The sequence below is a fragment of the Taurulus bubalis genome (assembly GCF_910589615.1).
Source record: "Taurulus bubalis genome assembly, chromosome: 4".
Lineage (NCBI taxonomy): Eukaryota > Metazoa > Chordata > Actinopteri > Perciformes > Cottidae > Taurulus > Taurulus bubalis.
In genome coordinates, this window is record NC_136592.1 from 11,229,068 (window position 1) to 11,352,026 (window position 122,959).

Consider the following 122,959-nt stretch of genomic DNA (forward strand, 5'->3'; position numbering starts at 1 on the left):
TGCTTGTCGTTTTGAAGTGGGCGGAGACTTTCCCCTCTTCCCTTTAACCAATAAGCGAAAGTTGTCAGTGGTGGAAAAGCCGGCTGCAGAAGTGCGGAGCGGCCGGTGATCAACTGGGTGTCAATTAGCGCAGATCTTCCACCGGTGAGCAGCTGCACACGGCGCAAGGTGACTTTTTAAATAAAACAATTTGCATGACTGTTCCTCGTGTTTGCTGACATTCATTGGACGTATTGGATGCGCTCCGTTGTGGTTGACGGCGGGGTCGCTCCTTAATTGATGGTTGTTAAACTACGTCTGACCTCTCTTGCCCTTTTCATCAGTTGGGCCGTTTGCTCGTTCACAAGATAAACGATGGAGTGGCGCCAACAGACCAGTGTCAGCTGTGGAGACGCGTTCAACGAGGCTCAACGCTGGATTGAGGTACGACGGTTCACGTTGTCAATGTTTGTATTCTTGTGTTTGCTCCTCTTCGCTTATCAATGAGCACAACTACCATGAAGAGTTGGCCAGTCAGTCACTTACTTAACCTCTCGTGGAGACAGGAAATGGTTTCTGTTCGTCAATGGCACACATTTCAGCCATTAAGAACATATAACTGTCAGTGTCGGTGTGTGTGGACAAACATTCCCACAAAAAACAGCAAATGTGTTTTCCATAAAAAATAAAGGGGAAAAAAAGTAACTTGAATGATTTGTCATGGCAGAAGCACGTCTCCGAAGCAGAACCAATCTAACTTAAATTGCCTAAAACCAGTTGATGCTGATATTTTAAACGTCTCTGGCTCATCACTCACAAACCTACATTTACAGACTTATCTCGAGTTCAAATGCTAAAATATACCTCGATAAGACTCGGGTAAGAGTTTGCCTCCTGACAAAGTGAGCCCTGTGTGAGAATCTTCTGTGGTTGCACAGATAAAAGTGATTTGACTGCACCACTCACAGAGCCTCAGAGGGAAATGCACATTGAATTGAAGGCAGATAATCGGGTGATGTTTAAGAGAAAGGCCTTACTGTGAGGTTTGTTCTTTACGGTCACGGTCTCGTTCTCCTATACTATAGTGTCATAAAAGCTCTTCCAGCGACTGGTGTTGCAAATCAGGATCCACTATAAACACTACGATGCTTTAATCTAAAAGCTGTTTTTGGCTTGTCTATTTAAATGGTATATGACCTGAACAAATAAACCATGAATACAAAAAAAATAGATGGTGTTTGTCAATTGAGTTGTGGTGCAGGCAGGTTACTCCATGCACACATTGTGGAGAATGTGTTTTTTTGTTTTAATAGCAATGCATTTTCTAGGTTGTTACAGGCTGCTGCCAAAACATTGTTGAAGTTGTAATCCTTAAATCATAACGAATGAATACAACTTTTAGCCTGTGGGCACTAAATGTTGACCAACTCTAAATGGGACCATTAATGTCAATTGTGTCTGAGTGGATCATTATGAGAATTCTGTCCAGCGCGCTCTTGGCAGTACGCCCATGCCAATTTTATCCCTATTTCCCTGCACCGACGGATGAAAGGATGGATGAGGTGTGTGTGTGTGTGTGTGTTTGTGTTTGTGAGGGAAGCAAAGCATGCTGCTTTTAAGGAAAGGGTAAATGGTATCATAAATTCTCCCTCATGCCAAACATCAGGAACGTGTTGGCACCAATATTCAGTGTAACAGATTGCAGGATAATAGGCTTCCATGCATTCAAGTGTACAGACATTGTTGCTGTTCATCATTAGCACAGTACCAGCGGCAATTGCACGTAAATGTTTGCTCAATCCCTACTGGACTTGAGAAGAAATAAGAATGGATTGGCCTCTTCTACATTATGTAAACAGTCCATTTTAGTCTCTGCTGACACAGGAGTGACACACGGCCTCCACTACCTAACCAGAGGAATGCATCTCTAACTGTAAATGGAGTGCAATTTCCCCTTTTTTGTATTTACATACAGGACTGCAACTTACTCTTCTTTCCATTATTGATTTTGCTCAATTAATCATTTTGTCTATAATATCACAAAATGGGGGAAAATGCAGATAGTTTTTTTTTTTCTTGGAGCCCAAGGGGACATCTTCTCATGTCTTGTATCTGATCTACAGTCTGGAATCCAAAGATATCCCCTTTACTCTTCCGTGTGACGTATCATCACATTTGAGAAGCTGGAACTAACAAATGTTTGTGACATTCAAAAATGATTATTCAGTCGCAGATGTATTGACTGGTCACTCCAAATGTTACATTGATCTATAAGGCCTCATGTCTTGGAAAGCACATGGATTTGGTAATAATGCCTCTATTTTCATCCCAATTGAGATCATTCCCTAGTTTGATCCTTAAACATTTTGGGAAACTCCAATTTAGCAAAATCTTAAGTTTGCAATTCACATGTTTATATGGTTGAAATCCATGAATTACATTCCAATTAAAGTGTTGGTGCCGGTGAACAGACAGCATCTTGACCGAGGGATTGTTTTTAATTGCGTTAACCTGGCACTGCTTTGTTAGTCTGATTCCTCTGAGAAGCCTCCGTGCCCAGTGCCACAGAAAATGAATTGTTATTGTGGATTCCTGGGGGGACTAATTAGTGAGAAGAATAGCCTTTTGAGGCCCTCTCTTAGTTATGGAGCTGAACCTTAATAGCCCCATTTTTATGTCCTCATTACAAAGTCCACTGTGCTTGCTTCTGCCATGTACAATCATTTAGGTTACTTTTTTCCTTTTTGTTTTGATGGAAAACATTATTTTTTTCTTTTTGTGGGAATGTTTGCACATACACACACGTATAGCCCACTGTTTTGCTATGTAGATATTTTGTGACTATGTATAGAGCCTTGCGTTTGCAGTAGTTGGAAGCTTTTTCCGCTGAATCTTAACAGTGTGCAGCTCACTTAATATACTTTATTTTACTGTTGAGAACTACAAAACAGGAGAGTGTCTTCACTGGGCTGAAGAACGACTTTAACTTCAACCAGGACCTTGTTTTCCTAATTTTTGCCATAGTTTTTTTTTCCCCACTAACAGCCACTGAACAGCTTTGTGTATATAATAATTCTTCAACAGTTGCACCAAGAAGTTTAATTAAAATACTTGTGTGTTTTTGAGGATTAGAAAAAAAGTAGATCTTGATCCCAGCATTTTATATTAAGTGGCAAAATGTAAACGCAATGATCAATGGACGAATTCCAATCGTACTGTGTGGGGATTTTTTTTCCTTTTTAGGAAGTGACTAGAAAATCATTTGGCTCCAACGACTTTCGTGCTGCCCTGGAGAATGGAGTCCTGCTTTGCGAGTGAGTAATGATGCACAAACCTTTTTTCACATTTTACTTTCAGTGACGTAGAGTCATGCTACTTGACTGAAGGAACCTCTGGTTAGCGAGCGTAGTTGCACTCTGGTGTGGCCTCAGTGTCTAAACCGGCTTCTAGGTTCAGGTAAACGTAACAAAAATGCATAGCCAAAGAATGAAATGACATGTTATAGAACCCGTCAGATTTTTCTACACCAAATTTATATTTTTGTACCATCTTCTGTGGAGTTTAGGAATTAGTCCTTTTCTTCAGCTTGTAACTGCAAAAGAACACTGAGGCCAACGAATGGACGGAATTGGACCCTGATCATACCCCTAAACATTGTTTTGTTCTGTGTTTTTTAAATACATGTGCAGCATCAAACTGGAATGTTTGAAAACTGTTTGTTGAATAATTTTGTTTATTCTTATAGCTTGATCAACCGGTTGAAACCTGGCATTATTAAGAGAGTAAACAGGCTTTCTACTCCCATTGCTGGCCTGGTGAGTGTTACATTTTGTGTGTGTGTGTGACGGGTAGCTTGGTGGTTTGGCGCAGACTGTCTTGAGTGTAAAGCAAGTAAATAAAAAGACACCTCCTAGCCAGGAAGTTTTGACACATCTTGCGGTTTCCTGTTCAAGGCACTGAGAGACGGTGTTGCCAATGTCTGAATGGTCCTGAAACTGCATTTCAGTGTGACAGCCCAACTGCTGAATATATGATTTATTTAAATGTTTTGGGCATTAATACAGATTTGTATTTGGGCTTCAGGCTGTGTTTTTGATGGCAAGTGTAATTGCCAAAACTGCCCAAAGCAAAGGGAGAAAGGCATGAAAGATGCATTTCAACCTCCCATCAGGGGCCAATAAATAGACAGAGCACAACAGTGCATGCTGGACTGAAGGTGGTGATGGTGGGTGTGAGGCGCCGATGCAGCAGAGAATCTGCAGTTACTTTGACATCCTAAAGCACCACACTGGTGGTGTTGCATGTTTTAACCAGCGACTAGAAAGTAAATGCAGGCCACTCTACTTTACTGCTGACATTACCTGTAACATAGTGTCTATATTAATTTTGTTTCTTTACCCTCAAGAAGCCATTTAAGCATGTACATATTATATTTAGTTTTTAGGATTTTGAACCGCTTAATTGACATTTCTGTAGATGTCATCTATTAAAGATTATTGGAACTAGGATTATATAAAATAGTTACATATTGATTGGTCTATTTGCCACTAGATGCTGCATAAGCTTGATCTAACTAACTCTTAGTGAGAGGGCTTACCAAAAATTACTCTTATCATTTAAAAAAATAAACGTTACTTTCAGATGTGGCTGGAGACTTCACAATAGGGTAGATCATAGTGTAAGTTGTATAGGGAGGTCTTTAAAATACGTAGAAACTGCCATTGTTGAGATAAATCATGCTGTTCTCGGCTCGTTTTTTTATGATTTTAAGTAATTTTATTTGCTTTTGCTAAGATTGTGATTCCTAGTGACGTCATTTGGTATCGATGAAGTGGACAAGAAAGCCGACTTGGCTAGCTTAGCTGCTAACAAAGGTAGCGGTGGAGGCCTATCTTTAATCGGGCATAATGTTACAGGCACCAAGCAGAGCAAATACAATCTGCTTATATTTATCATTTCAGCCCAGGGTCACGACGTAAAAAGATTAGTTCTCCTTAAATGCAGTAAAATCGAAAATCATGTTGCATAGTTAGGTGAATAAATTAAAATGAATGTTCAATGAACATAATAATGAAAGTAAACTTGTAGGTCATTATGACATTCATTGAAAGCTTTAACATTACATTTAAAATCACCTGTGGCTTTGACTTAACCTTTCATTAACCAATGTTGGATTTCCATGTGCAAAAGTATCAAGTAATTTAATTGTTGCAGACTAATTCATAATGAATCAATATTTGATAACAGTGGTCCCAGCCCTAGTGGTAATGCATTTCAGAGCATGCATTTCTGATTCTCTACCCATTTTCTAGCTGCACTCATTTTCCTGTCTCTGTAATTTTATTCTCCAGGATAACGTGACTGTATTCCTGAAAGCCTGTGGGAAAGTGGGACTGAATGTGTCTCAGCTGTTTCATCCAGGAGACCTGCAGGACCTGTCCACTCGTGCAACACTCAGGTGCGGATGTCTCTCAGAAGCAGTGTCCTGTCGGGTTAAGTGAATGTGTACAACTGCCTAAAGCTACAGGAGCGCCTGCCAGCACAGATATGCACACCTTTTACTTCTGAAGGTTAACTCGCTTGTCTAGTATGACTGCTTGATTCAAATGTTTTCTGTATTGGCTGCGTTGAGCACATTTAACACTGAGGTGGTTTTAGCTGCAAAGCCTGAGCAGGAAGAAGTTTATAGTCGGAGTCTCACAGCTGCTTTGCATTTTTCAAAGGTATGAGCTGTGCCTGACAAGCTGCTGCTTTGTATGAGTTGATAGCCTGTCTGCCTCTCTGTACATTCTGATAAGTAGCTTAGTTGCAAATGAAAAGGCTTCAGATGTCACTGTAGATCCTTTTTTTTTTTTTTTTTTTTAAACTGCTCCTCTATCTTGTTAACAGCAGTATGCAGTCATACTTTAAATTGCAGCATTAAGAGTGTCGCTCTTCTGTATAAATACTTGCTTATCTTTCTTTTTTTATTTTAGGAGAGATGAAACCGACAGAAGACTCAAAAATGTAAGAATGACCAGAATGAATGCTCCAATATAACCTGTAAATGTTTTTCTATCATTCATATATTTTCCTGATTCCCTCTCCTGGAATCCCCCAATAATCTGGCATCAAATGTAGTTTTGTTTTATCGCTCTGGCTTAAACTGTATCTGTACACTTGTCTCTCACTGTGTGTGTGGGGGGGGGACATGAGAGTACTGTATGTGTACACGCTTGTGTGCACGGCTGGTATTTTACATGTTTCGAAGTTTATGAGGTTGTTTGGTTATCTGGGAACCCTCATTTGAGTCACACAATAACTGACAACTTGGACACAGTAATGAGGCTGTTTGTCAGAGCACTCTTTCTTTGAAATGGGTTCAGCATTTTTCTTTGAATTAACCAATTAGGGTCAATTTGCATCCATTGAAATCCAACATTTTCTTACAGGTCTCCAACTATATATATATATATATATATATATATATACACACACACACACACACACACACACACACACACACACACACACACACACACACACACACACACACACACACACACACACACAATTGAAGTTGCAATACAGAGTGGAGTGTCACTGTTTTTACATACAGCAGTGATGCAATGTGGATTAATGTTGACGTGTACTATTGCACCCTAAACGTTTAGCTTAAAGGATTGTTTCCTGTCCTTGGAGTTTAAGCCTGTTTATGATTTGAGTTTTCTTCATCCTTACAATTGCGTCATGTTCTAGAGTCTGCTAATGGCAGAACACTGTAAATGAGGGGAAACTAAAAACCTAGTAGATAGCCAGAAGAAATGTGTATTTGTGCTGAAAATCATGAAAGCAACCCTTTTTATGAGGTTGTTTTGCTACACCACTGAGATTGCAAGAACTCTGAGATAATGTCTGTGTTCATGCCTTCAATGAACCAGTAAGGTTGCTTAGTAAAGACGCTAATCAAACATAATAGGGAATCCTTACATGGGTATTTATTATCACTCATAATCCTCATCTTTTTCATCGGCACGCACTGTGCTATAAAACATTTATTCAATGATTTGAATCTCTCAAGGCCCTACAACGTGGATCTTTTCAATCTGCTGACCGCTCTGTGGTGTCTTTGTTAAGACACATAAAGAGAAATTCCGACATGTGAACGATCCCTTTGCAACACAGGCTGCTGTTATGCCCCGTTCGTTAAATAATACCCTTCGCCTCAAGGCAAATGAGAAACAAATCGTGTCCAAAGCGTTTTGCGAGCTCAAATGATAAAACATAAAATGCCAGGAAGAGGTCTAAATTAACAATGTCAGTGTTGTGTCTTAATGACTGTCCACAGCATTCTGCCCTATGGAGTGTTTTGAGCCCTTGTCAAGACCATGTGCCTCGCCAACAATAGCACAACATTTTTGTAGGAAATGTCGATCAGACAGACCACCAGTTTGGTCAAGACTGAAGTGTTATGTGTGTTATTTTTTTATATATATATATATATATATATATATATATATATATATATATGAATGACATGGCCCAGGATTTGGTATCGTCGTTGTAACTTTTTATTGATTTCTCGGGTCGTATCTTTTTACGACAATAGTTTGAATTAATTTTGCCTGTTGGCCTGGATCCTAAACTTCCAAACTGTACATCTACACGTAAGTTATTGAACATCACAAAGGATTCTCTGTGGTTTGTGCTTTTCAGTTGAAGAGGCGTTAGATCAGGGTATTTCATGTTGTGCCCTGGCCACCCATAGATGGGGTTTAATAAGTGAGTTAAATAGACGGGCTGCTTAAATATATTCTATATAATATAACCCCCTACACTTTCCTTTTTGCAGGGAAAGGGAAGGACGGTGTGTGTGTGCGCGTGGTCGGTGATGTTGTGCGTTCATTCTCTCTCAGGTTCTCATCACAATCTACTGGTTGGGTCGCAAGGCTCACCTTGATGCATGCTACAGTGGTCCTCAGCTGAATTTCAAGGCTTTCGAAGGGCTGTTAGGGTTGGCCTTGTCCAAGGTGAACTGCTCTTCTAGGCTATCAACATATTTGTAGTCCTATTTCCTTTCTTTTTTTTACTGACTATAGCTCTTCTCTAAATCCAGGCACTAGATGAGGGCGGCAATGTGTTTGCGAAAGAGTGCTGGTACCCAGAGAGGGAGGAATGTCGCCGCATGAGACCGAGCTACAAGGCCGAGAACTCTGTGGACCACATTGACTCTCTGGATTCCCGAGCCCTCCGCCCAAACAGTGAAGGTATGTTTATCATTGTACTTGATAACTTGCGCACCCCACACCACCTTTAATGAAGTGTGACTCCCTTCGTGTTTGACTGTAAAACAGATGGTAACTGCAACGTTCATCATTTGCTGAAATCACTTTGTAATCAAACAATGTAGCCAATAGTGACACTTTCTTTCCCGTTGGCTTCAAGCTTTATTTTGATGCAGTGACTTTGTTAGAGCTCTTTTTTTCTTTTTTTTTCTTTTTTTTGCAAGCTATCCTCGCTGAACAAACTGCTGATGCAACTTTTGCAAGAGGCGAAGACATCACATCCAATCCACACAAAAAAGAACACGTACCTGCTACTTTCAGTCTGCTATAGAATAAATGCATTTATCTTAACATTAATTACAATAAGTTGATGGTTTCATATGCAACCACGTTATTCGTCTTGATCAACAAAATATGTGTTGGATCAACAACATTCTGATCTTCTTACTCAATGTGTCGTTTGTCTTCTCTCTGCTGTGCTTGGTCTCCATGCACGTCAGTGATGTATTGTGGCAAGTTCCACACTGTGGTGATGAATGTGTGTGTGATGAGAGGGCAAAATACTGAGCTGTGTAAAGACTCAGTCAGCCACTGACGTTCTTCTAAGGGACACACTCGTTCATGCATTCATGGTCTAGTCAGTTTTTCTTTTTAATTGGTTTCAGCTTGTGTTTCCCCTTGTTCTCCAGACTTGTATCCTTTCTGGTTCTCATTTTCCACGCATTTGTGCCGTCTCAAGGTTGTGGAAGTGACGCTGAAGCTGAGCAGGTGTTCAAGATGGAGACGACACAGCCCTCAACCCAGCAAAACAAAGGTTTTCTCCCACCGCTACTCCTACGGAGAACACAAGGACGGGAGGAGATTGGAAGGAGCTGCACTAGTCCACTTGCCAGGTACTGCAAATGCATCGACTAAGAGTTCACCGACCACTAACTTACCACTTTGCCACTAACTTACTTATCCAGAGCTGATTAAGAACACTTAACTACAAATTATTTAGATATTTTTCTTCATCCAATTCCTCAGTGGATTTGAACAATTGTTCTTGATTTGTATTCATGATTGTAAAAGTTGTTTATTTGTAATTGCACATATTTACTTAATGTGAAATTTCAACTTGAACATACCCTCGACGAGATCATTTTATTCCATTCGATAGTCTATTCCAAACATACAGTATTTGGGAAACGGCTGTCATTCTAATATTGTATCCGGCAAAAACATGGTGTGATGAGAACTGGGTTCAATTATATCTATCAATAGTATAATGACATGGCTTGTTATTTGTTGAAACTCATTATGGATCAAATTTAAAGGTTTTCAAATCAATTAAGCACTATTTTTGCTTTTTTATATTAACTTTTTTTCTTCACACAAAGCCCAAATCGGTGATGTGGAGAGACGTGCATTCATGAACAGCTGTCACAAGTATACTTTTTACACAGGTGGTAATTATTTTAATATGGTATTGTATACCCTTTGTATTATTACATCTTTCACGCTACAATTACATCAGAACTAATTTGCTGTCTAGACTGAGTGAGGTCTGTGCTTTTTGTTCTCACCACTTGTTTGCAACAGCCAGTTCTCCTTCTAGTTGTCAATATAAGTACTTTTGGGGGGGGCATAAAATTGCCTCTTTTTTTTATGATGACTCTGGAATATTTTTGAGGTTTTCAGTGTATTTAGTCATCTTTTTTCACACACGTCTCGCTCAACAAACCAAATGTGTTGTCGGTGCTCTGCTTCGCTCTATTTCTCAACCACACTACCTGCCACTCCACTGCTTGGACCCAAACCGTCTCCTCCAAAAAACAGTGAATTTGCCTCCATGCATTAATCATCAGTCACGCTTCTACCTTTTAACATTTTTGAGCAGCTCGGAGATCATTTCTGTGATACTCGGTGTAACTATTTGATCAAAAGTGATGTGTGTGTGATATGACATAGACGTGGTTATACCGCTCTTTGCTGCAGCGTTGAAGATGCCCCTTTCTCCCCTCAACTCCGCCACACTGCAAGTCCTCCCGAATGGGCCATTGATGAGGAGCTTTTCCTAAGAGCGCAGTTTGAGGATGACTCGGATGATGATTATACTGATGCAGACCCTGTCCTAGATGACTTGTATTTCCGGCGAGTACAGCAGACCCTTCATCAGACATCCAACAACCCAAACTACGACCGCTTCTTACCCCGATATTGGACACCTGAAGAGGATACTCGTGTGCGCACCATCTACCTCGGCTCTCAGAGAAGACCCTGGTATCGTAAAATGCAAGGCTTAAGGTCTGTTGGCTGATTTTACTGCTCTATTAAGCAAAGGGTTTACGCTTTAAGATTTTCAAATAATGTATTTACTAATACCAGGCCAAGCTGAAGCCGCAGTTTTGTACTGTTGCTTTTTGCTTTATTTGCAACGCTGCATTGCTTGAGCAAATTTACTTTTAAAGAAGCAGAAAATATTACATGGCGTTGACCGTAACTCGTTCAATCTAACGTGTAACATGTTGTGTATGTGGTGCTAAAATAACGTGCTGTGTGACATGGTTGCATGCGGTCAGATGTCTTCTGTTTTGATATTGGCTATAACATTGGAAAAAGTTACTAAATCTAGCTTAACTGCAGCATCAACCTAAACGTTGACTAGTTTGCTAGACAAATGGCAATAGCTAGCACTACTTTGCAAGAAAGATGTCTCGTTAAAACAGCCAAACACAACATCTTATTCTCTTTAGAATACTTTCTGTTATGTTTCTTTTTAAAGCTGTTAATGATGTTCATACATCTTTTCCTTTTCTCTGACTGTAGCTATAAAGCTTCGGGTTCCTCCGTGGAAGTGTTTGACTTGATTTCCTGGCTTGTGACATCTGCTACTGTGCAACACGTATCTGCTGCATCTGGAGAGCGTCAAACCATCTCTAAGAAGCTTTCTCCCAAGCCTGAACATTCACGCCTGTCCTGAAGATCCACAGCGAATGCAAACCGTACAGAGTGTTGACACAAGCAGTAAAACACTATCCCACTTGTTCTCTTGTCATGTGGGAAAGTGCACCTGTTATTCTTGCATTTGCAAATCACTAATCTATCATCAAACTACTTAAAAAAAAATGCAAATATTGCCCTGTTCATCACATAGATGTGTTATGAAGTTGTCAGGAAAGTTAAACATGCTTTGAATGTGTACAGCTACTGATTGTTTTCCTAGCTACTGCACTGTGTAATAGCTGGCATTTACTCTGGCCCCCCCTTTTTTTTATAGTGCTAATTTTAACAGCATCATGCTGAGTGACTCATTAGTTCATAATGGTTAAACAGATGACTCATGTGCCTTGTCATAATTTGATGGCCATAACAGAATCATGTAATCTATCACACCTTTTTGTGCCAGCGCTAATGTGTTCCAGTTCACTTTCTGTGTGGATGAATTGAGTGGATCAATAAACTAAAATATTGCTCGTCCTTTGCACATTTGTGCTGCCAAGATCTTGTGTTATGTTTTGGATTACAGCCGTGGTACTCGGGTCATATGTGTTGTGTGTCAAACAATGTTGCCTGCTAGTAATCCATGCAATCTCTATATAATGTGTTTTTTAGTTCAGTTTAGCCTCTAGTTGTTCCGGGCCTTCGTGTGTTACAATGAGGTTAGTTATTTTTGTCAAACTGGTGCCTTTTTTATCTTCAGATAATTGCGTTCATCAGTCTGCGTGTCTGTATCTTTTGTTCTGTAGAGCATATCAAGTCCAGGTCAGACCTGAGAGACCGATTCAGGTCAACCCTGGCTGGATTTGGTGAGTCCCAGGGTTTTGAGCAAAGGTGTTTGAGAGAGCTCCGACCATAACCGCTTTGTTGCTGCTTCAGCTGGGTGTGCTTTTGCTTGTATTCAGTTTACCCACCTACCTAAATTATGCTGCAAACATCATTTGCCTTGTCATCAAGATGAAGCACTTGGTATACCTCCCACAATTTTTCTGACTGTAGAATTTATGACAAACTACAGGATTGTTTGTAATCACAGTCTTGGTTCCTCCCATTTAAATCATGTGACGGTTTTAATATACCACCTGCTAAATGCTGCTGTAAGTTATTTGAATGTCATCTGACACCCTCTGTTGCCCACAGCGGTGCTATTACTTGTTACAAGTCATGGCTGTTGTGTTATCTAGACAGCAACATCTGTTGCCATTTATACTGCTGCGTTACTTGACTTGCATGCGACGCTCCTGCTCGCACTTTGCTGAGGATTCTGTTGTTTGGATGCAGAATGTGTCGCGCTGCAGCTGTTAATACTGCTGTGTTCTGGCCTGTGATGTTCGGTGTGTGTGTGTGATTGAGCTGACATGGTGCACGTATAGAAAGTAGTGGTTTGTGTGCCCTGCATTGCAATACTACTATTCATCACATTTGTTCTGCTACATGGTGTCGTTGCAGTGTTTGTTTTGCGCTGTAGATCTGTTATTCATTCCCATGTCCTGCTGCTTTGTCCGTCTGAACCAGGAGCAAATCCCTCAGTGACATCCCGATGGTGTACCCTGTGCGTAAAGTTCCTCATGGGAACACCATCTATGATTTGGACCACGACACGGATATGACAATGGAGTGCAACCAAGAAAACCAACGGAAGTGTAGCGTTGCTCCCAAAGACAGTGAAGCTCAATGGCATGATGTAAGTTGAGAAAAGCCTTGCACCAAAATGTTGACAACATTATCTATTTATACGGTCCATTTAGAAGTGGTTATTGAGATATGCTCAAAAGCTCCCAATGTTCTTCAGCAGATGAAGTTTGCTCCATTGTCATGGAATTATAGATTTAGGAATGTGTTCCATGCTGATTTAAAAACGTAGATTGATAGTTCATTATTTAGCTTTAAATGTTAATGTAGTAACTTAATCGGCTGAGGAAGATGTGTGATAGGAATACATGGAGCGAGAGTCGGCATTACTATATCTGAATGTGATCATGCCTGTAAATAACTTTATATTTGAGATTTAGCAAAGATCAAAAAGGTACTTTCACTCAAATGTTTTCTAAAATGTGATCAGATGGATAAATCAGTTTTGAGTCCTAAGATACATTTTAACATTAAATTGACGTTATATGCACATAAGCAACAGGGTTAACGGGTTGTGTTTTTTGTTTCAGGACTTGACAAAGTGGAAGAATCGTCGCAGGAGTGCCAAGTCTGACCTCCGCAGGAAATCGCAAGACAGAGACCATGTCATTAACCAGATGGTCAATGGGGCCATGATTACATTTGAGAAGAAAGAAGCACAAGGCAGACTGCTAAGGTACGCTCCTGCGACAAATGCAATGTGGAAATCTCAAGTTTAAGCTTCCGAACTCTTTTGCTGCCGACCATTTATTTAAAGTGTGTATCTAAAGCTGCTGACCTTGCTGGATAACGGTTTAGTACACCACAGTGAACTCATGTAATATGACACATCCTTCCCCCCATCTTTTCTGCTTCCTTTATTACATCGGATCCGCTTTCCTCGCGTGACAAATCCCCAGAGACCAGCAGTCACCACGCAGGCATTACGCTGCCCCTCGTCCTTACGCCACCTCTCCTCCATCAAAATCATTGAGCTCTAATCTCCGACCACATACTCGGGCTCTCCTGGCTCGCAGCTATGCCACAGAGACACCTTTCAGGCCCATGTCTCCACTTAGCCCCCACACTCCGGTAGGTTTACAATTGTGTTGTGCCTGCCTGACCTTGATCAATGTCCTTGGTTGTGTTTACTTTAGTGTAATTATTGTAAAAATTATAATTTATTTTCTTTTTTTTGCATTACAATTCAACTTATTGGTCCTCAGGGATCATCAGCTGGAGCCATGCCGGCACCTGATGGGAGCATCCCGGGAGAGGAGACCCATTCTGCCTCCTTGGCTTCAGACGGAGCAGGAGTGACCACCCCTTCTCTGGACTGTCCTTTCAGCTCCCGGACCCAAGTCGAAGTGCAGTGCAGCCCAGCTCCTCTCCAGCACACAACAGAACTGGCACAACCAGGAAACCGTTTTACAAATGTGAAAAAGCCAAATGTGACCGCAAAGTCAACCGACACCGGGGATCCTACTGAATCCATGTCGAGTCACCAGGAACCTCCATTCTGTGTTGTCCCCACTTTGTGCCCCGATGCTGTCTTTCAGGCAGGAGTTGGCGCTCTGGAGGACTTGCCCCACAAGAACCACACGTCCCAGGAAAAGAGCCGGAAGACCTCTTGGGAACCACCCGTGGCGCAAGGCAGAGGCCAGCAGATTGCAGGCGTCTACAAGTACTTGTCCAGAACAGGATCGTGGTCTGGCTCAGCCAGCCTTCCTCGTGGCTACCGGAGGTCCGAGGGCTCATCTCGTCTCTCTTCTGCAATCACAGCCAGACCCTTTGGAACCCAGCCATCCAGGGTGTCCTCGCTGCCGAGACTGTCCAACGTGAGTTCATTGGTTATCACTGTTGCTCTTTGAATGTATTGGACTTCAATCAAATCGTCTCCCCCCAGTAAGTCACCATTATGTGGGATTTTTAATGTTGTTTCCTGTATTGGCTTACAGAATACAATACAGAATGTATGTACATACATACAAATTTCCGAAAACACCTGAGCCACCGTACTTGTAATCGAACATTACTCAATAATAATAATAATGCATTTCATTTTTATCGCACTCTTCCTTCAAAGAATCCCAGAGTGCCACACATATACTAAAAACAAATAAAACCGATTCAAAACATAAATGAAGCAACCCATAAAAATAAGAATGTAATAGCTGCCAATAAATTAACTCAAGGTAAAAAAATGCCAAATCAGGGTAATTAGTGGATTTGTCTGGGACTAGTTTCAGTTGTGGATAAAAGTACATTTGCACAAGTATTTAAGTCAGCAGGACAGTGTAAGTGGGATAAACTCAAAATAAACTAAATCTCCAATGGTCATCATAAACGAGGAAGATGTCACCTGGTGCACCAGTGTGGCTTGTTGGGTTTTTAATAGATTTAGCTCTTTAGGTTGTTCTCAGCAAATATTTAATCAGTAATTGTAACCATTGTTTTTGTCGAGCATCCTCCTTCTTTATCCCCTCAGACAAACTTACATTTGTCTTACCAGCACTGTTACTTCTCAACAGTCCATCCAAACGATTCACTCGGGCTTTAATGAGTCTAATTTTGAAATTGAGAAACTCTGTGTTGATTGTTGTGTTTTGATATGGTGCTGGGACTGGAATAAACCATAAATATGTGTTTGTCTCTCTCTGTGAAACCGTTCTTTAAACTAGAAGGGGGGGGGTGTTTGTTAGGGGGCATGTAATTGTGTGTACTAAATGTGAGTGAGCTTGTGTTACCTTTTTGTTTTCCTGGCTCGCCCTCCTCATTAATAATGGAAACGCGTCTGCACCATTGTAAACAGTGTCAACTCACTACAATATTCCACATTTCTATTTTCACACAAGGCTCTTTGGTCACATGCTACAGAGTAAATGTGGCAATCAAATCTATCCGTACTGTCCTTTTGAGCACATCTTGTTTTTGTTGATCTCCAGGTAGACCACAACGAGGGTCGGCTTTTGAAAAGTGGGAAACAGGAGTCTTTCTCTCCAACCGCTAAATCTTCGCTCAAAAGGCAGACTGCGACCACTCAACTAAAAGGTCAGCACCAGACCTCAATCGGACAGAAGGAAGCAAACCAGGCAAAGCAGATTGGCGCGGAGCAGGGGGAGGAGGTGAAAGGTGCCACTTTCTCCAGCCAGACCAATGGCTACAACCATCAGCCCTACTCCCAAACCAAGCTAGTACCGCAGCCGTATTCAAACCTGCAGACCCACCGCAGCAAAAGCTTGACCCTCCCATCTAATGCAAGCGTTGATCTCCCAAAGGTACGCTGGATTATTTTTCAGCATGCATCATTTGTACTGTGTATATATTGATGCAACTTGGTGATGCATGAAATGTTTGCTTCTAGGATTACATTTTATTTTGATTAATTTATCAAACTGTACTCCTTTTTATAATCGGGGATTATCAAATCGATTTCTATACTGTGTCGGTGCCCGTTGATACTAAATTAAACAAATTTAGATTAGAAGAACCGGGCAAATGAATGGAGAAAAAAATCCCTTTTTTAAGTAGTCTTTAACAATTTTTACTTGGAAGCAGTGATCAGTCCGTTATTTTATTGTGGCTTGATAAACAACCAATTGTAAAGACATTAAGGCAAATCAATTAACAGTATTCAATGTTTTCACTGCCTGAGATGTCATAATCAGAGGAGAAAGCGCCATCAATAATTTCCATGTTGTAATTAGTGATTGCTTACTTTGTCTTACTCTTTATGTGATGAGCAGCTTGTAGCCTAGACCAAGACATTAATATTTTTGATATGGCAAGTCAAACTTGGAAAACAAATGTGGTAAATAGACGTGGAGCAAACATTTATATTCCTAGTGTCTTCCTTCACCCACACAGGTGTGTTTTCACTGCTGATCAGAGGCTGATTCACCTGTGTGGGTGTTCAGGGCCGTTAAATGATATAACCCCTCAAATGCCTGAAGCTAATAATGACATCATGTTTAAGCTGCTTTTTATACTCTGCCTTCCTGATTTGAGTAAATGAGGGTTGAAGACTCCTTTTGATATAATGCTGAACCAGCACAAATATTAACGTAGCAATGAATCTGACAACAAATAAAAACCTAAAGATTATAAACTTCAGAGGTGAAAAGACTGCATTTGTTGCGCGGCTGCCGTGGTGATTATGTGTAATAAACTGGTCCCTCAGTGTGCGTCTTACTATATGGATCTGGTTTCCACCAGGAAATGCAGGACATTGGATCACGGTGTCACCTTTACGTGTGTGTGTGTGTGTGTGTGTGTGTGTTTCAGGTGGATCACAGTGACATGAGAATGAGCCTTACACTAAGACCCAACAGCAGATCAGACTTTGGTTTCCAGACTCATTGGGACTGCACAGGGGCGAGAGTCAAATTAATTCAACCTGGTAAGACACTTGCTATTTTTATCTGTGGATTTCTCACTGACGTCACACTTGTGGTTAGTCCGACAAAGTGTTCAGACTCTTTTAAACCTCGTATTGTAAAACAAGAGACATTTTTGTTTCGGTAGGAGCAGTGCTACATTGTGCTCTTAAGTTTGTTTCTTTAGCTTCTCCAAGAGGACATTTGTTCTAACATCCTGCACCTACAAACGGAACAGTAATTTAAGACTTTAACCGGTTTCAGAGCAGATGGAGCAAATACAATTGTCACTATTTAAACACAAACATGATGCGTCTGAGGCAGTTTGTTGAGCGAAGACGAGGAGCTTCTCATGTGCCTTTTTTATGCCCAAAAAAAAGAAGCGTCTTTATAGAATTGGATTAATGGCATACATGAATACTGGGTCGTGTGTGTGCATTCACTTTACTTGCATAAGACTACACATTGTAGCCAGTGATTTTTAAAAGTCAACAATGAATATTTCATTAGACGTGTGAGAGAGAGGTGTCACTTACTCACTGTGGCTTACTGGCCTACTTTTCAACTTGAACAGGAACCTTGTCCTCAATACTGCATCTCAGTTTGTGCTAAACAAATCATTTCTGAAGCTGGGACTGTTTATTAATGTTTTGCTGTCTTCATCTTTCATCATATCCTTGACACCTGTCCCTCCCTCCTCAGGCAGTCCAGCGGAGCTTTGCCAGCTGTGTGTTGACGATGACATTGTGGCTGTTAATGGAGTTGCGGTGGCACACATGAACTACAACCAGTGGAGGGATAAAATGGCATCTTCCCTGCAAACCGGCAATCTGACCATGGACATCCGGCGCTATGGCAATAAGGGTAAGACTGTCTTGTCTTTTACCACCTCGATCATTTGTGTTAATTTAACCTCTGACCAGTGGTCACAAACGCTGTGGCCTTAGTACTGATGGCTGGTTGTTCCCATTAGATTGGAGCACCGGTAAAGGGAGTCATCACAACCAACCAGGCCAGAGCAGGATGACCCTCAATCTTACGGCCGCAGCGCCCGGTCTGATAGGTTGCCCCGATCACCATGCCAACAGTGGTGCCTCTGCAGAAACCACAGTCAGGAAAGTGTCCAAGTTGAATGGGCAGACCGAAAATGTGAGCAATGTTTTCACCAGTTATCACGTCTGATAGTGCAGCTTAATAATAAGTGGTGCTCATCGGGGGAATCTTTGTGTTCTTTCAGGTTGTACAAGGTAAAGTCACACATGGAGAGCTTGCTGTCAACCCCAGGACAGCCAGAAGTAAAGGTACTCACAAGAATAATGTCTGCAAAGCCAATAACACATGACATGTCATTGTATACAAAGGGAGCTGATGTCATTTCTCACCCAATATGTTCTTCCTCTTCATATAGATTACAATAATATTAGTAGGAATAATCAGAAAAGGAGGGCAGAATTTTTCAAACAGAAAGGTACATTTCTAGTTTGAGTTTAGACTCCTCGTGTAGCAGCTTTGGTGGCTGGTGCTTTGTTAATTGTTGGGTATTTATTAAAAGAAAATGTCAAGATTTTAAGAAGGGAGCAGCTGATGAAAATGAATCTTACGATGCACAGTGATTTAGATGAGATTTACCACCATTATAACGTCTAGTACTTTTTAACAGAGCTTTTACTTCTAGCGCTTTTCTTAAAACAAAGTATTCAAGATACAGCATTTCTATAAATGAACGGTCACACATTTTCTCAGTCTTAATTGCTTTTGCAAACCGGGGCAAACGACGCTGCTCGTCTTGGCACGACTGTCCCTAGCAACCACAGAGCTGACGGCACTGATCATGTCTGTAACATGCCATATATGGGGTGCAACAGATGCTTCATTTACTGCTCGGCCTTCTGCACAATGAGTGATTTGTGACGCTTTCCTTTGTGGTTGTTAATGAATGTGTGTGTTCTGCAACAATGGCTTCTCTCTTTTGGCTCTGCAGGATTCAGCTCATGGGTTTACTTGTGTGGTAAATGTTCGCGTGTGTGGTGTACACGAAACAACATGCTAGTTGTTGTGTAACATCAGTGTGTGTGTGTACTCGTTCTTAGAGCTAAGGCATGCTTAAATGTTCTATTCAGCTGTTTATTCATCAGTAGTTGGGTGCAGCATCTTTAGGCTGGGGATACGTTAGCGGATTGGTGAGCTCATCCTCGGTCTAGTCTGTGTAGATGAGAGTAGGTAAGATCGGAGACCTCTCACAGCTTACGTTTTATTGATTTAATTGCCAAATATTTTAGCCAGTCCTGCAGGTAAAGCTCAATAAAGAGAAAAACAACAATTGAGTTCATTTTGTCAAACATGTCTGTATTTTGGACGACAGTGAGCATTGTTTTGTAGCCACTACTAAGACATCTAGCAGGACTGTACACTTAACTCGTAACTACAGTGGCCTGCTCACCTCCAGCGCTTGACTCGATGCAATCTGTACATGTTGTTCATTCTGATGCAGGTTCTAGCTCCTGCAACAGCTAAAGATGTTGTGCCACATCGCAGAATGTTGCGAAAATAGATAATCCATCGTGTGATCCAGTGCCTTTTCAAAATGCCTTGGATTCTCAGTCTTCTCATGTGTCCCCAGCCTTTTGTGGTGTGTGTGTGTTTGTGGCCTTTTATGGCATTACACACAATTGATCATCTTTAGGAGCTATTGCATCGTGTTCTCTCGGCTGACCTGTTATTTTCCCACACAGGAGGTTCAGAATCTGCGATATCGGATGTAAGTTACCACGCCACTTGATCAAAGGGTGTTTGTCTGCAAGTTCAAACATGAGTTATGCATGTGTTGAAAGAGTTTGTGTGCTGCACAGTGATCGTGTTTGAGCTTACAGTCTGCTTCGTGCATCACCAGCTCCAGGTGCCATCCCTCAACCCATCCTCCTCCAGCTGGTCGTGGGACCATGAGGAGGATCGAAGGCGTCAGGAGAAGTGGCAGGAAGAGCAGGAGCGCCTCCTACAGGTGAAGACTTTTTCTTTATTTTTTTCCCCAAATGGCACACTCCTTGATAACCTGAATCATCTTACATTTAAAGCACCATGTAAATATGTCCGTGCTTGTTTTTTCAGGCACAATATCAGCGGGATCAGGAGAGGCTGGAATCGGAGTGGCAGAGAGCACAACAAGATGCAAAGAGGGAGTTCTGCAGGAAGTCGGGGGTAATGAGTGGTCTCCTGAGCTTTTTCCAACCTGCACAACATTTGTAGTTGAATCTGAGTGATCATAAAATATATTATATCAGATTTTCATCCTTTTCAAGTTGCCATAGAAAAAGTGTATCAACCAGCAACGATAACGGTAGACCGGATTGCAGTCAGAAACCTCCTTATTGGGAATATACTGAGGGATACCTCCTATGCATGCCTTAGGTATCTAGTTTGTGGTTGTAAAGTTTCATGAGGCCGTGGTTATCCCAAAGGTAACTACAGGTAATTTTATACAGGGAAAAAAAGGTCTCACTATGTAAAATGGCTACAATGGGGCTCATTTAATCCACAATAGTATTTCTGGTCAAACAGTTTATGTAATTCCAAGACTGCTTAGGGAGCCCAATGTGCAAACATCTTCATCTTTATTCAGATAGCTTGAGGTGAGGTCAAAGGACCCCTTTGAAAAATTCCCACACCCATATTCCTTCACCAAAATGTAGCTGCCCTTCCAGACAAGTGGCTATAGTAGCTTTACTCCAGCTGCCAGACCCCTACAGCCTCTTAAAGACAATAATTGTCTCAAAGGGTGAGGAGAAAGCTGTATTTTATAGCTACATGCATAACTTTACCCGTGCCATTCAAAAGGTGTTCTCTCTCTGCCATCATACCCAATTCCATGTGAATGCAGCATAATCCAGAGGTTCAAGTAAGAGTTGCTTTTAATCAGCAGCTGTGACGAGAACAACCTGCTAAACCGCATCTTTACTGCTTATTAGATGTTTTCTGACTTCGGCTTTCCTTTAAATTCCTTTCTCCTTTAATATCGCAGGATTTATTTTAGGGCCCCCTGGCTCACATTCAATATCAGTGCTTTACATTATTTGTCATACATTTTCTTGTCTTTATTTTAAAGTATTTGAAGCCGATCACTTTTGAGATGACCGATGGTTGTGAGAGCCCTGCCAGCACACCGCTGTATGTGAATGGATTGACAAACAAAACCAGAGACGAAGAGCAGAGCCCTGACCAAGATGAGCTGAAAGAAGCAGGATCGAAACCTCAAAGTAATGCACAAGGAGAGCAGCATGACAAGAATTCTGAACAAGCCTGGTAAATCAATTTTTTTCTCCCCAACATTGTGTGTGCGTGCGTGTGTGTATATGCGCGAGCGTGCAGTCATTGTGCCGACTATTGAATGAAAGTTTGAGAATTTTGATAAAACAATTCTTTAACATGACTTGTTTTTAGTTTAGTTTCTCCCTGTTCTGATCTCTTCTACATTGCTGAATCTGCTGCGCTTCTTTCTGCTTTCGCCGGGCCTTAATGCTTCTCTTGCTGTACCTCAGGGCTGATGACTGCTGTGCTTTTGCGAAGCTGTCTCCTGCACACAGGTCAGGACTAGTTATCGTACAATAGTTCCTAATATTTATCTTTGGGCATAAATGTCCAGTTCCTGCAAACATAGCACAGTATTGTTTGCTCTAAGGCAATTAATATGACACCAGGTGATTGGTAATTTTTGTTAAGTGGGTATTATTTACAAATACCTATTTACCTCCTTGTGAAAGGATAAACCAGCTTGCAGCTAACATCAGCATGCATCCAGCTGGGTGCTAACGCTGAAAAAAAGATCATGAGATAAGTAATTCTTTTGTAAACGTCTTTTAATTTTTTTCCCCAACACAGGGCAAAGTCCTTGTCTACCCCAGCATTAGCCGGCCCCCACAAACCGACAAGAGGTTAGTCTACCCTCTCTGTCATGATATTCCCCATCTGTTCTGGTGCTGCAACATTTCGGGCTAACCAGCCACGTCACGCTTTGATTGGTTCAGGTGATGAGTGGAAAAGAAAAGGACGGTCCGTGTCTAACGCTGAGAAAGAGAGGCAGCAGATATTGGAGGAGATGAAGAAAAGGACTCAGCTTCTGACCGACAACAGCTGGATACGTCAGCGCAGCAGCAGCTTTTACAAGGACCCGATCTATGTTGGGGTTCCTATGAAGAGGTGGTTGTGTTGGGACTGCACTTGTTGTTTCAAAACTTTGTTTTTTCCACCGCTTTCTGAACTGTGACGTCTTCTCTGCAGGTATGAGTCCCTGGACGACCTGGATACGTTGCGTCAGTCCCCTCTCTCGACTGCAACGTTCAGTTACCCTCGTCCACACTCTGTTGCTGCAGGTTACTGTGCTCCGAGTAGGAACTCCTACTCCCGCTACAGCACTGGATCAATAATATCCGAGAGAAATGCATTTGACTCTCCTCATCATAGCGGGTACGCAGTTCATTTGAACACCTTTTCTCTGTTATTTTCTGTATGTATTTCATTTTGGCCTCACATTGTTAACATGTGCTGCCCCAGGATGGTCAGTGGCAAGAGGACTTGCTGTGTGTGTGAGCGTGTCCTGGGTATTGGGGCAGCCATGGTCATAGAGACCCTTGGTCTCTGCTTCCACCTCGCCTGTTTCCAGGTGAGAGGTCATGACCTGGTTACGGTGCAGTCACAGTAGCTCCAATTGCAAATAATTACTCCGTCCCTCATTTATGAAGTGTATGTTAGAAGCTCCGTCAATCTCCCTGGTCGGAGTTCACCTTTGTTCTGTAATTTCAGATGGTGTAATTTTATAATTACCTTAACATCGTATTATACTATGAGACTAACAACCACAGCGGCTCCTTCCACCTGCTATGTACATTTTCACTTTTTGGATAAAAACACCTGAGTGGAAGCACAGTGGGAGTTATAATATCGCAGAGAACTTTGTCACGTTTGGTATTTAGCGATACACCAACTTTTACACCTCCGCAAAGTGCAATGGAACATCTAATCAATCATGACGTACTGTATGCAAAGCATGTGACGTAAAACAAATAGTCCGGTCAAGTCAGTCAAATTTTATTTATGCATTTCCTCAAATGACCACTTGAGGCTAGCTCCAAAAGAGTCTATCCCAATAGACCAACAATCCACCCCTTTGTTCGTTTTTTGAGTTCGCTGGCAGTTGGACGGTGTCCTCACTGCCCGCTTGGCGCTTCACAGCAGTTCCTCACAGGCCTACGGTTGATGTAACGGAGACTATGTCCATATTTCATTGAGTCTATGGCGTAGACCAAATTGCTTTAGAGTTATTTGAAATACACTTGATGTGACTAAAATAAATAGCTAGACAAAATATGCACTGCATTGGTGTGAAGGCAACCGGCTGACGAATTAGCTCCACCAGCTGTTGATACACCCAACTCCTAATATTCACATAACGATGGTGAATGAAAACATGCATTCTTTCGCATTTTTGTTTCTTTTTTTTTTGCTGATTTTATTAATTCATTATTTTTTATTTCTACTCTTGGATGGAAACTTAACTGGAGACTGCTTACACTCTCAGTCATGCTGCCCGATATGCGTTACCCGTGGCAGAACCATGACTTGACATTCTTTCTTATTGTGGGGGAAATTAATTAGACTAATGTGACTGCACCTTTTTAAGCAAGGTCAGCAGGAGTCTCATATATGGAGTTGCAATCTAATCTGCTTAATAGAAATCTGCTAGCAGGAGCATTTCGGACACCTTTCTATACTTCCATCTTTCCTAACCAGTGTGTTTCCTAATCCGTGTCAGGCATCTGGTCTGGTGGTCATGTCTAGTCCTGTGTGCTTTTTCTGTTGGTCTCTAGTTTTCTGCGTGTGGTTGGTTTTGTGGGAGATACCAGCCTGCTATCCTGCTTTTGCTTTTAGATGCTTATTGTGAAAATCACTGGCAGAGGACCCCTGCATTTAGTCGACCTACGTTCATTAGCATGTAGATGTGAAAGTCACTTCAATATCTCTATGCCCCATATGAGCTGAAGACGCACATAACACCCATATATTATATATACTCTCACTCACACAGACTGTGTGTGTGTGTGTGTGTGTGTGTGTGTATATATATATATATATATATATATATATATATATATATATATATATATATATATATATATATATATATATATATATATATATATATATATATATATATATATATATATATATATATATATATATAATTTGCAAAGTCTATGGATCGCCATATTTTGGGTGATATAAAAAGGCTAATATTTTAATTCAATGTAATATTTTGCTTGGGAATAGGTTGACAACGATATTAATGTGTGTGTGTGTATGTACACACACACACTGTGGAAACAGAGCTTAGTTGTTCTTTGCTTGGGTGGCGGACAATCTGGGAAATTATTCAGACACAAAATGCCCACGTTACAGGTCCGCTGGATTTCTCTTACATAGTTACATGTTTTTATTATTTTCTCTCACCTCTCCCTCCTCCTCTCAGTGTGTGGGCTGCCACCGACATCTCGGAAGAGCTGAGACTGGAGTCCAGGTTCGAATCCGAAACTGGAGGCCCCACTGTGAGCCCTGCTATTTCCAACTTAAGTGTGAGCATTGGTCTTTGTGTGCTTTTTCTTTCTGAAGCAATACAATTGTTCTGTTATGGCCGGTTTACTTGCCTTGAAAAACAGAAATGATTCATGAATCCTAATCATGTACTTTGAACCAAATGTACTTGGACTGCGCTGAACAGCTGTCCAGGAAACTTTACTTTAATTTGCCTGACACGTAAAAATTGAACTATTATTAATTAAGCTTATTAACATTTTAGCCGCTGGTGTCCCCTCCATGTGAGTAAGCAGCCGGATCACTGGGAACTCCTGTTGGATAACACTACGCAAACACACAGGAAACATCGTCCACACAGCCAAGTCATGCCTTTTGTCTCTCACTTAAACTGCTGGTAGAACCATAAGCTCATATACAATGTTGACAATCTGTGAATCCACATGGAAAGTAGATATTTAATGGCTGTTTTTAATCAAGTGTGCTTAATATGATACTTTCTGTTCTTTTCCCTGCTAAGGAAGAAAATGTAGGTTTAATATATAAAATAAAGTAATTATGGGAATTCATTTTTGATGAATGCTTTCATTTTAAAGTTTTTCCATATGTCACTTCCTTGTCATATTTGATATTTGTCTAATAGTACAGTAAATATATTTTATGTTAATGTACCAATGTATGGAGGAACATTTTAACTTGTCCTGAAGCACTTTTTGTTCTATTGTAATCTCACAAAGTGCACTTTAGGATATATATATATATATATATATATATATATATATATATATATATATATATATATATATATATATATATATATATATATATATATATATATATATATATATATATATATATATATATATATATATATATATATAAAAAAAAAAAAAATTGGCAGTGGGAATCTTAACTGAAACATTTTTGTAAATAAAGTGCACTGAAAGGTTTGTATTTGTTATTTCTTTGTGTACCACATGGTGGCATCATTGGTCTCACGGTAAAACAGAAATTTCCGTCTCATACTGTGGATAGAAATGTCACTTGAATATGCCAAAATTATTTGAGCAGTACCTGTTTTGAGTCTTTAGTGTACAATATGACTATTTTAATGTTATGAAATAGTATGACATAACGCTACTGGTCAGCGTGTACCTTTTTGGAGGCTACTCCTTTTCAGACATGAAATACTTGTATATTGAGAGTTACCTGTATGTTTGCTTGGTGTTTTAGTTTTCTTAAATATGGCTCGAGCTGAAAACAATGAGCCAAAGGTAACGGGTATCCAATAATTAACAGCAGCTACAATGTGTGTCTACATGGACATGATTAACACGTTTATGACTTATCAAGATTATGATCCTGAAAGGATACTCTGGAAACCTGATCATAAACCGGTTATTTAGGTCCCCATAAAGGCACTCAAAGATGAGCGTGTCATACATGAAGAGTTTGTATGCTGTCAAAAGAAACTATAGAAAGAATAAACAAATATTCTGCCTAACCTTTAGTTAATCTGTTGTGTAATGCATCAACATCTTGATTGCACTATTTAATAAATAGCTGAAACGGTGCAAATCTTTAGAATAAAGGAACTACTTCTGCTTTGCAAAATTTCTGTAAACTCTTTTTAACACTTCAATTAGTTCTCCATTTATAGATGTATCAATTTCCGGGAAAAAAAAAGTCAAACCGCCATTGTGTGGGGTGAGTAAGAAAGTGCTTTGGGTTATTTTGGTAAACTGACCTTAACGGAAAATTGAAGCAAGGTTAGAGTGACAAAGGGGAAGAGAAAGTGTTCTGGCCTTTTAGATGGGGAAGTGCCATGTTCTGAAACGGTGAATTGAGGCTCTGGAACCCCAAATTAAAGAAGTGTGGTGTTGTGCCCACAGTGTTAAAAGGAAAAAGTTATTGTCTGTTCCGAGTTGTATCACATGGAAGGTTACAGTGCAGTAAGCGAGTAAACGGTCCTTGAATGGCACGAAGCAGTATTTATCCATACAAGGAAGTTGCGTGGCAATGCAAATCACATATTTGCAACAGCTCGCACACATCTGACAGTTGTGTCTTTATGTCAACTCAGGAGTGAGAAAAGTGACCTCCAAGAATATTACAAAGACTGTAACGTGGCAGTGACCACATTGGGAGAATTCAATTATACAATACATTTTGAATAATAATTATATCTATTGGAACACTGAGACGTCAGCCTGATGAATGGAAATGTTTTTTATGGTTTATGTGGTCTTTAGGAAGGGAGAGTTCAGTTCCCGAGGTTTTGTTTTGTTTCTGACATGCTCAATCTGTTTTGGCTGACTTGTGACTCCAGCCTGACCCATTTAAATATCACAAGTACAGTAAGCTGGAAACTGCAGCAGGTCAAACTGAATGGGCGGGCAGGCATTAGTTACGTTAAATGTCTCATTAGCCAGATTGGTCTAAAGCTTTTATACTTTGTTTGTGCAACATGTTAACTTCTCTAAACAAATCCAGTATGTTTTTCAATGTATTACTGACGAGTGCAAGTGGGAATACATAACCACGAGGGACATAATGGGAGAGAGAGATCGGTCTTGAGCATAACTGAGACATTTTTTAAAAGCTTGTGTGTTTATTCTGGTGTTAACCTTTGTCTTGTCTGGCTATATGCCTTTGGGTATAGGAATGGTATTTTTTTTATTTTTTTATTTATTTATATATTTATTTAACTTTTTTTTCTTTTACTTTGCAGGAAACTGTTTTTAATGCAAAAGTCTTCCCATAAAGTTTTCATCAGAGGTTTTTCTGTTAAATTGGCTACGTGTTTTATCAATGGGTCAACGTTCCCTGACTCATGACTCTGTCTTGGTTTATTCTTAAATTTTGTGTTCATCTACTTTAACTAGCTGTTAAAGAATATGCATTTCTTAACCTTTATCCAAGTTCATGAACAAAGTAACTTCCTGTTAGTGGTTTGCTTGAATGAACACACTTATCTTTGAGCAACTGTAATGATTAAACAATACTGTTGACACAGGGAGGGGAGGTGGGTTACGAAATCTCTGGGCCAGCAAGGCGGTTGTGGTCAATCCACTGGCGACTACCCACACTACCCGCAGCAAACCCACACGTACCCAAAATGAGCTCCCATGGCTCTTTGTGAGAACAGTGTCATACCTATTGACATTTGTTTTCTACCAATACTTCAAACAGAGTCATCTCTGTTACAGACATGAGACATAGTCTGTAAAACAGTTAGACTTTTAAATGCTGACAAACTGATGCAGGAAGCAGTGAAGAGGAAGTGAGCGTGCCTGTGCCTCGCTGTGTCCTCTCAGTGCAACATCAGTGCTGTAACATTGTCCAGAGCCCTAAAAGACGGAGCCGGAGGCAGGATCACCTGGAATCTGCTTTTACAATCCTTACTTTAGCTGCAATGAATTATAAAATAGTATGTTTTGGGTCATAATTCACGAACAGATTCTAAACAAGGTCAACACTTAAGAAACACTTTATCACACACACAAACACTGCTGTACACACGGTGTAAAAGGGACGTTCTCCAGAATCTGGTTTGTTGAACCATTGCACAAAGGACAGAAATAATGTGGTATCTTACTATTCATGAAATGGCATGACAGCTCAAATTAAAATGACCTTAGTAACACTCTCACAAACAGACTTGTCTCCAAATCTTGCCCTTTTAGACAGCCCTCAGAAGAGGGAGGGGGTTGCAGCCACAGCAGGGGAGGAGGATGCTCCCTGTCTTCCTCTCTGTTCCCTGCAGCTGATTGATGCTGGCAGCCTTTTACCTTTTAGTTTACCGGCACAGTGCAAGGCTCAGCTTTGTCACTGGGAGCTGAACCAATCTCCGGTCTGCTGCTGAGCGCTGAGAGCGGCTCAGCGGAGACTGGCGACATTTACACCCTCCCTCTACCCAACAAAACTACACAGAGCAGACAGAGAGAAATAACTTTATGGTCGGAGGCACAGAGGCTGAGTCCTTCAAGGAGACCGATTACATGGCCACTGGAGGATCACAGATTTGAATCTGTCAGCTGATAGCGTGACACGCAACTTCAGTGTTTGAAAGCATGACAATTTAATGCAAACGCCAAATCAATTTGATTTCCCGATAATTTTAAGCACCAAAATTGACTGAAGTGCAAAATGTAATTTCATGCATTCCTATGTGTGAATTGAAAGTGCCATGATTAAGAAGAAAGGCTTTGCTTGTTTTGACCGATCAGGGCAAGAAACTCATTTAAGAACTCTAATAAAAAATATCCCCCAAAGACTGTACTTCCAGTGTTTTGTTCGTTTTTGCTCTAGTTATGATAAAACAAATTGAAGTGTGACATAATAATTAATTAGTGTCTTGCACAAAGCTGGTTGTGTTTTGTACTTTAATAAGTAATTTGCGGTTGCAAAAGTTCAGAACTACAGCTTGATTGTATGAAGGTTTTGCGTAATGCTGTCGTTACCAGATCTGTGGTATTTATAAATGTTCATTTAGTGAGCTACAAGAAACAAGATGGCAGAGGAACAAAAGGTTGTCGTGTGCAGGTTTGTATGTCTTGTCTTATTGTTGGCGTGTCACTTTATGAGATGAAACTAAAGACAAAGTGGCAGCAGATTGCTGTGTCAGTGTCAAAAATCCAAGAGCATAGCCTGGCTTTCAAATGATGGATTGTGGCTTTCAACAGCGTTTTAGTGGCTCTGCCAGACTTCCGCTGTCGCAAAGGATTTGTGAAAGGGGAAGTTTGTCGTCTTGTGAAAGTCACTAATCCATCATATTCACTATATGTGCACTGGGCTATGGGTATGTTCAGGTTGATAACAGTAACAGTAATGTAAGTCTGTGGTCTGTTACAATATGTGTACTTTACATTAGCAGTCAATGGCTGCAAACTCTCTGAGTTTATTGAAACAGTTAAGTGTTTGCTTTAATAAAGAGCCATTACAAAAGCTCCAGAACAAGAGAGTACGTGGACCTTGAGCTGAGGTTGTTTTATCAATTTACCCTTCTCTAAGCCCCACCCCCGCTGCTACTCAATCAAGTTGTCAGAGCTATGTCATGCAGGGGTCTCCACACTGTCACAAACTGCACTGACTGAGTAACTTTGATCTAATTTTGGGAAAAACTGATTCAGCAGTGAAAACCAGTTAAAAAGATAAAACATACAGATCCCAGTGTAAACGTGCACCGCCACATCACCTGGCGATCGCATTATTCACTGTTAGAATCATTAAAAAGCAAAAGCAGCATGTGTAAATACATGAATAAACAACACGGTTTTACAGCAGTTTCTGAAATAGTCACAACATACAATCCATTGACTTTTTTTTCCTGATGACATTACAATATCAAATGAAAGTTAGATTTAAACAGATGTTTGCTGGTTCTCTCTATTACAGTGGCTATGATGTTTATAAGATCATTATCAGAGAGACAGTTTCACCCTTTAAAAAAACATATCCTTATTCACTATGATTTTATGAGGCTTTCAGTCCTTTTGATATTGTTAATCTTGTCGGAATGTTGAATTATTCCTCAAAAGAAGAAAAACAACACACAGAAGCCTGAAAGCTTTTCTCATTTTCTTGCTTATGCTTCACCAAGAAAGAGACTGTAAGTACTTGCAAAATCTTCCAGTACACAGTATTTATGAATGCAAAAGCCACATCTGTCATGGATATTTCAGAAAACAAGGAAAAGAGGGAGGATATTCTTGCGTTTCGCTACATGCCATCTAATTTGGTTTTCTGTTCTCTCCTTAACAAAGATATCTTATTCATTAATTATACATGTGTTGTTCTCTCTGTGAACAGTGTGATCTGTCTTTATCAAAGGGCTGGAACACCCCTCCCCCCCCCCCCTCACACACACACACACACACACACACACGAATGATTATAATGTGAGCAAGTGTGAAAGATTCAGCACATAGAGGCTGATATGAAAAAGCTGTTATCTCCAACTCTGCAAATTGGCTAAGTGTGTGTGTTTGCACACGCTTTAAGCGTTTGGCTCAGAGTTTTTCTACAGAAAAAAACAGCATACAACAAGTGAAATGTGTTTTGGAGGTGTTTTTATCTCGGACACACAACACTTAGAAATAGCACCTTGAAGGGAGAAACTCATTTGCGTCTTTTGACTAACATTTGTTCCTAATCTATACAGAAGACAGATAGATATATACTCTCAGAAGGAGGCATCCCCCAATATTGTAACAAAACGAGAACTGTGAGACACATAATAAGGAAAGATTTCGCTGAGCCTCCGTTGCTGTGTTTTTGTCGAGGACAGCGAAGCAATGCGTCCTGTTTCTGGAGATTACACTAGAGGAAGAGTCATGGTCGATCCTTCCCTTTTCCTGTCCAGATGGCAGCATCAGCTGACAGCAGATACAAGGTCTCTTGTGCAGACATGTCTATCTTTGAAGCTCTTACGAAGCTCATTGGTGGCAGAAGTGTGTGTGTGTGTGTGTGTGGTGGTGGTGGTGGGGGGGGGTGTTGTTGGTAAGGTGTTGCATTTGTGTGCATCTTATGATTTTGTTTGCATAAATCAATCATAACGCATTTTACAGTTTCAGTGCTCTTGGACATTTGACACTGTTTTTGTTACAAATGTGTTTAACTCAGACGCAGCCCACACAAAACCTTTTTTTGATTAGACTCCTGGGATAGTTTGGATTTGTGCCCTAGTATCCCACAAGGGAACAGACATTTGATGACTGTACTTTTCAGCCAAAGAGGAATCCCTCCTCCTCCTCTCCCTCCTCCTCCTTCCCATCCTGCCCACGGGAGATAACAGAGCTCTTCTGTGCTGCAGAAAAGGACACACTGCTATGCTCTGCCAGAATCAAACAAGCAACCAAGTTCTGCTTTTGGCTATAATTTGTTGGCATTTCTCTTAATTTTAGTTTGAACTGGACATACAATATCATCCTGAAGCAAAAGGAGAGGTAATTTAGTTGAAACAATTGGGAACATGTACACAATTAAGAGTCATTTACATGAATGTGATAAACCTCTGAGGAGAAATGACAATAAAAAGCGTTACTCTTCCTAAATTTTATTTCATGTTTAATATGCAGAATTTTGCGACAGTTTTGACTTAAGACAAGCAGCTGTTTTTTTAAATGCCATGCCTTTAATAAAGACATGACTTGACATCCGAGAGCACAACTGTCTGGATATTATGTATTTATTAAGTTTATGCGGCACTTGAATATTATGTATTCATAGGACCATTTCTCTCTTATTGCTTCAGTGACCTTTGAATTAGTCATGTAATAATGTCACATTAAATGCTGAAAAACAATAAGATAGTTTGGTGACATCAGAGTCTATTGAGGTCATCTATTATTCAGTAGGGGGGATTTGATCTCTGATGACACATGTTAAGGATCCGTCAAAACGCGAGGTCATAAATAAACTTTTCTATGAAAGAGCCCGGATGAAGATGGTCTCGTGAACTTGTAAAATGCATCCAGAGGAATCACCAAGAACACTGGCGACCTGAGAAGAAATCAAATGTTTGCGCGTACTTGCAAGAAGAGAAGCATCAGTGTATTAATGCATACAACTCTAATACGTTTTCACAGTGAACTCACAGGGACAACGGGGCGTATAGTGTTACAATGTCTCACTTTATTTGCTGTGGCCTCATCTCTAAAGAGAAAACAAAGACAACAGCTCATAGATGGCACATAACAATGAAGCATTGTGATGTCCCAATGTGTAATCTTGAAAGCATAGTGTAGGTTGATAATCAAATTAAGCAACAAATACAGAAGAAGCAACTTAATGTCTTCCTTATCACACAATCCTCACAATGAAAGACTTGAGAGGCTATTAGAACAGTAGGCTATTTACAGTGTATATGTCCTAGTTAATGTCTCGGGATCGCCATGTAGGCGCTCCACAATAACAGGACAATGCAAGCACAGCTCAGTAAGGATCAAACGAAAACCAGATTCTACCACCCATTTAATTAGGAACAAAGCAGTCTCTGTAAAAGCTATACAGAATTGCAAGGCCACAAAACAACACAGTTAAGGACCCAGTAATGTGTCTCCACTCCTTACTAATTAACCCGAACAGAGGAGAAAATGGCAGAAACATGTCAACCGTGGCTGAGCCTAAACTGCACAGAGCAGAGAGTGAGAGAAACACAAGAAACTGAAACTAGACAGTTTGGAGAGCTCATTAAAGTAATGGAGCTCCACGTGTTGGTGAATAAGTCATCTGACCATGGCCGCGCGCTCGCTCTCGGAGGAGCAGCGCTCCTTTCGTTCACCGGGAGAACACATACTCGGTGTAGCTGGTCCACAGTTTGTCCTCCCCCGGGTCATTGGTGGCGTACGAGCAGGTCCCGGTGGAGTTGCAGGCCACCATGTGGAAACCGGCCTCGGCCAGCCGGTCGAACGCCTGCTCCAGAAAGTTATACTTCAGGTAGTACCGCGCGGTGTATTTGTCAGCCGGGCGGTCCGGGTCGCGGCTCTCGTTCAAGGTTTCTCCGAACACCTCTTTGGCCAGAGAGATCTTGCTGCAGACGGTGATTCTGGCGACCCGGCGGAACTTCGCGTCTGCCTGGATGTCCCTCCCGATAGTGTAGCTGCCCCGGTACCCGATGGTGATGTAGCCGGCGTTGGAACCAGGAGAGCGCAGGGTTCTGTCGGAGGAGGAGGAGGAGGAGGTGACCGGGCTGGTGAGCTCAGCGTCCTCCGGCTCCCCGCTGTCCTCTGCGTACAAGCTGTCTTTGCTGGCGGTCGCGAGGCGCCTCGACAGCTCCGGCAGCTGGAAGAAGTCCGCTTCCCTCTGCAGCCGCCTCCTCTCCTTGAAGTACTCGGGCAGGAAGAGCTCCGAGTCCCGCAGGTGGTCTAGGATGTAGCGGAACAGAAAGCCGTCCCGGTCGAAGAAGAAGCGGCCCTTGCCGTCTTTTGGCAGGTCGCCCGGGGAGCCCTGGGTGAACTTGGTCCACAGCAGAGAGTTGGGGACCGCCGTGAGAGTTTCAAGTCGGGTCACATACACCTGGCCGCCCACGTTTAGCTCTACAATCTCAGGGAAAGTTGCACTCTGGCTGTCGGTTTGTGCCATCGCCCTCTTTCTCTCTCTCTTCTGTTTTGAGCGTCCCTGTCGGTGGCCGAACGAGGACGGATAGTTGAGTCTCCGCGCGGTACAGAAGTGTTGGTATCGTGTGGGAGGAGAGGGAAGAGGACGGCCAGCAGAGACATTAACCGTTCACTGGAAGCTAAGGAAACACAGTGATGCATTCAAGGGCCACACGTAAGCCTCCCACGCGTAAACACCTTGGCATCGTGCATGCACGAAAGTGACACATAGGCCCACATGTATTGGAGTGTAGGCTACTGCAGGCCTACTTCACACTATTTATTGCCGAGTTAGATGAGGGAAAACGTCGAAAGGTAATAAAACCTGCTGCGCCTCCAAAGATCACTAATTAATCAGCATGTGTCCTTTTTACACACCAGTTTGTGTACACGGGTTAAACAAACGAGGTAAAGTACAATTTCGAGGTACTTGTGCTCTGAGTTTGCTTTACTTGATTTGATATATTTCATTCTCACGCTAATCTTCACTGCGTTTCAAGGGTAAATATTGTGTGTGTTTGCTTAACAGAAGTAGAACTAACACTATGAAAATCACTTAAGTAATAAGTGCATTATAAGACTTACCATGAGTCTTCTTAATACACTTATTAGACTGGGTCAAGTAAAACAATTGCTGAGTTACTTTTTTGTTTACTCATTCTTCACAAGTGGTACAGATATGGGAAGCTATTTGTGACCATAATGGATGGTGAATGTGTTTAGTGTCTGCCATACTGCACTCATGACAGGTCAAGTAATGATATGTACGTCTGCAACAGGATGTTTGTGTTGTTCTGTGGCCTAGTGCACAACAGTAATAAAGGTCAAGGTCATGTGACATGTTCCTTTAGGCTGCAGAAATAGATACAGTGAGGTCCGACTGTTCAGATGGTATTAATACTCCATGAGAAGCAAAGCAGGCAAGCTGTTGTTATGATGAAGAAGTTCAACCCAAACAACTCTCCCATCATCATGTTTACAGAAAAGCACCGTGATGTTCCAGGAATTCTCGTTCGTGTGACAGAAAAGTTGTGCTCAGAAACAATTTATAATTTAAACAAGTGGTCAAACTCAATCTGACCGTGTGATCAAAAGCTTCACAGGTACAGCCACTAAACAGACCTTGAGGGGAAATATGTGAAGTATTAGTGTGTCTTGGATCTTTGTGTGTATACTTATACAGCAACAGGCAAAGGTCAAGACACAGAATGTACCAAAAGCCTAAAAATAACATTTCCTGAAATCCACATAAATCTTAACCCAAGATTGATTTCAGCTTTCCACCAAAGAGCTCCGTGATCTCGTCTCGAAGTGCAGAATTAGCCGTTTCATATTTCAGTCCACACATCAGTATTTCTGCCACTGACATTTATCTCTCATAATCAGTGTGATTTATCTCAGATGTTGAATTTAGTTTGATGCATAAAAAGCACCGGCTATTTGTTAGAGAAAATGTTTTGTATCGTACAACTGCAGCCTGAAGACAAGACACAGAAAGAAGAAACCGATGGAAATGGTGTCGCAATACAATTTCTGTTGATACAGTTCTACAATGGGATTATGGAATAAATGCAGATATTTAGCCAATCTGATGGGAAAGTAAAGCAAGCGTTAATTCAAAGATAACACATATAAATATATACATATTTTCCAACAGTGAAAATGTGGCTATAGATTTTGATGAATCAAAAAGCATTTAAAACGTGTATATAGATATTCAGTTCATATCCCAGATTAACGTTGCTTTACATAAACTCTGTGAATACAAACAAACAAACATCATATCCAACCTTCGCAGCTGAGAGCAGGAAACTTACTTTCTGGACACTTTATGTTCTTGTTTTGGAGCACAAACGTGAATGTGTCAGCCAGCATTTCCTCCTCACAGTTCATTCTTTGGATTAGAGCGACATCTAGTGGACATTAATGGAGATACTAGGAGTTACTTCACTAAGACACATTGTGTACAACCTTTGAATGGTCCAGTGTTTTCTGCCCACTGTAAAAAAAAATAGAGGCAGAGTATTTGATTATTGGAGATGTGTAATATGGTTCCGTATTCCTAACATTGAAAAACAAGCATATCACAAACACTTTATTATAAAACAAATGACCAAGTCTCTCTCGGCACACCACGAGGGCCGACACACTGTAGTCCTCTGTCCAGTCTCAACCTCATGTCTGTGTTATTGCGTTAAAGGTTATCATTTTTCTCAAAATCCGGCAGAAGATATTTTGATAAAGGGACTTGTAAATCTTATCTCTCCAGCCATTTCCTAGACCTAGAGAATATAAAGGTCAAGAGATGTGGCAGCTCGATAACTCAGCATATGGGTTCCCCTCAGAGGCACTGTGTGTAGTTATCTGGAGTTTTTTTGCTTCATATTTCTCAAGCCATACATCACGCTGTGTGGAGGGTTGCTGACCCTGATAGAATACTTTACAAACTCTGTGTTGATGTAACAAGTAGGGGTTGGACTTTGAATGGTTGTTTAGAGGGAGAAAGAAGAAAGAGAGGTGTGGTGGAAAGTGATGAGTATTTAGGTGGAAGAATGGGCAATAGCTACTTTTGCACAGATGCCAAACCAGAAAGATACATCATTTCAGACAGTTTAGCACCTGATAATTTGACTGGGCATTCAGCTGTTCTCTAGTTGATCAAAAGTTGTTACCTTCGCTAGTTGGCACCAGAAATACTAGTCAGTTCAAGGTATTATAATTTCATTAATGCACACATTTTAATTACTGACAAATGCTCTCAGCTGTTGCTGTGCAGAGCCGCCTCTCCTCCTGAAGCAGCGATGTCTCTCTGCTCTGATCTGAATTCATCCTGACTCACTTCAACCCTGTCGTTTTTGAAAGGCTAAACACCAACAAATATGGGCTGAAACTGAATATTTCATCAGATAAAAACCTGTTGTAAATTATTATAATTTTTTTTATCAATTTTGAATTTAGAAAATGTACATTACATGGAGGAAGGGCTGAGCACCACGTCACCCGCTGTGTGTGTGTGTGTGTGTGTGTGTGTGTGTGTGTGTGTGTGTGTGTGTGTGTGTGTGTGTGTGTTTAAGAGAGATAAAGGGGAAGAGAAAGTGGAAGACAATACATTATTTATAGCTCTTTTATGATGTTTATAAACATTTGTAAAGTGTCTTTGAGTTTCATGAAAAGCGCTATATAAATCAAATGTATTATTATGATTATAAAACTTAAACCCTAATAATGTAAAAGTGATTCCGAGCCATGACTTTACTTACTTACATACTTTACTGAGACCACAGTCCCCACTGGCGTCTCATCAAATGTAACACCACACACCGGCTTCGTGACGCACGTTCCTAACCAGCCAACCAGAGCACACTGGGGACAGCTTCATTTACAAAATACTATTGAAGAAATGTGATCAATAATTTCAAATGGCTCTTATACACAAGGTTTAACCTTATAGATTAACTGCTCAATGTTCACTGTTTGATTGTTTTCGTACTTTTAGACTGGTCGACGAGTCTAAATTTAAACTTTTAACTGCACTGGAAATTAATTAGTCGTTAGGAACGTCCCTAATGCGATGCAACTGATGACAGGTTACTTGGCAACCTACAGACAACCAGCCCCACGTGGCATCCCCACGGTGTCATGCGCTCCCATTGCCAAAGCCTGTGGGCATTTCACAGTGTGGGTCAACTAGCGGTCTCCTGCATGCATTTACAACTGCAGGTGTGGACTTGATCAGTTCTGTCAGCTTTAAGTTCTGTTTAATATAACCTCTTGGAATTATAGTTTGTTCAAGCATTATGGGGGTGTGAAATAATTTGTTTTCACCTAAAAGCACATTTTTGTATGTGTCTCCTGCAGTGATGGAGGAAATGTTCACATTTGTACCCATAGAACAATGCAAAATAGTCAAATATAACTGTATGTGTAGCTTCAATCGTTTGGAGAACCAACTCAATGGGGGAGGTGGTGGTATGTAACATGTGCTTAATATATTTGGTACCTGTAAAATCACATGCGGCCCCCACATTCCACTTGGTCTCGTACAGCCACTGAGCAAAACAAGAAAAAATACAGTACTTTAAGTAGGAGTAGGCTACCTCAAAATTGTATTTAAGTACAGTGAGAGTGATTTAGATATCATTTTCTCTCTCTGGAAACATACAGTCAAAGGAAGGAAACCTATACTCGCTCCACCTGACTCTACCTAGTGGTCAGAAGATAGACAACTTCTTTTCAGAAACATCTTACGGTGTATCCACAGAAAAACAAGTCAAGATATAACAGTATCACATATTTACATTCTGCTCATGCATGCTTCTATGTGTGTAATACTGAGAACCTTGATTGGAAAAGATATGTATTGGGAAAGGTCAGAACAGCTGTAAATGTGTCTAAACTGAGTAACCCTCTGATTAGTCAAAGTTGAAAATATGCATTGTATTTTGAAGTGTGACTTTGCTTATCAGTTTTTCGTGACGTGTGTGTGTGTGTGTACAGCGCTGTATTACGACTCTGACCAATCATGTGTCTTCCTGCTTTTGACACGAGGCAGACTCCTGATGTGACACCGAGCCAAACACTGTCACTCTGCAGCGTACTGGAGTGTGACCTCCTCACCACGGTCTCTGTGCTCTCTACGGCAGCCGGCCCGTCATCCATGTGGCGCCTCCCTCAGCTCCTCTCCAGTGATCCTCTCCCTGCTCCTGTCTGACGCGACGACAGAGACGAGAGGCAAAGACCTTCTCCTCTTCTCTGTCAACAGAGAAACACTCTCCAAATCACACTTCTTCTTTCGTAACCCCCGGTAAACACACACATTGAGACGTCACCTATCTCATACGCGTCTAGTCTGATTCTTCGTTCAGGACTTTATTTTCTTACCTTCTTCTGGTTAATTAAGGTCGCTTGGTCATACCATGCTATGACTGAAGTGTACAGTTGGAACAACATGTTCATGTAACCTTTAACTAACTTGAACGCATGATAAAAGAAACATTCCCACTTCTCGGTCATCTAAGCGCTAATGCAGGAGGAGCCTGGGGAGATGAAGGGGGTTAAATATCTGAAGCACAGCTCAGCGTTATTGTTAACTGGCTGCGTGCCAAATGTTCATATGGACTGCCTGCTGTGAGGTCATGGTCTTCTGTGATTGGAGGAGGTATGGAACATGTGACTGCATGAATTACAGCAAGGTTCCATACACGTATGTGTGCGCTGTGTTGCACAGATTGCCCAGGTTTTAAAAGGCTGTTTTTAGTTTCAGTTATGTTAAATATATATATATATATATATTTTTTAAGGAATTTTTCATCATAAAGAAAATGATTATCCAAAACCGCATCGAAGATCGTACATCAAGTAGAGCCAATCATTATCTTTCCCTGGAGACATTTTAACATTTGTCACAGTAGGGGAAGCACAGGTGCAAATAATGGAACACTGAAATATAACAGAAACACCGTTGATGTTAGTTGCAACACCTGTGCTTTTCCTTCCATGACAAGTTAAAATGGGAAATTGTTAACTTGTGATCAACACCTATTTGGAGTGTTGAGTGTGTTGTGTTAACTATTGTATAACACCCTGCAAATGAATCAATCTTTTCGACGGCGAACACTTTATTTTTCGTGCATCTTTGTGCATGTTTAAACGCGTGCATATGGTGTGTGTGTGTGTCATCATTGTAGCCAGTAATATACTGTAGTTGCTTGAAGCTCTAATTTTACTCATGTTTTATGTGACTGGACTGTGTGTGTGTGTGTGTGTGTGTGTGTGTGTGTTCTCGTCACCTTCTCTCAGGGTTACGTCTGCACCCTTGTGCTCCTCAATCAGCTCTAATGGATCCTCTGGCTCAGACTCAGCCGGTGCACTGACTGTGATACTGAAGACGCTCACATACACACACACACACACACACACACACACACACACACACACACACACACACACACACAGGACAGGGCGGGGCTGGATGTGCGTTGTGATGCGCTAAGAGGTACGGCGACCCTCCCGACATTTTCTCCCTGTCTTTGTCCTTTGTTTCCTCTCTTGTTCTTCTCATTGCTGTCCTTTAATGCTGCACCTCCTGCAGTCAGTTCACTGTCGTAACCAATCGAGAATTAATTTGATGTAAAATTTAACAAAATCTCCTTGGCCTTAAAATAGAAAATAAAAACTTTCCTGAAGTGATATCTAGTTTAAAATCTTAAGGCGATATTTATTAACTTATACAAACTCAAATGTCACATCTTTCCTTCTGTGTCTTTGTGTCACCCACCCCCCAACCACCAGGGCCCTTGTGTGTTCATGTCAGTAGTTCACATGGGTCCCATCCAGCCTCCCTCTCATAGGCGTCTTCATTCAGAGAGTGAACAGGTCCCCTGGGGCCAATGTGAGCTTTTGTATGTGTGTGTGTGTGTGTGTGTGTGTGTGTGTGTGTGTGTGTGTGTGTGTGTGTGTGTGTGTGTGTGTGTGTGTGTGTGTGGCCGCTACATTATTCTCCCCACTGACTCTCTATGGGATCAGAAAAGACTGTACATCCAGTGTGTCCCTTCCTGGCTGTCTTTAGAAAAGAGACGGGCTGAAGGGGAACGTGTTGTACGGCAGGGCATCCCCAACATGGGAATATAAAGGTATAGAGATACTACTGTTGTTGCATTTTATTTTTTGTACAAGTACTTTGGCCCAATATTCACAACAGACTTTCAATTCTCACAACTATGTGTCGTTTAAAAATGTTACATAATAGCACACAAACTGAAAACATCGGCTCTCCACCATTTGTACAAATCTTGTTCCGGAAGATCTGAGTAACTGTTTGACTCGCAGCTCTAATTCCATACCAGTGAAGCTGATTCATGGCTCTGACTCGTTAGGAATCTGTGTGGTTTGCTGGTTGTGGTTGTCTTCTCACTGCTGTGGTGAGCGCCAGACGGTTGTACCTGCAGTCGGCCCAAGTGGAACAAAACTGGCTTTATAATTAGGTTCTCTGGCTGATTTGATTACAGCAGCCGCTTCATTCATTTTGCTAAAGATGCTCCTCAGCTGCTTGGAGCGACTAATGGAGGAGATGGAGATATATATGGGAAACAATTAGACATGATATTATGTTTGTGCATGCGTCTGAACGTGTGTTTTAATACAAAAAAAGCGGCATGTTTGTGCCGGTAAGTAGAAAACTGTTTTCCGTCAACATTTACGTTGATACACCACACACATACTGTCTCATTTATTCTTCTCAAACCTTTTTCTTCTTCATCCCTCCCCCTCTTTCGATGTTTCAATTAGCTGCCTTGCAATTAGATTACAAAAGACATTACTTAAGAGGGACATAAATAGTGACCTGCCTCAGCCAGAGATGAGATATGAGCTGCCTGGTGTCACACTATCTGGACCAGAGACAGGCTGATCCAGAAAACATGTCTTATGCTTTACTTCATGTTCAAATCAAACACATTCTTTAAACAAAAATCCTTTTCTGTGCTAACAGTATCAAACTCAAAATGTGTTTTCATAATATTACCTCACTTTGATGTTTGACCTTCACTGTGCAGATTGATGGCTGTAAAAAAAAAAAGGAAGACTTCCGCACCCTGTATATATTTTATGTCAAGTGTTCTTGGCAATAAGAAATATAAACCCTACGTTACAGCCAGTGTTTCACCGTTTTTCAAAGTGGAACCGCTCTGACAGGAACGTGTTTGGGAGCTTCTGTCAGATGAAAGCTCTCTGAGGTTGGAGGCACTGCCCCGACTCAAATGCAGGTTTGTTTTGCACAAAGTCGGAGAAACTGTGAGAGACAAATTCAGAAAAGAAAATCGAAAAAGCAGAAGTTGAGAAATCTTGATTTTTGTGTGCTGGTATGAGCCAAACTCCAAAATAAGATGGATCCTTTGCATCTCAGTGTCTTTCATTGGACCATCCCTGCCAGGTACATACCTGCCTTTCAAACTCCCCCTTCCCCCCCCAACAGTTTTACCATTACACTGTTAAACTGTTCTTATGAGCAGTAAACTGATCTTCATGTTTAAAGAGTGCCTTAAAACATGCAACATGAGTTCCCATTTACTCACTTGCTCTGCCGTGATATCACTGAAAATGTAATAGCGTAGTCCTTAAATTAATCAAAACGTTATGTTAATACTTTGCTCTTTGCTCATACATTGTTGATACTAGTATGTCCACTTCATTTTTGTAAGATGGTAGCTAGTTATGCTCGTTAAATCAAATTGACCGAACAATATCAGTGCCGAGGCTATTAAGCACAAATCTGGGACTAACTCCAAGTGTTTCAAAGTTAAACAAATAACATTCAAAATCACAAATAACATTTCCAGCCAGCAGTGTGATGCCTGGACAGTCTCCTTGCTTTGAGTCCTCTCTCTAAAGTTATGCCTGACTCCAGAGAGATGTCTATCTGAATGCACCGTCTGCTCTCTGTAATCTCATCTCCTCAGGTCCACGTTAAGGAAAGTGCTCTAGTGGGACCTTGATTCCCAGTATTCCCTTTAATCTCTCAAGGTCTGTCTGGGAAAATAAGCCAGACAGCTGCAGCTGATAAAACAAAGGAAGGGAAATAAAAACGGTTCATCTTCACATTTACAGACATGTTGTGCCAATCAACTGGAGCCTAAGGTAGCTTCCTCCAGACCAAGACGGAAGGTCACGCAAGAGGGTTGTTTTCAGTGTGATGTGGGACCGGTGGATTAAGTCCTCCAGGGTTTTTATTCAATGGAACAGCAACAGCAACATAATTCAGGAATCTTACTGTGTGCGTAAAAATGAAGTCAATTCGAGCTTTCACAGAAAAGAAGCCAATTGGAGATTATATCAAAAGCAGGACAACAATCTGCCCTGGCATAATAGCAATGACTCCTGGAAAGAGGTTCTAAAGATATCCAGTAGTAATGAAAGGATCTGTTTTGGTTCACATCCAAATGAACTCTAGGAGAAAGACAAAACCATCCCCCCTGAACACTCTCCTCCTCGCCCGTAAAGCCTCAAATAAATGGATTGACTTTTGGACGAGCGTCAGTTTCCCTTCATAATTGTTAATTATCATGAGTGCTCTCTGAGGTACTTTCTATGAATGGATATGGCACTATCTCTCTTCTCTCTCTCCTCCACCCTCTATTCTTTTTTATGAGATTGGCCTTAGTTCTCAAGGACGTCAAAAAGGACGCCAGCGATGGAGGGAGGAAGTGCGGTGGATGGGTGGGGCTCCTGCGTCATTCCTGCGCAACAGAGTTGGTGGATTTTATGCCGACGGGCGCCAGTAAACTACGCCCCCCCTTTAACCCCCACCCGAGTCCATCTTCCCTCACTGACCAGCAGCAGCTACACCCACCCCCGAGTGGCTCCTCCCCGAGTCCCAGATGAGAGAGCACAGCACTTAAGGTAATGTAAATAACCAGAGAGCGAGAGCTATTTTAAGATGCTGTCTTTCACTGTGGCCGTGGAGGGGGACAAAGATGCAAGCCAAGCGATTGTAATTTCAGTCACGTTTTGGGACATGTTCTCATTCTCCGTCTGCCATCCAGCTAGCTGAAGGGCCCGGCAGACAAGAAAGAGCTTTATCTGAAGAAAGATGTTTTTAAGATGATAATTTAAAGTAACAAATAGAAGCTCTGAAGTCTGAGATACCACAATTGAGCTTCATAAACACAAATAGAATATTAAAACAAGTTGGCTGAAAAATATATATTTCTGCAACACAAAGGTTTTACATCTATGACTTTTTCTAATCCTCACTTATCAGTAAATCTCTTCAGGCCTCTAAAGTTATTGACATACGACAATCCGACAGTCAAAACTCACTTAATGGTTGAACCCATGTCAACATGGCTTTGTTTTCACAATATTTCAATAACAATAATTATTATCTCCAATAAAGAAAACAAACAAAAAACACATACTAAAATCTAATTGCAATATTCTCAAAGTGTATGTTTAAGCCACGAAACAAAGAAAAAGTGAAATACCAATTTTATCTTGTTCCAAAAGTAGAATTTATATATTTTCCTGAAATAATTGTTTTTTTTATGTTTCATCTCTCATGACATCAAAATAAATAAACATGTAGACAGCATCCTTTCTTATATGACTCATTTTAACCAGCATCATTTGTTGTCTTTGTATCTATATATGTATATATTTTTTTCTCCATATTTATACAAACATACACATCACAGAGAAAATAATCTGCTCTTAACAACAAATAAAAGAACATATCTGTGAAGCAGAACTTGCCACCACATTGTTCTGCAACAGTTACTGTTTGACAAACTAAAACAACAACACAAACACAAGTAGAAGTACACGACTTGATATAGTTAGATCTTTTTCTACAGGTTACATTCATCTTCAAGTCTTTGTTCGCTGCAGTCTGACCAGAGTCCAGTCACAACCGTGGAAAAAAAAACTGTTTTATGAGCTTCATTAAGGCAGTTGAATACAAGATCATTTTAAACACTAACTTACACCGATTCCAAAGATTAAAACTGCTTCTACACCTGACATTAAAGAGAATATTAGCTAATGCTTCAAGTTATCTACGGTCACTACTGCTTGTATATTTTCTATTCAGCACGATACATGGATTGTTTCTTTCTGGATTCATGATATGTTTATAGTAATAATGAAGAGACGTGATTACCTCTCAAAACTGCGTCAAACTTAATTCGTTTTGGGTGTTAGTTTATAAGTTATTACACGTCATGACATTATAGTCCGTTTAATGAGTCACTTAATTCACAAATCCAAACCCAATTATGTCAGTTCTACACATGTTATTTACACGCAACATAAATGTATTGGCTTGTTATGAGATATTAAAGCTATGCAATACCGTTTTCTGTAATTTGTTGATCTATTTTACAGGTACATGTGTTTAAAGTGTTTGTCTGTTATTGCTTTTATCTAATTAGTACATACTATGGTTGTGCTGTGAGTGGCTTTTTAATCAACTACCTGCCATCTGTTCATTCCTTGTCATATCTCTGATCAAAGATTTCGACCACCGTTCCGCGGTAGGAACTCTGCGCAGCATTTCTTATCTCCACTCATCTGTAGTTTGATCTGCTTTTTCTTGAGTGATAAAAAATGTGATCAATCAAATTAAGACCGTCTTCTTTAACTATATCTCCAAAGCAGTTCAAGAGAGGATGAGTATGCATTACACCCAACTATATATATATATATATATATACATAAGAGCTATATGAATGAATGGTTGCTGTACTTCACAGAAAGAGAACGTCATGTCCGGACAATCGGCAAGCTGCTACACTATATCCTGTCATGTGGCCGTCATCCAATCACTACATGTTGGATGTGGTTCTTTTGTAGTCCCAACGGAGGACGTTTGCTTCTTGTCTCATACTTCTTTTTGGAGGATCTGACAGAGTAACCAGTTCTCCGACAGTTCCCTCGCATGTTCAGTGTAATTTTTTAAACACATCCTGGGTTTGTCATTCTTCATCATGGTGTGAGGAATCGGAGCTGGACTCCTCCTCCTCCACCACCGTTTCCGTCGGCAGCGTGTCGCGGCGTGTGAAGGCGGCCGCCAAGGTCACGCTCAGCCGCGGTTTGACGGGCGCCATCTCTGACAGCCCGATGTTGTTGCTACGAGTCACGAGCGTCGTCTTATCCATAATTTCTCCGCTGTCCTTGGACACCACTGCGTCGAGAAAGTCGTATTTGTGTGAAATCTTGCCGCTCTCAAACAGGTACTTTGCCAGGTAGGAGAAAGCGACGTTACCCAGAAAGGAGGCGAGCATGGAGATGGTCTTGAAGGGGAACTTCTGGATGACGACATCCTCCATTTCTCCAGTGGTGTGGTGTATCCTCTGCTCAATGGTCCAGCCAGGGTAATAAATGAAAGGAGGCAGTCGCAGGTAGGGTTCTCCTCCACCTATACGGAGCACCACGCCGAACAGGTAGGCGGCCACGGAGCCGTACGTGTTGGTGCCTTTGACGAAGAGCACGCTGATCAGCTGGGGGAAGATGATGACGTAAACCAGGTCTGAGCTCAGGTACCAGAGGCCGTAAACTGTCCCAGTCACCAGCGCCATCAACGTGGCAAGGCCACCGAATACAAAGATGGTAATACGCATCACCCACACGATCTCACGGTCAGACGCCTGCGGAGACAGAGGCGAGCGGGGACAGGATTGTGACGTGTGCCGAACCCCCACAAAAAAAACATGGATGTTGTGTAAACTTTTTACTCACCGACTGTCTAAAAGCAAGCTTGTAGATGTTCCTCGCAAACATGGAGCTGGCTGACAGGATGGAGGAGTCTGCAGACGACATGACGGCTGCAGACACTGCACCCAGCCCGAAGAAAGAGACGAACGGCGGGCAAAGGTGCTGAAGCACGATGGGTAGAATCATGTCCGCTTGGTCCCTCTCTTTAGGAGGAATAGCACCATAACTTGTCTGGTTCCAGTCTGAGCAAGAGAAAAAATGAATGACACATCCAATATGGCCGGTATACTTGAACTGAAAAATGTGATAAATAACCACGTGGCCTCTAGAGAAGCCCAACTTTTCAAAATTTCAAAGTTGTGTATTCAGATGTTCACCAAGGAATCTGACGCCTAAAAATCTGGAGATTAAACCTCTAATTTGGTCCCTTGCCTCCCTCTAATGTAATATTTACACAGCCAGCGTGGTTATTAAATGGATTGCTGCTTCATTATGGATGAGGTGAACCAGCTGCTAATTACCAGGCTCTCTCAGATCTAAGGGCAACATGGACCCATCCAGAGCCGCCCCCCCCTCAAAAAAACACACACAGACAGACTGTGCATTTGCACGCTCATGTGTGAGCTCTCTAACCTGTGGAGGCCCCGATGGCCCCGATGAGAACGGAGGGCACAGCCATGACGAGGCACCCGAAAGCGGCCAGGAAGGAGAGGACCTGGGCGTAGTTGGCCGAGGAGGCGGACAAGACTCTCTGGAAATACACTTGCCAGGGTATTCCTCCAAGCATCTGCAGCACATTTAGAGACCAGTGGCACATTGGCAAAACTAAAGCCCAACACAAATTTGCCTCAAAAGGCGTTACAATCTGGACAGCACAAGACATCCTCTGTGCTTAGTGCCTCGATTTGAACAAGGACCAACTTTAGAGTATGGTTGTGTGAATGCAATGAGAGGGAATGCAACTCCTTCACATACGGTTCAACTAAATGATTTGATAACAAGCTGCGGTTATAGTGTACATTGATGGATTTTCTGACAACCAACAAATGGTCCCAGCATGCTGATACATTTCATCAACCTTTAGACCTAGTGCTGGTAACAGTGGACTAAATTGTGATGATGTGAGGGATGGATAACGCGTGGGGACTGTACCAGGAGGCAGAAGTTGTCGATCCAGACCCAGGTGTCGCCCTTGTTGATGCTGCCTCTCCAGGGCGACTGGTACACCTGCTTCACCGCAGTGATGGTGATGTCTGACACCGCAGGGTTGGTCAAAGCAAACGGGACACTGATCCACTGTGGACGTCCAGAAACAAAAACAGGTTTCATGGCTATTATAACTTTAGCACGTTATTACCCCCACCTCAATTTATTTATACTTTTCTAGACAATATGTCAAAATGAATCTTTGCAGTATCGTTTCATGCCAGTGCGTTCCTTTGGAGCAGCATTTGTGTGTTATTCATAGAGTGATTTGTCATATTTTAAATCAAGGTCAAAGTATGTTTGGTGCGACAAAAAGAGTAAATCTACTGAAGAGTGTTGTTTAATTATACCAGTTTTCTATCATCTACCTTCAACTTGTGCTCAACATGAACCTACCAGGCCAATAAAGATACAGAAGAGCTGCACGACATCAGTGTAGGCCACAGAGTAGAGTCCTCCAACCAGGGTGTAAAAGATTGCAATGAGCGCCGAGATAACCACTGACATCTTAATGTTGATGTCCACGATCACACTCAGAGTAGCACCTAAAATGATGAGCAAATGTTATTGCGTACAGATATGTATGTATATATGTATGTATGTATGTATGTATGTATGTATGTATGTATGTATGTATGTATGTATGTATAGACAATATAGACAAAACCTCACTTTGATCATATTTGCCACCAGTATCTTTTATGTAGATAGGAACATGAACTCACCGAGGGCGGATAAGATGGCCGCGGACCAGAAGATCTCTCCCATGAGCGCAGGTATGAAGAGGAGGCCACCCATGCGTTTCCCATACATCTGCTGGAACGGGTCCAACATGGTGACGTAACCTCGTGAGCGCATGGGCTTAGCGAAGAAAAGACCCCCTGCGACAAAGAGTGGACACGTTGAATGGAGGCACCTTCAAGTGTATCTCTATATACAAAGGTATGGTTTAAATTAAAAATAAATAATGTTTTATTGATTTGTTAAAATAGACATACTAAAAAGAGGCTGATACTTGAACCAACAGGTTTGAGACTTATAAAGGAGTTAAAGTTCAGAAGGATGAACAAATGACCACTGAGACGGTTTGATTAGCACCCAAACCAACCATTTCGAGCAGGCATGTGTTCAAAAAGTCAATATATTAATGTGTGGGCTACATTAAACTATAAATAGATAGAAATAAGGACACATCATCCCTAATGTATGCTCCTGATCACACATAATAAACCTGTATTTTACATTATTTTAAACCACTCACCCACAACAAGACTGAGGGCATATCCAAAGGGAGCTTGAGCCCAAGCCAAGCCATAATCAGGCAGATAAACATACTCCGCTGTACCATTTATATATCCTCCTCCAACCCAGGTCGCTGAAAATCACACACACACACACACACGTAATCACAATAGATTTGTTTTATATTATATATAACAATTATATATATATATATATATATATATATATATATATATATATATATATATATATATATTTGACATTTGTGTTAATAGACAATCTAGAGAAGGTTTTACAAAATGTTGGCAGTAAACAAAAGAAAAATACTGACACATACATTGCATATAGAAAAGAATTACCTCACACATTACCTCAACATGTTAAAAAGAATAAAATATACAACTTGTCAAAACAAAAGTACAGTTTTTTTATATTTCTAAAATGCATTCGCTACTACAGATCCCAGTATTATTGAATAATGGAGACAGAATTCACCTGTCATGGTGAATCCACCGACAAATAGTCCAATGTCTCTCCCTCCGACCATGATGGTTTCGCTGCGGTCGGTGCCCTCCGCCTCCCCGGAGTGTTTGTTCTTCCATGCCGCCCAGATGCCCACGAACAGGATCAGTAGATAGAATATCGCGATAGCCACAAGCCCCTCTACATGGATGGTCATTGTCGCACCAGTCTTCCGCTAGGAACGGGGGGGCATGGAGACCTGCTTGGCGCACGGAGGAGCGAGGATTTCAGATATTAAGTACAATTACTATACAAAAACAATCATTTGGCTTTTCATTTTCTGCAACATCTGACCTTTTTGGTTCACAGAAAGTTAACATTTTTAGCAGGTTTTAGTTGGATTAAAGGGTCAATTGAACAAACACGTATTGACTTGTTGAAACAGAATATTAGAAGAAGAACAATAGTCCACAAGACAGAATTCCCTCTGCTGATTCATTTGTTTTCATGCGCGCTTGTGGCCCTGAACGTCTTTTCCAGGAATTTGACTTTGAACACGGTGCAGGTCATTTGTGGTGCTCGTCAATCTACATCATCACAATACGTAAAGTAAAATGTATCATACAGACAGACACCTCGAGGCTCGATTTTGTCGTTTTCGATCAAGGCAAAAGACACAAAGAAATAAAGTGTCAGCTACTTTTCCTTTGTATTTTCTACATGTCAATTCACACAAATGGGATATTAGCCCCACCATAAATATACATGGCTCAAACAAATATGTGAGAATTGTTGTAAAAATAATGAAAATGCGTTTCTTTTACCGTGTTTTAGCCGTGACTTTTGGATCAAACATGTTCTCTCTTCTCTATCTCCTTATATCCGGACACATGCGCGTACAATTCCAATTACGCACAGTATTCGCTCCAAAAATATAACCAAGCCAAGTTCGAGACAGCCTTATTAAAATTATATTGAGGATAATGAACTGTCATCTAAATATCTCCACTTTGGTCATGCTCAAATTAATCAGAAATCATCCTTTTAAATACCATTTGATAAAAGACCCTAAACAGTTTACGAGCTTACAAAACGCGTGCAAAACTTACCTCAAGTGTTTCTAGAGTCATGTGCTGGGGCACCGGAGGCAGAAAACAGCGAGCAGAACTATTAGGAGCCTCGAAACAGTACAATGAATCGTTGGTGGAAGTCTCCCGGATGACTTTCTGAGGCTTATAAGTGGGCAGGTGCCGTCGGAGGACTGATACGCACGTCAGAGAAACCAAACGTCCCTCTTAATGAGCACCTTACATGGAACCACGTCACAGTGTACTGGCCGATCTGACTGGCCGAGGGAGGGAGAGATTCCTTTGCTCAATAACGGCGATTGCTTTTTTTCCTGAATCACTGAATGGAAAGACATGAATTTTAATACAGCATTTTTACACATTAAATAATCAATATTTTATGGATGAGCAGATGGAATGGGTTTTATGCTTAATGTGGCTCGTGCTCCTTCAAACTCTGTGCGTAACAGCCGCGTAATTGCGCAGCCTTCGTGTGGCCTTTTATCCGCTGTCACTCGCTCCTCGGCCGGCATTTTACCTTACAAACGCAATTAACTTTGCTACGCGGGAACAGTTTTTTTCTCAGCGACTGAGGGGAATGGGAAACAGTGAAGCACTCTTTGCTTTGCACAGGAGACAACTGTGGAGCGGTACATTTAAAATACATACTAATATTCATCAAGCTTGTTTATCTTCAACCCCTTCTTAAGCAGAAGCGGTCCCGCCTTCCTCCTGATTTCGAGCCTAAGGTGGATTCGTGTAGTCTAAATACCTTTTATTAATTAGAAATCAATTACGTGTACTATTCCTGCCACTTTCTCTTCAGGGTATATCAATGAACTGTGTCTACTTAATGTCGTTTAATGGGGGCTGCTCTTGTCAAAACTGACAGACATCCAATTAGGATGGATTCTGAAGAGCAGTAGGAGAGATTTAATGATACAGAGTCTCACTTAAAAAAACGGTGGCGCACGCAGGCGCGCGCGCGCACACACGCACACACACACACACACACACACACACACACACACACACACACACACACACACACACACACGACAGCCACGTGCTGACTGAGGTGTTTGCTCATAAAGAGAAAGGGTGACACGTTTTTTTTAAACTGCTATAGACGCACACAGCACAGCCGTTTCAGCACCATGGACAGAGGCCAGTAAATATGCCTCAGGTTCACATTGCTAGAAAAACGTTTGAATTGATCTTAACTGAACGAATTGACGAGACTATAGTTTCTTTCTATATTCATATTTTGATATTATTGTGATTTATCTTTATCTGCCCGTCATTTCATTAGGCGATGCATTTTTCTTTCTGATGTCTCGTTTATAAACAACACCAGATTGAAGCACTCTGGTGAACCAAATATGCTCGATTAAATAAAGGTTTTTAATCCAACTTCTTGTGTTGCTCGGCCTGGTAGCTGTTTTTTTTCTTCCCATTTTAACATTGTCTTGGTAATTCAGCGAATAATAAAAACATTATTTGATTCAGTTTGGCAGCACTGTATGTTCTTTTTCCCCATTCAAATGAAAAAATAAACAAAACAATACAAACAACTTTTGTATTTTAATGTGATTTTACTTGACTTCTGACAAGTGATTCTGTGCGATACTGATGCCAAAAATCTAACACTTCCGGAAGACAGCTGGGATGGTTTCTAACTGCATGTATGACAGATGGCTACCACATGACCTTGACACTCCGCATTTGTAGCTCCATGATGCTAAATACAAACACATGTCAACATAAAGATATGAAGTGACACACAATTTACAACTAGCAACAACCTGCTGCAAATAATTAGAACAGAAATCATAACTTGGACAAATTAATGCTTATTTCTCACCAAATACATTCTTAAGGGCTCAAGGGCTCGAGGTTTAATGAGCAGCTGTTGCTGGCAGCGCTCAAGATGTTAGTAAGAGAGCACTAGAGAGACACACACAGAAGGAGAGGGAAAGGTAACAGGAGTAAGATGTAAAGCCACCAAAGTGACATGACTCTCCACAGCATTTATTCTTTAAAAAATAAATACATACATTGTAATGAACAAAACACACACAGCAATTTAATACAACAATCTACAACGCCTCTGATGCTAAGTAAACTCGTGATCAAGGGGTCTAAGTGTTATAATATAGATGTCTGGAAGATGATACTGCAGAGTATATAAAATAAAACACTATTATTTAAGATAGATATTTTATCATGTCAGTTGTTCCTTTTTGCATTGAAATTACCCCCAAAACACCTCTCACTTGCTATACACACTCTGATCTGTACAGAATTACGTTTTGAAATGCAAGCTTTCAGTCAAAGACTAAAGAAGATCAAAGGCTTGCCTTAAAAACCCTGTGCCGTGAGCAGATGATGTTTTTCTTTTTAGTTGTCTGCCTTTGAATCACTGAAGTACAGAGACAATTGTATGACGCAGTTTGTTGGATTACATTTGTTATTGTTAGAGCAGTGAATTAAGGCGAAGATAAAAACACTGGTTACAAAATAGCTTTGTAAAGACAAGTTTTAAATTCTAAGCAAACTAATTTACTTGACATTCACTTTATGACAATACAGATTAGCCAGAAGTTACAATATGTTCAACAAAAGCTGCAGGGTCCTGGAAAACATTTGTAGTCGTTAATCAAACACGAGCAAAGAAGCATGAAGTATTAGCTGCACTAAAAATATAGCAAATCTTGTTTTCAATGCGACAGTGAGATGGCCCAATATGAGAGTTTGAAAAAGGCGATGTGCACTGGAATGCAGGAACATTTTGGTATCGTCCAAAAAAATAAATACAAATAAGTTGCAACAAACACAATAACGTGCAGGTATCTACAGAGGCCTCGAGAGACAGAAGGAAAAAAGAAAAGAAATGGAGCATTTGGCATATTTCCAAAGGACCTTGCTTCAGGTATATGTATTAGGATTGACTAATACCTTAACTTACTACAAAACGATTTTTTGAAATATATCTGATGCATGGAGGCTTGAGCCCGATTGTCACCGGCTCTCAAGCAGTGTTGCTGGTCTGAATCTATCAGCTGTGAAACATATTTTCTCTTCAAGGAAACTGGCATATACCATTTTGTCAGACAGCTGAGGGGCTAAAACATACAAAATAAAACACCCACCAATATGTCTTTTTTAAAAGACAGCCCGAGTATTCATGCTCCCTAAGATGAAGACAGCAACAATCATAATATCTTACTTAAATGCAGCGATAGTTCATCATGATTTCTGTGAGCTGGTTACACAAAGATCTTGAGAAATTAAAGGGATAAATATAAAATAATGTTTTTAACATATTACTGCCCCTATGGACAGCTGTACTCAGCTGTAAGTTACTCCTGGTACCAGGAGAATCCAATCATGTACTCGTTTTTTTTTAATGGAACCACACGCAAACAAGAACCATCTAAATACCCCAGTAAAAACATTACTACCACATGGTACCTCGTCTTTCATAAAACACCCCCATAGATGCTGCTTCTTCTGGCGCGTCCATCATCACGCCCTCACGTTCTCATTGTTTTGATTTGATCTGGAAAAATGTGAGAAATCAGCAAAATATAGAGCACATTATTAAAAAAAATAATAAACAGTTGTTAATGCCTTTACAATTTTCTACAGATATTGCGATAATATGAACGTGAATTATTTTGGCCATGATAATCCTGTAGCCTGATATTGTGACAGCCCTCATTATACTGATCAGAATAACTTTGTTGTTTCACACAGCTACTTCAAGACTAGTCACAATAACAAAGTAAACATGGTAAGGAAAAAGTACAGAACAAAGGTTGTTTTTTCTAAATACATTCTTTTACAGCTATACAAGGACACAATAATTAACACAACACTTAAAAAAACACAGTACTCACTGTATAATTTGATCTATGGAAGGAATTGAATGAGGGCGTTAAACATAATAAAAAGAAAAGAAAACAATGTTGAGGTTGTGGAACAAACTACACTTTGCTTCTGATCTTTCAGTCAAATATACATTAAAACAAAACATATGGTCCATTGTAATGTAGAGTAAAAAATACTTTTTCAAATTACACACATGTGTTGGATAACTGGTTTGTTGCTTGAAATGAGGATGAAAAATACTGAATGAAATAGAAACATTATGGTATCCTGTAAAATTTCACCAAGAGTAAATATTTAAGTACAAATTGTAGAAATACAAAAATATAAAATGCGCTGTAGGTTTTGAAAAGGATCTGTAAGGTTGTTGTTGCTTATTAACAGTGGCCAAGGTGGCAAATTCTAAATGTTATACAATTAATGTAAGTCCATAACACAATAAAACCAATTAAAAAAATGTTTTTATTTAAAATTGACTCTTACATACAATATTGTGTTATACACTGTCATTATATCCAAGTAAAAATCCAGATGCTTACTCAAGCTTACTCAAGTTTATTCGGTTCCCATACACAAAACTACATTTTTCTGATATGGATCTGTTTTTTTATATATAAAAAGGTATATAATGTAGGTAAAAGGTGAATTGATATACATGTACACTTCCACGCCCACTCCCACTTTCATTCATGTGAACTCTCATCATACCTTGTAACCAGTCCACTCCCTCCTGTAAACCTTCTCCTTTCAGAGCATCGGTGGCACTGAAACACATCAACACATCACATTCAAAACTGTAAAACACCATGACATCCTGGCATACTCGTGTAGAAACAAGTTTGCTTGAATGTTCATACCAAATGATCCAGGGTTTGTCTTTAATGTTCTCCAGACAGAGCAGCTGCGAGACCTTGACAGAAGACAGAGCATCCCTGACATCCATCTTGTTAGCAAAGAACAGGATGGGGATCCTCCTGTGCTTAATATCTGGAGTGAGAATGAGAGGGTGATGTTAGAAAGTTAGTGTAATGAAGTAGTAAAGTCAATAAGTTTAACTAATGAGGAAGACAATTGTGCAACCAAAAGAACTTTAAAAAGGTGGAATTGGGAACAACTAAATGTGTGCTCATTTCCCACCCCAAAAAACATCTTTGCACAGTGTACAGATTAGACAATAGCCAAAGAAAGAGACAACAGTAAAACACTTAACAGGGCTGGAATTCAAAACTAAGTTAAAAAATCATCTTTGATGTAAATGAGCGTACCAGGGTGATTTAGTAATGTGCCCAGTTCTTCTTTGGCTACTACCATCCTCAGTTTGTCTGCACTATCAATGACAAATATGATAGCCTGGCCTTCCCTAAGAAGGGAGAGATCACATAAATTAATATGCATAGTATATTAAACGGAAAATATGACTGGTGGTTTTGTAGCACTGGCACACTCACTTGTAGTAGTGTTCCCAAAGGTTTCTGTATCTGCCCTGACCAGACATGTCAAACACTGTGAAGGAAAGACTATAACAATAGAAGAGAAAAAAAAAGTATGTATTGGGTTGAAAAACAAAGCTTCATATATATGAATAGCACCAAGATTATAATAATTAACTTTAGACAAACATATGTAACTATTAGAAGAGGACTTAACATTTCTTGAGCCAATCAATTGTAATAAATGAAGTTGTTGATTTGAACGGCTACCTGGATGTCTTGAACTTCTCTATGCTGAAGCCAATGGTTGGGACGATGTCTTGCGCCTGAGCCTGGAGGACGAATGCAGCATGTTGTAAATAAAAACATATAGGCAACGTTCCTTAAATTCCTTGCCAGTTAACCATACAAATACTAGTTAACCAAATGTAGATAGTTATGGGACGATAACGTAGATAAATATAGGTAAACAGAGACAGTACCATGGAATATGGATGTGCACAACTCCTGTAATCACTGATTTGGCAGAAACTCACTTCTACCGTATAGTCCTAAATTTGCAACATCATTATAAAAACGTTACAAAACATTGGGGAGACTTACATTAGAGGGCTTTAATTGGTTGATGATTGTGGTCTTTCCACTGTTGTCTAAACCAAGACACAGGACATTGACCTCCTTCTTCAACCCGAGCCATCCTGCCAACTTGTCAAACAGCCCCATCGGCTGCCTGTCTGATCTACAATACAATAACAGAAGCCATAAATACTCTAAATGTCACATGTTTGCACAATGCGGTTCAGTTCAACAACCCCCTCTTTGGAGATCAACCTGCTGTGCAGTTATTAGTGAATGTACTCTTATTTTGATCGGGAAACAAATTCCCTTTCCTGTTGCGTTACCTTAAACCTTTTTCACGTGTCCCCTGAGACCACTTAACTTACTTAGCTATTTAATTAGCACAACATAAACCCTTTCCGAAGAAAACGCTTCTCTTCACGTAACACTAAACTAAACGTGAAGAGAAGTCCGTGTCAGATTTTTCGCGATGACTTCCCGCTATATGCGCTCACCGTGTTGACGGCTCCAGCCAGGTTTTAACGTAATTAACGTTCGCTAACACACTAACACGCTATTTAACTAGTTCACGTTAATCTCTTGTTGTCACTGTTGCTAGCTAGCCTCAGCTAGCTTAGCCGACGGGTTAACGTTAAGTAGCGCCAACGCTACGTGGACAGTCACGTTAACTACCCTGCTAACACTGTACAACTTATTTGCGATAATGTATACATCCAATGTTACAAGACAGTCGCAACACGAGCCGCATGAAGTAGCGTTAAGCTAACGATCAACTTGTTTGGACCCTAACTTTAGCTCAACGTGATAGCGTTACGCTTGAAGCTAACGCGATAGCTGGTGACGGTGTCCTGCGTTATCCTTTTTGCAAACTGTTTTGTAGTGCGAGATGTTACCGGTTATTTAGCGTTGAGGTCTTGCTTCAGCTTCACTTCACGCCCCCCGCAGCTAGCTCATTAAATGTCCAGTGTTTCGTTCATGTCTCGTCTCCTCTCGAGCCGACAGACGCTACACTGAGGTATTTACACTGTGTTGCTGGGAGACCAGTGTGCTGACTTAAGTATGCCCCCTGCAGGTCAGACCTGGAAACGTTACTGTTAAAAAAGTGGAGTTTATTAAAACGGAAAAGACAAAAAAGTACTGACAATATAACGTATAAAAGTAATTAAGTAGTTTGCATTGAGTAAAATGAAATGTTGTCCTACTGTGGATTCACCTCGTTTTTATTCATACACATTTTCTCTTTTCATTTAATGATTTTTGATTTATTTTCTGCAATTGCATTTGTAGTTAATTTATCAATAACTTGAAAAACGCCAGCTTTAGGTAAAACAGAAAAAGCAGTATAGCACATTCAATCTAAACAGCATCCATTTTTCCACTTTTGTTAAATTAAGGTATGTATGACTTTCATTTATAACCTATCTTAAGCACCCATTTGACAACATCACCTGACTATTCTTCATGTCCAGAAAACATGTCAGTTTCTTAAGTGACATTTAAGAGGACACTGTTATTGTCCATGCATATGTTTGAGAGAGAGTGCCTCTATGAATACGTGTGTGTGTGTGCGTGTGTGTGTGCGTGTGCGTGTGCGTTAGTTAATGTGCTCAAGCGATGAACAGCTTGCTTTGAAGAGAGGTAGATGTTCAAGCTTGTGATGGTTAAAGTCTGAGAAAGAACAAAGTATTAAAATAGGGTTGTTTATTAAGGAACAAATATACTGAATAAAACATACAATTTTCACAAGACTTTTTGTACAAGACATACTGCATTATCATGAGGATAGAACGTACATTTCTATAAAATCTTTTGACATTCAGCGGTCTTCAGTTCAAAAAACATGATTGTATTTACCATTCTGTCAATCTTTATTCCTGGTGAATTGTTTCATTAACCAGCTGGACAGGTCGTTATTAAAATCGCATACCATTTATCACCAATATACCCTCTATTCCATCCACTTTCTCTCTGGTCATGAGGTAACTGACTTGAGGCCATTCAAAGTCAATAGAAACCATTGGATTGTCACGTGGAAAGAGAAGAGGTATTGGTTAACACTTGAATAGACACAAGAGTAAAGAAGTCCAAAACTCAAGTGAATGCTAGCAGTTGCTGAGATCATAAAGAGACGGCATTTGGCCAACACTGACGGAGGTTGGTTGTTGTGGAGGCTGTAGTAATGATGATCCATAAGATGATGTGTTAACTAGACCACATGTCTAGCAGCTCTCACATGAGATGTGTGTGGTACCTGCGACACCTAACAGTCTGGTGTTTGTCCAATTAATTGAATGATGATGCCAAGGATGTCTGGTTTGTGTCTGGCTCAGTGTGAACACACAGTCTGTCTTCGTGTGATGGTCTCATACTTGAAAGCCACTCTGTTGGATGTGGTGAAGCTGCAGGCGAAGTGACTGTATGCTGCTTATGATTCTCCTCTGGTGGCCAATCAAACAGATCCCGATGCGCCTGATGTCACTGAAGGGGAGAAGAAGATGTACACGTTTGAATTAAAAATTACACAAGAACAGCAGACCTATTTGTAGATTGTGACAGACATGCAGTAACGGTAATAATCTGCAAGAAGCACATTGGGAAAACTATGAGCAATAACCATATTTAGAATATAAGGAAAAAATACTAGTAGCAGTAATATCGTTGTACATACTGTACAGATACTCTTTTGCTAGATGGTGGAATCACAAGTACAATGTAATACTTGTTCTGTTCCTTTGATGCTTGTTTCCTTTTAGTACACTTATTTATACTAGAGCTGCACTCTGTTTAATTTGGCTTCACTCACTCTATACTCATTGTTGAAATGGAGTCCAGTGTTGTGTATCCTGCAGCAAGGAAATTGTTCTTATACTGGCTCATTTTGATGGAGTCGAGCCAGTCCCCGATAGAGATGAAAAGAGGGTAGTCTGGCATGTCCTCTGGGGAGTCAGGGAAACTGAGATGACAAACAGAAAGTTGAGGAATACAAAGAGACAAGTTAGTATCTAGTTGATCTGAATAATACATATTCTTAGAATTACTATGCCAGTGGTTTTGAACTACAAACTGTGTAGACCCTATATTATCACTTATCATCTCCCAATAGATACCTTAAACCGCCTTTAGAGGTAACTAATCAATCACAGTTATTAATACAAATGTATTGATTTTGACCCTGAATTATTATTGTCTGGTGATATTGTTGTACCACATTTACAGAATCCTTTACAAGATGTCCCCGCTTGCTTGATGCTTATCCTCTGGGTTTGATATTCTTATGCACATAGCACATGAATACGATGCTATGGGGGCTCTAACGTTACATTTCAAAGCATCTCATATGCACCTGAATACACCAACAAGAGTTTTTAATCTCATATTTTAATTGCATCACCAAGGAGTGATGACTCACAAAATCAAAGGTAAATACATATTCACTGTGTGGCTTACAAACCATATCGCAAACAAGTTTGAAGTCTGTGCAAGATGATTAACATTCCCTACTGAAATTGCACGAAATTATTGCCTGGAAGGTCGGAGAATAAAACAGTACAGTTTGCTTAGAGAGCGTCATAAAGTTCATACATCTTATAGTAAGTGGGCTAAAACCACCAGTATGGTCCTTTCACCAAGTCTCTGTATATATTGATAGTTACCTCTGCACATCATTCACCAGAGTGAGCAGACTACTGGGATTAACTATGAGTTTGTCCAGGAATAAAAGCACATTGTTGAAGCGTGGGCGCTGGTTGGACTCCTTCTGCCAACAGTGCAACATCAACTGGTGCAGTGTCACAGGGCAGCCCATTGGTGCCGGTAGACGGTAGCCTTCGTCAATTGATAAAATGACCTGAGATGAACATCAATAAGTTAAATACAAATGACAAATGCAAACGTTTTTTCCCCCATGTGTGTTGATTATGCTTTAGTGGTGATGGAGTTTTAACGTGAGCGGTAGCTTACATCTTGATTGGACATCTCCCAGTAGGGCCTCTCACCATATGACATCACTTCCCACATGACAATGCCGTAGCTCCATACGTCACTGACCGTGGAAAACTTTCCATAAGCGATAGCCTCTGGTGCCGTCCAGCGTATTGGTATCTTTCCTCCCTGACACAAAAACAATAACGCAGAATAAGCCCCTGTAATAGATGTCAGATTGTAATAACCTGCAGTAAGTGTTCGATCCGCACTCACTGTAGCAGTGTACGCTGCTTCAGTGTCATCTTCAAGGATCCTGGACATGCCAAAATCAGACACCTTACACATCAAGTTTTCATCCACCAAGATGTTGCGAGCAGCTAGGTCTCTGTGAATGTAACCCATGTCTGACAGATAGGTCATGCCCACTGCGATGCCGCGCAGCATGCCGACCAGCTGGAGCACCGTGAACTGCCCGTCGCGTGTCTGGAGTTGTGAGAAAGAGAGACAGAGGACTAGTGTGAAACATTTCCTCAGGAAACAGGTGCACATCTGTGACCATGTATTCCTCTCACCCGGAGGAAAGAATCAAGCGCTCCATTTTCCATGTACTCAACGACTATCATTACTGGTCTGCCTGAGGAAAAGGTAAAAGACAGGAATTTAGTGACAAAAAGTGAAGGCTAAAGTGAAAATGATGCTGAAACCCATGTGCAAAAACACACACATTCATACATACACACACACACACACACACACACACACACACACACACACACACACACACACACACACACACACACACACACACACACACACACACACACACACACACACACAGAGAGCTTACTCCTCGTGACCACTCCCTCCAGCCTGATGATGTTGGGGTTGTCAAACTGTCCCATAATTGAAGCCTCACGTAAAAAGTCTCGCCTCTGTTGTTCCATATAGCCACCTTTAAGTGTTTTTATTGCCACAGCGATGTCCATCCTTCCAGGTATGCGCAACCGACCACTACATACTTCTCCAAATTCACCTGTCAGAACAACACCATAGAAAAAAGGGTGCACTGTCTGTCATAAATCATTTGACTTTTCTGCAACTCATTGAAATAATGAAAATAATGAAAACAATACATATATTCAGTAACTGCTGCCCACATCATTTCTCAATATTTTGTTTTCTTTGTAAAGTATAAATTAATGATTTTGCTTTCATGAAATCAGGTGAAATACACATTGTGGTTAGCGGATTAAAACTTATAATTGAAAGAAGAGTGAAATGTGGAAACACGACAGTAATCAGCAGTTGCTTCTCCATTGACACATCTGCACACACTGCTTCCACCAGATGGAGCACATGTTACAGAAACCAAACAGATGGAAGGCACCTTTATAATTACTCATGGGCTAAATAGCAGACACAATCTGTTCGATTTAATGAACCATTGCACATTCATAGTCAGCAGTGCTGGCTTTGCTCCCCTAAAGTACAATACTATAAACTACTTTAAAAATCTGCTTGCTAAGAGTGGGTGTAAAAGTTTTAAATTCAAACTTTATGAGGTTTAACATTTCTTATAAAATAAAGATAATACTCAACATTAAATGTGACCATTTCTCTATTGCAGGTGCTAGTCAACGGCCATTGCGCCATTTTTACATTATTACTCTGTAACCCTGAATATGAATAAAAAAAATACCCAGATTAAGATAATGGTACACTCAAAATAACCTTTTCTTTCTGGTTACCAGTCATGCATTAGACAAATGGATGTTTCCCTCTTGTACACAGTTGACACCTGTGCTGTTCCTGCCGTGAATACAGGACACACATGTACAGTATACAGTAGGAGTTAACGCTTGTATACATTTGTGTACGTAGAGTGTTAACATGTGTATATCAGTTTTACCTGCACCAATCACCCTCTCGATGCATATGTATGAGGGCTCTATCTCTTTGGCAAATTCTTCCACAGCCTGAGTGGGGTCTTCATATGTGTCTGGATCCACATAAGTCTTTATCCCAGAGAATGGGACTGGAAGAGGGGGAAAAATGTCAATTTCAATATTTTACAAATTATATTGGAACATGGTACTTTGACACACACAAACACACATACTAGAGACGCACACAGCACACCCGTTTCAGCACCATGGACAGAGGCCAGTAAATATGCCTCAGGTTCACATTGCTAGAAACACGTTTGCATTGATCTTAACTGTACAAATTGATGAGACTGCATTGCTTCTTTCTATATTCATATTTTGATATTATTATGATCTTAAACACACTGATAATCTGCAGACATGTCCATGGTGAACACTCACATGTTTACAGATGCTTGTTGGCACTGTAAGCTCTACTTACAGTTTAATAGTAAATTAAACATGGTACACATCAGAGTATTTGTGCATCCCTTAGTATATACAACAGATCAACATAATAACATGAGCACATATGCAACCTGATCATTCATATATATATATATATATATATATATATATATATATATATATATATATATATATATATATATATATATCCCAAATTGTCCAATTTTTTTTTTACTTTTCACATGACTTTGATTTATGTAGAAAATAAGGTCTTGCATTTTACTCAACATGTATTACACCTTTAACCAATATCTTACCCATTCATTTTTCTTTGTATTTTGTGAACCACTATACCATCATTTTCTTAAATTCTTAACAATGCAGAATACATCTTTGAGCCTGCATAAAGACTGCAATATATTCTGATCTATTGAGCAAATAATGCAAATTTGGTTGAGGCTGTGGGAGAGAAGTGGATTCTCGCTTCACCTGTATGAGACCATCATGGTATCCATTATACTGCAAGGTTGTTCTGCTATTTCATCAAGGCATGGAGAAAATTCACAAAAAAAAGTGAGCTAAAAAAAAGCCCCAGAGCAGCATATAAAGACATTGCAGGCAGCCAGGCTTCAGTATCCTCCTCACTAGCGGAGGCTGGGGATATTGCTGCAGTGAGCACTGTGCATGATGACTGGCACACATGATTACTTGAAGCAGCCCCTGGTACACCTCGAGCAGATGAGCTGGGGACTAAATGTACGTTATAGCTCTGTCAGCTCATATTGTGGATGGTTGAAGGCTTCATCTGAAAGAGATTCCAGTTTGGAGTCTACACTCTACCTCTGTCTCCAGGGTGTCTAAGCTCAGCTCTAGAACAAGCCTTTCCTTACAGTTGGTTGAGGCTGCTGGCTTTCCCTGCTGAGGTGATGCCTCCGCAGCACACAACAGGAAACCGAACAACAACAAAAGACTGTGGGAGGCAAGGGTTATAACTATTCAAATTTTGTTCATAATATGTATGTATTGGCAAGACTGTTATCATTATTTATCATGTTCTGCAAGTAAAAACTAAATGCACACATATAGACAGGCCGTGAGTTATTTTGTTTGTGTGTGTTTGGAAGAGATGGGAGGAAGGGGGGGTATTTGTTACAATATTTTCATTCATAGTCCTTCATGTTTTTTTTGGGATCAATCACAAATCGCCAAATCAGATGATAGAATAGATTTTTCTAAGAAGCCACATCTGTGTCCCTGCAGGCTGCAGATTGAATCCTACAAAAGCTCTCACTGAACTGTCTTAGTAAATCACAGGACAGCATTTTGTTCCCCAAGAATGATATGCCTCCCCTGTGGTGCTAATCAATACACCCTGTGTTTGTTTGCAATTGACAAACCACACTGGGGTCAATCCTGTAATTTCTAAAAGGGAACAGCGGTTACCCAGTTTTGTGACAATCCAATAATGGGTGTATGAGATACTGTGAGTGGTGGATCATGATGAAGACTGCAATAAAATAAATTGCAACTCCGAGGCAAACTGTGGTCGCTCTTTGTATAACGCTCTGTGTCGAAACTAAAGCCCTGGGAGTTGGAGCATACAGTCTGTTGAGGAATGCATGCCCACCACTGTGAAAACCCAGACAAGCAATTTTGAAACACACACACACACACGGATCCGTCAGCGGATCGTCAGCGGACTTTACAATCTGTGCAACATACAACATCCTTTCGCCTTGGACCCTCGCATGGGTCATATGCAGATTAATTATATTAATTATAACACATATTAATTATAATTAAATAATTATACACTTAAGAAATCCTGTGTTAGGTGAAATTCTAGTCTGAGGATCATCGTTTCATAGGTGTTAAAAAAGACTTCAGGTCGTCACACACACACACACACACACACACACACACACACACACACACACACACACACACACAAAAAGCAGTATATACAGTACCATGTCCACCGTGGTAGCGAGTCCTCCTCTTCTCCTCTGACTTCATCCTGGCTTTAATGTACCCCTGACACCTGCACAGGTGGAGCAGTCGGCCACAGAGTAAGAATCACTTCATAAAACATTCCTGTACATCCCCTTTTTGTTCAACCCCCTCTTTTCTCTTTTTGCTAACAACCCTCTCCATGTTTTCGGTACAACACAGTCAACTATTTGACATTACAGCAGAAGGTAGTGTAACATTGGTCGGTGTATCATTTGGTCATTAAATAAATGGGTATTTAAAAACAAACTGCCCTGAGAAAGTTATAAGCAGAGCAAAGTTTTAAAGTCGTTCAAATTGTTTCTCCAACAAGCCTGTTGATGTGCAGAAGGGTAGAATGATTAATCAAATCGACAGGTTTGATGTGCACATAAGCACGGGGGCTCTGCTTTTTTACAAAAGGCTGATGCTGGTTTGCAACGTCCTCATCGGCGCTCTTTCCGTCTGACCACAGAAGGAAACGCTCAGAAACTCTTCGGTGATTTAAAAAATTGACAAAAATAGTTACAAAACAGAAAAAGAAAATCAAACCATTCGTCAAACTCGCTTATCCCTCTTTGTCCATGAAAAAGAAAAGCCTCTTGTATTTTAATTTTTACATTATAAAATAAATCTATTTGTTTTGCTTTTTTGTTTCTGAATCAAAAATCAAATCACCAAAAGAAACACAGACCAATGTCCAACAGATTTAGCGCCCTCGTGACAAAAGGTGGAAAATGAACATTTGTTGCCACCAGTCTTTTGGTTTGCAAAGACGTCTCTGGTGGAGTAATTGTCCTCTTTTCTATAACCCATTATTTGTCAATTTGTGTTCATGCAGTTCTTTTGATTTTCTTCCATTTCTAAGCTTTTACCCTTTTCACAGTTTGACACATTCAAGGCTCAGCTTCCATAGAGAGGGAGAGTCAGAACTAAGATAGCAATCAATCACTTGTATTTGACCAAAAAAACTATTTGCATCCTCCATGCACAAACCATACATATAAAGGTAAAATCATTATACCACAATTGTACTGATACTTTGCATTTTATTACTTTAAAAGAGTATATTATTATGAAAATAGTTGACAAACCAGATAAAAAAAAACAATCTTTAGTGACATGCAGGCCACAAAAAAAAGAAGAGTAAAAACAGTTATTGTCAAGTGTCATTCACATACTGTAGTCTTTCTGGCTCCATTTTGGGGCCTCCTCTGTTTAACATCTTCTCTGCTTCCACTGGCTCAGATTATTGACACACACTCTAAATTGCATAACTATATCACCAGGGAACTATGGTCCAATATCAAGACGAGTTAGTGCATTGGACAAATCAATGGTTGGATTTGCATTCTTCCATGAAACAGGAATGTTAAACACCACAAACCGAGCCAGACATCTTGGTGTAGTCAGGAACTCAGAACTGAATTCCAACAGCCACATTAGGACAATTACAAAGTCAAGGTTTAACAGACTTATGTCTCAGCAGGATTTGGAAAAAAATCTTGTCCATGCATTTATCTTCATTAGGTCTCCCTAAAAAATCGATTGGACAGCTGATTCAGAACGCCACTGCTCGAGTCCTCACTAAGATCAAGAGAGTGGATCACATCAGTTCTGAGGTCTTAACATTGGCTTCCTGTCTCTCAAAGAATTGATTTCAAAAGCATACTTTATAAAGCATCGAATGTTTTCAGGCCGAAAGACATTTCTGATCTTCTGCTACATGATGCAGCATCCAGATTCTCAGGTCGTCTGGGACAGGTCGGCTTTCTGTCCCCAGTCAACACTGAACGTGGAGAAGCAGCGTTCAGTTTCTTTGCTCCATATATCTGACACAAACTCACAGAGAAAGACAGGTCAGCTGCAACTCTCACTTCTTTTAAATCAAGGCTGAATACTTTCCACTGCCTTTTATGAAATACATTATTGTTAATTTCCTCTTACTTTGAATTGTAACTTGCATTCTTATTCTCAATGCTTGTTTTCATTTCCCATTCTCTTGGCTCTTTAATGACTGCTTTCATTGTATTTGAATGTCCTTTTGTGCTGGGTTTCGTTTGCACTTTGTTTCGATGCTTTTGATGTTTTCTGTAAGCACTTTTAATTGCCTTGTTGCTGAAATGTGCGATATAAATACACTTGCCTTGCCATAATGGAGCGACAGGAAAAGGTTTCTGACAGACATCTGGCCAGCTATTATGGGGGATAACGTTTAATAGTGGTGTGTATTTGTATCCAATGCTGTACAAATAAAAATTGTTTATTGTACAAATCTCAAATTAAAATGTAGAGGTTTGCTACGAACAAAAAAAAGGGCCAGAACCCAGAAATAGCAGGAATGAATACCTGAGATGTTCTAAGAAACACAGCCCTTTCCCAAAATGCATTCATTGAACATATCTAACATGTGTTAACATGGGCACATCTGTGGACACTCATCTTATTAGATATCATACAAGACCCACTCGTACGAATCGATTTGTTCTAAAGAGGCAGATTCTGTAGTGGAATCGGCTAATTTGTCTCATTCAACAATTACCTCGTACTTAAATATTTTGTTTTTTTGTTGTTACATTACATTTCATTTAGTTGACGCTTTTATCCAAAGCGACTTACAATACGTTAATTCAACCATGAGTACATACTCTGAACAACTAGAATCAAGAAAGTACAATTCCTTCAGTGCTTATAAGTAAGTCAGTAAGTCCCATTCAAGTGCTACTAAAGTGCTACTTTCTTTATTCAAGCTCTTCTTTGCTCAACAGAGGGAAACACTTATAGTACTTAAGAATAATTGGAATGCCTTGATATGAGTCAGACTTTAAATAAGACTGGGAGAAATGTCCACAAATCGAGCAGAACAGGTATGACAATTTAGTGGCATTGATTATAGTGATGATCAAATCTTACAGACATCAATGGGATGCTTCCATCAATTTGAAACAAGTTACAACATGTTTGTGCAGTTGAGAGTTTTATAACACTTTCTCCAAGCAAGCCTAAAATAAACACAGAAGAGACGTTTAGGATAAGAATACAAAAATGTTCTCGCATTAGGCCAATTGCCTAACACTTCATTTTCTGGGAAGTGCCTAAATCTTTTTTCTTCTTCTGGAAAGTGAGACACATTGTGCCCATTTGAATTCAGATATTTTCAGCATTTGAGGTTAGAAAATTGTGTGATCTAAGATTATCGCTTCAGCCTGCTTCATCATGAGGTAGAAATCAGGACAAATTACCTACAGATTCTGGGCCATCTTTCATTGTTTATTAATAAGTACCACTAATGGTAAAACCCTGTGAACCAGAGGCAAAGGGAAGACAACGGGCTGAGCGAACCTGTGGAAGTTAATGGAATGGAGCAAACTGCTGGTACATGCATTACATGCTGAGTAATTAGGCAGAAAATTGGTTCAGCCATTTGGAAAATAAGAGTGTCTGCTTGGTGGCAAAAAGAGAGTCCATTAACAGACTTTGGGTTGTAGCGTCACACTGGAGATTATGAGAAGAGAAGAACAGAGGTGTGTGTGCGTGCGTGCGTGTGTGTGTGTGTGTGTGTGTGTGTGTGTGTGTGTGTGTGTGTGTGTGTGTGTGTGTGTGTGTGCGTGCATGTGGTGTTAACAGTAAGCCAGCACCATGGAGAAACAGGGGGTGTCTTACCGTCCAGTGATGAGGAGAAAGAGGGTCAGGATCACCAGCAGGGAGAAGCCTCCGACAGACGCTGTGACGACCACCAGGACTTGACCTTGATCAGCAATATCAGGATCTGAGGAAAATGAGAACAAAGCAAAGCCAGATGAGTCAGTACCTGCTACAATAAGCAGCTCTCTCCCAGCAGCTCTCTCCCAGTATGAGAACTGACACACTACATGGTACTATTAAGATGTTGCAATTGAATGAACACAATGGTAAAAATATATATTTAGTTTCTTGTGCTGCTTGATTTAAAAGGTGAATATTCCCTCCTCTCCTATTTTATTTCCATGACATTGTGTCTATTTATTTATATATAGCAGCAGCATGAGACAGAGGCCAGAAATGTGTGCTGATGTTTCCTTAAATGGACTAACATCTCAGTGATATCTGTTGAAATAAACACATTTATTTAATAATCTAACTGAGGCTAACCCTTTTGATATTGTTGGACTTCTCCAGCAGTTAGTATACAATTAAGGTAAGTAGGAAAACAGTTCAGAAACACGAAAATCACTGCATTCTTTGACATAACGCTATGTGAGAGTGAGCATCATGTAGGTTGAATAAGGTGAGAGAGAATATGGCAAATTTGTAGAAGCGCAATCCAAGTACATTTATGCACTGGCATATGGGAGTATGCAACTGAAGGTGGACATCTACATATTCATCACCTAAAGTGTGTATTTTGTAGGAGGATGTGCATTCCTGCATATTTCAGGATTAGAATCATTAGAGCGTAATGTGTGCATCAGGAATTTACAGAGCTTATAAACATTTAAATAAATGGCTCATGCCTGAAGAAGCACTGATGAGTTTCACTGATCCATAGCTGAGAATGACCATAAAATGTAACCCAAGATTTTATAAGGTTGTTGATCAACACCGATGACTTCACAGCTCTGACTTTAAACTTTCTTCTCCGGTTCATTGTTACAAAACAAGACCTCTATCCATTGCAATTTCAACACAAATCTAACTGAATGGATGAGTGAACATCAGTGCCTTTCCTTCCGAAAACACAGCCAGTGAAAACACAAATAAAGGCGCACTTCCCTCCTGCTCAGTCCCCCCACATGCGTACCCTCGGCTGCAGTGGCAAACTCAAAGTTGGGGCTGTACGCTGTGTAGCCAGCAGCGGTGCGAACACGAACATGAAAGACATAGACAGTTGAGGGTCTGAGGCCCGTCACAACCACGCTGGGGTTTTTGGTCCGCGTTGATGAATAGCTCAGCTGCTCTTGCTCCTAAAAAAAGATGATAAACAAAAACACGTTTTGACAGGACAGACAAACATGTGTTTGCATTAACTCATTATCACAGCAACGTTTGAACCAAATACTTCATCTTCATCCAATGAACTATCAGAGCAGATGATGAAAAAAAGCAGAGATAGCATTGCCTTAAAGATCCTCTGCACGCTAAAAATGCAAATTGTTCTGTAAGCAGTAATTCTTGTGTTGCGTGATGTGTACTACATGCAATCACTTGGGGTTCATTTGAGTGCAAACTATTGTTACCATGAAGGAATTAACACATATGTCACATAAACATGGTCCAAGAAAAAATAATCTAACTATTTTATTTTGTATAATCAAAGATTGTACCTTCTCAAAGTATTTAACTTCATAGTCCACTATGTCTGAGGGCAGCTGTTCCACTTCTGACCAGGAGAGGGCGATGCTGTTTGGAGAGGCCCAGTCTCTCCTGACGACACCCACCAGAGCAGGACCTGAGGATGAGTCAGAGTGCAAGGATTTCAGCTGTGATTACCAAATAATGAGCTTATTAGACTTAGTGACTAACGTATGTGCTTAGGGTTATGTGCAAAAGAGTGATTGGTATAAGGATTGGGAAAAAACACAAGGAAGAAAAATGCCAAGTTTGCAGCAGGACTGAGCCACTGCGACAGGCCCAAGGGAATGAGGAAATGATTGATCTCAGTCATGTATTGCTCGAGCCACTGCAGTGAACTCAGCGAATCCGCTGAGCTCCGAGACTCGAATGCGAGGCACATTTTAAAAGTATCTGCAGCAATCACAAAAGAACTATATCAACATTAAACAAAAAGTTTCCAAACTTCACACTGGAAAGAAAATCTGAAACAGCCTGAGAAAAGCACATGCTGCATATGTTACTTCTCCACTCTCCAGTTTGCAGAAAAAAAATCTCAAGAAAAACAACTTTTGTGAAATGAAACAAGCTCTTTGCAGTTTGCAAGAGAATTGTTCCACTTTTACAGGAATACCCAAAGGGAGAGGAGGGCCAAGAAGCAACCGTTTCACCGTCCAGCTCCAGTATGATGTGCGGTCTGAGGGAAACATTTTTGTTAACCAAACCACCAGACGCACAGCAACTGTTTATCATGTTTGTCATTATTGCTGAATTTGGAGTAATATTTTGCAAAAGGCTGCTGAGAAGAACAAAATAACCCAGCAGAGATTCAAATATTTACCATCAATTATTCATAAAGCCTTCGCTTGAACAGAATACGATCTGGCAAACTAATAGATCCAGTCCCTCTGTTGAGGATCGTGCTGTTTTAGAGATCACTGTTGGAATACAAATTCAAACCTGGATAGATGTCTTACACTGTCCTAATGCTCAGAGAAGCAGATAACCTACGAAACACAGAAGGCCAAAAGCTGGATGGGGCACTTCAGGTGAGTGTCACTGAATTAAGTCAGAAGACTTGACTTTCACATCTTGTCAAGAGGCCAAGATTTCTTCACAGTCTAGCAGCTCAACCGTTGACAACTGAGAAAGAGAGATGTGCCATATTAATTGAAATCGTACACTTCTTGCTGGATTATCCAAGGAGACAACGCCCACATAAAATACCGGCACACACCCTAAACATGCAGCATCACACATGGATAAGATCCCAATCACTGGACTGTGCTGTCTATTAAACAGTTTGCAGGGTCACATCACACGTCTGCCGTGTCAGCCTTGCTACTCCAGACAACATGTGTCCTCTCTATCCTGGTGGCAGGTGGTGCCTGAGCTGCACAGAGCGCCTGAAGATGTTGTGGGAATATCTCAAGCCTCTCAGTGTGGCTGCCTGCTGCAGTTATTAATAGCAAACAGCAGACAGGCCAAACAAAAATAAACACTATGTATTGACAGCACACTCGGTGCAAAAGTGCACAGGCAAGGACAAACTCCAGTGAGTTGTGAATGTCATCCATGCCATACCTGAATGTTTCAACTCAATACTGATCAGTTTGGAGTCTACTTGAGAATAAAAACAGTCATTACTACAAAGCACACTTTATTAAACACAAGGTCCTTGAAACAAATCTCTCAGCAAGTTGTCAAAGGTAAAATATCACAGTATGCTGAAAGCATTTCAGATTTAGCTGTGGATATTTTATTGTTTCTGTCTGATTGATGTGTGACCACATCGGCAATTCAATGTGAACACTGTAGTCCTTAACAAAAGCAAATTACATTTGCCCAGTAGGGCTGCATTAAATAATTACTTTCACTGATTCATCTGCTGATTATTTATTGATTAATGTATGGTCTAGAAAAAATCAGATACTGGTTAAAAAAAAAAAAATGCTAATCAATCTTCAAATGACTTGTGTTCTCTATCTAATAGTAAAGCAGAAACATATTCCAATGACTATCTCATAAAGCAAAGACAACGAGCAAGAACTCTTTCCCTGTAATATGTTGCTTATTTTACATGAGTAATTGGTTTCCAAAATAGAAGGATTAATGGTCCGTCGAGCGTTTTACCAACTTACAATTTCAGCTTTCGCACACAGTACTGACAGATAGAGCATCAACTTATCTGAGGAGGAACAGCTACAAAATACATATCGCTCCATGCTCGTGACCAGCAGAGATGCCTAAATCTGTCCAAAGTTCACGTTTTGTCAGTCAAAAAACGTTTATTTCTTTTTCGACATGCATTTAAAATTATGAAAGGATTCCTTGCATTAAATCCTCGAAATCATGCATTAACAGACTCCCAAATTTAAATGAAAGTGTAACTACATGGGCTTGGTATATGACTTAATCCGTTAAAACATATCAAAGCAAGAATGGTGTCCATGAATTGTATGTTTTCATAGAAAATGATGGTGTTTTTCAGTTGGCACCAGTGAAACCAGGCAGATAAATATGCATAATCCACTTATGGGATACAAATGTCCATGAAAAACACATTACTAGAGGGGATTTCTGTCTGCAGCATACAGTATAATGTTATGTATCTATCACCATGCATATGTGTGTGTGTGTGTGTGTGTGTGTGTGTGTGTGTGTGTGTGTGTGTGTGTGTGTGTGTGTGTGTGTAACGGTGCTTGAGGCGTGAGTTTTCTGTGCATGAACATTTTTGTGAGAAACTCTCTTAAAAACCCTCTGAACTCTTACGCAATAATATCTATTTTAGGTTCAGTATGAATCAATCCATTGGTTAGAAACCTTCTGCTATGTATGAGCGGCTCAAAGAAAACAATCATGGTCCTTACAGTTCAATCACGATTCACACTTCAAAAGATTATTGACAACAAATTAACTCTATAGATGGTTTATTGTTTGTTGTTCTGGAAATAGGTTTACCCTCAACTATGGATGAAGAAAGATAAAGGAAGGGGTAGAAGAGAGAAAGAGTTAACGGGGAGAGCTGTAAAGAAATCCCACGAGGTTGCATCTCCCCAGCATCTGAGTGTATAAATAGACGCCAGCCTTATTCCCACAGCAAAGTAGATGAAAACAGAATCCACTGGGGAAAGGGACAGAGAACAAAGTAAAAGAGAAGAAAAATCTCCTGAATCACAACACGCACATTGGGAAATGTTCACACATGGATTTAACATGTGCGACCTTTACTTGACTCTTGTTATTGTTTCGAAAAGAAAAAAAAGGGGCGATGAAGATACAAAAGCTAAAACAAAACAAAAATAGACAAGTAAACATTCTTATGTGAGATAGACTTGAGAAAATGTTAAATACAAAAACCTCTCCTCCTTGGACTTGTCAGCAGCCCATAGAAAGACATGCATACAGTACACCAGTCAAGTTAACATTTACAGTATACAATACATGTACACTTAGGCATTGATAGCATTCTAATAGTGTGAAACAGTTATACGCCTGATGAAGGTTGATCAAAAGCAAATGAACTCTCTACAAATCTGTGTTTTTAAACATTGCGGAAGGACACACTTTTAAAATATGCTCAGAACACACACAACTGTAGTTCTTTGCCTTTTTGCATGACATTGATGGCTTGTGGCTCCTTGATTGTTGTAGAAGAAGAAAGACAAAAGGTAATCAATTAAGAAAACAGCCCTAATTGATTGACAGTACCAACAGTGCCAGACAGCACTAAAACAAACATGCAAGCCGAGGTATAGGTGATACAAAAAGCGGCCAACAGCATCGACTCGACTCAGTGTCAGATTTGGCAATCCTAAATCGATGTCATGGTGATGAACTCACTGTGCATGTGAGTTGTATTCAATACAAATAGCTGACAATAAAAAAAAAAATACAAGTGAAAGTTATTACTAATAACTTGATCTCATTTTCAAAACTAGTGTGTTGAACGCCAGCACAGTCTGGGAGCAGCAGCCGAGCAGCACAGCCTCGAATTAACTGAAAGACAATGATCATAACTCCGTAGGGATTTCAGCATTTAAAACAGCAGCTATTCGATTTTAATTATCTCAGAATCAATGCATCATTAAATCTTTTTTGCGAATGATTTAATTTGATTAGATATGCAATTCAATTCATTTAGATTCTTCCAGGCTTCACAAATATAAAATCTGTGCCACCAACAGAAATACATGAAAAATTCACAATTATAACCTTTTGTCCAAACTTTCAAAGGCTCAATAGCATATAATGTTCAGCCTCTACCAGGACATGAGGATTACTTCTATCTTTGTGGTTGCATCTTTGCTCCTGTTGTAGGAGCATATTATTCCTCTGTGCAGCAAACAACCTCAGACAAATTTGCACTGATTTCTCTGTGCCTCTTTGCAGAACACTTCAGTGAACTTTGTGGGAGGAATCGTCGGCGAGAAACGCTCTGCTGAGCAATAACTACAGGGTTTTTGAGGAGTGCAGTTGGCTGTTTATAAACACAGAGATCATCCTACTCTGCATTGCCGCCTTAAACGGCGGTTGGGACAACAGCCGCTGACCTTCATCAACTTCAACAAGCACCCTGCTTTAGAAAAGTGAAATTAAGTATGGAGGAGAGTACACACAAAGAGGCATTCAAAAATGATTAAATGTGTCTTTTTTTTTTGGGCCCGGCACCCCAAAGCCCTCTAGTGTATCCTACCGTCGACACAAAGCAATACACACTCCACTCTGCTCAAAGATAGAGCAAATATCCTGGACAGACTAGTCTGTCAGTCACTTACCACACGTAGTGCTGTGCAGTATATCGGCTTCAAACTTCCATGCAGTTTGATTTTTTCACATACAGTCATACAGGTGCCGCATTGCCTGACTGTTGTCACTCTTCGGCAGGAGGTAACATTTCATTTTCACAGCTCTAATGCTGCGTTCACACCAAACGCGCCTCGTTTACTGCTTCAGTTTACTCGCGCGAGTGAAACGAGGGTGTTCACACCAAACCCGAAAAATCGCGCCGCGACAAAGGGGGTGTGGCTTATCGCCGCCGCTTCTCTCCGTGAAAAATAGTTATCTTTTCCGCTATCGACCATGGAATAAATAACCACTAGTTCTGCTAGAAGAAGAAAAAAACGTGCCTCCCCCGCCCCAAAGCAATGTAAGGCCCCCCTACAAATCAGTGCCTGAACGTACATATTGCTTAACTGGGTATTATATCTTATCAAGGTTAGACAAGCCCACAGGCATTAGGGAGGAGACTGTTTAGCATAATTAAAAGAATAATGAGACATTAATATGCAATTTACGAACAGATAGCATGCCAACAGAAAATAAATGGTGTCCCCTCTTCTCAAAAAAGAAATTCAGTTAATTGCTATTTCTGCTTTTGATTGGCTATCATTCCATCATTGACATAATATCACAATCAATTACATGAATCACCTTGCAGCAACTGCGTTAATTGGCAATGAGCCTGTCCATCTCAAGTCCATCCAAACAAAAGTTTAGACAAGCACAGATTTAAAACTCAGCTCATCTAAATTTATAGTACGTTTTTGAGTGCTTGACACATGCTATGCATTTAACAGCCATCTAATGTTGGTCTGTTAATACACGGCCTCATCAAGAGGCTTCTCGAAAGATTTTCTTAAAATAGAAATATGAAATACCACATGCATGTTACCTGTGAATTACCTGTGGATGTATGAAATCATTTCAGTACAATGAACTACAGAAAATGAACCCTGTGTGTTGGAGAAAGAAAAACGAGAGCGAGCCCAGGAGTAACAGACCATATGCACGGCTGTAGGTGCTGTACGTGGGTGAAGCAAATGTGTGTGCGAATGTCATATGTCTATGGATTTGTTTGCCTGCTTGCCTGGCTGTGTGTGCATACAGTGTGTCCTACCTAGAGGAGGCAGTTTGACAAGTTAATCCATTCTGAACATCCTAATGGAAACATCCCCACAGGCTGCTTCTCTTCCTCTAGAGATTATTTTGCATTCCAACTTCCTCTCATCAGTCGAGCTGCTTTTGTCAGAGAGATGTGTGTGAAGTGACACATACAGTGATGACATCTGGTTTCCATGGTATGATGACAGCCTATTAGCAAAACATTTCTAAAAATAATACTTTTAATATTGATTAGTTTTCACTGTATACTAGGGGTGAAGCCACAGTAAATTGACTGAATTGTTGAATTAATTAATTTCTCTTGAATGTGGTGATATGATCATTAATACCTTCACAACCATACACTACAGTTACCTGAGAAACTGAGCATAAACACAACTATACTAAATCCTTAAAGAAGAGCCAATAAACACAAAAGCGTTGTTAGAAAATTATAATAAATTGTAATATTTTGTAATTTAACAAAGTCCATCACTTTGGTCCTGACTAAAATATATAAATGACTATTGATTGCCATGAAACTTGTCCTTTCATGTCAAGATTAAACTTGCTCAGCAAGTCAGCATTATCAGAACTCTAAGTCTTATTGAAATATCAGAACCACAGAACCATTCTGATCAAGAATGAGACTGAGAATTCAGACCGAATAAGATAAAATGTTCCTGCCATCTATTGTACACCTAGCTGGACAAGCAGCCATCTGTAAGCTACAGTTTGTCTGTAATTGTAGACTAAACTTTCAGCTTGTTGTCTCAAGAACATAAATAAAAGAAAACCAGATAAACTGTTGTATGATATGTATGTTTTCTGGCACTTCCTTTCAGTCTGCAGAATACAAATGACAAACCGCAACAATCTTACTGCTGCATTTATGGCTGCCTATGATCACTCAGACGATTTGGCACAGATAATTCCCTATTTTTTAAATATCTGAGCCACTTATAAGTTTCTGTCTTGTTATCATGAAAAGATGTCATGGCTTGCCGAAAGGAGAGAAAATGTGCACATACATCCTAGTATAATGTATTAATCCATTCCTTTTCCTTCCTTCATTTCAACCTTTTCCATCAATTATGCCATCAATATTCTTGCCCTTAAAATATCAGGTTCAGGATCCAGTAGTCTCTAGAACACTCATGTCTCAGTGCTTCCTTGAGGACATCTACAGTAGTTGTTCTCCGGTCTGCCGGATATTGCTAATTAGGACTAGGTTTAGGTCATAATGGCTCAGTCAGCTATTCAAGGGTCAGAGATGTGCTTCACATGTTTAAACATCAAGCTGGATGGAAAGACAAAGACGGTGGAAAAAGACACAGAGTTCTCAGGAGGGAGAAAGGCAAATCTAGTTGCAGAATAAATAAAGGTTCCTGTTACTGTGTAGCATATTTATCTCAATCTGCTCCCAAGCAAACACAGTATTTATGAGCTAAAAACCAGGTATTATGTAACTACAGCATGTGTATATGTCAAGCATAAGCAAGCAAATGTAACCTATATTAATATTTTAGAGCTAAATGGCTTGTTGAATCCCTCAACAATCTGTCCACCAGAAGGGCAACACACGAGATACATAAACTGCAGATGTCTTGTAAACAAAACAAAACAAAACATTTGTTGGGAACAACTCAGCCAATAGTGTTCTACAGCTACTATGGACCAAAGTTACTGAATTTAACTAAAATCCTTGAGATACAGATTAATTGATTAAACACAGAGGACATAGTACCAGTAATCACTATACATGTAAGTGACTGGAAGTATTCGACCTAAACTGGTTCCTCACATCCATAAGTATCAATTCAGTATTTTTGAGAAACACCTTGTTAATGTTCGGTAGTTACTGTAGATGTAGCAGGTATTTTTGGAAAGCAGAAAGATAAACACGTGAAGGAGTAATCTGCTCGTTTGTAAACTATTTTTTATCGGTTTTGCTTGGCTCCCTGCCATCCCACCGGCTGAATGGTCCACTGGGAAAATTCCCACCTTTCCAGATGGCCGTTTTGCCCATGCCAGCAGTATTAACATGATGAATGTGTCCCAATATTTTGTAGCTGACCATGTACTATTTTCAGCCTTGCAAAATGTCTTAAAATGGATTTATGTAATTATAAAATGGCCGGGACTGAAAACGGTTTTCCAATATTAGTCTTTCAAATATGTTTTAAAGTCATAGTTTAATCAGAAAATAGTGTTGAAATAAGACCGTGAAGCCCATTGTAAGATCTCGGATTTGCTTTTTTGCACAACCAACGTACCAAAACCCAAGGTATTTAAATTACAGTGACGAGAAACACAGAAATGCTTGGCATTTTTGCTTTATAAAAGATTGTCTATTAGTAGTGGATTCATCAATTAATCCACTATCTGTTCAAGCACTCATGAAATTAATAATTCATTGTAAATCTTATCCAAATCAAGAATTTCAATATAATCCGCCCCTTTAATTCTGTGGTACATTTGCTTGTCATCATTGTCACAGTTGGATTTGAAGACAGTGAATCAAACAGAACTGAAACGTAGCACCAAAGTGAACAAAAGCTCTGCAACTCACCAGCTTGGCGTGTATTGACGGTAACGTTCGCCAGTGAGCGTGCAGACACCCCCAGCCCAGAGACGCCGTTTGCCGCCTCCACATGGAAGGTGTAGTTAGCGTGCGTCGCAAAATCTAGTATTGCCACAGAGGTACCGGTCAGACTAAGCGGCCGTGGGATGAACCGCAGGTCTGGCTCACATGGCTCACACTGTGTCACACCACTGTCGCCGTCTCTTCCATCACAGCGCTGGCACAGGATGTTGTAAGTGATGTCCTTCCTGCCTCCTGTGTCACTAGGAGGCATCCACTGCAAGAAGAGAGCCGTGTCATTGATCAATGAGACCAGGTTCCGGGGAGCCGACGGAGGCCCTGGAGAGAGAGAGAAAAGGCAATAAGGAAAGATTACTCAAAGATAAATCACTGATCACTTTGTCAGGTATTGTGCAAATATAGCATTTCACATGTCTCTACATGTGAAATGCTATATTTGCACAATGTCGGATTAAATAGAGTGAACCAAGACACTAAGTGTGTCTACAGCAATAACACTGTACTTAAATCATGGTTTGCATGCAAGACTCAGTATTATATATACAGCAAACACACCACTCATCTGACCTAGTGAATGAAGCTTAACTGGGCACATAGTCACCACAGTCTTTCAATTAAAGGACCTTTAGCAGCAATAATGTGAATCTGTAGTCTGGTGTGTGTGATGTAGGGCTGTGCGGTATACCGGTTTCAGGTTTCCATACGGTATGAATTTTTCATATACCGGCATACCGGTGGTTACACGTAACAACTGTTGGTGCGCTAAGGCGGTCAACTAGACAGCGATGCTGTCAGCGACCAGCGCAGTCAACAAGCCGTGCATATCCACAAGAACAGCAGACGGCAACATTTATTTTTTACAGTTTAATACTAGGAGCGCAGTGGAGCTACTTAGCTGTCAGTGTTCACTCATGGTTCAAAATTACACGGCCAAAGTGCATGCTGGGAAGTTGGGCGGCGAACAGCTGTTTGTGTGGCGTGTCTTCCGGTCTGTCTCTTCCTGTTTTTTTTGTTGCGCGAAATCTACCCAGAATGCAATTCGGCACTGTAATTTTAAAACAAGTGTGAACCATGACTGAACCCAGTTACACTGACAGCTAAGTAGCTCCACTGCGCTCCCAGTAATAAACTGTACAAATTCAATGTTGCTGCCTGCTGTCGTTGCAGCTATGGATGGCTCGCTGACAGTATTGCTGTCTAGTTGACTGATGCTGTTAATGGAATCAATGTGTTTACTTGTTTAAAAAAATATATACTGTGAAACCGTCAGAATCTTACAAAATACTGTGATATGAATTTTTGGCCGTACCGCCCAGCCCGAGATGGTTGGTTTTCAACCTATTTTGCAGTATTGTATTCTAACAGCCTAATAATACACAGATCTGATGTTTTTCCAATTTTTCTGTCTGGTTTGGAAAAGTGATCAGAACTGAAGTTAGTGTATGTGAGTGAGTGAGTGTGTCTTTGAATGTGTGTGTAGTCAGTGTGGGTGGTAAGCTTCCAGAGTGCCATAAGTTTAATTCCAGCATGATACTTGTCAATTTCATGGATGCTACCATCATAACTTAGCTAAATTTAGCTGAATCATCTTGCTAAAATAAAAAAAAGTGCAAATGGATTGGGGAGGGATAAAATAAATTACAGACATGCAAACAGGAACTAAGAATGTCCCAGCTGAAAGAGAGAGTTTTAGTAACTACTTTACTAACTTGTACAAGCCATGGCGGAGGAGTCTTTGACAGCTCTGTAGAAGCCTTTGTCGCAGTGACAGATGGTGGCGGCTTGGTCATGGCTGGAGCTATGTGGAGGACACTTGGAGCATTCAGTGTTCCCAGCAAATGCTTTGAAGAAGCCAGGCTTACAAGCTGGAGAAAAAGAGAGGGCCAGGAAGAAGCTTGTTTAAGTCAAGCCTGATGCCAGTTGCTTTACACATACCATAATGATCCTAGTCACTTCCACACAGTAGAATTATTAATTAAACACTGGTGTCAGATCGGTACACAGTATCTGTCGATACCAAAAGCCCAGGTATCGGTATCGGGACAATGGATCAGTGTCATCCCTTAATGGTTTACTATAAAAACCATGCTTGTGGTGCTGTTCATTGTCCAGTCTAACACATGGCAAACACCTGTCATGCCCCCTTTCTCCCACAGCACAGCCGTTTGCTTTCATTGTCGTCGAGTTTGGGCAAATAAGCATTTCCTATAATGTTAGGTAATTTAATTGTGAAATAAAAAAGGCTGAACAGCAAATGGTTGTTCATGTCAGGCTTCCTGTTACAATCCAAAAGTTGTCAAGAATGTTAGAAAAGTTCCCCTACAAACAATTAAGCATTAATCACACACTAATCACTTCACAAAGTCACTGATAACATTAGTTTACTAATTACTTGACAGGAGGTTAATTAGTCTAACCGTTTTTCTTAGTTACTAGTTCCTAAACGGATGCCTTCTAAAATTGCCTAAGCCACAGTTTCACCTTCAGTTTCTACAAAAACACAAAATGAAGGCAATGAACTGGAGCGGGTGACAATACTACGAAAGGCCCGTCCTCACCTCAGCCGTTGGATACTGTATACACCACGTTGTGGGAAATACTCTTGAGCCCCACAAAGAAAATGTGGTATTGTTTGTCTGGCATGTTAACATACAAATAATGTATTATGAAAATGCAATTATAGTCTGCTTTCAGACTAAAACCTCCATCTACTTACCTGGTATTCTGCGGTTTCCCGCCCTAACCCCGGTTTACTTTCCGACCTCATCACTTCCTCCAGTTCTCTCCTGTTTGACCTTTCCATTTCCTTTTTTACCATTTATTCAACAAACTCTGCTTTCCTTATCTCTCCAACAGTTTTTCTCCGCCACACATCTCACCTTTTCTTAATTGTATTCCCTCTTTCTTCCAATATTCTTACTTTTCCCATCCATCCTCCTGCTGTCTTCTGCTTCGCTCTTTCCCTTAAGGCTTATCAGAAGATGACAAAACCATTGCAGATGGCCTCCTTCTCCCCAGACTTATCTCAGCAGAGAGAAATAAAACACTAATAGTGTGATTATATAATATTCTGGGAATCTGGGGATGGTTTTTGCATAGATATTTGTATGAGAATATATGTGTGGGTTGGGTAACAATTTCAGAATTATCAAATAAATATGCCAGATATAAGACAGTATAATGAAATTCAATCAAGACTTCATGGCAGACAGCCGGGGGTGATTTTATCATTTCAGCATTCTAATATTTTCCCCATGATAACTATAAGTAGGGAGGCACAGTTGTTTCTTTTATTCCTCACATCATCAGAGACAGAGACCATATAACATAAGTCTGTTATTGTCTCCATTGAGACATAACCACTGTAATCCTTCTGTTGATATAAGCATGTTTTATTAAAGTTTCATACTGTGTCGCATGAGTAATGTCCAACTGCTACCCAGTATCTGGGTACTATGTAAGACAGTATTGCTTTTGCATTGATTGTCCTGGTAAATTGAAAGCACATTTAATTAAATTGCTCCTGCTACTTATACGTATGCATGCAGTAATGGAGATTAAGATTTCATAAATTCAGTAATTGTAGGTACACTAAATCCCTCAGATTATAATGCGGACCAACTGATGCCGTATTTTAAGCATCTACATGTTTGTCAGCTCGGGAGACCTGTGGGACGTCTGAATGGGGATAAGGCTTTCTACCTGAGGCTAGATTGCTGTTATGCGACTCTACCCGAGGCGAGAAACTTGTTAGAGTGCCATCAACACCTCAGTTGTTCACTCAATTGATAATACAATTCACTGTGTAGAGACCGCCAGTAGAAGAGTAGCGGTCACACCAGCCTGGAATATTATTTTGAGAAAAGACAAATTGGACTGCCTTGAATACGTCTCCCCTTGTTCCCGTCCCACAGAGATTGATCTTGTTCAGCTTTGACCTTCAAGATGTTTCACTCATGATGAATCCAACATTAGTGAGTGGAATGAATCTCATCGCTTGTTCCCAGGAAATCTGAAACTATAATCACGTTATCACTGCCAATATAATTGTAAGCCCTACACTGTCCATGGGAAATATTCATTTATGATTGGCTTTCAGGTGTCCAACCTCTTTTCTTCTTGTTTGACGAAAAGATTTATGAATGATATTGACAGTTTGAAGATGTTGCTTCTTTTCACCACAGTGCACCAGTAAGTTTCACCGCCAATTCTCGAGCCACAACTAACAATTATCGTCTGTTGTAGATGAAGTAAACCTTCCAAAACTCAAAAACTAGAAATGATATAAAACAGAGAAATTCAGCTCATCCACATATTTGAAATGATGACACCATTAATGGACTAATTGTTGATCCATTTGAATTTGCTCTATAGATATATAGATGTATTTCTATAGAGCTATTCTGTACTATGTTTATTTGACATATCCTTGAAACTTGGTGGTCAAAGGTCACTACAGTATTAAATCAAGCAATGTTCACTGGTTTTGACTGAGAGGACAAACGAGAGATGACATGCAAGGTAGAGTGAAAATGAAATATGCAAGAAGGAAAGAGATACAAGGAAAAAGCAATCTGCATAAACAGGTGGACATAATTGAGTATAAAGATATGTAAAAGGGATGAGATGAAATATTGACACATCGACAGATATCCTCGCCAAAATCGCATTGCTGCTTAGCTCTTAATGGGAAGAGTAATTTGTCACCCAGCTTCCAATTTTTGAGGCACCTCAGTCACTTGGATATTACTTTCCTGCTATGTTGAGGTCCTGCCAAAGGCAACAAACACACAGAGTCATTTGAATTTCCAGCTGCTCCCTGCTCTTCGGTGTTCGCTGGCAAGATCGCCACCAAAAAGCAATTACAATGCTCATAGCACTATTTCTATCAAAAAGTTTGAAAACACCCCCCATAGATAATCCCATTTTTACACTGTCAAAGGAGATATCTTCATATGTCATTTTTTATTCATTTTTCATTCAAAGTCTGACAATTACAAAGATATTCAATTTAATTTCGTATAAGGCAAAGAAAATCAGCAAATCATCAAATTCGAACAGGAGGATGAAGTGAATGTTTGGCATTGTTGCTAAACAAAACAAAGACAAAAAAGTAATTTTCAATTAATTAATCGATAGACTAATTGTTACTGCTTTTAAATAACTTTATAGTTTTTTTATCGACGTAATTGGCATGTTACTAGTCTTGATATTACATTGTATGGATCCATAGCTTCTCCTTGACTCATTGTAATCCTATTTAGCAGAGCTGGTTCCATAAAATGTAACTCAGAGTTTAAAAAATATATATTTACATTAAGATTAGAGATAAAGGTACACTTTATTATCCGGCAGGGAAATTTGACTTGGGCTCCAAGCCGCTGCATACAGTACAATTAAAAGAAAAATTACAATTAAACACACAGTTACTTTAACATACAATTTGTTTTCTGGCCATTTGGGGGCAGTGGAACAAGCTGTACACAAGACTGTGTTATTTTATCAACTCTACATGCAGCAGATCGGAGCTATAGTTGTATTCTTTTGGAGTTGACTTTGTGCTAAAAAAATCTCTCACTATTTGCTCTGTATTGGTCTCCACCAACTAGTCTACTTAGGGGAGTATGTGGCTCCTCAACTGCTAAATGCTCCACTATGTTCACCAAGTGGTGATGGTGTATCGTGGGTTTCCATTAAAACAGCTGCCTGCCTGCTGAAAACGTTGCTGATGAGAGCAGTAAGTGAATCGGAACGGTAAAGTTGTAGGCTGGAAAACCAAAACAATGATGAGCTAAAAGGGAACTGCAAGTAATTCTCTCTGGGTTCATAATTACAGGTGATCCCTTTTAAATTGCACAGTAATTTGATCCATACAGATATTGATCGGAGCAGCTTAAAAAATACACTTTTCGAAACACCTTGCAGTGATTAAACTTTGGCTTTCAGGTCAACAGTAGCATTAAAGAATGCGTGAAATTTGAGTTTCAATGAATATCCAAGAAAGGAAGTTAATCAACTGAACATTTTCAGGAAATTAAAGACATGCCAACCAAGAGATTTTGATTTGTTTAGGTGTCTAGAATTGGAAGTTTTCTCTTGGATTTACTTTGTCAGAAACAGATGGAGCCAGAGACTATGTTTACCCTGGACTCTCAGCTTTGATATGCAGATGGAAAGTTCACAGAGAATGAGTGATGCGCTAGTCTGGCTAGGCTGCGTTAGAGGCCAGAGTAAACACAGTCCTTAATGGACAGCGGAGGGGAACAGTGGCTCAGATACAGCGAAGAGAACGTGTGGATTTCATCATTTCCTATTCCATTTTGCCTGAATTCAAGGTCACTAGTTTGTACTTTTCCTGCCTGATCAATCCTGAGTCTTGAGACAGCAGGGGTCAATAGCGAGCAAGCTAAGCGTTGGCGATTTCTGGAGAACTCTGACACGGATGGGTCAAGAGGACAAAGATAAAAGGGAGAACACCGATGGACTTTAAAGTGTGTGAATCTAAAAGTCTCTCGTAATCCTTCATCTTTACAGTAAGAAGAGAAGCAGATCTGTTTTCACATCGACTTCATGAGATGTACAGGAGATGTTAGCTGGCAAAATGACCAGTTATATGTTTAATATATAGAATATTTTTCAGTTATTGCGTAATCACTTAGCTTGCTAGTAGGTTTTTGGTTTTGTCTGCATATTCATTCTGATTCAAATTAAATTAAAAAAGACGTCTCTATTAGCTTCCCCCACAATTCACAGCCTCCCTTTGAATAGAATTGTGTGACGAAAGGACGTGGAACAAATAGCGTTAGCACTATGATGCTGCCTTATCTAGGTCATGATATAACCACCCTATCTCTGAGTAATCCTCTAGTGGCTGACACTGAATGAAAGGAATAGAATAATAAAACACTCGATTGAGATGTCAAAACAGTCTGGCAGAACGCTATTGGGGTGGAAAGCAGGGTTTGATAAGCGCTGATGCCTTTGTTTAGGCAGCTGGGAGGGAAAGATGGACGTGTTCGCGCAGAGCTCTGCTTATATTTGGGAGCGCTGGGGTTTTCCCTATTCTCTCTCACACTCTCTCTCTCTCTCTCTCTCTCTCTCCCTCTTTTGCTCTTTCCCCATGCTGCCTCTCAGACAGCTTTGATCACAGTACCCTTTGAAGCAGTGTTCCAAAATGAAAACGAGGAGAAAGCAGAAGTCACCGCAAGTTCATGCCTAAACTTCCTGCAACAACTTGCAAAGTGCACATCTTCATTACAGCGCGAGCTCTGCAGGAACGATGCAACATATGAATTAAAGCCATAAATCATTAATTGCAAGGCCATATTGTGTTGTTACTATCGATCACCTCTTCTCAGCGAATGTTAATGAGTTCAAAGATGCAGTTTGAGAATTGCACAGCAGATCAAACTCGATAGATGTTACCTGGCTTTTCTGAACCCGACTATAACTCCGGCACAGCAAAACAATAGAGCAGCACCTCTGGCTTCCTTTACCCAGGATGCTACAACAGTATTTCAGAGACGGGTGAATCTGAAAGGTACAGACATTTTGGGAAATATGGTTGTTTTCTTTCAGACACAGTGAGACAACAAGTTCATGTCCAGTTCAGCGATAACTTTGGGAAATTTTTAGCAGACACAAAGACTGGACAAAAGGGGAAACTGCTGGTCAAGCTCCGTCAAAACTGAAGACACATTGTTGGCCTCACAACAGTTGTTGTGTTTGATTCACATGTTGTATTTTGCTGACTTCCTGTACATGCAGTAAGTATGTGAGAGTGAGTAATGCGTTACCATAACAGAGACTGTAATGTATGTACGTATATTCACATACAGTATTAATGTGTTGCATTAAATTATTGGTATTATATTACAATTATCTTACTGTTGACAAAATACATTGTGTGACTGTGATAGAGCTGTGTACTGTTAGTCATTATGCGAGAGTGGCAAGACTAGAGTGGCAATAATACTTTATCTGAGAGATACCAAATATCAAGAGTATGAGAACGAATTAGCTGGTTGTGTCGGCCAATCATCCTCAAATCTCCTTGAAATCAGTTCCAGTTGGGTCAACAGGATGATATGTACTGTGAGACGATAAATATCTGTCAACTGTCAGAGTTTTTGCTGTTGCGTTAATACTGTGATAGCTGTCCTCTATATCTATGGCTGTATTAGACCATTGTGGACTGTCTTGTAAATCAACAGCAGAATTGTGTTTGGCAATATTAGATCTGTACATGACTTTTACATAAATGTGATACAATAATTAGATTTTTCAGCTGTTTAGTTTTCCTCTGAAAACAGATCTGGTTGTTTATACACGAGCAGTTTCTAAATAGGTTTTAAGCAATATACTGTATATATATCAACATTACAATATAAAATTGCATTAATCTCTTACAGTCCACTTGAGGTGTCTGACAATTTAGCTTTGTTTGTTCAAAGAACATGCAGTACATTTGAGTGAATAAATAGACAAGCGCACATTGTTTTCCAAGTGTCAAGTGGGTTCCTGTTACATGAGTTACTGACCCATTCATTGTAGCGGCTGACAAGATCCCCTAGACACTGTTGCAGTGACAGTACAATCGAGAGCAGCAACTCCTGTCAAAGGGGAGGAACCGGGAGAATATAGATGCAGGACATATACGAGGGACACCACGAGAGTGCTGTTCCTAAACTGCCGTCTCATCAGTAATCTCTGCTGACAGGCTTTTGTGTTGTTTAACTACGTCTTTGAGATGATTGAGAGCAATAGAGAGAAAGAATAAGTACGAAGGGCAGAAAAGATAAAAAGAAAAATTACACCCGCAGAGCAAATAAAGGAGATATTACAGCCTGCCCTACACGTCAACTGTACTAATGACTGCTGGAGTTCTCTTTGTAATAACCTGAGTTACCATATCACCATAGGGGTACTGAATGAATTTCCTCCAACCAGCTGAGACTTTTGTAAGTCTGCAAATTGGAGCAAGTAACAGGAGGTGCACTTCAATTGTAATCATGCAGTGTGGCTCCATTTACCTGCCTTAATTACAACTGCAAATCTGAGCTTCGTAAATTGAGGGTTGGGGGAGTTTTAAAAAAAGACTAGGTGCAAGCTAAATTAGCTGTGAAACTAACAAATGAAGGCAATTAGCCAGCTAGCCCCCAGTCCAACTGCACAGTTTAATTGGGAAACCAGGCCAAAGACTATCTGGAACAACAGTTCCTTTACCTTTTTTTTAAATCTGTTTTGCTGACAAAAGGCCATATTTCGAGAATGCTGATACGACTAATTAAAGAATCCTAAAAAAAAAGCCTTCACAGAAGCTTTGCTTATTTACCACAGTTGTTGATTTAAGAGTGTTTATGCAAATGCTATGTGGGTGAACCTTTGCATTTATCACAGCATTTATCACAGCATGATATTTATCAAGACAACAACTGACATACAAACAGCAGAAAGCCAAAACAGCTTGATATTAAAAAAAACGCCTTTCCTATTTGAACCAAATAATTGAAAAAGTCCAGAAGGTTCCTCATGAGAGCCATTTTGAAATGTCAAATGAAAATCCTCGATGACATACACTAATCTCTTCTTATCCACATTGTTGAGGGTCTCATAGCAGAAAAGAATGGCGATGAGAGACAGCAAGAGTGAGAATTAAAAGGGAGGACTGAAAATAGAGCAAATAAAGGGACACAAAGGGAGAAAGAAGATGGGGTGGGGGGCATGTTAGTGAAGCAAAACAAAGTGGACAAGAGAGGAGAGAAGATGATGAGGGGCGGGGATTGGAGCTGTGAAGAGATGAAGAAAGATTGAGAGGATGAGACAAGGATGCAGGATCTTAGAATGAGAGGAGGGAATAGCGGTTCTGTAAACTCAAACTGCTGCAGAGGACTGGGGAGGCCCTGGAGATCTGTTATGGCAATGCCTTCTCTTCTCTTTTCTTCTCACCATTTGATTCCTTCTCTGTATCTCAGCTATATTTCACTGCTCTGCTCTAAAATAAGTACAAATACCATCACACTTCTTACCCCGGCAGTAGCCATCCATCTCCTCATGGCCGATGCTACAGACACAGCGGCCCAGGGGTACCAGCCAGTCTCCATCGGCGCCACAGTACAATTTGGGTGTGTCCCTCTCTTCTGCATTCTCCACACATGCGCCCCTTACTTCCACCAGAGAGGATGAGTCCATATGTGGCACCGTGTCTGGAAATGCTGCCAGGTTCCTTAAAGTCGATGGGCAGCGTTTGTAGAACACCTTATAAGAAAGGGGAAAACAGGAAGTTGAAGCACTGCCAGTCTTGCGAAAGAAATATAATTGATGCACCACCCACCAAAGTCGCACCACCTCTGTTCACTGACCTTGACGGACACGAGGGCAATACAAGCTCCCACATCCTGGAAGGCTAAGTAGAAGCCCTTCTGTGTCACCGGTCCCACCTCCCTGACCTCAGTATTGAGCCGAAGAACCCGATCTCCAAGATCTGTCTGTGTAAAACTCTCATCTGCCGCTATGGTGTCCACCTTGAAGCCAACAACAACAACAACACCTTATTGGAAAAGTTAATTATTACGGAATCATATCAGTAGCATAACAGATAACTTTTTTGTATTTTATGATGCAGCTCCAATAACCAACCTTGGAATAGTCAGTAGTCCGGAAGCGTGTCCCTGCAGAAAGCACTTCTTCTGTCTGCAGGTAAAAGAGGTTGAAGGTTTCCTTACAGGTACCAGACACCCAAGGAATGGAGTTGCAGTCTCTCAGTGTGAAACGCAGCTCCACATATACCTGAGTTAAAATATAGATTAACAAATAAATCACAACTCATATCACATCTCAAATACAGTGCTATTAAACATTTTCCAGTCAGCTCTACATATTGCCTGAACAGTGGGAAGTGTTTTGTTTACATCTTATACAAAAATAAGTTAGGTGCAAGCATCAGAGCAATTAATTAATTAATTAATTAATTAATATAAAGTAATTAAAATAGTCAAAAAGAGAGCATAAAACTACAAACAAGTAATAGTAAAAACAAAAGTAAAATACAACCCACGGAAACGGTTTGGAAAAATGTAAAAGTGCCCATAAGTCATTAAAAAATCAGCCCAACCCAAGCTCGTACAGCTCAATTTCATAGTAAGCAGCAATCCAGTCAATGTGCAAATAAGAAATACTGCACCATCTTTGATTTATCATGCACTGTTCTGTATTGACTTAAATGGAATCCTCTCTATCAGAGTGAAATCCTGTTTTTTTTTGTTATTTCTTGCAATGTAAAATGTGTCTTAGGGAAGTGGTATGTGGTCCAGACCCTCTGTGCAGCCTGCCGCTGGATCCATCCAGACCGTAGCCAGTTGTTCTGGTTTGGCTCCATTACGTGGCAAACCTGGAAGGTGTGAATAGGTCTGTTCTGCTCATCCATCTCTGTGATAGCATCCCACTGAAACAATATAGGAAGCAAATATTAGTAAATATATTTAAATGTTTTTATGTTTTATTGCCATATGCCAACAGAGTATTTATTCAGTAAATTGTTCGCCTACAATCTGAAAAAGGAAAACTATGCCATTATCATGTGTGTCATTTGGGTGAACTGATCCTAAGAGAACAGTAATTTGTTGACTAGAGTGACTAGAATTGGTTGTTATTCAGTGTATGTTATATTAATTTGTGAAGGGCTACAAATTGGTAGAACATATATTAGTAATGACCCTACTGTGTTTGGAGCTTACAATACATGCACCCATGAATGATATGGGTTTAGATCCACTCCATTAGAAACTGTGAACCATATATTGCATCTAGTGAAACTTCATTTCTATGAAAACATGACGTTTGAAAGACACAGAGTTAGTTCCACCAATATTTTCAAGCTGTTGCATCAGCCAGACGCTCTCATTTGTCTGCTCCGCTTTAACGGTGGGATGATCGGAGCTTCAAAAGCCGTAACGTGTATTGACATAACTTCTTCCTCACACCTCCTGGGCAGCTGAGATTGTGTCAGTTACACAGCTGGACATGATTATATCTCAAGAGCATGAGATCCATGCAGGGGCGGACTGGGGTAAAAAAATGGCCCGGGAGTTACTGTCCGACCGGCCCACTCAATATGACGCGTTGCCCACTCAATGCATCGCACGTATCGACCAGTCAATGGCTTACTTGGAAATATACCCATAACATTATTTTGGACGATTACAAAGAAATCACATCATATATGTTTTTTTTAATAACATTTGGCTCCACCAATTAGCCTGGATGGACACATGAAATAAAATGATACTGGCTATTGTAACACTCCAAAGTGGGTATAGTTTTCTAGATGAATATGCTTAACTCTGGGCTAGTTTCAGATGGTTACACGTAAAACTACAGAGCTTTAAGATATGAATGTCAGCAGAGAAAGACCACACAATAAAGAAACTGGAATCAGAGGGTAGAATTAGTACAAACTATATTGTAGAACAGAACATACAATGTGGTGTGAACATCAGTGGTATCAGTAGTGTTGCATGCTGGGTGTGTGAGTGTGTGTGTGTGTGTGTGTGTGTGTGTGTGTGTGTGTGTGTGTGTGTGTGTGTGTGTGTGTGTGTGTGTGTGTAGGGGTATTGAAGGTGCATAACAAAACAATAAGTTAAGTAACAGAACCTAAACTAACTCTGCCGGCCCAGGTGCATTATAGTCACATGGTAATAAAAAACAATTACAGTTACATTTGTTTCACATTTTCACAGCATCTGTATTTTGCAGTGTGGCATTCAGATTCTGGATTTGACCAACCAGTCTCACCGAGGCACAAAAGACCACATACCAGGAAAGGTTTAAAAGCTCAGTTTATTATCATATGTATATGCTAAAATCCAAAGATGACATATCTGTGCTCGTAGTGGTTAAGGGGGAAGGGAAACAATGAGTGTCATGCTAGCAGGGTTGAAGAGAGAGCAGTCCAAGGCCAAAGGTCAGCTGTGCTGCAGGCTGCTAGCTTACTCACAATCCATTGTCAACTTTACACCTCACTTGTTGGCAGTTCTCACTGAGCCACCACCATGGACAAGGCTGGCAACACTTCAGCTTTGTGGAAGCCCAACTCTGTCTTCAATCTGAGCTCCTTGAGGGGATCCTGTGTACACAGAGAAACAGAAGAATATATGATTGATATTTAATATTCAAATATTCGCTTAGACCTAACATACTAGCTAATGTTAGTTTCAAATGTTAGCTTCAAAAACACTAAAAGCAACTAGTTTTTAGACACGTAGTTTCAAATTACACTAGATGCAATTATTTTAAAGCCATTTGCTAACGGTTGCTTTAAATTAAACTAGAAGAAACTATATTATAACCACTTGCTAACGTTAGCTTCAAATTACACAAAAAGCCTCTGGTTTTATGTTTTTTATTATTTCTACAACAATACGAAAATTATTGAGACTTCAGTATCTAACAAACTACTTAACTTTATATTCTTACCTTGAAGTTCAGTTCCCACATTCCTCTTTGTTTGACATGCAGAGAAGGTTCAGAAAGTAACGGTCGAGGAAACTCATCCTATTTTTACAACATACTCCTCCCACACTGCAAATACATTAATGGCGTACATTTTTTAAAGTTAATTGTTTTGTTGTGTTGGTGCACGCTGCTTAAAAAGACGGCCTCAGCTCTTGTTAAAGAAAAAAATGTACAATGTCAAGTGCTTTGAACAAATGACGATTAATTCTAAATATAGGCTATACATGTAAAGATACAAATGATGTGCTGTTTTTTTTTACCTATTCTTCTCCCAGATACAAATGACTGAAGCCTCCTCCAAGACTTAAGACTAGGACAGGTCCACAGACAGGAGCATGGAGGATGTGAGAAAGCATATAAGTAGCTAAATAGAAAGCACTTCGTATTGATTTCACTCTCCACCATGTTGGTACCTACATTGTGAAACGATGAAATACTGATATCTGCAAAATGGGATGTTCAATAGGAGGAACTTATCCAAAATGATGTGTTAAATGTGATAAATAAATAAATATCTATATTTATTTATATATATATATACTTGTTCATTTTAGAACACACACACACACACCTATGCACAGTCCTTAATGATGAAAGGTGTTGCACAAAGAAAGACCCAAAGAAGGTAGATGACAGAGTTGTGTTGTAGAGGAAATTGAAACAACTGAGTTGGAGTGTTTACAAATATAAATTATTTAATAACACTTTAACCTTGACTTGAGCGTACAGTGCAAAAGCAATTAATCTAATAATAATTAAGCTATCTAAATTAGCTCTATAGACACCCAGTGGCTAATGAATAATCAATCATAATCACTTCCTCTTTCAGTTGGAACTTCAGCCAGACAATAATACTGTGCCCGTGCCTTTATGATAAGTGGACTCTGAGGTCGTAATCATTGCTGTTGGAACTTGAGGAGCAGCTTCTTGGCATTTTAATATAATTCATTTAATTACATAACAATCATTTAATTCAACTACTTCGTTTTATGGTCACAGCAAGAAGAAACTGTTTTAATGTTTGCTTGCCTGTTGTTTTAAGACGGTCTTGAAAAACGTCTACTTTTCAGCACTGTGGTGATGCTTCGAGCTAAATGCTCATGTTAGCATGCTTACAATGCATGTAGATCAGGGGTGGCCAACCAGTCAGAGACTAAGAGCCACATTTTTTACTGTGTTACTGCAACATCATCAAAGATCAAACTTAAAAAAAATGAAAATAACAAAGACAAAGATTAAACACACGTTATTATATTAACTTTGTTCAAAGCTTTTTTGTCACAGTTGAGAAGGACATAACTCTAAGAACATGCATGTGGTCTGGGGCAGTGGTTCAACTGATCTGGCTGCAGGACCCACCATCACCCTGAATGACAAGCCGCGACCAAAGCGAGGAACATTTTCAACTTCTCAATTTGATTTAATGAAAATATGGCACCGTTTGAACCTGAGATAGTATCACAGTATGCCAAACACAGAAATATTCCCTTTCACACTCAATTAAAAACCCAAAAGTGCTTCTTAAGGATACAAGGTAATACAACACACATCATAATGTTATAACTTCAGCCTTTTTGAACATAACAAAAAAAAAGGTTGGGAATGAAGCAAACTATCACAAATAGTCCGATGTGTAAACTCACGCAAGTAAAGTGTGTTGTGAACGCAGCAGAGGAGTGTGTGAATATTCAATTCAATTCAGTTTATTTTATATAGCCCAAAATCACAAATTAAAATGTGCAATCTGTACAAATAACATCCTGTCCCGGGACCTCACATCAGATCAGGAAAAACTCCCCAAATAAAGATAGTAAAAACCCTTTCACAGGGAAAACAGGAAGAACCCTTCAGGAGAGCAACAGAGGAGGATCCCTCTCCCCGGATAGACAGAAGCAATATATGTCATGTGACCAGAATGAACAACGTAACAGAATTACAACACATTACATCAATATGACTGAAATTGAATAAATTGCACTCTGCCGCATAAAAAAATCCCTTCAAAATAAAAGCACAGGATTTTTTATTTTTTTTGCCCATGTAAAATGACCGTCCTGACGGACTGAAAACGGGTCTGCGAAAGACTGAAAACGGGTCCGCGAAAGACTGAAAACGGGTCCGCAAATGACTGAAAACGGGTCGCGAAAGACTGAAAACGGGTCCGCAAAAGACTGAAAACGGGTTGCGAATGACTGAAAACGGGTCTGCAAATGACTGAAAACGGGTCCGCGATTTCATGGATTTCAAGCCGTCGCGCCTTGAATTCGACACCAGTGGTCTAAAGTATTTGCAAAATCAATAAAAAGATTAAAAAAATTAAAAAAAAACACAAACTTCGATATGAACGCAAGAGCCGCATGAAACCAGGCAAAGAGCCGCGGGTTGGCCAGGCCTGATGTAGATGTTAGCTCTTAGTTTAGCTTGTTAGCATGCTAACATTTTCTAATTAGCATATTACAGCTGAGGCTGATGGTAATGTCTATAGTCTTTCAGGTATTTGGTCATAAACCGAAGTATTGGAAGAGCTGAAACTTTGACCTGATGATACACCTAAATGAAAAGTCAGGCATTCAAAGTTGTTACATATAATCATCTGGCCAACTGCTGATGGTGCTAGAGCAGGTGACCAGACTTCCGGAGTGAGGCCGGACAGTCCGGATTTTCAATGCCCTGTCCGGTGTCCGGCGCAGCATAAAGCTGGACGCGTATTTGTCCTCCTTTTTGCATACCTGCAAACTTGTCGCCTTTCGGCTAAATTCGCCGTTTTGAAATCAAAATATGTGAACTGGCTGGCCAGCGTTTCTGAGATTGGAGTAACACACAGAGAAAAGCTGATGTTGTGATCTTCGCAATAGAACATCTTTGATGCGACGTGTCGAGTCTTGGCCAATCAGCGTTAAGATGTCTACAGCGTCCGTTTCGCAATATGCGGCGTTCTTCTCTGTACTTGATGAGAAAACAGACAACTGAAAGTTGACGTTCTCTGAATACTACTGTTGTTGTACTCGGCAGGACTTTTTGAAATGATCCGCTGGCTCCGATTTCTCCATAGCGGTTAAACATGAGATATAATTCAGTTTTGAGGATCTAACGAGTAAATCTTTATTAATTTATTATTTATTCACAGCAACGTTACATCCGTTTGACTAAGGGAAAGGTTAAGAATCATAATTTAAGATTTTAATTTTACTTTTTATTTTATTTTATACACTTTTACTTTGAACTACAGCGGTGTCTTTTTACTTTTGACCGAATTCAATGTTTGCAATTATATGTGTATCTATATAAATATATAAGTATATATATAAAATACATTTAAAAAAATACATATTAATGAATTGTCAATTACAATTTATTATTACATATTAATAATATATATAATATATATATGTATATATATAATATATATATTACATATACATATTAAAAATAAAAAAATACATATTAATTAATTGATAAAGCAGGGTATGCTCCAAGGAGATTAATTACAGTAAAAAGGGCTCACATCCCCTCTCTTCAAACTGCACCCCTCCTATGCAATTATTCACAGACTCACAAAATACTGCATATTGTCCTCCTTGTTGGTGTTATGGATATGGTCACCCTATGCTAGAGGCCAGAGTCATTAACATGTATTCCCAAAGGAACTTGGATATTCACAGCAAATCCCAAGGCTACATCAGACAGGAAAGTGGTTGACCGACTGACAGACCGACATTGCCACCCCGAGAGCCATGCCGCTAGCATGGCTGCAAATCTCATCTGTGTTCAGAAAGTGAGGATCAGTCTTGTATTGTACTGTGAAGCCTGTGCAGCGGACTGTCACATGCCAGTCAACCTGTCATATCTGAGATTTTCTGCTGGTGTGTAAAAGTGGAAATGCTTTGGCAGTCACAGAAAGAAATGTAACTTTCAGCTTTAAGACTCACACTCGTGAGGCATTTCTCCAACATTATATACTTTATGTTTAGTCATTTCAGTTCCTTATGAAACGTAGTCTTTACAGAAAACAGGCTTCCCAGTTTGCATAAGATCAGCATTAAGTATTTGAAGTGCCATTATGCATACAAACAAGAGAAAATGGTAATTTGTCACTCTGTGTGCCTCAGTGTTCTAAATGCCCCCTTGGGATGTGGCATGGTTCAGAGCAGAGAAAACAAATGCAAGCCCAGAGTTTGAAAGATGAGTTGCAGCCCACGCTCTCTGAGGCAATCAGATATGCACCTACTAATCACCCTGCCTATTAGCCCTAAGCTTAGCAGACTGTAGCAGACAGATACCAGGTTTTGAGTACAAGGTGTGGAACTAATTAAACCAACACTAATATTGGGATATGGGAGTACAATAGCAGGTTCTCTGAAACTGACCTGCTCACTGTTACTTAGTGGTGGAGGCTGCGCCTGTGATGAAATACTAAAAACTACAAATAACGCAAAACACATTTTGGGCCATAATTAATTCGACATCTTGACCCTTGACTTTGTTAAAATGTCCTCACTTAATCCAAAAAGCAATTAAAACACCTCATATCAACACAACGACACTCACACTACAATTAGACCTGCCCCTATGAAGTGTCCACAGCAATTAATGACTACAGTGTCTGCATGCAGATGATGATTTGAAGGGGAGTGGGAGAATCATGGAAGATCATTATTGCTTCATAGATGCTCATTTACTTGAAGAGTTTGAGTCTATCTTCCGACTTGATATGGAAAGACACAGCAGCTGCTCAGTTTACATCAATTCCATATAGCAGCCATATTACAATAGTGGAGTGCTGAGAGGATGAGCACTTGTGGCTGCAATGATAGTTCTCTTGTGTCAAGAGGGGACGATGCTAATCATTTATCCATGGAGGAAAACATCCAGTTCCCTTGTGCTGTGCGGAGACTTTTATTTTTCATACTCGTACTAATGCAAACATATTTTTCTTTCTGATTTGAACATGCCTCGTGACAGGAGGTTCAATGAACTTGTTTGATACAGGGCTGCACAGGATGTTGGGGTTTGTGTTTTGGCTGCTCTTTGAGCCTATAATAATAATTTGCACGCACTGTGCAAATTTAACACAAATACAATATTAAAATCCTATTTGAATCCCTTTTGTCATGTTACCACAGGAGACACACTGTATGTACGTATTAAATGTGATGGTCAGTCGACTAAAATTAAGTTGTCAATGTAGAATTTTGATGTTACTTAAATTTGATTGTCCTTTGCCTTCTGAAAATTGGTCATGTATTGAAATATCACTTTAATTAATCTGTGTTTCTGTTATTTTTATATTGTTCATTTATTTGTGCCAGTGACTGCCTAATCATAAATTCTTAAAACTTTATACAAAAGTTGATGCACAATGTTTGACTTGGGTGCATCCAGTTTTCTCCTCTGTGGACAGTTTTTGTCCCAGGACTCAATGGCTCCTTGCAGCTTAAGGTCTGCACTCAGCTCCTTACAGAAAACGTTCACAGCCACTGAATTTTATCAACGTTAAGTTGCTATATGCATGATGTTTATCGCTGAAAAGAGGCTTGGATGGAATTGACCCATTTGGTGGTTGAGCTTTTAATTTAGCGTCGTCATGAAATATATCTTCACAATTTATTTCTCTGAGAATTTTGGTGGAAGTAACGCTATAGAAAGTGTGACTAGAAATGTACATGTATTTCTAAGTTCAACACAACATTTGACTTTTTTCTCACACAACTGGGAGTGGTGGCAGTGGGAAAACTGGGAGAAAAGAGAGAGCAAAAGAAAGGGAGCAAAAGAGGTGCCATGTATAGGGATAATGTAATGCTAATGCAGTGCTTTTAATGCTGAACAATACTAAGACCCTTCAGTGGAGCTTTTGCATTTGGCCTCAACCTATACACTACAGTATATGATACTTTTAATACATCATAATCACATTCTGACACTGGTCAATTACTTGTCTCAATATCTGAGAATATGTGAGAAACAGGTTGTGAAAAAATTAATACATCTGAGCTTTTTTCATCATTATGTGTGAATGGGATTTGAGATCGTCAGCGGACTTTACAATCCGTGCAACATACGATATCCTTTCCTCTTGGACCCTTGCATGGGTCATATACCAATTTAAATATATTAATTACAATTATAATACATATTAATTATAATTAAATAATTATACACTTAAGAAATCCTGCTTTAGGTGAAATTCTAGTCTGAGGATCACACACACACACACACACACACACACACACACACACACACACACACACACACACACACACACACACACACACCTGTACCTATAATGCACACAGATACTGTTGTGTTACCAACAATGGTGGAGGCTGAGAGGTATGAGGTTTTGATTAAAATAAGACAACTTGTCATTGTCAGACTAAGGGGAAAAGAGACAGAGAGATGTTATGAAAATATCATTACATTTCTGTAGTAGTAATGAATTATTGATTCGACGTGAATCTGGGTGGTGGCGTCGTGTTTTTGTTCAACAAATTAATGTCGTTGTTACTTCCCATAGAAAAAACCTGTGAAGGCAATGTGCAAGGGAGGAGAAGCTGTTGCAATATTGGTATTTGGCCCTGAAAATATCTCAGTATTTTGCTACTATTTATTGGTTTTGCTCCAAAGGATTTATTACACTTTTTATAATAGCCTGAAAGCCCAAACAGTCCCCCCACCACCTCATGTCCCAAATTAGACACAACAGCACGGACACATTATTGTTGTTGCTGATGGTTGCAGTCCCAGCTGAAATATTTGTAAGAATGAAATCTACAGCATTTTTCCTTCAGTATGACTGATATGCTACAATTAAATTAGGTTTAATATCTAGATGTTCTAAAGGCTAGATAAAATCTGTATTCATTGCATATAAACATCGGCGCATGTGTTTAATAAAAAACACCAGCGGAGAAACCCTGACACCATTATGTCAAGATCTTTGTGTTTTAGGAGATTTATTCTGCCTTTACGTTTCAGAAATGGTCTCTAAAAGTGTAATTTGTGTATTCCTATTCTATATTTTAAGTGAATGTTTGTGAATAGAATTAAGGCAAAAGGGGAGCACAGGATGAAAAACTTGACGTTTAAATGGCATTATTCTACCAGTAACATTATGCCAGCATTGTTTAAATTGCTGAATTTATCTGTATTAATAATCCATAACACTTATGTTAAAAGCTGTAATAAGGCAGGACATGAATGGTTCATGATGTCAAGCTCAAACTGGTCGTAATTAAAAACATCACAAGAAACTTGTGGATATCCAGCCTTTCAGGTCTGGAGTGTTTACATGCACACAGCTGATATGAGTGCATCTGACGTTTATAAAGGACTAGTGACCCAGTTATCCATATCCCTGATCATTCGTTAATAACTATATCCAAGTTTCTAATCCCTCTGTCTACGAAGGCGTGTAATGCACTCAGGATGAACCCTATTAAACTCAGATATTTTAGTTAAGTGGAAGTACCAGTACAATCATTTATCAATGCTCCATTACAAGAAAAAGTCCTCAATTCAAAATCATACTTCAAGCTACAAAATTCCACATTCAAATCTATGATTGAGGGATTGCCTCCATACAGCCTTGTGGCAACAATTGATGGTTTAAATTAATTAAACATACTCATTCTGCAGGAAAATGTTAATTGTGGCTGTTATATAGTATATGACTTTAATCATTTTTGTAATACTAATGAAATCATATGTAAGCAGCATTTTACGGTTGTAGCTGATTGAGCTGGAGCTAATTTATATCCTGATATAGTCAGATAAGATACACCTGAGATGAGATTATTGAGGTAGAAGAGAAGTAAATAGTGTTCTGCTGCAGAAAACATTTTTTTTTTTTTTTGCAATATTGAATAATTTGACCTTGTTGGTCCTCAAACAGTAATTTAAACACCATCTGATAAGTATAACGTCTGTTTGGTTCAACTGCAAACAACTCACATACATGCAGATCCAAACAGTCACTGTTTTTTGTAAAGGGTTATTGGAAACCACTGGTTTAATCTTTGACTTTCTAGTACCAGTTATATAGCAGGAGGGAGATGTGAATTTCGTTGTATCCTCAGTTTACCCTGGTGTCAGGCTTTGACCTGAGTCAACATGCAGACCATGATATTGTTAATCATCACAATGTTTGTTTGTTTGGGTAATTACTCTGTCACTCGAGTAAAAGACATGCATTCTCAGACAGCAATCAGACATCCTGAAGCTGGAAAGGGTGTTTACATGCCACAGTGTTCTTGTTTCTCTTTGGAGGAAGCAGGATCACACATTTTGGTTTCTCAAAAATAAGATAAGGATGTATCTGGGTTTCTAAATTAAACATCCGTCAACAAACTCACACACAACTCTTGTAGAATAATAGTGCAGTAAAGTCTCATTTATGCAGCCGCATGCTGACTACTTACCAAACACATGCATCTACTCTAAAACCTCACTATTTAGAACATTTCTGCATAAACAGTCTCGGGCTTGCGCAGGTGCGTAACTTGTACTTGCAAGTCTGACATGTTTTAAATAGTAAGGTTTTAGCAAGGATGCATGTGTTTGGGAAGTGCAGCGATAGTTTTGCTGTTGTTGAACCTGGCCGCCATCTATTTCAATTCATAAAGAACTTTCCCAGTTTTTTTATCCTTTGTTCACCATGGAGGCAAGCGAGAAAAACAAGAATTCAAGGTAACACAGGGTGAGTAATTGATATGCAAATGCTCATTTTGGGAGTGTATCATTCCTTTAAACAGCTTTTCATTAAAATTAAGCAAAGCCTTGTTAAGTCTTTCAACTCCCTGCTGTGCTGTGCTCGGTGCTTCCTTGTGTTGGTGAGGTCAGGGCCTAGACGCCAAACATCAATGCTCATCTACATTCACATCATAATTTAAAAGATAAGATATTCCTTTATTAGCGGAATTACCGCAGCGGGGAAATCTACAGTGAGTTGGTGGATTGAGGTGATGCACATGTTGAAGTAAAGCATTGTAAGACTGTTGAATATTTAAATGTAACCTGAACATCTTGAAAACGGTTCACTTGGTTTTAACCTTTACACAGACATTTTTGACCAACAAATCACCAAATGGATGGCACATTGGTCGAACTACTGCCAGGGAGGTTGGCATGTAAAATATGCAATCTGCTGGTGATGTTTTTAATGAGACCCAGGGTCCTGTCTTCTGCTTGTATCTGACTACAACTTTGACTACTCAGGCTGAAGAGATCCGTTTTGGAAAGAAATTGTTGTGGATCTGGTTGGGCCAGTTTGAATGTTAAGGTCTAAGATACTCTCTACCACTTAATGAGTAAATACAGTACATCAAACTTTCATTTCATTACATTTTTGTGTATATTTTTCAATGTGTTAACTTGTTTGACAGGTTTTATTCAAGTTTGTGTAGTTAGTAGCTTTGTACAAAATCCCCAAACTGATGAAGTGGATATTCTTATTCTAAGAGATGCTAATGTCACTCACCCCATTGACAGGATAGGTCTTCCAGTCCAGCTCTCCTAGCACTGTTGTAGTGTCCAACAGAACCACTAGACAGAGAGAGAAAGAAAGCGGGGCAATAGAAAGTTATGTAAAATGTAGAAGAAAAGTTGGAGGAATGACAGTATAAGCACAAAGAGTGACAGGAAAGAGCAGAGAGAGTGCGAGAGAGGTTGGACAGTGAATTTTAAAAAGAAGAGAAATGGAAGTGACAAAATGGGAAGAGAGCAGATAATAGTTATCAAGCTGTCAATGAGAAGCTGACGGAGCTGTAAAGCCCTTATCAGATTCAACCACCTATGAAATAACAGCTCTTAGAAAAGTCCAGGACAACACCAACACTAGCACAGATCTGCCCTCCATTTGGAAGTCTGGGAGATTAGTACTCTGCCTCTTAGAGGTCAGGAGTTTGTTGTGCTTCATGACATCAAAGATAAGTCAGAGATGAATAAAGGCGAAAGATAAAAGACAAATACAGCCAACCTTTATGAATGCCGACAACCCTTTCAGTAATTGTATCATAGTCTTCAGAGAACTGAAGTTCACCCTTGAGCCAATTGATATCATTTTGTCACGTGATACAAAAGCCAGATATTTCATAATTTTGTATCCCACAGCCTTGTTTGGCAACACCTAGCTGGTTGAGGTTAGACAGTAGGGTCAGGATGGATCTTTGGTCGGGGCATAGTACCTGAACAAACAGGGATTCCGGTACCTGGTGCAAGTATGAACGCCTGGCCAATCATAGTGTTGGAATGCTACATCTTGCCAAGAAGAGAAAGGGGGTTTCATAATTATGCCCTCATTAATAGGGCCATATTGGATGATTCGTCACAATTTAGGCCCAGTTCCAATTATCAGTGCCAATGCTGGAAGTAGTGTAGCCTATACAGTATATAGCGGGGCAATGAAGGACAGTGTGAAGGTGAATGGGCATGTGGCAAGTCTTTCATGCAGGAGACCAGAGCTTGCCTCCCATCACAGAACTGCATTTAACATTTGCTGTTTTATTAATTGTGATTATGACCATGCCCTGAACTAAAACATGTGTTTTAGTTTCCTGACTCTACCATACCTTTATTTGCCATAATCTTTCCCGTAACCCATACCGACAGACAGAAAAAAGCTGACGAGCAATAAGTCCAAAGGCAGGCGGGTAACTGGCAAACAATTTAAAAAAAATCATGACATCTGACATTTCTTCAATTTATACCTTAGAGGGCCAATCTGAATTTGAAAAACTATAATCTAAACTCAGCATCAGTGTTTGGTGGCATTTTTGTTTTAGCATGTTAACAACTTTGTTTCTTTGCGTGCAACCGTGAGTACATTGTGCAAGTACAAGTGTAACAATCTAAAGCTGTCTGCACTCTGGTCACGGCTCAGGCATGAGGAAAGCCATTATCTGGCCCTCGCTGAGCCCCCTGAGCCAATTTGATATGATGAATGTGCAATTTCCTTTGTCTCCACACAGCCAGTTAATTACAATCTCCATCGATAAAGTGTGTCCCACTTCAGCGGTCGACACTACAGACCAAGGAGTCACATCTTCACTCGACATGTCACTCCCGACTTTGCCAAGTCTGGATTAATTCAATGGCGTTGCTACTGTTTTAACCAGAGAAGATACAATTTGATGAGACTAAATGAACCCCTTCAGTATTTACAGAGAGTTCATTTAGCCTTGATCCCCTGCTGGTAATTAAGAGCAGAATTATAATAAGATGGCCTTGCTTCTGTTTAAAAGGAGGACGTGGAGAGAGGTAGACAGACTGTGAGACAGACAAAGACAGAAAGATATTGATTTTTGATAAAATTACAAAAACAATCTTTCATAATCATGGGCAATGTTCCATGGCATGTTTGAAGGGGGCAAACTTTCCCCACCAACTCCCTTTACTGTCTGTCCCACTCATACGCACGAATAGAAACACACCCACACGTACGTACACGGTAATGTAGTCATAACATAATTAAATTCCTGCAACTGTATTTGGAGCCAGGAAATAATAGATGACCCAAGACCATAGTGCTGAATTTGATACACAGATTTTCTCACTCAAAGCGCGCACACACACACACACACACACACACACACACACACACACACACACACACACACACACACACACACACACACGCACATATACCGACGAGTACAGGAGGACAAATCACATTACTCTTGTCTGGGTATTGTGTCTGGAAGCAGAATAATCCGGAACCGTTCTACAGGACCATAGGAATCTATATAGGGGTCAATCTTTTGATATCTCATCGATATCTACACTTGCTGAGTGAGGTGTTCGGTACCTCCAACTGTAGCTGTCCAGTTTGTATGCAGAGCTAAGCGAACCATCTCCTGGATGCAGCTTCATATTTACCATATGATATCATAGTTCAACAAATACGTGTATTGCTTTAAGTGTCAAACTATGATTTTAAGTAAGGGTTTCTTCTTCTGTTAAACAGACATCATGATACAGTTTGGTCTATTATTTTACCTTCATATTGTGGTAGATTTATTTGACTTATTACTATTGCCTCAACTCTTCGTAAATACAACCAATCGTGTTGTCCCGTGGCACCACCTGTGTGATTTCTCTATAAAAAAGCATCACGTAACTGTACTTTATTTAGATTTCTTCAGTACACAGCCGTTATTAATCAAGCAGTTGTTTTCTAAAATTGCTGTGTGTGTCTGTGGGAGACATCGGCGTAGAGCTGAATGGTAAACGTGTCCTATATATATATATATCTCCCTGCAAGAGGCTCATGAAGACTCAAGAACTAGGCATTAAGTTAGAATCCTAAATTATTGAAGTATTTATCTGAGGATATTCAAGCAGCCAAGCACTTGCCTTAGATCCCTCAGAGACATGAGCATGTCTATAAGGACTCTCGTCTTTTTTTCAGTTTCCAGGATGTGGTTTCAGAAAGCCATTGGGAGAGAAAGAATCTTTATTTTCTATATGAGATGGTAATAAAAGTCGACAGCAGCATCTAATTCAGGTGATCATAACACCAATGATGCTGCATGCATCCTTGTATTTAAAGAGGAAGATGCAGCATCTACCTCAATGCTACGGGATGAAATGTTACAGAGATGCCAGACCCCTCTTTTTTAAAATACGCACGAGATAACAAAGAAATGTTTAGGTGTTTAGTCGTTTAAATAATTAGTTGGTTAGCAGAAAATGTACCAATGACAGTTTGGTTAATGGATTCATGTGTGAACCATTTAGCAAGAGAAAATACCAAGTATGTGCTGGTCACCGCCTTTCAGATGTGATGATTTGCTTGTGAACTTTTCAGACAAATTACCCAATTGACTGGTCACTAAACTCCTCCCCCAAACCGCAGTTGTCCAATCGTAGCTCAGCAACTAATTAGGAGTTAACGCTCAGATCAACGGCATTGCTGACTGAACTGAGCACACACACACACACACACACACACACACACACACACACACACACACACACACACACACACACACACACACACACACACACACAGAGAGAGAGAGACACACACACAGAAAAACGAAGTGAAGGAGACTTTGGCATTTGGCTAGTGAAAGGGCTCCTGTCGTCTTTGAAAATGTTTATCCTAAGCATTAAACATTCAGGAAAGAATATTAAACTGACCTCTGCAAATATGCAAAGTGGAAGATGTCAAGAACAGATTATATTATGGCACCTATTTACCCATGAGCCCGGCTGAGGGGAGATAAAATGATTATGTCCTGTGTTTCTCATACATATGCAACTGCACACACTGCCATGTGACTGGAAATTAATTTTTTTAAAGTGGGAAATCAAATCATTCTGTACATATCATTAATTTCTGTACATTTAGCGTCAACCACTCGCTCAACATAATAGGTACATAATATAATAAAGTAAGTATAACAAGTGTCTGTGAGGAATTGTTTTGGGATTGTGTGGGCCAAAATCAGTTATAACTCATCGTAGAAGACAGAGCGGCAGAAATAGGCAACTCAAAAGCATCAGTAAAGCTGGCAGAGTATGCCGGAGGCTGACATTTACTGTAACAGGCTGTGCTGCCTATAGCTGTGGCAATGTTTCTGTGCATTCAGACTTTGCAGGTGAAGTATAATGTCAGAGCCTCATCCATAATTCGGTGGATTTAGCTCAGAGTCTGTAACGGCTAACACACCTATAGATATGAATTTCTGCATGTGCAAATGTGTATTTCAGTGTGTTTTCATTTAAATCCAAAGCAATTGATTGCATTTTGAGATGAGGTTTGATTAGGTTTAAAGCGTCCTGAAACATGACTTGAATTGACATGAATAGTCTTTTCATGACGTGTGCTCTAAATTGCACAGTATCAGTGATTAGGACTGCAGATATGTCCACTGAAAAAAAGCCAACAAATTCACAATTCCTGCATACATTTGGAGGGAGTAAACAGGGTAAAAAAAATACAGAGCAAAGTTAATGTAATTTTAGATGGAATGACTTGAAGAAGTTACAAGAACATTGCTATGTTCAGTGTTTCAAAGACATGTGTGGTATGACATACTGTAACAACGATTGGATTATATTAGATCTACCAGAACCAAGACTGCCATCTGGGTGAAGACAACACATTTGGTACATGTATAAATGTGATTGTTTTATTCAGAGTAAGATTGATATATGTTGAGAGAAAAGTAACTACCATATGATAATCACTTCCAAAAATGTGTGTTGTAAACTATACATTATCAAAGAGTAATAGTAGAGATAGATTAACTGTGAGCTCTATTTTGAGACAGAGTAGCTGTACAAAAGTAACCACATGATTAATACTGCCATGTTCAGTCTTTCAGAGATGTGTGTTGTAGGGTAGGCAACACATTATCAGTGAACGCTTGCTCCAAGTCTGTGATGTGATGCTCTTTGTACTCACCTTGGTTTGTGGTTCCCGGGTCCGACAGGATACTTCTAAGCAAGAACAAAAACACAAAGTATTTCCCACTGGAGCACATCGTTGAGTCAGACACGAGTGCGCTCTGAACTAAAACGCCGCACAGACTCTTAAATAGATTCCCAAAATTAAGAGGTAAGGAGGTTTCATGTAAGAGGCAACTGAAATCTCCCCGGTATCCAGACCCAGGAGGTGCACTCTCGGATCCACACGAGTTCTTATTTTATTATCTTTACGCCATCCCGAACCCCTCCATGTGGGCACGAGCAAACAGGCGACAGAAACAGCCAGCCATTGCGTACGAAAAAGCCCGACGGCTCGAGCTGTGTTGCAAGTTAATCAAATAAACGAACGGAGTGTTTGTCTGGAAACACGGGCAGGTCGGCAGGTGCTGACTATCCCAAAAGTGTCCAAAATCGAACTTCCCGGATGTGCGTTTGCGCTAAAGTCTGTTTCTCTTTGATGTCTTTAATTTCATGTTTTTATCCCAAAACGAGAGAGAGAGAGAGAGAGACGGTGAAGAGAAAAGGGTAAATCCCGGACTTCCCTCCGCACTTTCTGCCAGTGCATTCCTCACTGTGTCTCTGTATCATTGCGTGCATCTCTCTCTCTCTCTCTCTCTCTCTCTCTCTCTCTCTCTCTCTCTCTCTCTCTCTGATGCTCTTTTGCGAGCCAATTTTGTTATACCTCAAGTCCGTGCGTGCAAATCTAACTTGGCCTTTGTGATATGTCTCACTTTACACCATGTAAAACGCACCTCCATCAGACGCACTGTGTGGGCTTCTCTGTTATTGATTCAGGGGGAGACACTGAGGAGATGGGAGGAAATATGAAGCCATTATTGAAGTCGGTGTATCCCATCTGAGCCATGATGTAGGTTACCTGCATTGGACTATGTTGTAGGAATAGTAATGTGTCTGGGCCAGTTTCTATTTATGGTGGCAGGGGAGGAAGGCGAGCAGACAAATAGAGTATAAGTTGATATGGGACCTGGTGGGTTGAAGGTGCACACACACACACACACACACACACACACACACACATTCAGTGTTGGAGTCACTTCATTGTTGTTAGTGAAAGCAATAATCTTCTGCCTATTCATGAAGCCTAACGTAATTTTCCTCTTGCTCGCCAACATAATTGGTGCAACACAACAGTGACGCATTAACATTATGCTGTTTCGGAAGGCTTTTATATCAATATTATATTGCTGTTTATTTTTGCAGGAACACATTGCACATGAAGTGATGAAAAATACACAGGATTCCCATTTTAATTCTGTAGTAGAATGGTATGTGGTTGAGACTTCCTGACAGACCTGCTGTCACGGTTCAGCGCCACACTTTTCTTTAAGTTATTTTCTTCCTGTCTGTGTACTAACTGTACTGTCATTTCAGATCCTGCTGCACGCCCCCTTCATCAGTCACTCCCTCCTCGTCAGCCCTCATTCCTTGCACCTGGCCCATCCCTGTCTCACCTGTAGCACATCCCCTCATTAGTCTTCACTACTTAGGTCCCCTCACTTGCACTTGTCCCCTGCCAGATTGTCTTGTGTTTTTGAACCTAGCTCTCCCTGTGTGTTACCTGTTCAGTAGAATACTTATATTCTTTATCTCTGTCTTCCGGAGTCGTGCTTTTGGGTCCTTGCGTAATCGGACCGTTACATTACAATCTGGCCAATTATGGACCCAGCACAACCTTCTGCAGCAAGCCGGTTCGAGAGGATCGAGAATGCCCTCTAGCAGCACGAGGCGCAGATGGTCCGCTTCGCTGCGGAGACACGGCAGTCTGCAGCAGTCCAGGAGCAGGCTATGACGGCGATGACCGCCCAGATGCTACAACTGACGACGGCCCTGACCCAGCTGGTAGCCGCTGCGCCGTCTCCTGCCTCTCCACCTCCGGCCTCTCCACCTCCGGTCTCACCAGCGCCTATGCCAAAACACGAGCCTCGTGTGGGTACCCCGGAGCGCTACGCTGGAGAACCTGAGGGCTGCAACCCATACATCACAAACTGCTCCATCCTGTTCTCTCTGCAGCCCCACACCTTCGCCTCGGAGGAGGCTAATGTAGCCTTCACCCTCAACCACCTGACTGACAGAGCGCGACTGTGGGGTACCGCTGAATGGGAGAGACGCACGCCGGCCTGCTCTTCGTTCCGGTTGTTTTCTGCAGAGCTTCGCAAGGTTTTCGGGCAGTTTCCAAGGGCCCAGATCCAAGCGGGGGACTAGCGGAGCTGCGTCAGGGAGACCGGACTGTGGTGGATTATGCCTTGGAGTTTCGAACAAGAGCACGCCTTAGCGACTGGAACGAGGCAGCACAGTGCGAGGTGTTCTTGACTGGGCTAGCGGAGTATGTTAAAGATGAACTGATCTCTTTTGATTTGCCTGCCAGTTTGGATGGCTTAATAGAATTGACTTCCCGAGTGGACAGACGCATCCAGGCAAGGCGACAGGAGCGACGCAAGGGGAAGACAGATCGCCGCGCTTTCAACCAGCGTCGAGCTCCTCCGGCAGCCACCAGCTTCACCTCAGCCTCTCAACCAGTGGAGGTTGAACCCATGGAGGTAGGGCGCACCAGTCTCACCCGCGAGGAGCGGGAGCGCCGGCGCCGGGGAGGTCTTTGCCTGTACTGTGGCCAGGCTGGTCACTTTGTATCCCGGTGCCCAGTAAGAGACATGGCTCGCCCGTAACAGGGGAGGTACTGGTGAGCCAAACCACAAGACTCTCTCCCAACCAAAGACCCCTTTTCCACGCTCAGCTGCTACTCGTGAACGGATCACAGACCCTAGCTACGTTCATTGACTCTGGTGCTGATGACAGCTTCATTGACGAGGACCTAGTCCGTCAGCTGGGTATCGAGCGGGTACCGCTGCCATGCCCTGTTCCTGCTAACGCTCTGGACGGCCACCTACTGGGGACAGTAACTCACCAGACCGCACCAGTTCGTATGCTCCTGTCGGGTAACCACCTTGAGACCATTCGGTTTCTTATCTTGCGGTCACCCCAGCATCCACTAATCCTGGGACACCCCTGGCTCCGCCGCCATAACCCCCACATCGACTGGGCCACAGGGGCCATCAGGGAGTGGAGTGTATCATGCCATCTGATCTGCCTGAAACAAGCTGCTGCAGTTCCGCAGTCAGCTTGCCCCAGCTCTGCGTCGGATCTGTCAGGAGTGCCTACGGAGTACCATGACTTTTAGGAGGTATTCAGTAAGGTCAAGGCCGCATCCCTGCCCCCACATCGTCCCTACGACTGCTGCATTAACCTGCAACCAGGCCCCCCCTCCCTCCCTCCCCCCCAGGGGCCGTCTCTACTCCTTATCGGCACCTGAGAGAGAGGCCATGGAGGCGTACATCAGTTCCTCCCTAGCTGCTGGGATCATCCGTCCCTCTTCACCTGCAGGTGCGGGGTTCTTCTTCGTAGGGAAGAAGGACAAGTCACTTAGGCCATGCATTGACTACAGGGGCCTCAATGACATTACCATCAAGAATCGCTACCCACTCCCACTCATCTCTTCTGCCTTTGAGTTGCTGCGAGGGGCTACCATCTTCACCAAGTTAGACCTACGTAACGCCTATCATTTGGTCCGGATCCGAGAGGGGGACGAATGGAAGACAGCTTTCAACACCCCCACTGGACATTATGAGTACCTGGTGATGCCCTTCGGTCTGACTAATGCCCCAGCCGTCTTCCAGGCACTGGTGAACGATGTGCTGAGAGACATGCTGAACAAGCAGGTATTTGTCTACCTTGATGACATTCTCATTTTCTCGAGGTCCCGAGAGGAGCACATCCACCATGTTCAATCGGTCCTCCAACGCCTCCTGAGGAATTCCCTGTTTGTGAAGGCAGAAGTGCGAGTTTCACGCCTCTTCTGTCTCCTTTCTGGGCTACATCGTGGGACAGGGGATCGTGCAGATGGACCCTGCCAAGGTGTCAGCGGTGACGTCCTGGCCCATCCCTGACTCGCGTAAGCAGCTGCAACGATTCCTGGGGTTCGCCAATTTCTATCGGCGGTTTATCCGCAGCTATAGCACCGTGGCTGCTCCACTCACGGCACTTACCTCATCTAGAGTGCAGTTTCGGTGGTCACCTTTGACTGAGGAGGCCTTCCAGAACCTGAAGGCCCGGTTTACGTCGGCCCCCATCCTGCAAGTCCCCGACCCAGAGAGACAGTTTGTGGTGGAGGTGGACGCCTCCTATGTGGGGGCCATCCTGTCCCAGCGGTCTGCCAGTGACCAGAAGCTCCACCCATGCGCCTTCTTTTCCAGGCGGCTCTCACCGGCAGAGAGAAACTATGACGTGGGGAACCGAGAGCTGCTTGCCGTTAAGCTGGCCCTTGAGGAGTGGCGTCACTGGCTTGAGGGGACCAGTCTGCCATTTCTGTGTTGGACTGATCACAAGAACCTTGAGTACATTCAGTCCGATAGGAAACTGAACTCTCGGCAAGCCAGATGGTCTCTGTTTTTTGCCCGGTTTAACTTTTCCCTCTGTTACCGGCCCGGAACCCGTAACGTCAAGCCGGACGCCCTGTCACGTCAGTTTGTGGACAAGGGGGATTCCACCCCTTCACTGACAAGATCCTGTCTGCCCCTGTTCTGGTTGCCTCTATCACCTGGGAGGTAGAGGAGAGAGTCAAGGCTGCCCTGGAGGCCCACGTCAGTTCACGTCAGTCTTCTGGAGGGAGTTCTGCACGCTAATCGGGGCCACAGCCAGCCTGTCATCGGGATTCCACCCACAGTCTAATGGCCAGACGGAGCGCAAGAACCAGGAGATGGAGACAGCTCTACAGTGCTTGGTCTCCGAAACTCCGGCATCCTGGTCCCAGCAGCTCCTGTGGGTGGAGTATGCTCACAACACCTTGACCAGCTCTGCCACTGGAATGTCCCCGTTCCAGTGTGCCTACGGGTTTCAACCTCCATTGTTCTCGGCCCTGGAGAAGCAGGTTTCCTGCCCCTCGTTCCAGGCTTTCGTCCGCCGCTGCCACCGTACCTGGGCCAAGGCCAGAGTTGCGCTCCTCAGCTCAGCCAACCGGTACTCCGCAGCGGCCAACCGGCGCCGCTCCAAGGCCCCCACCTACCAGGTTGGTCAGAAGGTGTGGCTGTCGACCAGCGACCTACCCTTGCGAGTGGAGGCAAAGAAGTTGGCACCCAGGTTCATCGGACCATTCATTCGAGGTCCTGAAGGTCATCAATCCTGCAGCGGTGAGGCTCAAGCTGCCCCGGGCCATGCGGGTCCATCCGTCATTCCACATCTCCAGAGTCAAGCCGGTTCGGGAGTGTCCACTGGTCCCTGCAGTACAGCCTCAACCGCCACCGCGGTTCATCGATGGAGGTCTTACCTACACGGTTCGTCGCCTACTTCGTTCCCGCCGTTGTGGGAGAGGGTTACAATACCTGGTAGACTGGGAGGGCTATGGCCCAGAGGAGAGATGCTGGGTCCCGGCCCGACACATTCTGGATGCCCCTCTCATAAGAGAGTTTTACTGCAGCCACCCTGACCAGCCCTCCAAGGGGCCTTTGCCCACGGGGGCTACCCAGCCGAACTCTGCTCCCTCGCTTCCATCGGCAAAGTCAGACATCGAGGAGGAGCCGTCCTCCGACCAGGACAATTCACCCGCCGATGAGGAGAGGGCGGAGATGTCGGAGGAGTATTAGTCCTCCCTCAGATCCTCTTCGCCAGCGTGGCGATGGCTTTGGGACGTCAAGAGCCGTCCCTTAGAGGGGGGGGGGATTCTGTCACGGTTCAGCGCCACACTTTTCTTTAAGTTATTTTCTTCCTGTCTGTGTACTAACTGTCCTGTCATTTCAGATCCTGCTGCACGCCCCCTTCATCAGTCACTCCCTCCTCGTCAGCCCTCATTCCTTGCACCTGGCCCATCCCTGTCTCACCTGTAGCACTTCCCCTCATTAGTCTTCACTACTTAGGTCCCCTCACTTGCACTTGTCCCCTGCCAGATTGTCTTGTGTTTTTGAACCTAGCTCTCCCTGTGTGCTACCTGTTCAGTAGAATACTTATATTCTTTATCTCTGTCTTCCGGAGTCGTGCTTTTGGGTCCTTGCGTAATCGGACCATTACACCTGCTCATTATGACGAACCCACACCTTTACATTGTAATGGAGCTTAATTGAGGTTAATTTTGAGCCCCGAGGTATAATGATCCTTTTGCCTTCAGAATCACAGCTCTGCTGTTGGAGGATAAAGGTGCTGCTCTTCTGTTTGAGTGATAGCTGAAGTAATAGCTCTGGCTGTGTTGATGCATACTAATTATTGGATGCCTGGTGTAGCGTCCGGAAAAACTTAGTCAAACAACTTCTCTGGTTCTCGGAATTTATTTTCCTTGATCACAAGTAAAGTAGCAAAGCAGCTGCAATCGCGATAGCAGGGAGTCGTCCAGTCAACACGCAGGTTGACCATCCAAAAACACCACCAACAGCCGGAAGTTCGGCTCTTTAATAAACTGTTTTCCGTCATGAACATCTAACATTTCTATTGGCTCTAACTTGTCTAAGAGGAGGAGAATCATGTTCTCATCTCTTCTCACAAGGCTGTGACGTGCAACGACCAGTCTGCTTCCCTAATGTCAATATACTGATAAACAGGTGTGAGTGGTGTGGTGCAAAGCGTGGAACCTTGAGGAACAAACAACCGGACTGTTCTCACAGAAACTTCTCACAGAAAGTATCTCTTAAACTGACCTCGCACAACCTGAACTCTAATAGACATAAGAATAATGAAATGCAGAATATCTACAGAATATAACGTTTTATATTATCAGCTGTAATTTGAATGGAATGCATTTTGAATGGAATTGCAGCATTCATGTGGGGCATATAGTTCAACAATGTTAAGCATGAGGTTGCTGACAAGAAATGCTATCTCTATGTTGTTTATGGACAGACAATGCATGGTGTTGCAGATACTATGTGGCTCTCTGGGTCAGCAAGGCCGAGCTCCTCCTTGTGGCACTGGCACCCAGTGTCAAGCGTGTGGCAGGTGCCAGCCAGACGGCGAGTCTGCGGCGAGTTTGCGGCAGGTCAGTGTCAGGCGCCACTCAAGTGCAGAACAGCGGCAAGCGAACGTCACTCGTCGAGAAGCTGACAAGCTGAGTGGGTGGAGTCACATTTCCTAAATCAGTTGTATGATCATTAAATCAGTTTTATGATTATAGTAGGGAGGAGCTGCATTTTTTTCTTCTTTTGTCAATGTACATATAGATAGATAGATTTATAATGTCTTTTTGTAGTCTTAATACTTACAATATGCAATACTGCTGTACTATACTGAATATTGTTTTGCTACTACTACATTTCACTTCATAATATATTACACTTATATACCATAATGTACCAGCCTTTTTTTAAATATTTTTTTAGATGGCACTGTTAGTCTAAGAACACTGGAATAATTTTTCCATCAGGTAAACCTGAACATGCAGATCTCTCTCGAGTGTCACAGTGATTATAACCGGCCACCCTACGGAGGAAACGAATGTCGGCCACTTGTTAGAATTTTTTTTCATTAAAATACAAGTTGGATAAAATCTCCACTTGTTCTTTCCTTATATGTAGTTAGGTGTCGATAGGTGTCACGAAATGCCAGTGCCAGTCGCTGTCAGAGAAGTGCCACGACTCGCAAGGTAATTACCACCAGTAGTCAGACGGGTCCAGTAGTCAGGAAAGTGCTTGCAGCTAGCAGCTTTACCTATAAGAAGAAAATAAATTACTCTATTTAAATATGCATATCATCGCTTGTTTTCTACTTTAAAATAGCACTATGTGTTAACAGTATCTCTGCAAAATGTGACTTTGATTAAGTGAAGTTAAATATTGTTAGTAATTAATTTAGTGCAGATTTCGTGTACAGTAGGTTTAGGTGTGCTGAAAGCAAAAATGCCCTAACTTTCCTCTTGGACCTTGGACACCTCTGGTTCCACGACAGAGGGGCTCTGCTCAAGCAGATGCACAACACATACCAATCAAGTATTGTTTAATCCATAAGTAAATCATATTTCAGTTTTTTTGGCTGGAAAAAGATGCAATGTGGTTAGTATCTTGCTGAGGCTTTGTCTGACAGTGGTTTTGGCACAATGGGCAGATTCTGTAGGTCATAAGTTTCCAGAAAGGCGCGCCAATTATGTGTTTTTTTTTTTTTTTGTTATATTTTCATAACTTGGGGAGCTCTCGAGTCACTTTCGAGTCATTTGAGTCATATTTAGGGTTTATGTTATTATTTATGGTTGTATTGTGTTATAAACATGTAAAATTGACTTCTATGCTCTTGTAAGGCCAGGCTTTGCTGTTTTTTTTTTTTTGCTATGTCACATCAGTGGCTTCGGTATCGATTCATGGGAGTACGAGGACTTGGAGAGTGAGGAAGAGCTCCTGATGAAGAATTCTGCCCCCATTTTTGGGGGCGCTGGGGTTAAGAAACAGGACTCAAGTCTTGTCTCAGTGGATCTCAGTGCACCGAGCATATCACAGCATTTCAGCACTATGGACAGCGGCACCAGACTGCAGAGGAGTTTGCCTCTGGGATATTTTTTTAGTCTGTTCAGACACTTGCATTATAAGTACTTGTTTGTAATCTGTTTAGCACAGTATTAGTCAACCAGAAATGTCTTTCCCTTTACTTACACATATTTAGCTCTCTAAATCAAAGTGTCTTGCACAATTTCCATTCCCCCATCAGTTTTTCCAGATAAAAGATAACAAGTGGGAATATATTTTGGATTGTATATTTACAACATTATTGTGTTAATAATAACTGAAAATGACCACATTTTACCCATTAATTTAGTTGGAAAACTTCTGGAACTAATAACTGTACTCACTATAAACTGACCACAAGCCCCCCCCACCCCCCCCCCCCCCCACACCCCTTTGTTGATGGATTGATGTTTTCAGTCTCTCTGCTGTCTCTCTAAGAACCTATACAGTCGCCGTTGTGATCGTACCTCATGTCTGTGTCCACTACTGAGTCTCTGTTTAATCCTGAACTCTGACACACATTTGGCTCCTTCTGCCTTCTGTATCAGTGGTGTTGTTTAGCTCGCTCCACGGTTCACAAAATTAACATACAGCCATTACATTTATAGACAAAAGGGGCCGCAGAACATTCACATTTTACTATTTGGTTCTGGACAAAAGTGTCTGTAAAACAAATGAATGCAAGTAAATAACATGTAGCTCTTGGCTGCACAGTAGGTGATGTTTGAACATCCAGTGATGGTTAATACTGGAAAATGTGTTTTTAGAAGTGCAAATCCTGTTGAAAGGCATATATCTGTACTCTAATGTATCGTAATATCTATGATATATAATGCAAACGGGTGTCTTTGAGTTCCTGCTGAGGGGAGACAGGGATAGTGCTCATTAGCTGCATCATGGGAGGACTACCCACCAATTATTCTTAATGAATAATGTTGAGTAAAGGACTTTGGATTGAAGGTTGAAAATGATTACAGTATATTTGTCAAAGAGCTGTGGCAATAGTAAAACATGAAGGTGGACAATGAATATGGTAATCATTTCATGGATTAAACTTTGTTTGAATATTTTAATTTTATCTTTAAGTTTATTTTACTCTCATTTTCCTCTTTCTGTCCTGTCTCCGTCAATAGTGTTTGTTTCATGTCAGAAAATACAGTTGCCACAATAAATGTTCTGATTGCTCATACTCCTAAAACAACAGCTTACAGTAAATGGGTGAAAAACAATAAATAATAAGGAATAGCTGCATGCCGAGGGGCTTGAATTGAGTATTTGCATGAACAGGAAAGATTTCATTTGAGAATATAAACTTGTAGGCCTTGTTGAAATCTTTAAATTTGATTTTATATTTTTTTAAGAATGTGTTTGTCCACTATTTGTGAGATAAACTGTATATATTTAAACCTTTACACGTTAAAAAAAGTACAAAAAAAAAGATTGGCTCAGAAAACACAATTGGGAAAAAGACACATGAAAAATGATTCTTACACAAAACAGATGTTCTGCAATATCTAAGCACTGCTAGATCGATTTTTCCCCTTTTCCAGTGACGGACAATCACTTTAAATCCACCATAACACCTTCGATGTTTTTACTGAAAACTGACACATGTTGTTACTCCAAATATTGAAACACAGATTCCGTCTTGTGTCATGATGATTCAAGACCGATTCATCATTTACACTTATCCTTTACAGAGATTACACAATACATTACATATGCCACTGTTGTTCTATCTCTTCACTTAGAGGAAAATAATCACAACACTTTCCACATACGCAAGTTTGTGAAAAGTAATTTTGTTACAGGCAGCCTTGCTGTAATTTACCCATTCAGCCCCTATGCGAGATGTTTCTATATATGCAGCATAGAGCATCAGGAGAACACAACTCTAGGGAGAGCTACACTTGAAACAAACTGACAGCAGGACCTCCGACAGCGTCTGAGGGTAAAAGTCTTTCGCTGTTCCAAATAGCCTCAATCAAACATGGGGAGAGATGCCTGCTGTCACGAAGAGGGCCAAGACACGATAAGTCAAATGAGGAAAACAGTTCACATTTAGTCTTTCCTATAGACTCATGACGTTGCACATTGTCAGAAATCGTTTGAGGATGATGCAAGCAGAAAGATCAGTATGTTAAGATATAATTAAAATTCAGTCTGTGGGCAACATGATATCTGTACCAAATCTTCAAAAAAAGATACCAAAGATATTTCACTCTGGATCAAAGTGATGGACCAGGTTTCAGACCGACATTGTCATCTATCACAATGCTGTTAGCATGGCTCCAAACGGAGCGCAACACAGCGAATACAATTGCAGATAAAACAGAAAGTGTTTAATAGTAGTAAAGCTGGGCTTTGGAACTGTTGTATAATTTGCTCAAAGTAAAGCATTAGAAAAGACAGAAAAAAATGCCGCAAAGTGAACAGAAAAGATCTATCAGTGAGAAGTCTTTCAAGATGTCGGGGCCAGAATGACATGTGAAAGAATAAACCCTCATTATGTTCTGGATAGAGATTGTCACTTTTCAGCTGCAGACTGGCTGTAACCCAAAGAGCTTTAGAGCATCATTTCCTGCAATCCATTTGCTCTTATCCATCTTCTCTGCTGTAGGACACCACACATTGTGCTGCCTGATTATTCTTAATTTGGTCTGCCTGTCAGTTGACATCTTTATTTGTCCTCCACATTTAGAGCACCCATACCTCATCTCCCTCTCTGCTCCTTTGCCTTATTTGGGTCCTGTCACACTCTTAAACCTCTCTCCTATCTGTGTGTCTTTCTCTCTCTCCTCAGCCTTTAACCTTGTTGTTCATTAATTCGGCCTCCCCCAACACCTCTTCTGCTTTTTCGTCCCTCTCTCCTCTTCCCCTCCACCAAAAAAGCATTCCCCTCCTTCAGATCTTTAGCTGGACCACCTACCCACGCACTATTTTCACTCCGTCCATCTCACTCTGGTATGTGTGACCTCTCTCTCTCTCACTCTCTCTCTCTCTCTTCCCTCCTCCCATCTCTCTCTTTGTGAATATTTCATGATTTGGTGGCACAGTGCTGAGGTGAGGAGCTTTCTCTGTCTGAGCTTTCACAGCACAAATATTTGCTCTCCAAGCTGGGTTCAGTTCAGTGTTAGGACAGACTAACTGTGTGTGTGTGTGTGTGTGTGTGTGTGTGTGTGTGTGTGTGTGTGTGTGTGTGTGTGTGTGTGTGTGTGTGTGTGTGTGTGTGTGTGTGTGTGTGTGTGTGTGTGCGTGTTTTCTTTTTTAAGTAACAGTGATTACATGTGGCATGGGCCCCAGAGGGGAAAGGAGGTCTTTGGTCTCTTCCTTGATGTTACTGCTCAATTGCACACTCTCTGAACTCTTCTAAGACAGACAGACAGACAGACAGACAGACAGACAGATAGATAGATAGTTAGATAGTTAGTATACAAGTAGGACAGAAGAAAGGCAGGATAAATAAGATGACATGGAAGGCAACCACAGGAAATGTGGGTGAGAGATGGGAATCTCACGGTGCCTGTGCATTGACAAATGTCTGTTCTGTTTTGGCTGGCGAGAGTGGAGCTCGATTGCAGGTCTGGAAGAACATCAAAACACAATTAAGGGCTGACATGGAACTGGTCATGCAGAAGAGTGAGGACAGGGAAGAAGAAGAAGAAGAAGAAGAAGAAGAAGAAGAAGAAGAAGAAGAAGAAGTGGGAAGGGAATTGATAGAAAATTAGAAAGACGGTACAGTCATTTAGAAGGTGTGTGTGAATGGGAGGGAATAGGTTAGGTTAAGCTTGTTACTGACTGGCCCTGTTCATTGCATGAATAATCAGAGTGTACAGGAATTAAAACACATTAGAGAGACTAATTTAATGTTCAACTAAGTGATTCTGAAATGCACTATGCATGAATTTTTTGGAAGTGTGCAGACACGACAATAAATTCATGACATACTATGAGGGGCGGCCCCAAGTCCAAGGAGCTATGAGGGTTCTCCGAAGACCAGATTTCCGTCCCTGTGTGAGTTGTCCACCTCTTCGGTCTGCCGACATTCACAGCTGTGCTTTGCATTTAGTGCTAATAAGCCAATGTTTGCATGCTAACCCGCTAAACTGAGATGGTAAACATGGTGAGCATTGATCTCAAAAGCTGTGCTTGTACAGTACTGTACGTACTAGCGTTTCAGCTAAGTATCAACGTGTGTTCTATTGTTGGTATTTCATCCTACCTATTTTTCAATTCCAGCCAAAGTTCATATTACACTTGCCCTTCCTTTGTTTTTTGAATATATTTAAATTTCACTCCATTTTAACAGCATCTGAGAGTTATGATTTCCATAGGCATTCATTCTTCCCAGAATGCATCATATGCTTGTCAAACTCAGAGCGTTTTCTAACGGCACAACATCCTTAAAGCTGTAAAGTCAGCAGGAAGAATCCTAACATTACAATTACAGTCTAGTGGACTAAGCCCACCTCTGCTGTGTCTTTTAACCACAACTTCATCGCTATTAAATGGAACAGTGAGTATTGAATGAGACAATGGGAAAATTATGAAAAGTGTGTATGATAAGTTAAATATACATTCTAGGCTCGTTCTGCCCTTTTGCAAGCGTGTCGTGTTTGATTGATCAACTTTATTACCCTCAAGGAGAGGTTTCATTTTAGTCAAAAGCAAAAAAGGTCACAATTAACATCTTGTTAATATGTTGTTGTTTTTTATCCCCAGGAATAATTGCTATAACTGTAAAAATAAATAAAGGTACCAAGTGGATACACACAAAATAAATACAGATAACATTAAAATCTCTTCTAAGACATGCAAAGCAGGGCGCTCTTCATGAGTCACCATCATCATCATCACACTGCCCAAAAAGAAATATCACAAAGTCTGAGCGTAGGTGTCAGTCATGCTTTGAGTTTGACCTTATTCCAGTCTCATTGTAAAGACTATCACCTGTCCATATAGCAGTAAATTCTATATGTCTTCCTTTAAGTCAAAGGACGTTTTGGGCATTCGACCCTTCATCTCCCGTGCAAAGAGAAGGTGACATATCAAACATCTAGAGGACATCACATAAACGGCGCCCTTCCCCGCTTGCTGCCCACTGAGCTGAATTCCTTTGTTCTAAAGCTGAGAAAGGCTTTCAGTCGATGCCTGACCACATTTGAACACCTGTGAACACCTGTTGTTATAAGATCGATCTCAGTGGCAGGAGGGGAAGCCCAGATGTGTGGTTTAGGAATTGGACTGAAGCTGTGTCTAAGAGGCCCAGTGGGATGTTGGATCCTCTGACTGATGCTTCATGCCCTTCACACATGTGTTATAACTACAGGTCTGCACACAATGACATTTGAGAGAACTATCGATAATGCATACTAACATACATAAAAACAATTTGACACAACTACATTTAAACCCATGAATTCCCATTGCATTTGTGTATCAAAGGCAGTGTTCTTGGATCAGCAGCCTGTATAACAATGTAAGTACACACCCAAAGTTCACCATGCAAAACAATAAAATACTTGATAGTTCCCGTACCAGCTTTTTATTTTCTCAACACTTGACCTGATGAGGATTGAGCTCAGGCCAGTTTGATTAGATGAATCAGTGAAACCCAAGTATCACTCGTCCGGGGGGGATTTTAAAAGAGGTGGCACTAACAAACACGTTTTATTAATTTTCATCACGTTCTCTCCATCTCTGTCCATTTGAACTCAACTTAATACATCTTCTAACTTATGGCTCATTGATCGCAGTACAGGTTGGAGGCTCATTTGACCCGATGTGTCTTCCCACTTCCTGCCAGCTACTTTATCTCTAGATCTTCCACCTCATTACCTTCCAGTTGCATGATTAACCTTACTTGTCTTCAACAAGTGCCACACATGTCTGACTGAGAATTTGTATCAAAATAGCCCTTTTGAAAAGACATTCAATTAAGTTCAATTGTGTATTTAGTATGTTTACCACTAGATGTCATAACTTCAAATCTGTCATAGAAAAAAATAAACTCTTTGCACTTCTTCTCTTTTATTATTCGCTCTTTATTTTGAAGACTTTGACCTTTTCACATTCCATTAACTATAAATATGTCTGGTTTATCTGTTAATGCTAATATGCACTGTATTATACTAATCATATGGTAAAGAAAAAATACAGCTAAGATTGGTTCAGCTTGGTTTTTGCAGAAAAGAAAAAATCTTTGGTCATTTTTTGGTCACACCAGATTTCTCATTCCCTGCACCGTTTAGTCTGAGCAGGTGCACTCTGGTAGTTTCTCAAAGGCTGTGGTGAGATAATGTGGATAGCGGAAAGAAAATAAAGCTTGTGGATATTGACCTGGCCTTGGCCTGACATGGGTTTTCCCTGCCTTTTAACAAATGCATGCTGGGAAAGGCTCCATTACACCCCTGACGCTGAATGCACTAAGCAGGGTACGATATGCAAAATGGATGTGCGGATGATGTGGAATGCTGACCTGTGTCTATTAAAGCTTCATTTGGATCTCAAAGCCCATTAATAATTTAAAATGCCTCTAATCTTCTTGGACAGGCAAGTGGACGAAACTTGATTGGGGAGAAGGAGCGAAGGAAGCTGAAGTGGTATGAAGGAGAATAAAGTTGACCTTTTATTTCAGAGGAACAGTTGGGAAATTAAAATAAAACACTTTTTCACAAGTGGATATGTGAGTTGTGATTGTTTAGACATACTGATGACTCAGATTCTTCACACTTTGTTACATTTTGTTCCTGAGCTCATTTGAGCTACTCCTGACTGTACACAACTCAAGATGCATCAGTGGCCTTGAACAAGTGTGATTTTATCTTCTGTACATCATCCCTGTGAAATGGTTTCGCTCTACCGGGTTTTTTTGTGATTGCTTGGTTTTGTTGAAGAAGAGTTTTTTGACGTATACAAGCCTTGTCAAAGTGATTGTGCACAGTCTCACTGTCAACATTTCCAACCACCTTTTAATAATACATTTATAATTCATGATGATAATTGAACTACTTCTGTAGAACCATTTAGACACCTGCATTATTCATTTAAACTAGCTCTGCATAATGAATGTGGCACCGCAGCAACAACACAAAAGACGGTCTGTTTATGTTTTCACACTTAGACCTACAGTTTGTTGTCGCCCCCAAGGCTTTGACATTCCTGTTTCTGTGCTTGTTGGCATATTTCAACTGCCATTAATTAAAACAAATCTCACATTTGTATGTATCAGTTTAGAAAGTAATACAAAATGGTAACTAAAATGCTAAAGAAAAATAAGCAATGGTCTGCCAATGCTGCTCTTGCTGCTTACAAATGATTGTTTGTGCATAATTATGATGAAATGAACTTACTGTTATGTAAAACATGTCTGCGCGTGTGGGTGTCCGTGTATGTAGCATGAAATTAGCCACAACAGTTCAAAGAAAAAGACCCCCTGAGACATGAGAGAATTAAACATTAATTTCTGGTTCACGGTTTGTGGTCCAGTTAATGTTCAGCCATGATTCTCCTTCTCGCTTATAGCTTGTTAACAAGAAAACAAGTGCACATGCAGGACATTAACGATTTTGTCACATTTCCAATCTCACACAATCTATTCTACGGTTTGATTTACATATAACGTGAAGTGTGAATAGCTTTATTGAATTCCCAAGGAGTCATTTAAAGTAGCTCTATTACAAGATGTATTTTATACAACTTCAGTATATTGAATTATCAAAGCCTTATTCCTCAAATATATACTTATTGATTTCAGGGAGAAGAAAAAAAGACCTCATTCAGTCCAGCTTTGATATTCTTGCCAACAGCCACCTGTCACATCGCTGTGATTCACCTCCAGGAAAAAGAAATATGAAAACACAAACACTACCTCTCTCTCTTCTCAGCATCAGTTGAGTCTGTGGTCTGTGCACCATAGTGGACAACTTTGAAAGATACTCAATTGGTTTGTCCAACTCAGTCTGCTGAAGCCTAAAATTAGATTCAGCTGAACTGTAGAAGTAATTTTTACACAGAACAAGGACTGTGAATTTGTCCCACATTTATAGAATTGAAATTGCTTCAGCATCTGTGTGTACAGAGGAGACATCCCAGCGACTTACATCCCTTTTAACATACTGCACATATGGGATGTACCTGAAACATGTGAACCATCCATTAAATTAAATGCGTACATTTTGGTTTATATAATACCTTTTGGACGATAGGGGGCATGGTGGCATGCCCTTTTTTTCGTTTTCAAGTAGTGTTCAAGTAGTCGTAAGAACTCCAAATGAGTTCTAATACTTGTAGCATTTTATATGATTTTTTTCAGTATATTTTCTAAAGAAAATCACTTTTATACCATATTTTGATCATGATATGAGCCAAATTCCCTAAAAAGGCCTCGAGCGGCCCTCGAGTTTGTCAAACTGTATGGTTCAGGGCCTTAACAACGGCCCACATACTAATAAGACACCTTTTCACAATAAAACAAAGCAGTGGCATGTTAGGAAGGAGTTTCAGTCAAAAAACTGTG

The 122,959-nt window shown here is 40.7% G+C and overlaps 5 protein-coding genes across 5 annotated transcripts; 1 reads left to right on the top strand and 4 right to left on the bottom strand.

Moving 5' to 3' along the window:
* Positions 1 to 354: 354 nt before the first annotated feature.
* Positions 355 to 25,483, top strand: lmo7b (LIM domain 7b; the record flags this gene model as incomplete). Its single annotated transcript, XM_079216515.1, has 28 exons — positions 355 to 423; positions 3,223 to 3,293; positions 3,725 to 3,794; positions 5,331 to 5,437; positions 5,955 to 5,985; positions 7,875 to 7,988; positions 8,075 to 8,225; positions 8,983 to 9,136; positions 11,972 to 12,031; positions 12,738 to 12,906; positions 13,385 to 13,530; positions 13,754 to 13,925; positions 14,060 to 14,671; positions 15,779 to 16,111; positions 17,118 to 17,232; positions 17,912 to 18,073; positions 18,183 to 18,358; positions 18,447 to 18,510; positions 19,942 to 19,967; positions 20,100 to 20,207; positions 20,315 to 20,404; positions 21,309 to 21,505; positions 22,082 to 22,134; positions 22,228 to 22,399; positions 22,481 to 22,666; positions 22,754 to 22,862; positions 24,726 to 24,828; positions 25,053 to 25,483. 28 exons carry the CDS (start codon positions 355 to 357, stop codon positions 25,073 to 25,075), a joined length of 3,843 nt encoding a protein of 1,280 aa, XP_079072641.1. The 3' UTR covers positions 25,076 to 25,483.
* Positions 25,484 to 32,402: 6,919 nt separating this feature from the next.
* On the bottom strand, positions 32,403 to 33,871 carry LOC306735460 (BTB/POZ domain-containing protein KCTD12-like; the record flags this gene model as incomplete). Its single annotated transcript, XM_079216930.1, has 1 exon — positions 32,403 to 33,871. One exon carries the CDS (start codon positions 33,869 to 33,871, stop codon positions 33,068 to 33,070), a length of 804 nt encoding a protein of 267 aa, XP_079073056.1. The 3' UTR covers positions 32,403 to 33,067.
* Positions 33,872 to 45,353: 11,482 nt separating this feature from the next.
* LOC306735806 (high-affinity choline transporter 1-like) lies at positions 45,354 to 49,219 on the bottom strand (the record flags this gene model as incomplete). Its single annotated transcript, XM_079217364.1, has 8 exons — positions 45,354 to 46,025; positions 46,117 to 46,334; positions 46,726 to 46,879; positions 47,245 to 47,388; positions 47,695 to 47,843; positions 48,024 to 48,179; positions 48,560 to 48,673; positions 49,036 to 49,219. 8 exons carry the CDS (start codon positions 49,217 to 49,219, stop codon positions 45,354 to 45,356), a joined length of 1,791 nt encoding a protein of 596 aa, XP_079073490.1.
* Positions 49,220 to 53,415: 4,196 nt separating this feature from the next.
* On the bottom strand, positions 53,416 to 56,113 carry LOC306735060 (ADP-ribosylation factor-like protein 6; the record flags this gene model as incomplete). The annotated part of the gene is made up of 7 exons (XM_079216495.1): positions 53,416 to 53,631; positions 54,669 to 54,724; positions 54,818 to 54,947; positions 55,226 to 55,320; positions 55,409 to 55,477; positions 55,661 to 55,722; positions 55,994 to 56,113. 7 exons carry the CDS (start codon positions 56,111 to 56,113, stop codon positions 53,606 to 53,608), a joined length of 558 nt encoding a protein of 185 aa, XP_079072621.1. The 3' UTR covers positions 53,416 to 53,605.
* Positions 56,114 to 58,332: 2,219 nt separating this feature from the next.
* LOC306735421 (ephrin type-A receptor 6-like) lies at positions 58,333 to 106,011 on the bottom strand (the record flags this gene model as incomplete). Its single annotated transcript, XM_079216887.1, has 20 exons — positions 58,333 to 58,447; positions 58,773 to 58,922; positions 59,623 to 59,816; positions 59,930 to 60,079; positions 60,167 to 60,376; positions 60,466 to 60,527; positions 60,741 to 60,926; positions 61,803 to 61,928; positions 64,197 to 64,267; positions 67,879 to 67,984; positions 68,996 to 69,158; positions 69,519 to 69,643; positions 77,981 to 78,331; positions 79,723 to 79,878; positions 88,042 to 88,270; positions 88,375 to 88,536; positions 88,652 to 88,801; positions 89,328 to 89,456; positions 101,001 to 101,065; positions 105,933 to 106,011. The coding sequence occupies 20 exons, from the start codon at positions 106,009 to 106,011 to the stop codon at positions 58,333 to 58,335; spliced, it is 2,979 nt and encodes a 992-aa protein (XP_079073013.1).
* Between the last annotated feature and the right edge of the window lie 16,948 nt (positions 106,012 to 122,959).